This window comes from Panthera onca, chromosome A3 (genome assembly GCF_046562875.1).
Source record: "Panthera onca isolate mPanOnc1 chromosome A3, mPanOnc1 haplotype 2, whole genome shotgun sequence".
Taxonomy (NCBI): Eukaryota; Metazoa; Chordata; class Mammalia; order Carnivora; family Felidae; genus Panthera; species Panthera onca.
In genome coordinates this window covers 14,819,984-14,964,162 of record NC_138341.1, presented here as the reverse complement: position 1 = coordinate 14,964,162, position 144,179 = coordinate 14,819,984, and the positions used below count along the sequence as shown (strand labels likewise).

Here is a 144,179-nt window from a genome sequence, read left to right as displayed (position 1 = left end):
TCTGCCTGACTTTGAAAAGCACCGCTCCTGTTTCTCCCACCCCTTTGAGGCCGCGTATGTCCCATTCTAGTGCAGGCCTCCCCTTACATTCCCTACCTCGCTTTCCCAAAACCTTATTGAAGGGCAGTGTTGTGGGGGTGCACACACCACCAAGTTCTCCTGGCCTCCCAACACCCTAGCAGACTCTCATCTTCACCGACAAATCCTCCCAGCTGACAGCATCCTTCCTGGGGACCTTGAGTTCCTCAGGCCCTTAAAAGCTCACTTCTGGGGTTAGGGAGCCAGTGGCTCTCAGACAGTGGGACACAGCATCTAGGAGAGACACATTACATGCCGCAGGCACTGAGTTTGCACAGCAAGCCAGAAGTACTAGGATTTATGGAGAAACTGTCAGTTACAGAAGAGATGAGTCCCACCAGTTCAAAGAACTCACTTGGTCAACCGGGGTAAATCTAGGTTTGGAAAAGCCTGAAGCTTGTCTGATTTGGGAAGCCCTCTTAAAAAAAAAGAAAAGGAAAAAGAATTCAAAATTACAAAAACAAAATTAGATATGAAAGTGATATTTATTTGGAATAAGAAAAAAGAAACAAAAATTACATGTTTTTAAAAAACTGATAAATACCAGGGCGCCTGGGTGGCTCAGTTGGTTAAGCATCCGATTTCGGTTCAGGTCACGATCTCACCATTTGAGTTCAAGCCTTGCATCAGGCTCTGAGCCTGGAGCCTGCGTTAGAGTCTATGTCTTCCCCTCTCTCCTCCCCTCCCCCGCTTATGCTCTGTTTCCCTCTCAAAAATAAAGAAACCTTTAAAAAATTATAAAAAAAAACCTGACAAATACAACATGGATCACAAAATCCAGAAAAATAACAATTTTTAATAATTGCCTGATACATCTGCATAGTGGATTATCCCAACATTTTTGGCTACGTACTCTTTGATGACTTTTTCACATAAAAAATTTTGATAGAGAATAAAAAGATAACATAGTCTTTCTTCTAACATGATGGACCAAAACTTACTTTATACCATTTACAGTTTAGGCAACTTTATTTTAGTTTTATAGCTTGCTATTGGTAATACTGTAAATTTTTAAGGTTTAAGAAAACCTCCGTCAGTGTGTCTCCTATAAGAGTTAAAAGTTGAAAAAAAAGTTCCCACAGACTAGCTTCTAGCTCCAATTATGTGGTTTGGTTTGTTTGTTTGCACTATCTCCATCTTTCGGGCGGGGGCCCCTTTGGACTCACGCATATCCTGTTAGCACCTCTCGTCTTCACCTTCATGGTACAGTAGCTGGTCATTCGGCAAAGTGGGCATAGGAAGCCACCCGTCCGTGAGGGGAAGTGGCTGATAGAAAGTAAAAATGGAAAGAAACAGCAATCTTAACTAATCTCGCTTAAATATCTTGCTTTTCAAAAATATACAAAAACATGTGATGAGATTGTATATTGCTCGACTCCTGCCAAGACTGTGGAAAAGCCCTGGACAAACGAGGGGCCTGATGCTTCATATTCGCCAGCTTCACGGCAAGTCTCTCTCTGGACAGTCCAGCGAGTGGTGGCCTCAGACCCTGCTCTCGGGCTTCTTAGTAGTTATTCCTTATTTGCAGTCTGCTTTCCTGAGTCAGATGTCACCTTGTCCAGGAAGACCCTCCTTGAATGCCCAAGACCAAGCTAGGTGCCCACCCTGTGTCCTCCAATAACACCTTGTGCAATAGCACCTCTTTTGTAATACCCGCCATGCTGCTTTGCCACGGCTGTCTGTCTCCCCCAGTCGACTAGAAACTTTAGTAAGGACAAGGATTATGCCTTCCTCACCACCATGTCTCTGGTGCCTTCCAGTGTCTGGTACTCAGTGAAATTTGTGAGCTATACACTGAATGAATGAAAGAATCAACGGTTTCCCTTGTTGTCCACCATACCAATGACCCATCTTTTGTTTTCAGGCCCCTTTGGGGAATACTATGGCAGTGACTACTCATTCAACTCAAAGTTGACCTCCATCTCTGGAATTCATTCTTCCCAAATTTGTTTGACCCTTTGCAACCAGCCCCTGCCTCCTGCTGTCACCCCCTTCCTGTAGGCAGCCGGGGTCCATGAAATAAAAATATCTACCGCCCTTCCCTTCTGATGCCATGTTTTGCTCTCGTGCACTCTGTATTCTGCACACTATTTTCACGTATGTGTCATAAAGATCCTTCCTGTAAATTTGGCAATGTAGCATGGCACGGGTATTTTGTTCTGTATCACAGAAGAAAAGAAGCAGGAGGAGGAGGAAGAGAAGGAAGGGGAGAAGGAGAAGGATGAGGCAAAGAAAACAAGGGAGGACAAAGACGAAGGAAAAGTAGGAGGAGCAGGAGGAAGAAAGGATCAGGGGAGGAGGAAAGGAAGAGAGAAGAAGGAGGAGGAGGGAGGGGTGGAGAACTCAGAGCTGTGAAAGGATCTAGCCAACATCACGAAGGGACCTAGAATCAGTACGTGAGCTTTATACATCCCAGTCCAGGGCTCTTTGCACTACACTGTCTTTTTAAGATAATGCAATGGAATACCACACTGGGAACCACTTCTCTTCAGAGCTTTAAGAGAGAGTCCTAGAAGCCAAAATGGTAGATGAAGCTTTTTAGAGGAGATGGGATTTAAGTGGAGCCTTAAAGTTTGGATTCCCAGGGCAACAGGGACAGCAAACACTTGGGGACCGTTAGAACCCCTGCTAGGCATTCCTGCCATCTGCACCCAGTACCTTTCCTTTCCAAGAGTAGGAACTCACAATCATATCAGCATAGCAAACTAGCCAGTGTGCAAAATGCACTTGGAGTGACCAGATGGCTAAACTGTGTGCAACTTGTCTTTGCACAGGAACAATGAGCCAGTAATGGGGACATTCCAGTTACTATGTGTGGCTATGGCAAGTATTGAGTGTGCAGGTTGCTCGTTGCCCTTGGCCCTTCCTTTCTTCTACACATCAGTGTACAGCAGTAGCCTGCCTGCATTTTGCAACGGAAGATGGAGAAACACAATCTGCAAGGACAGTTGAGGCCCCCACAGGAACATAGAATTGCCTCGAAGTACAAGGGCTCATGAACAGTTTACATCCCCTTTGGAAATCCCCCTAAACTCTCTGCCTCACTAGTTTCCTGGTACAAGATCTAATAAATCTGTACACTCAGCTTAAACTTAGTGCCAGCCCTCATAATGGAACGATTACATGTGTTTTGTGTGTCAGAGACCTGACAGAAAGATTATCCGGCATAGTGAAGCAATCGTTGGGGTTTTGGCAGGGGAAGAAGGAGATAAATATGTGTCCAGGGGAGAAAAATGGCAGCTCATGGATTTGCTGCCTCAATGTCATTCAATCATTCAGCAAAAATGTATTAAGTTTAGGTCAACACACATTTATCAAGTGCTTCCTATGTGACAGGCATTGTGTTACGTCCTGTGAGCACAGAGGTGCGCAAGACACATCATTTATCCTTGGAGCTTGTGGAGAAGCCCATCAGAAGAGACAGGCATGTAGGAGGTGATTTCAGTATAATGTGCTAAGTGCAATGACAGAGGTTGTAACAGGAATGATGGCAGTAGAGAGGACGTTACTCAGCTCAGCCTGGGGTATCGGAGGAAGCTTCAGCAGGGGTCTGGAGGGATGAGTTGGATGAAAGGGGAGGAGAGTCCCAAGCACAGGAAACGACTTGAACAAAAGTGCAGGAGTGCAAAATATCCTAGCACACATGTGAGTTTGGAAGGACAGAAGAGAGAGGGATGGACATAAAGGGACCAAGTAGAAGAAGTGTGTTGTTACTAGACCAGGAAAGAAAAGATTGATGAGGGCTGTAAGGAATTCAGTCTATCAGGAAACTTACCAACTGGCCAAACTGCAAGTCAAAGATGCATTTAGAGTTACGGCAATCTAAGACCACAGTATAAAAGATACCAAGCTCCTTAAGAAGTGGTAAAGTGCCAAAAGTAAGGTAGAGAATTTCCTGGAAGAGGTTTGTAAGAGAATGAAGGACGTGCCTGGGGGAAGGGTTAAAGGAGGTATGATACTTGAGCAGAAGTGGATGATCTAGGGGCACCTGGGGGCTCAGTTGGTTAAACAGCCAACTCTTGGTTTCAGTTCAGGTCATGATCTCATGGTTTGTGGGTTCGAGCCCCAGGTTGGGCTCTGTACTGACAGCACAGAGCCCTGCTTGGGATTCTCTCTCTACCTCTCTCTGCCCTCCCCCCCCCCCCAACCAAATAAATAAATAAACTTAAAAAAAAATAGGCTTTGTATATAAAGCATTCCAAAAGGGAGCCATTGCTTCCCTAGTAGATCAGGCTCAGGAGGGAGTATGAAGACAGCCACCAGGGGCCAATTTGTAGAATTATAAGAAAGAGAAGTTATGGGCAATGCTTCTGTAGCTCCAATTCTAAGCTGTGTCCAAGAAGCTCCCCCTTCTTTAACAATCAATGCCAGTGTCCTATTTCAAAGTAGAAAATATGAATATGGCTCTGGATCAAAGAGAAATGGTAGAAATCTATTTGGAGAGGCCTGATACACACAGTGCTCAAAGGGGCCTGTTAAAGGGGACAACTACATCTAAGGTGACTTTACAGTCTACATTGAAAACCAAGACAATTTTGCATGAGATAAATGCTGAACAAGACAAGATGCCAGGAAAACTAGTGTAAATCAGGAGAGTCTAGGCAAACGGGGGATATGTGGTCCCTGTATCAGTCAGAGTCCAGTTAGGAAAACCATAACCATATTAGGCATTTCAACAGAGAGAATTTAGAAGAAAGAATGGGTTAAATGGGTGGAGAAGTCTAAGAAAGCCCAGTGGGAGTACCGCAGTAACACAACAGTAATAGGGGTGGGGAAACAAAGGCAGAGGTTGGGCTTATCGGAACCTAGAAGTTTGGAGAAGGGACCTTGCAGACCTGGGACTCAGCCCTCTGGGGAGGTAGCACTCCCTTACTGCTCCTAGAAGTCTCAGGAACTCAGAAGAAATCCATGGACCAGGGGCTCAGCTCTCCCAGTCCCTGGGAAAGCACTGCCAGCTGGTGATGGCACCTGTCTAGGGCACAATGAGGCTGGAGTTTGGGAGTGCAGAAAGAAGCTGGAAACTGGAACCACCTGGGGAGGCTGAGTGAAGGGCAGTCCTAGGGCGAGACTGACAGAAACAGTGAGAAGACTGCTTCCAGTCTCCCTCTGAGTCCACCTATTCACAAAGTCTAACAGCTGGGCGGAGAAAATTATAGTTTGCAGGCTCCCAGCCCCAGCACCACAGAGCAGGGTGTAGAAAGGTGGGTTGGAAGCTGAGTGACATTGGTGTAATAACTGACACTGCGGCTCTGACTGTATTTGTAGCAGCAGGCTTGAAAAATAGTCCTGATTTTGAAGAGGGAATTCATCTAAATGACCACTCCATTCAAGAAGTGACAAAACCATGATCTGGTCCCTGCAGAAGAAGGAAATGACATCGATCAGTTATTCCCTGTGTGCCAAGAGCTTTATAGATGTTGGTTCATTAATCATAATAACCTCAAAGAACAGGTGTTCATCTTGTTTTACAGATAAAGTTTCAGGTGGTTAAGTAACTTGCCCAAGACCAAGTAGCTAGTGAGAGGCAAGGCCAGGACCTGAAGCCCAGCCTTTCTGCCACTTCTTGGTCTTTTCTGTGGTAGAAGGTGCTTCTTTGTAGGGCTGAGACCCAGGATCCTGGATGGAGGGACAGTGGCTGGACCACTCTTCCACCAATGACCTCTTGACAGTTCGGGCCTAGGAGAACTTCTGTCCTTTGAGTTCTTATCTAGCCAGATTCTAGCATCACCAAAGGGATTTACTCCTGCCCAGTGCTGGCCTCAGTCCTGCCTGAAGGAGCCAGAACTTTGAATGAGCTCGCCACCTCTTGGAGGGAGCATCCTGCTGCAGCCACCCATAGATACATTGTGTGATGTCCAGAGAGTGTTTGCGTCTGTGTGTCTGTCCTTATGTTTGCATGTCTTATAAATTCAACCTTACTTAACAGGATGACATTCTTGAATAATAGGCTATTCAGCCAGAGAGCCAAAAATTGCAAAGGCAAGAGTTATTTTTTGGCTGAATCAAGTCTCCAGTCTTCACTGAAGATGGAAGCAAATTGTGCCTGCATTTTCTGGAAACGCTGACGCTGAGATGGGACCTTGTTGAGGAATTCACCAAAGCCCAAGGGAACAGAGAAGATAAATGCTACCAGGCGGCTACAACTTGAGCAAAATTCAAAAACAATAGAACATCAACTTGAGATCATAGCAGGCTATGGCGAGGGTGACAGAAAGCCAGGGAAATGACTTGGTGCCGAGACAAATGAGGACGTGGATAATGGGTGATGGCACTATAAACGCTGCTTTGAAGGGGAGCCCGAAGGGAAGGAGCACGGGCAGCTCTCTCTATCCAGGGACTCCAGCTCATCACCGAGGAAGAGGGAAATGCAGTCGTGGTTTGGCAGCCTGCCCGCCCAAATGCCCTGTTCCAGCCTTCCCCGTGGTTTCCCGGGGCGGCTTGGGAGGGCCAGGTATGGGTTTCTCCTGTCATGCCAGTGTTTTTGCAGAGAGGGCCTTGGGGTCTTTGGAAAGTGACTTAGCTGGAGCCACACGTCTGCCAGCATGGCAGCTGTTACCACTTATACCAGGAACATCTGGCCTGAAGATTGCAGTAAAAGTGACACTTGTCTACAGAGAAAAAATGTTGAAGTATACATTTTGGACATGAAGAAATAAGTAATGACATTTAATGTTTTCATAAAGCTGCTGCACTGAGCAGCAATCATCCAGAGCCCAGGCTCGGCCATCCATCGGTGCATCCGTATACCGCAGCGCGCCTGCCCAGTTCACCGAGGGCCTCCACCCCGGGATGTCAATGCCTAACACGGGCTTTGTCCTCTGAAGATGGAGAACAAAGGGAGACCCTTGTAAGACACCTCCCTTCCAGGCCTCCCTCACAACAATGGGGAGTAGGGAGAAAAATGTAAAGGGTACTTGCTAGATGTCACGAAACCCAGCTCGGAGTCACCGTCATGTTACTGGAGGTTCAGGTTTCTCATCTGTGAAATGGAGGTGTCAAAGATGATACGTTTAAGGCTCCTCCAAGAATTTATACTCTGTGCTTTTTGGAATAGGCAAATTCCATCATTTCTATGCCAATCCTGTAGGTTAAACATGATTCTTTCCAGACCCTGCTCTTAAAAGGCACATCTCCCTTGATGTGGTGATTCTTGCAACCCCTCCAACCTCAGAATAAGGGAGAGAGTCAAACGGGGCCAGCCGAAAGCCCTGGGCTCCTGGAGGAGAAAACACCTGGAAAGGGAGAGGATAGCGCCAGCACGCGCCCTGCTGACCCTGTGCTGCCCTGCTGACACTCAGCATGGTGGGCCCCGGGCCGCTGCACCTCCACTTAGACATCTTCTGCATTTGAGTTTCAAGAGGGAGTTGAAAGAGAAGCTGAGCACACTTGCTGAAACTCGGGTCCTTTTTGTTGGCAGAGTGTTGATGAGGAAGATACGATGATTATACTGAGTTGGGCAGAGATTGAGATAATGAAACAAAAGTGCATATTTAAGAGCCTTGGGATTTGTGAGAGATGGACCTTTTGTGTAATTTTAACATGCCATCCCTAATTGTGGATTCCTTTGGAATTTCAAAACATTATCTGTGCCAAAATGACTCATCAACTATGCATTATTAATGTGTAGATATCACCAGTAATGCATGTGTTACTGTGTAAGTTCATGTTTCACCAAAGAAGATCCTATGAGCCCCTTTTTATTTTCTTGTCAACTAGGAGGTGGGAGGTAGAGGCAAGTACCTTTGCTCCCAAAATACCGTCAAGGTCCGCTATATGTCTCGTCTCCCGTCTCCTCTAGCAAGCTCCGAAGCCTGCCTTTCTTGTAGAGAGGCTGTGCCCAGCTTAACAGCGGAAGCTCGGCTCAGGCACCCTAACCTCTGGAGACAGGACAGTGGCCACAGGAAAGGCCAGAGCCAGTTTGTTGGCGGGCCGGCCCACACTGCCTACTCTTGGGCCAGAGCAGGGTTTGTGGGTCTAAACCTGTGGTTTGGTGCTACCATTTTTCTAAGCTTGAGTCTGTGGCTCTTTGATTTAATTTGGTACATCCAGGAGCTTTTCCTGTCTATTCTAGAAGCAGAGATTAAATCCTGTGTCTGGGGCAAAGACAGCAAGCACAGAGCCTGGGGGTTGGGGTCTTGCTAAAATGCACCTTCCACGTTGGTAGTTTGGAGACAGGACTTGGGCTATGCGTTTTTAGCAAGTTCACCAGGGATGCCGATGCCACCATCAGACCACAACCTTGAGGGCCAAGTGTGCTTCATTATGAACTCGGGCTTTGAAATCAGACATAACTGCTTTTAAGTCCTGGCTCCAGACTTATGCAGCTCTGAAACGTTGGGACTAATTGACAGAAAGTGAGAATATTGTTGTACCGACTTCTCTGGTTTGTTGTAGGGATTCAGTGAGGTGATGCGGGGTGTGGGGCCCACAAGCTCACGAGAGGAGAGGGCCCTGGGAAAACTGTGTCCAGCTGCACCTTCTGAGGCTTCATCCCGCTCCAGGACTGCACCAAGGAGCCTTGGCCTCGTGCACTGGAAGGCTTCTGGACCTCACTTCTCTGTTAGCAAATCAAGAGTAACAGGAATGATTGTCTCCTCCTGGAGGCCCCACACAGAGTTCCTTCTTCACTGAAGTTACTCCAGTGGTGTTAGTGGTTGAAATCAAAGGTCCTTCCCATCAAACCAGGGGCCCTACAGATACCTAACTTAAGGAAATTAATATAAACACTTTCTTTTTCTTTAAAATTTTTTTTTAATGTTTATTCATTTTTGAGAGACAGAGCGTGAGTGGGGGAGGGGCAGAGAGAGAGGGAGACACAGAATCTGAAGCAGGCTTCAGGCTCCAGGCTCTGAGCTGTCAGCACAGAGCCTGACATGGGGCTCAAACCCACGAACTGTGAGATCATGACCTGAGCCAAAGTCAGATGCTCAACCAACTGAGCCACCCAGACGCCCCCGAATATAAACACTTTCAATGAGATATGTATGTTACCTTACCTACACACATGATCAGTGATTAAAATTGCTAATGCTCATGTAGAACGATTCCCACGGTTTTTAAAATTAAGAGACACTTGAAGTGAGTTTTTAACCGCCCCTCCCCAAATTGCAAAGTACTGTCAAAATGAAAGAAGAGCATTAAGAAAAAAGCCCTATTGGCTATGACCTGATGTCCTGACCCCAAGTAACACAGGGAATAATGAACTATTGTAGCGTTTCCATTCAGCTGTCTAGACTGCTTCTGTGTGGAGAATAACCATCAGTCCTATTACAAAATCTGGAATGTGCAGGGTGAATGGGCAGACCAAGGAGTCCCTACTTCGCCCACAGCACTTTCCTTCTCTGTGCAGCTTCTGGTAACACTCACAGAACAAACTATAGACTCTGCGTACCCAACTGTAGAGGGTAGTTTTGCTTGTCGGTCGTCTGGGGCATCTGTATTCCCAAAGGAGCTCTCCTGCCAGAGTGACCTTTTCTCTGTGGACTGAGATGAGTCTTTTTTTCCAAGACCCAGGCTGGCTCTCTCATGGGACAAATCCCACATGTGGGCAGTACAGAGCTTCCTACATCATATGAGTGTCAGAACCCAAGCACCTACCCCAAATCTCTCATCATCTACAACATGTGTGAAGTGGAATCTTAAAATTGAGGAAGTGAGAATGTCTTTGTTAATTTCCCAATATGGTTCTCTTCTCTTGCAAATAAAGAAGAGGGGGCTTACAAAAAGAAATGCCTATCAAGCACATAAGATACTTCAATGAAGAGCCGTTTCTTTGACTCTGGATAACTTTTCAATTCTTGGAATTCTCCAGAATCATACTCCAGAGTCATACTTTACCAATGGCCCTCAGTATATATCTGCTCAAAAGACCACCTACATGCAAATAATCTATGGAGCTTTTAAAAATGCAGATACTCAGGGCCCACTGCAGGTCTCCTAAACCAGAAACTCTGAGGATGGACCCAGAAATCTGCATTGTGTAAAGACTCTGGGACTGACTGTGCCACAGGATTGTGTAAAGCAGCTTCTTAACCCAATAGTGTGTTAACCGTGGGTTACCACTCCAGCAAGAATTAGCTGACTGGCCAGTCGCGAAACTGAGCTGTGGGATGTTCTCTTATCCTTCCTTTCCCCAGTGAGTGGGCTTTGTTTCAGGCTAAGACTCAGGTACCCAGTGTCAAGCCTTCTGCTGTGGTGTTCCAGGCTCCCAGTCACCTTGCTGCCTATGCAGGACCCCAGGCATTGAGAACCAAGCTTTTTCCATTCATAGGGGCTTTTTGCAACTCCCCTTTGGATATCTTCTCAGAAAATTAGGAAAGAAACAGGCCCCACTAGAATACGTGACTTTTTTTTTTTTTTAGATAAATCTTCTAAAATGTTTGTTACAGACCTAATTTTTGGCAAACCAAGTCATTACTCCTGAAAATTATTTATCCGGAATACACTGATAATAACACTCTAGTTTTAAATTTTCTCTCCGCCTCTTTCTTGTTGACATGCGATATGCAAACTAACACCTAATATACCAAAGGAACCCAGGCATTAGTCATTCAGTGAAGTGAAAAATCACATGCTAATATCTTTCCCTTTTTTTATTTTGTATTTGCTCAAAGTGTTTCAGCAGATGCTGTTATCATCAGAGGAAAGGTTCCCACATAGGGAATTGGAGGCATGATCCGCAAGGGGATTTGCCTGGAGCCATCTGGGAATAAAGGGAGCTATGGCAGGAGCTGGTATTGTCATCGTCCACACCAACTTCTGGCTAAGAGCGTGGAGGAAGGGTGCCTGGTCCTTGTGGTTGGCTAAAATAGGGAGTTTGGTTTCCTCCTCTGTGTAGATATGGCACTACACTGTCATGTGGCTCAGATCCACAAATATCACTTGTTCTCTTCCTATAAAGTCTGATTTGACAGAAATCAGAGAAACGGGGGTTCTTCTAGCAGAGGGATGGCCCTCTCACAGTTTGCTTGTCACTGTGGATTTGGTCAAGGGACTAATGTCCTGGAACATTCTCAGTTCCAGTCTCCCACCCTACCGCCTCCCTGAAGTCGGTACTTGGGTTTCTGTCATAACAGGTGGAGGAGGATCGCCACTTTTTAGAGCTGCATCCAGACGCCTTTCAGGTTCCCAAAGGGAATCTCTTCTTTCCCAGTTAGGCCACCATTTTGGGAAGCCAGCACGACTGCAGCATGATAGTCTGCACTCAGGAAGACCTCCTGCCTTGAACCCAAAAGAGGCATAAGCCCCTGATCTCTCAGTGAGTGTCCTCATTCATGAATCTAGGTGAGGCACCCCATAGCTTCACACCGCCTGGGGGAGAGCTGGTGGCCTTGGCAGTTCTTTGGAGTGTCTAAGTTGGGTCCCTTTCCTTTCTTCCCCTCACTGCAAGGCCAGGATAAGGAACTGGGAGACCCTACCTCTTACTGGAGCAAAGAGAGTGATGGGTCCTAGGTGAGCAGAGCCTTTTTCTAACCATCTGGGGCAGGGTCAAGGGGTCCATCTTTTCCTCAATCCCTAGCTTGTTATCTTTATATAGGTTCTCAAACATAAGGAAGGTGGCCAGAGGCCTGTGAGAGCAATGTAGCTGAAGCTCCCAAGGATCTCCTACACCCTACTTTCTTCTATAGGCAGAGGACAGACCAAACAGCATAATTAACAGATGTATTCTGAAGACTTCTCTCTTTCTGTCCCTATCTGAAAAGCTGGAGCTTTGATGGCAAGGAAGGAAAGCATCCAAGACGCATCTTTGTTGAACTCCTAAGACAGAAAGTAGTGGTTACCAGGGGCTGGGGGATAGAAGAATTGGGGACTTGCAACCAGTGTAAGTTCTGGAGAGCTGATGCACAATATTGGGATTATAGTCAACAGTACTGCATTATAAACTTCAGCGTTGCTAAGAGACTAGATCTTAAGTGTTCTCATCACAAAAAAGCCATGATAATTATGTAAAGTGATAGAAGTGTTAGGACTATGGTGGCAATCATATTGCAGTCTGTGAATGTATCAAACAACAGCTCGTACACCTTAAAGTTACATGATGTTGTATGTCAATTACTTGTCAACAAAATTTTTTTAAGTTTATTTAGTTTGAGAGAAAGAGAGAGAGCATCAGCAAGGGAGGAGCAGAGACAGAGGGGGAGAGAGAGAATCCTAAGCAGGCTCCACAGGGACAGTGTGGAGCTCCATGCAGGGCTTGAACTCACAAAACTGCAAGATCATGACCTGAGCAGAAACCAAGAGTCAGACGCTTAACTGACTGAGCCACCCAGTTATCCCCAAAAATTAAAAAAAAAAAAAAAATTAAAAGATGCATCTTTGATGCCAAGGAAAAGAGAGGGTGTAGCTATAATATTCTGTGAGGGAATTTAGACGGAAAGGGAGAAACAAAGGAGCTGGAATCTAATGGCTTGGGAGGAGGGACAGGGGTAGCAAGTGTCACAGGTTTAAGGGAAACCGATTGACGAAGCAGACCCCCTCTCTTCATTCCTATGGTCTTCAGAAAGCCAGAACCAGAATCGGCGGGATCCGGTACTGCCCAGCTCCCCACAGGGGCAGGAGGGGTGCAAGAACGGAATCTCCTCTCCTCACCTCTCAGGCAACCTGGGAGCTACCTGCAAGGTAGAGTAACCCAGCTTTGACGAAGACTGCAGAAAAGGCTCACAGATCCTGGCTCATCGTTTTTCCCAGGGCCAGAAACTAATGGTGGTAGATAGTTGCCAAGGATTTCGGATTACTTAAAAACAAAACAAAACAAAAACTCACAAATCTGGTTTTTGGAGCAGGGAAAACCAGAAACCCTGTGGAGAAAGGGAATCCCTCTTTTGTTTGTTCTTTGGAAGCGTAAGAGTGTGCATAGTTTTAAAGGAGTAAAGGCGAATTTCGTAACCCACAAAAGAAAATTAAAAGAGAAAGAAACCCACTGGTAGGTAAGATTCAATAAAGAGAATAGATTTGGGAGTTTTGGAGGCAAGGGCACCGGGAGATGCCACGTGCTCGCCAGCAGGTGGCGCGTTTTCTTTAGGATTGCTTCCTCGAATCTGCATAAAACTTCGCAGCCAGACAAGCTCTGAGTCCCTTCGCCGGAAATCGCTATGCAGATAATAACCCTCCAGTGTCTGGAAATGTTTAATTACCGCGAACGCGGATTCCTCCAGCGCCGACCGCCGCCGAAGTAGCCCGTTAAAGACGCAGCGCCGCGGGTATGGTAAGGTAATTCTATTCCGAAGTGTTTCACCCGGACTATACACAGTTCAGTTAACATAACTTTTCTTCGTCATCCTCAATTTGGTTAGACACTGCTTCGTTTCTAATACATTTATTTCCACCGTTGGATAAGAGAAAAAGTTCAGTAGTCTTAGAACATAGATTTGTTAACTGTCTAAAATAATTGACAACTCATACTTGTACAAAAAATCGAAACTCACCACACCATTCAAACGCATTTTACACATGCTCCTCACAATACAAGGCATTGTCATCATTTCATTTTACAGATGATTAGTATGCCCAGAACCCAAGCAATTTCACATGAATACCCGTGCTTCATACATGATCTTATAGACCAAGGGTAGATCTGTGTCTATGTGCATTGTTACATTTGTTAAGGTGACAAATCGTTACAAAATACGTAGGGTCTCATAAAGAACTTACGAAACGGGAACTGCCTGGAAACACAGCTCACTTTCCCTTTCAGTTTTGATACTGTAACTTGTCTGTCGCTGTCACAATAAACACCGGCTCTTGGGTTCACCTGGGATCTATTCTCTTAAGACTCTGGAGTTGTTTGTACGTTATCAGAGCGTGTTATCTGTACAAGTGTGTGTGGATGTCGTGTTACCTACCTCCCCCGCTTAAAAACTTTCTCCCCAAAGCTGGATTTTGACCTGATTGATCGTAATGGTTCCAGAGGAACTATTGAGCTATTACAATCCATCATCTAAATGATTACAGAGGGATACCTAAATCTCCGGATTATTTGAAAGCTCTGTACATGCGTAAAGGGGGGTCAAATGAGCAGAGCCCCAATTGTCCACAAAGTAGTTACGGAAAAGATTGCATTGGAAGCAAAAACTCCGAAAGTGCTAAGTAAATTCCATGTTTAAAAAATGAGGTCATTTTTGTGTGGCTGGGGAGTAGGGAGAAGTGGGGTTCATTTTTTTTTTTATCAAAAACACCTCAAAGCGATAGAGGCCATGTTCTAGTTAATTTTCTGGAAGCTGTTCAGTTTTCACTCAGAAGACAGGCTGGGGCTCTTTCCTTCCCAGTAAGCAGATGTTCCCAGAGGAGCTGGGGTTGGGGCAGGGAGACCAGCAAGGGCTGTCACAACCCCTCAATGTGCCCACAGAACGTGGCGGCGAGGGCTCGCTGGGGGACTGGGAGCAAGGCGGTGGGATGTCTCGGCAGGCAGCCGGGTGTATTGATCCCTGCCGGACCCCACCTGCGGGGTGGGGTGTAACCGGGACCTGGAAGCCCGGGAGCTAGTTTGGGGACCTTTTCCCAAGGGTGCTCCGTTCCAGACAACACAGGGACTCCTTGGGCGCGGGCGGTTCCTCCCTGCAGGCGGTGGGTGAGAAAGAGAACCAGAAGGAGCGGTGGCAAGAGTTTGCGCGGGTCTAGTCTCCGGCGGGAGCCGACAGTGAGCAGAGGCTGCAGCCGCGGGTGGCGGGGTGCTCTGGACGCCCTGGAACGGGATGCGAGGCCACACAAAAGTTTCTGTCACCTGCGATGTGCTTTTGGGCCATAGGACGGTTGGGTTCTGGCTACTGAGGAAGTTTACTAAATTCGAAAAGTGATGTCCTTGCGAGTCCTAAATGAATCTGACTTCGCTAAAAAGTCACCTGGAAGCCCTTAGACGTCCTGGGTCCTTCCTTCCGCAATTCATTCAAGCTGGAATCCAGGCGCAGCACTGCGACTATGCTTTGGGCTGATCAGTTTCTCTTAAGTAGGTGGGGGAGGGGATGCGCCCCTGTTCCCCCTGGAAGGAGGGCAGTGGGGTTCCTAGCTTCCTGGGCTGCTTCTGCCTGCGGTGCTGAAAGGGAACCTGAACTTGGTTGGCTTGCAGTGCAGACCGAGGCCATAGCTTGTGGGTCACCCCCTTGGGAGCTCAGATTGGGGTGGAGGACTCTTGAGCCATTAACAAATCGTTAATTTCATTCCTGGGGTTTCTGGGGTTGTTCCTTGTCAAGTGAGACCTAGCAGGATCATCTTCCAAGGCAGGAATTTGAAACAGGCCCATCTTTGCCCCAGCTGTGCCAGGGTCCCACATCTCTCACCTTGTCTCATTCTGCCTTGCAGACTAGCTCCAGGAGACCCAGCCAGAGTTTGGGAGGCAAAGCCTGGGATGCTGGGCCATGAGGGGCTAGCTCCAACCTTACATCTTCATCTTGCCCTACACCCGCTAGATTCCAGGATTTGGCCCGAGTCCAAATCAGTTTTCCAGATAACCTGGAAAAAGTGGCGTTAAACAACCCAGTTTCATGGTCCTTTCGTTGGCATTCCTAAAGACTCTCCATGAGCTCTTTAGGGATCCTACTATCTAGAGATTTCTACAAGTCCTTGAAGCATGTTAGCCAAGGGCCCTGATTCATAAGAAATAGGGAAGTGGAAAGAGGGAGGAAACATAGTCATGCTGTGTGGAGTTCTAAGCAGGAGATGGGGTTGCACACCCCAGGAGGCTCCATCCCACCTGAATGTCCTTTTCTGAGAGGACATTTCCTAAGCAATCTGGACAGCCAGAGGGCCAAGTGTGGAGACCTCTCTTGGATTCTTTCATTGCTGCTAATGGAGGTTCTTGAGTTTTGTCTCCTAGGAGAGCCCGAGACTAGCACAAGGAAATTCCTTGACCCAGGTAGGAGCAAGCACAATCCAGGAATACCCTGCTGGACTCTCCTTCCAGGCCTTCCCCTGCTCTTGGTATTGCTGCCTTGGAATCTCAGGGAAGGGAGTGATCTCAGCTCCTTTCTTCTCCCAAGGATCCTCTCCCTGGCCAGAATATCACCCCATGCTGGCAGCTGCTAAGATTCCAACTGCAAACTTACGTGGGTCCCTTACTCCAGCACTAATCTGTGGCAGGGGATGAGTGCAATCCCTTGGGGCAAAAACTGCACCTCCCCCCCCTTCTTCTTCCCCACCCAAGTCAAAGTTACCTAGGGGCTGGAGGCCAGGTTCTGTCCTAAAGCCCTGTGGATAAGACAAGGGTCTTCTTCAACTATGTCTTTTGGGGGGACATTTCCACTATCATTTCCCTGGGTCAGGGATTGACACCCTAAAAAGCAATAAGATCTTCAGAGGAAAGCTGGACTTGGCAGCATTCCCTTCCCAGAGACACAGTACCGATATGCTAGAGACCCACTGAGTCCAGGATCCAGCTCCCAGGGCTGGGTGAGTCACTCAGCAGCGACCTTGGTGCAAACACTGGGAGTGCAGTGGTGTCAATCTGGACCCACCCAGGTCCTGGGAAACCATTGCCTCCTCCTGAACCCAGGGCCCAGTGTTCCAGAGAGGTGGCAGGGAGAGGTCAGGGCTGGGGTCAGCTGGAGGGCAGCTCCCGGAGCCCATCAGTCAGTAAGGTAGGGATGCTGCCTTAAGGCGGAAGGAGTGAAGGCAGAATTTTTCGAAGCCAGAATCCTGACCCCTTGTAGGTCCCAAATGCCACCTGAACCAGTTCCTTTAGCTTAGAGGTCCTGGAGCTGACGATCTTTGCAGCTTGCTCTCCAAACTCCCCAAACCAATGAGTACCTGATTGGAGGGGTAGACTGTAAGTAAGAGTGGAATCCCAGAGGGTTTGGGACTCCAATAACTTTCTTGCCCTCCACCTCTGATCTCTCCACCGAACTCCACAAGCCAGAGTCTGGGGTCAGCCATAGGCATTCAGGTCTGGTTTACTGCCCTGGCGATGAGCGCTCTTGGACGTCCAGAAGCTGTCGGATACCCAGGGCCAGCCGCCTCTGGGAAAGGATTCTGGAAGAAAGGGCGGCTCTGCCAGGGTCCGAAGGGCACTGGAGTCCAAGCCTCGGCGCAGGTATCCCGGGCGACCTCCCACCACCCCTGCACAGGCTTGTGTCCCAGGTGAGCAGGAATAGGACCGCGAAGAGTGCAGTTTCAGCCTGCTCTCCTCTGCTTGAGGTTGTTTCCTTTAGCACTCCAGGGATGCCACCGTGAGCCTAACAATGCAAAAGGGGTCGCACAGGACCGAAAAGCAGGGGACGCAGGTCCGGGGAGGCCGTGGCAAAGCGACGCAGCTGCCAAAGCCGGCTGCCCGGGTCAGCAAAACTTTGTCTCTCAGTGCGCAGGCGCAGGGCAGGGTTGGGGGACAGGCAAGGGAGGGGAGGAATCCTGAAGCAAGGGGAGGCGGGAGGGAGAAGGAGGGAGGGAGGGAGGAGGGTGGTGGATTAAAATAAGTAGGCGGCTCGGTGCTAAGGGATGAGTGAGTCGGAGCTCGGTCTCTCCCCAGCAAGTTCTCAGCCGCTCCCGGTTCAGACCCAACCAGGGAGCTGCGAGCGGGGCTCACTGTCCTCCGGGGGGCAGGGCTCCGGGCCAGTGGAGCGCTCCCGCGCGTCGGGCGCTCGGAGTCCCCGCAGCCGGAGAGGGGCCAGGACTCAAGAGCTCCGGGGGTGCCTGTGGAATCCAGCGCCTCTGGCTTCCCGGGTCCCCCGCAGCGGAGCCCCAGAGACTCCCTCAGCCCGGGACCGCCGCGGAACAAGGTAACTGCAGCCCTGGGCGCCCCTGCTCGGCGAGGGGAATGCGGGCAGCGCTCCCGGGTCCCCTGTCACAGCGCGGCGGGTGTCTCCTCTCTCTGTGTCCCAGAAGGAAGCTCCTCCTGCCAAACGGAGGCTGCAGGACCTTAGTGAAAGTGAGAGCAGCTGCAGCCCAGGGTGGTTGGGGGTGCTGGCTCAGGGACTTCCCGAGCGGGGTCTTTCGGCCTCTGACCTCCGGGGAAGGAGGGGGCGGGCCTCCAGCACTGGCCCTCGCGCTGCCAGGCTCCTAGGAATCCGCGGCGAGATGCCCGCGGACTTCGGGAGTCAGCCTGTGGGCCCCCCTCTAAGAAACCGAAGAAACTTCAGCGGGCAGAAACTTTCCCGAAACGTGCGCCTAGCGCAGTTTGACCTACTTTAGCTGACGAAGAAGGAAGAGAGAATGGATGGATGGCCACGGCCGCAGCCGACGGCGCCAGGGACAGGTGCATGCCCCAGCCGGGTCGCGCTTTTCGTGCAAGTTTGTTATTTTGCGTAGTTGCGCTCGGGTATCGGGCCGGTTGGACCCGGAGCGCAGGGCCGCGTGCCTGACCCCGCCTCGCACTTCTGCTCTGACTTCGGGGTGTTCTCAATAGGATGATTGCTCTGTGTAGTCAGGGCCTGGGGAGTTAACCTGCGACTGTCTCGGTTCAGGGAAGAGTGCAGGGGGTCGCGAGCACTCTTTCCCAATTGGAGACTCGCACGCCCAAGTAGCAGAAACGCTGTGGGTGCCGTGAATGTCTCCGGCTTGGGACTTATAAGGCGAGGATTCGTTTCCTCCCCCTGACTGTCCCCTAACTCAGCCTTCAGGAGAGAAGGGGGAAGCCCGAGGAGAGAGGGAAAGAGGTGAGGGGCTGCCTGCGGAACTACTTTCTTTCCCGACATGTCTAGGTTCAGAAGAACGAAAACCCACATCCAGTCCTTTTTCAACAGCTCGAGCAGTAGCGGGATGGGCTCTCAGAGGGTAAAGTAGCTGCGAGGGTTTCTTTGTTGCCACAATTTGGTAAATTTCAACCGGGCTGGCTTTTGGGAACAGAAACCACGTGCAAAGCAAGTTGGTCTCCCAGGCTCATGGCATCCTAGAGAAGACAAGGGCTGACAGGGACAGGGGGGGACCAGTGGGTGGATGTTTTATCCGAGGCTCCTCGAAGTAATTGCGGTTTCATTAAGACTGGGGAACAGACCGCTAAGGACTCAGCGGGCGTTTAAATGCCGCGGGACGGCCGCCTAGCCGAAGGGTTCGTTCGCTCTCGTTCGTTGGGAGAATTCAACAGAAGTATCCGGTGGTGGTTAGTCCTCCCACCAGGGGCCTGGACGCCTGTCACCACGCGTGTTGGGGATTCGATGTCAAGGATGATTTTCTGGGGCTGCTGCTGGGCTCCTTCAGGCGAAAGCTCGTGGAGCTCGCTCCGTCCTCATTAATGCAAGCAGTTAACTCGCTCACGCTCAATTAGCCCCGAATAAACCACTTTAATAGACTCTGCACACTTCATTAATGCCCGGCATAGGGCTGGCTGCAGACCTGGAATTGGCGCTCGACCGCGCGAGGGAAGGAGCGCCTGCACTGCGCGGGGGACCCAGGATTGGAAGCGCGAATTGCTTTTGCTGCCTGTAGTCGGGATCTTTACCCGCACCTCCCAGATCTCGAGGCTCAAGCTCCTTGCCAAGCGGATGCCTGGCCCGGGGAGAGGTGTTTGCCCTCGCGTTTAAAAATCTAAAACGTTCACACAAGGGCCCCCCGGGTCAGGGCAACGGGACTCCGAGGGGCTGGGAGTTCGTTCATCCTCTCCGGCTGGAGAGGCGAGTGTGAGACTGTGTTTTTCTCTTAGTTGACCGCCTGAAACCGGATCGTGCATTTGGCCCATTCTTGGTACTAGTGTAAGGAGCCACGTTTCGAACGAATTTCGTCCCCGGGAAAGTCGTTGGCGAGAGCTTGGGGAGCCCTGGCCTCGGATTGCGGCAGAAAATAAGAAACTGGCCGTGATGCTGAAGAAAATAAATTGAGTGTTGGGGGACACAAGATCGGGCAGATAGCCCGGAAAGGTTGGCTCCCAAGAGCAGTGATGGCTGCAAAAGCCCCCTCCCCCTATGGAGCCCCAGGTCTTCTCGGCTCCTGAGGGTAGGCAGGGTAGGCGAGGAGAGGCCAGGTTAGTACCCGACGTTGGTGGGTTCCCCACCGGGGCACAGGCAGGGCTCGGGTCCTTTTGCAGTCCAGAGTCTCACCGTCACCGCCGCTCTCTTGGCCGGCGATAGGCCGAGCACCTAGAGAAGCAAGCGGGGGTGCTGGTGGCCCCGGCGGCCCCAGGGAGCCGGAAATAAGGATCTGATTTCCAGCGCCAGGAGGGGAAAAAGAAGTGACAGCAAATCAAAGAGCGCTCACCTCACCTAATCACCTAAGTCTGGGCCAACATTTTAAGTTGGTGAGAGCCCTCTTTCTCCCTCCTCTCTCCTTCCCAACCCTAATCCGCCCCTGCTTTCTCTCTGCCCCAATTCGTATTTTGCTTCGCGGGGTGTTAGCGCTCTAGGATGATCTCGGCGCTCTGGGATCACCGGACCACCAGTGATCAAGCCGCAGGGAAAACTGGTAGGGAGGCCCTCTGCTAATGAGGCGCGGGTCCTCAGGCGCCAGGCTGAATTAATTGCTGCCTTAACACTGCGTTTTTGCTGGGTTGCTAATGTAACCTGCAGTGGGAACATCTCTGCAGGCTTTCAGTGTTTTGCACCTTCCACCCCCTGCAGAACCTCTTTCTCCGAGGGCCTACTATTCAGCCAGTGACTTCTCTGACAGCTTCCAAGGGAAAGGGTTTCTGCATCGAGATTGTCCATACTCCTTCCTGAAAGGGCAGGGCTATCTCCCGTGAGAAGCTTTGCTGCAGTGAAATGCTGCCGAGTCCGACTGGGCCTTGTGGCCTTGGGCTGAGGGTAAGCCAGCCTAGGGGAACTGTCTGGGTGGTGTCAGCGTCCAGCAGTGGGAAGGAGCGGTACCGTGGCCTGCACAACCCAGGAAGGGGGGCTTACTGAAGGTTAGAGCAGCAATCTGAGGAAGAGAAGAGGGGAAATGGGGGTAAGGGAAAAGTGGGCAGCAGGGGATTGAGACAGGCAAAGAACCAAGCACCCTGTTCCCTCAGTGACTTCTCGAGTAGCCCTCAGCTCAGAGCTGAGAGAGTTCAGCACTTGAGCCTCACAAGCCACCCCCCCCCCCACCATGTATTTTTTACTTTTCCTTCTCCATGTTTTTGCCTCCACTGGACAGACTGACTTAAGAGTGTCTGGGAGGCTTGGAGATGAAAGGTCTCTCTGCAGAACCCAGACTTGTCCACGGAGGCTGGAGATCCTGACCAAGGAGGCCAGGAGATGCTAGACTGCTGGTCACTTCAGCTTCCTGGCCTTGCAGTTGGAGGGCACAGAAAGCATAGAAGCTGATTGTATTGGCCTCAATACTGTAGCCCATAGGCATACCCACCTGCCCAGGTGTCACTGCGCACAGAAATATCCGAGAGCCCAGAGACACTGCACCCTGTTTGATGGAGTAGGGAGGGAACCGAAGCCCCCTTGTATGTACCTGCAGATATTTGACTGAATTCGTAAATGAAGGCGGGTATCATCACCTTCAAAGGCAATTAATTCCCAGGGGCTCAGGTAAGAAGTCAGCCCAAAAGCAGCCGCAGAGGGTGGTGTCAAGAGGGCTCATTAATAGTGAGGCAGAGAAGCAAATTTGAGGTCAAAGTTGAGAGCTTTGAGGAGAAAGATGACATGGCTTCTAGAAGCCAGACTGAAGATCAGCTAAGTAGAGCTAAATGCAGAGGAGCTGGGAGATGTACAGATCTGTGTGTGTTTGTATGTGTGCTGTTTCCCTGGAGGCCCTGCGTGGGTTCCATGCAATCCCACGTGTGCGTGTGTGTGCGCGCGCACGCACATGTGAACATGTTCACGCCAGCATTTTGTTTAGCAGCACAACACTGATCATCTCAGTTTATCTTGCCACCTTGTTGTCATCTCTGCTTCAGAACATGTGAATCTGTGTTTATCTGTCATTGTGCATTTCTGTTTATCTGCACATGAACATGTAAATGTGCTTCCAAGTTCCTGTTCTCTTCACCGGAGAGTGAAATTCTGTGTTGACTCAGGCTTGCGTGGATGTAAATTTCCACACATCAGTCTCCCCCAGCTTCTGCCTCCACTGTAGGCCCTCATTTAAGTTGGTTGCATTGCATAGGATTTGTTTCCTGCTGGTTTCTGTAGCAAGTTGTGTGTCTCTGCCATGGCCATTTGGAGGGAGCCCTTGCATCAGAGAAGTTTCCATTTTCTCTCTGAGGGCAGTGGGTTCCCTCAGTGGGGTCTCAGACTCCCAGCGTCTGCCCTGGGGCACAGAGAGGGTGTGGCTGAGCTGGAATTCCTCTGAACTTCTCTTTTTCTCTCCCTTCTTTTCTCTTCTTTTTTTTTGCAGATTGCGATTGAGAACCCACTGCAGCTACCGCAATGGGCAGCAAAACCTTGCCAGCGCCAGTGCCCATTCATCCATCCCTGCAGCTCACCAACTACTCCTTCCTTCAGGCGGTGAATGGCCTGCCCACGGTGCCCTCGGACCACCTGCCTAATCTGTATGGTTTCAGCGCACTGCACGCTGTGCACCTGCACCAGTGGACGCTGGGCTACCCTGCCATGCACTTGCCACGCTCCTCGTTCTCCAAAGTCCCGGGCGCCGTGTCCAGCCTCGTGGACACACGCTTCCAACTGCCCGCCTTTCCCTGGTTTCCTCACGTAATCCAGCCTAAGCCTGAGATCACCGTTGGAGGCAGTGGCCCCTCTGTGCTCAAGACCAAGCCACGCTTTGATTTTGCCAACCTGGCCTTAGCTGCCACACAAGAAGATCCATCCAAGCTTGGCCGGGGGGAAGGTCCTGGCTCCCCCACTGGTGGGCTGGGTGCCCTCCTGGATGTAACCAAGCTGTCCCCCGAAAAGAAGCCCACGAGGGGACGCCTGCCTTCCAAGACCAAGAAGGAGTTCGTCTGCAAGTTCTGTGGCCGCCACTTCACTAAGTCCTACAACCTCCTTATCCATGAGCGGACGCACACCGATGAGCGGCCCTACACGTGTGACATCTGCCACAAAGCCTTCCGGAGGCAAGACCACCTACGGGACCACAGGTACGGCGTGTGACCCCCCTCCCCCAAAGCTGTCTGTCACTGTCCTCACCATCCTCCTCCCTAATGAGGTGGTTCTTGAGCCCCACTTCGGCTCTCCAGGCCTCCCAGTTTCTGGGAATTCTCTAACATCGCAAAGGAAGCCATACAAGGCTTAGGCATAGGTTCTTGGAGGATGGGTGGAGAGAGCTTGGGGAGAATAAGTCAGGTCTCCATGAGCATCAGACAGGCATGCCAGCCTTCTCATCCCTTCCTTCACCTGTGCATCTGCAAGTGCTGTTCAGTCCAAGTTTCTGCGGTGACGGGCAGGGGGACCCGTGACGCATGTGACCGCCCAGCACTTGAAATGTGCAACTAGTGTGACTGCGAAATTAACTTTTTAGTTTTACTTACTTTTCATGTTAATAACCACATGTGGCTAGTGGCTGCCCACTTGGACAGCACAGCTCCAGCAAATTGTCCTCCCTGCCCCTGGGTCCCCTCATTCACCTTTATTGTTAACCCAGACCTTATAAGGAGACAGTGCTTGCCCCTCCTGGGGAAGGCAGGGGTGGGCCTAGCTGGACCCATTGACGTATCAGATGGGTCAGATATTGCCTGCCAGTTTCCTTCACCTCCCTACTCTATTCACAAACTTAGAATTTTGCCCACTCCACGTTAGGTCCCCCCCCCCCCCTCTCTTTTGAGGGCAAGAGCCTGGTTGCAGTGGGAGGGGATCTTAGATAACTGTTTATAACATTACATCATTTTGCAAAGATTAATTCTGTTTTTGCTTCCAGATACATTCACTCCAAAGAGAAGCCTTTCAAGTGTCAAGAGTGTGGGAAAGGATTCTGCCAGTCCAGGACTCTCGCTGTCCACAAGACGCTACACTCACAGGTGAAGGAGCTCAAAACCTCCAAGATCAAATGCTAAAAGAGCCTCCAGGTCACCAGGACCCTGGGTTACGATACCCCCTCCTCCAGAGGGACCAGAAGCCGAAGGCGACTCTGGCGGGCAGCGGGAGGGGCTCCCGGGACCTTCCCCTATCCCAGACTTGTCCCTTGGGTCCCGGGCGCACGCGGAACTCGAGAGCCCCGCCCGGAGCCGTGACCCCAGCCGCCAGGGCGGCTCCCCCAGGACGCGGCTAAAGTCTTGGCCAAAAGGCGGTACTCACGTGGCGGAAGGGAAACTGCATTTAAAAAAAGAACGAAAGCTCCGCGGAGCCGCAGCGGCGCCTCTCCCAGAAGTATTACTTTTTCTATTGTTATTTTATACGTTTACTTTATTATTTTTTTCTTTGACCATATAAGCTTGTAACTCTGCCTGCGGAGAGAGAGGGGAGAGGGAAGGAAGTTCTGTGCGTTTGCAGAGTCCACCCCCTCCTCCCGTCCCCATCCCCACCCCGGGAGCCTGCAAAAGTGTAATCCGTGTATCTGCTTCTGCCGCCGGGCCCTGGGACCGCGGGGCCAAGGAGCGCCCCCTCCCTGCTCCGCAGCCGGTCGGCCGTGGGCCCTCGGACTCGGATGGCGGGGCGGGGGCCTTGAGCCCTGCGGCTGCAGCGGGCCCGGCCTCCGGCTCCCCTGTTCCGCCGTCCCGTCACCACGAGAGAGCAGCCGGCTAGGAGCAGGGCATTGTATTGCGATTGGCACTTTATGCTGACCATCGGTAACGGACATTTATCACTGGAGTTTTTTAAAATATGAAATAAACGGTTATTTTACAGGCATTGCAGGATGGGTATTCTCCCTCCCAAACAGGACACTGGGAGGCTTCTTTCCTTCAGAGGAGCGGGATTCCCTGCCCGCTCCAACCTGTCCCGCTTCCGGAAACCCGGCCTTCTTGGAGTGATAGGGTTGAGATGGGTGGAGAAGCCTCCTCTCTCCCTGTGTTGGTCTACCCCGGCCCCATGTTTATTTTCGTACTTTACTCCTCCACTTCGGTCTTTAGGGTCTCAGTGTCCCCACCCCTCACCTCCACGGGGCTGGTAGTTTACAAGGAAACCCAGCCTGCAGCCACTACTTCGGCCTTAAAAAAAATCACAACGTCTCCGGGTGCCAGGGTCGCTTAAGATCCACTAAGGGAACAGAATGTCACCCACCTCTCCAACCAAAGGCTTTCCTACTGGCCTCCAGCATCTGCTTTGGTGGTGGTGGTGGTGGTGGTGGTGGTGGTGGTGGTGGTGGTGGGGTGCCTTCACGTATAGCCTCAGGACCAGTACTGTCCCCAGGGCCCCAATACCCCGTTGCAAATGCACAATCATCGCTGCCTCCCCAAAGCCCCAAACCTACAACCCTCCCTCCGTTAGGATCCCCCCGACACAATTCTCTGGCTGGGTCTCATCCCCTGCCCGGAGTACGGCTCCACGCCCAAAGATTCCCTACAGTTTTTAAAGCCTCGTCAGGAATGGCGGGGGCGGGCGCCCTGGGAGGCCCGAGAAGTTTAGGAGGGGAAATCTGAGTCCTCCCTCCACAAGTTGAACCTACCCCGGGGCGTCTAGTTTTCCCACAATTAGAGGCCAGGCCGCCGGGGGCTCTCCTTCTTGGGGCGGGGCGGGGCTCCCCCTGCTCCAGTGTCCTGACCGCAGGGCGGCGCAGGCGGTAGCGCCCGAGGCCTTTCCCAAGCCGAGCGCTCGGCCTCTCGGGCTTCTGAGCCTGGAGCTCAGCGGCCGCGAAGAACGATGGGCCGAGCTTCCCTGCAACGGGGACCCAAGGTCCCAGCCTCCGGCAGAGCCCTGCGGCCTGAAAAAGGAAGCCCAGGCCATAAGAGTTAAAACGCTCTAGACTTTCACTGAACCATCGTCACCTCCTCTGGGCATACCCGCCCCCGCCCCCGCCCCCCTTGCGGGCTTGAACTCCGCGGTTCCGGGGCCCAACGTGTCCCGGTGGCCTTGGCTGGGCCTGCGCTGAGAGCTCTGCCCTCCGCGTTCGGAGCCACGCTGCCCCCTGCTGGACAGGCCTGGAGGGGCGGATCAGGACTGGGGCACCTCAGTGCGTCCTGCTGAGGACTCGGCAGAACTTTCTGCCGCAGACCCTGTCCACCACCCCTGTGGATATCTGGTCTTGCGCTCAAAAACTTCTTGATCGGTTCCACGGCCCACTGCGAATGAGGACCGTGGGCTGCCTGGTCTTGACCGGACTGAGGGATCTCCACTAGTCCGGCAAGATCACAGCCCTTCTTCTGCAGCTTCATAAGGATGCGACTCAGGACAGGCCAGAATCTGGATCCCAGAGAACTGTGATCTCTGGGCGCAGAGAGGGAGAGAGAGTTAATCAGTGGGTTTTGGACTTGGCTTTAGCCCAGCCAGTGCAGTCGGTAGTATGGTCTGCACTTGGCCATGGCTTACGTGAGGGTCCATGGCAGGCCCACATCGTTTCTGTCATTAGCCCCAGGAGGTTGGGAGACGTGGTTGTTCCAAGACGACAGTGCCTGAGTACATACACCTGTCACAGAGAGCTTTGAGCACCCCTGAGGATCTGACGGAGCGCCTCGTTCAGTTCCTCTGCTCTTTCTGGGGTCCCATCTTTCCGGAGGATTTACTACTGCTGCGCCCCGCTCCGCCCCGCCCAACGCACTCCACCCCAATTTAGCCACCTCCCACTCCTCCAGAACAACAAGAGCTTCTGCAGTTAGCCCCTCCCCAAAGACCTCCTGAAAGCTGTGAAATGGGGGAGGTTCGCAGGCGAGTTTTTCCATTCTGGCCCGTGCCACCTCTGGTAACCTGAATCCCCGTCCTTCCATCCTAGACCCTGCAACTGACTTTCGATAATATCAAGTGTAGAAGAATGGATTCCCAGCACAGGGTTTATAGAGGGGGGCTGGGAGTGGGGCAGGGTACTGCCCAAAGACCTTCACCACTCACAATGCCATTGCCTTGCCTTGCTCTACCATGGTTCTATCATCCTGATGGACCCAGAAGCCACTTCTCAGCATAGCTCGCTGTCTATACTGTGACAGTGATTGTTCATACGCTATGTAGTAACAGCACAGCAAATGGAAGGGCAAGTGGGAGGGCAATCTGGGGATTCTGGCCACAAGACATCACACAGGCCACCTTTCCTAGCAACGTGGTTGGGGGACAGTTTCCAGCTCCTACTCTGTGGGACGCAAGAAAAGGCAATGAGAATGCCGGAAATGCTTGGGTGGGTTTTATTGCCTACCCACTCTGCAAAGGGGACACTCCCCCATTCCCGCTACACGCCTAGAAGATCCCATCCTTATCCGACCCCAGTCTTCAGACATTAAGCTTTTGTGGTCTCAGGTGCCCAGCTTTCGGGAGTGAAGGAGGCGAGAGGAGAGTTCAGCGGGAGTCCTTCCCTAAGCTGCTAGGCCATCTGTTTCTCTGAGGGGCAAGGGAGCGGGGCTACTCGGCTGGATCTCTTTGCTGAACAGGTAGAAGGCGCGAGAAACCCTTAAGGCAGCCTGGAGCTTCCAGGTGCTCTGGGAGGAGATCGGTACACCGTGGAGAAAGAAAAGCTCGCAGGGGTTTCTTCCTAAGAAGAGGTTCAGGTTCCACCCCCTTCTTCTGAAATGTAGCCAGGGGTCTGGGGCGTACAATGGGCCGTTTTTTCCTCAGACCTCTTGGCCGCGGGAGTCAGGGCTAGCATAGGGTTGTGGGGGAAAGAAGAGATGCGGTGGGCTGGTCTAGGGCTCCTAGATACAACCTCAGTTCCAAGAATGTGGGACCTGTGATAACATACCCCACCCCTGGAATCTTGGTGTCTCGAGAGCTGGCTCAAAGGAATCCCATCCCACCTTCCAAGGCACTAAGGCGCTGTAACGTCACATTTGCCTCTGGCAAGATACGCCCGGGCTCCGCCAGGTCTACCTATCTCATTTATGCAGTGTTATGACGTCACATGTGGGCTGTGATACTACGGCTCCCACATTTTTCGGCCCCGCCCTGCAAACCCTTCCAGAAACGCGCCGAGAATTCGTTCATCTCCATCAACAGGATCCACACACCCCAAGAGTTGGTCTGGGGTCCAACGCCCCGCAGCGTCCCCCTCTGGAATCTGGTGGCTTCGGATAAACCTCTCCGCTGGTAGCTTTCCAGTGCACCAGCTGCTGCGAGATATCCGCCCCGCCCACGTTACCCGGTCCTACCCCCCGCCTCCATCACTGCGCACGCTCTGCGCGCAGGCGCAGAGTGAACTCATCCCGCGGAACATTAGGCGCTGGAGCTCACGGTCCCGCGGCTGTGGCGGGCGGTGGCGGGCGGTGGCGGGCGGTGGCGGGCGGTGGCGGGCGGTCGCTGCCGACTTCCGTATCCCGCTTTCAGGCTTAACGAACGTGGGGTACTACTGGCATAGCGGGCGCTTCCCGCTATGGGCGTTTGTGAGCACTAGAGATGCTGAAGCCGAAGAGGGCAGCTCTGGGTTCATGCGAGCTGGAGACCCTTGGAGTCCCTGTGGCACCCCGAATCCAGCACTGCCATGGTCCGACGGAGGTCCCTGGGATTGGAGCCGGCAGGGGTGGTGCGGCCAGGCCCTGCACTAGATCCGGTGTGGCCTTAGTCCTTTCAAGCTGGGTCTTTGAGACAGAGGTCTTGGCTTCCAGACCAGCGGAGCTCTTGGAGGCACAGACTTGGCCACCCACCCTACCCATTCCGCCTGGCTTTCTAGAGGGCCACTTCAAGAGCCAGACTGATGGCTGGGTCCAGTTTGCTCATGTTTCAGATGAAAAAATTCACTATGGACTGAGATAGGAGGAAGGGGGCAAACCTCATGTCAGTGGCAGAGGAAGAATTAGAAGCTGTGTTTCCTTTGAGGCAAGGGGCCTGAAGACCCAGTCGTTAACTTTTCCTGCCACTTACAAGCTTTGGCCAAGTCCCTGAATTTCTCTGAGTCTGGCCTTTCTTCCTTTAATGGGGATAATACTCTTCCCACCTACCTCATTCAGTTGGTGTAGAGGTCAAAGTCATACATCTTTTCTCAATCATTTATTCACTACTCAAACCAAAACCGGGCCCTAATGTGTTGCAGAACAACTTTGGCATTTATGAAGCACCATGCAAAGCATTCGAAATGATTCCCTCAGCATCCTGAAGCTCCCAAGCTGCCTTATTCCTAAGAGAATCTTCCCATCCTCACTTTCTCATCACCCAAAGATTCTGAAAAGGGATGGAGGAAGGATATCACCTGGACTGGTGGTCATGAAACTTCTAGAAAACTTGGATGAAGCCTTCTTTAAACTGCATGGAGATGGATAAATCAGTTCACAGATTATTGTTGTATTTGGTTGAGAGAGGAAGGTGGGTGACAAAATGTAAGTGCCCTACCTACCATTCCTTTGTGGCATATACGTAGGAAGAAAGAGACAACTTGAGGCAGACTGAGGTGTGGGGCAGGGCAGGGGGCTGTATATATGGTAGGTGTGACTGAATAGGTGGGAGGGGGTCTCTGACTTTACAAACACACCCAACTACAATATTCTTTGGATTTTTGCTTTCTCTGATAGTTATACAATGCTATTACATGGACATATCTTCAAGAATGTTCCTTTTACCCAGTCACCTGAGCCCTGGCCCTCTGCTACCAACCACTCTTGGCCATTTTTCTTAGCCAGTGCTAGTTCTAGCCCCAGCTATCAGAAAACAGAAGGGCTCAGAAAACTGGGATGGATGGGTGAATGGACTAGGTTTTGTTTCTTATTTCTAAACATGGAGATGGCTCTTAGCAGTTCAGCCATCTCTGGGGAGGTATAGGCATAATTTATTTTCAATGTTTGGTTTGATTGGACTCTTGCTCGTGGGATAAGATAAGGAGTTTTGTCATAACAAGGCAGGGATGGGTTGCTTTTTGTCACTGGTAGGAGTGGGTAACACTGGAGACTGTAGGTAGATGGAACTTTACAGGGGCCATGGAAGAAAGCTACAGGAGATGGGGCAGGAATGTCTAGATTCTTCACTTCTCAAAGAACCAGAGAGGGAAAACAAGCCTCCAGAGAATTTAGGCCTTGCTTTAAATAATGAGATTTACTTGGGGGGTTGGTTCACTTCTTATTAACCTGTGTCAAGAGCTGAACATTTTGTGCAGAATTCAGAATATTCTTAATATCTCAAAGCTTATATAACTAAGAACCAGAGCAGGTGTGGTGCTACGGCTGTCCAGAACAGTCTCTATTATGGTGTTGTTATCAGGAAGACCAGCCAAGGCTGAACTATTTGAGCAGACCCATTCTAAGGTGGGTGGCATGGCTCAAAGAGTTCTTGTTAACCGTTACATAGATCTGGGCACCATAGATGTAGCTTCTAAATCTTTTATCTTCTATATTCCTTTTTATTTTCCAGTTTCTTTGTCTATTAATTCCTAACTTGGGTACTTTAGTGTGTTAAAAACTCCCACCACAATGGTAGAATGTTGTTTTTTTTTTTTTTTTAGTGTATGTATATATATATATATATATATATATATATATATATATATATATATATATAACATATTCAGATTTGTCTCTCCTTGACAATTAGCAGGACCCATGGGAGCCTCCTCAGTGTGGCTGTGGGGACCGTGGCATTGGCTGGGACCACTACGGGAAAAGTGGGAGGCATTGCTAGGGCTTCTCCAGGCAGGAAGCCAGGCAAGGTTTTGTCCCTGGCAAATGATGTTTTATTTTAATTATCATAAGTATGTATTTAACTGGGCTGGGGAGTATAGGGAGTGCTTGAGGAGGGTGCTGGGCTTTGATATGTTTCCTCAGCTTTCTCTCCCCCCATATATTAATTTAAACACTTCAGGCCTATGGCACAATAGAAATTTATAGGGAACACTCAATTATCCACCACCTAAATTCCACAGTTAACATTTTACTATGCTTTATCACATATCCTTCCACTCCGCCCCTCCATCTTTTTTAAAATGAAAATTTTATAAACATACAGAATAATTGTAAGAATGGACAGAGAACACTTTCATACTTTCTTTATAGAGTCAACAGCTGATAATGTTTTATTATATTTCTCTCTTGCTGTCTTTCTCCCTGAACCATTTGCAAGTTAGTTTCAGACTTCATTATATGTTAACCTTAAATAATTCAGCACACATATTTTAGGAATAAGGGCGTTAACTCTTTTACCATAACATTATTATCAATAATAATTTTGCCTGGTGTCATCAAATGTCCCATCTACATTATAGTTTCCCCAAATTTTCCCACCTTTTGATTTTTTTAAGGTTATTTAATTATTTTGAAAGAGAGTGAGAGCAGGGGAGGGGCAGAGAAAGAGGGGGACTGAGAGAATCCCAAGCAGGCTCTGTGCTGTCAGCACAGATACTGACTCGGGACTTGATCCCATGAACTGTGAGATCAAATCCTGAGCCAAAATTAAGAGTCAGTCTCTTAACCTCCTTAGCGACCCAGGCACCCCCCATTTTTTGAATTTTTAAAAATCAAAATCCAAAGTTTTTCACATTGCGTTTATGTCTTGTCCTCTTTTAACCTAGAACAGTTCTGGGTTTTTTTTTTTTTCAATTTAAAAAAAAAATTTTTATTTTTAGGTTTATTTATTTTGAGAGAGAGAGAGAGAGAGCGCACATGAGAGAGGAGAGGCAGAGAGAGAGAGGGAGAGAGAGAATCCCAAGCAGGCTCTGCACTGTCAGCACAGAGCCCAATGTGGGCCTTGAACCCACAAACTGTGAGATCATGACCTGAGCTGAAATCAAGACTTGGATGCTTAACTGACTGATCCACCCAGGCACTCTGAGTTCTGTTTTTTTTTTTTATTTAACTTCTTAATTTGAATTACTTATAGATTTATAGGAAATTGCAATGATAGTACAGAGAAGGTCCATGTGTCCTTCACCATTTTCTTCCACAGTTACACCTTGCATGATGGTAATACAATATCATAACCAGAAAATTGATATTGGTACAATGTTTGCATTTAGTTTGATGCTATTTTCCCACAAAAATAGGAATAGGTAGATTCTTGTAACTACCACCATAATGAAGATACAGAACTGTATAATTACCACATTGATACCTACTGATATCAATGTTTTAGCAGTTTGAGTGAAACCTTAACTCCTCTTGTGGACTGAATGTAACCCCCCAAAATCCCTGTGGTGAAATCCTAATCCCCAATGTGATGGTATTAGGAAATGGGGCTTTGGGGAGGTAATTAATTAGGTCTTGAAGGTGGAGCTATCATGAATGGTATTAGTGTCCTTATAAGAAGCATCTTGAGGAAACTTGCTTCCTCTCTCTCTGCTTCACACCATGTGGGGACACAGCAAGAAGCTGGCCATCTATAAACCAGGAAGATGACCTTCACCAGACACTAGATCTGTTGGCACCTTGGTCTTGGACTCACAGAGAAAGAAATGCCTGTCCTTTAAGTCAGTGAGTCTGTGGTGTTCTGTTATAGCAGCTTGAACTAAGATACCAACTTGTAAGCCCCTTTGTCCTCCTCCCTGTGTATGACATGATAGTCATAAATATTGCCTTTACATGCATTGAGATCCAAGTTAGACAATGCATTACTTTTTGCTTTGACCATCAAACAATTTAGACAACTCAAGAGGGAAAGTCTGTTGTATTTAGCTGTGTCTGTGCTTTTTCAATTTTTTTTCTTCTTATATTTTTGGTTTCCATCTTTTACCATTTCTTTTCTTTTTGGAGAACTTTTTTAGCCATTATTTTAAGGTAGGTCTGGTGGTGAAAAATTCTATTAATTTTCCTTCATCTGAGAATGTCTTTATTTCTCCTTCATTTCTGAAGGATAATTTCACCAGGTACAGAATTCTGGGTTAACAGTCCTTTCTTTTCAGCACTTGAAAAATGTGCTGCTTCCTTCTGGCTTTCATGGTTTCTGATGAGAAATCTGTTGTCATTTGAATTGTTTTTCCTTTGCATGTAAGGTGTCATTTCTCTCTTGCTGCTTCCAAGGTACTTTCTATGTCTTAAAATTTTTTAGTTTTTTTAAAGTTTTTAATTTTCAGAAATTGATTATGATGGTTCTTGGCATGGATTTCTTTGGGTTTATCCATTTTGGGGTTTTCTCAGATTTTTAATTCTATAGGTTTGTATCTTTTTCCATGTTTGAAAAGGTTTTCAGCCATTATTTCTTTTCCATATTTGAAAAATGTTGAGCTGTAACTTCTCCAAATACTTTTTTCATCTCTACTCTTTTTCTCTATTTCGTAGACTGCAATGACAGATGTTATAGTTCCCCAGGTTTTTGAGGTTCTCTTCACATTTTTCACTCTGTTTTCTGTCTGTTGGTGAATTTGGGTCAATTCTACTGTTCTGTCTTCCAGTTCAGTGATTCTTTCCTGGGTCCCCTCCATTCTGATATTGAGGGTTTAAAAAATTCCAATGATTTTTTTTTTAATTCTAAAATTTACATATGGGTTTTTAAAAGTTTATTTTTGAGAGAGAGAGAGAGTGAGAGAGAAAGAGAGAGGGAAATGAGAATGAACCAGTGGGGTGGGGGGCAGAGAGAGGGAGAGAGAGAATCCTAAGCAGGCTCCTTGCTGTCAGTGCAAAGCCCCACAAGGGCTCAGTCTCATAAACCGTGATATCATGACCTGAGCCAAAATCAAGAGTTGGATTCTTAACCCACTGAGCCACCCATAAAATTTACAAATGGTTTTTAAAAATATATATTCTGTTTCTTTCCTGAGGCTTTTTAAGTTGTTGCAAGGGTTCGTAACTGCTCATTGAAGTATTTTTATGATGGCTGCTTTAAAATTCTCGTTGATAATTTCAACATCTGTGTGATCTTGATGTTGATGTGTGTTGATTATCTTTTCTCTTTCAGGTTGAGATTTTCCTGGTTCTTGGTCTGACATGTAATTTCTGATCATACCCTTGAAATTTTTGGTATTATGTTGTGAAACTCTTATTGAAATCTGTTTTGGTAAGTTTCCTCTGACTTGCCATACTGGTAGGGAAGGGGTGTCACTTTGTTACTACCATGTGGGGATGAATGTCCAGGACACCCACTTGGCCTCTCTTACCACCTTAGGAGGAGGGGGTGCCGTATTGCAACTTGGTAGAGGTAAGATTTCAGGCTCCCCACTGGCATTTACGCTAGGAGGGGAGAGGTCCTTTTTGTTGTTCCCACATAGTTTCTTCTGGGGGTACACAGAAAGCTTTTTACATCTGGGTGGTGGTGCAAGTTTGGCTGCCCACTCAGTCTTCTCAGACACACCTGGATGGGACGTGGAGGAGCTTCCCTTTGCATGCAGGCAGACAGAAGTCCAGACTTCTCACCCAGTCTTTCCTGACTGGTAATCTGTGGCCTTCTGAATATCTTGTTGCAAAAGTGAACTGGTATTAGCCTTATGGAACTATCCACCACGTGACAAATTTCTGCACAAATTCCCATTTCCTGGGATCATTTCATTTATTGTTCCAAGGTGATCCGATCCAGGGTTGCCACTCTAATATATTGTGGTGTTTTTAATTTTGTAATACAAAATTCTCACTTTAGGTTTTGACATAACATGCTCTGGGGTGGTATTTTATTGTAAAGTTACAAAACTTTTGTCTACTCTCAAATGTTGGTATGTAGGGTCCCTGTGGATACAAAAAAAAAAAAAAAAGAACAATCAATATTTTTAGATTAGCTATAACCTCTTGAATTTTGGCTCAGTAAAATTGAGTCTGTTATTATTTTGTTTATGAAAACAAAAAAAAATCTAATGTATCTAGTGGCTGGGAGCATGGATTTCTTTTTTGCCCTACTCTCATGTCTGGTTTTCACGTTGTAATTTTTAATATAAATATGTCCATAGAATTGTAAGCTTTGTTAAATTTTTGACAATGGAATTTCAAGAATCTGTCCAAATTTTCCTAAAATATTAGATTAGTTTCCTTCATTGTCAGAATATTTCCTAACAGGATAGGATTTTTTCCCTTCTCTTCTATAATTGTGCCTTACAGATTTCTTAGTGTTGAGTTGGTCAGGGAGAGGAATAATAATTATTATTATTTTTAAATGTTTACTTATTTTGAGAGAGAGAGAGAGGAAGAACAAGCAGGGGAGGGGCAGAGAGAGAGAGAGAGAGAGAGAGAATCCCAAGAATTTGTGCTGACAGAGCAGAACCTGATTCAGGGCTTGATCTCACAAACCTTGAGATTATGACCTGAGCCAAAATCCAGAGTCGGATGCTTAATGGACTGAGCCACCCAGGTACCCCAGGGAGAGAAATAATTATTTTCTTTATTTTTTTTTAACTTTTACTTATTATCGAGAGACAGAGAGACACAGCATGAGCATGGGAGGGGCAGAGAGAGGTGGAGACACAAAATCTGAAGCAGGCTCCAGGCTCTGAGCTGTCAGCACAGAGCCCGACATGGGGCTCGAACTCAAAAACTGCAAGATAATGACCTGAGCCAAGGTTGGATGCTTAACTGACTGAGCCACCCAAGCACCCTGAGAAATAATTATTAAAGCAAAACCTTCTCTTCAGTTAATATTATTTATTAAGACCTGTAACTAGTTCCTGAGCACAGGCTAAGTGTGGACATCATGCAAACTGAGGGAAATATGTGTTGTTACAGCATAATGTTTACTTCAGTAAGTCAGGGCAACTTAAATAGATAACCCAGATGAAAGGAACTGGGAAGCAGGAAATGTGTGTCTCAGCACACATTTTATTGCTGAACTTTGTTGGGTCGCCTTAGTCAAATCCTGTAACCTCTGAGGGCCTCAATTTCCTTACCTGTCAATGAGGATAAAAGTACTTATCTTTTCTGACTTGTACAGTTTTGGTTAGAGAAAATTTACATTTGTGCCATAAATATAGATAACATTGCTAAAGACTATCTACTTCTTTCTACTGAGCCTTAAAAAAAGTACCTGTACCTCCCAGCTTTTCAGTTTCTTTTGGTGTTTCAAAAATGTCTTTGAGCAAAGAGAATTTATTTATTTATTTATTTTATTTTATTTTTTAATATATGAAATTTACTGTCAAATTGGTTTCCATACAACACCCAGTGAGCAAAGAGAATTTAAACAGTGCTTGGGGGGAAAAGTGCTTGGGATAACTATAAAAATGTTTACAGACTTCATTGACAGGGTTGACTATGTCCCATGTTTGCTATGAGCGAGAAATCAAATTTATTTTTCTCTCCTGGATACTCTGATTCTTCTTTAGTTGCCAGACAGCTAGTTATGTCGCCCATGCAGATTCAGGTAGAAGCTTTGCATATGGGTTACAGAACTGTGTAGCAGACATATACAGATCAAAATAGCTGTAATTAGAAAATCAGCTTCACGTTTATGAAATATGAAGAAGCATGTGGATATTCTGACTTGCCCCAGAAGCACAATAAAAGTAAACCAACTGCCCTCGAAAGCAAGAACAATTACAAAAACACACATTTTGAAAAAAATGAACACAAAGATTTGAATAATAAATAGTTATCTCTAGAGAAACAAGGAAAACTCACTTCAAATTTCAGAGTGAAGTGTTCATAGTAGTTAGACCACACCAAGCATACTGCTGTGTTAAAATGGGAATCTCTGCATAAGGCCCATCTGTAGGAGACCAGCAGCCCACAGGATCTCTCCTATCTTTGGACAGGTTTTCAGATGTGGCAAGAAACTAAAAAAGAATCCCTGTAAATTTTATCTACTCTTTGTAATCTTCAGAATCTGAAATTAGGGAGTGAGCCAAAGCTAGGTATTACATGAACTTTATCTGTGGATATTAAGGTCACTTTACAACTGGCTGCAAAGCACATTTTTGGCAGAAAAAAGGTAAAGCAATGTTTAGAGTTTTCTTTGTGTGTGTTTACTATTGGCTTATTTCCCTGTCATATAAATCACTCTGAGCTGTACAGTAGGCATGGGCCAGAAGGGCATGGAGCATGAGTAGGGATCTGTTAGTGCAGCCTGACGAGGCCAGGTGAAATCCATTCTGACTTTTCCAGCTTGTTGGTTTCATTGTTTTTACAATGGGTGATTGTCTTCAGCCTGCTTGGCTGGCTCCAGGTCCTTTGAGGTTCCCAGAAAATCCCCATGTATATGCAGCCAGAAAGTTGGGGGCACAGTGGGCTTAATGTTTGGAGTGATCCTTGGTGCACACTTCCCCTGTCTGGCCTGGGGGGCATGCCTCTAAGTGATGAACAGAAATTGCCTTAATTGAACGTACTTTTGTTGGCAGGATGATTTCAGAGACATCTATGAGAGTCTACCTCCCTTTGAAAACAAACCTTGGACTGCTCCCCAGGGGTCTGGAATCCCTCATTTTCTCATGAGATCCCTTCCTTCCTCCTTCGTTAGTGAGAGCTGATATTTAGATGCAGACCTAGGAGATATTCTAGGAGAAAATATTTTATAGAGCTACCATTTATTGAGCCCTTACCATATGCAAAACACTGTTCTGAGAGATTGACATCCACAGATACTATTCTCATATTTTCAGATGAGGAGATGGAGGCCAAAAGAATACATTTGCACAAGGTAACAGAGTATGTCATAGAACATAATCAATTCCAGGTTCTTCAGACTCCAAAATTCATGCACTCACAAGACCCTTTACTGCTTCCCTGTATACAGCTGAGATTCACTGAGATCTCCAAAATTCTGATTGCCCTGCCCAGAAGGACAAAGAGTGCTAGGCTTTAACCTCTCTGGGAATGGAGAGAGTAGGGAAGAGGGGTGGGCTGAGAAAGCTCTGGGCCTCCCAGGGGGTGCTGCGCACAGGCCAAGGAATGAGGAAGGCCTGGGTCCCAGCCTCCACCTCCAGGTACAAGGAAGAAGCCTGGCTCCTGCTCCATAGAGCGACCTGCCAAGGGTCTCATTTAGGATGGAGGCCCTTCTGGGAGAAAGAGGAGCAGGAGCGGTGGCTGAACTTTGCCTGCATGAGAGCTATTGTGCTTATTTTCCATCAGGAGAGGGTGTGGCTTGTTGGAGACGGTAGGGCGGTGTGTGTGGTGTTCCTCTGCATTTCTGTTCATTTCACTGCAAGTTTGTGAGCCTGAATAATGTTGGAACATCTATGCTGGGCGTGTCAAGGACTGATGGCAGAGTGGAGGGTGAGGCCTCAGTGGGGGATTTCTGGTCACTGTCCTGATGGGACTTGGTGAAGACTTTCAGCTAACCTTCAGAGGTCTATCTCACAGTAGAAGCACCAATGATCAGTGTGGCTTAAATACAGCTGGAGAAGAGGCACCTGGGTGGCTCAGTTGGTTAAGCGTCCAACTTCAACTCAGGTCACGATCTCACGGTTTGTGAGTTGCAGCCCCGCATCCAGGTCTGTGCTAACAGCTCAGAGCCTGGAGCCCGCTTCGGATTCTGTGTCTCCCTCTCCCTTTGCCCCTCTCCAGATCACTCTCAGTCTTTCTCTCTTAAAAGTAAACATTAAAGAAAATTAAAAAAAAAATACAGCTGGAGAAGGTGGTGAGCGTACCTTGCCTCCACAGTCTGGTCTGGCAGTCTCTCCCAGGTGCTTGTATGGAACCTCACTCTTGTACAGAAACCTCACTCATAGCACTTCTAACACTGGGTCACTATTGGTCATCTCTTCTAGATGGTAGGCTCCTTGAGGCCCCCAGCCGGTTCTGCTTGTCTCAGTACTCTCTATGCCTTTTGCGGCTCCTGAGCCCGAGGACATATTCCCAGATGAGCGGGAAGCTGAAGAGCCTTGGCCTGATTACAGGAGTGAGGAACACTTCATGACAAAAGGAGGTAACTAAGTTAACTGTTTCTGGGAAAAGTCTCCTTATCATTTGAGAACCAAGTGTGTAAACTGAGGTAGAAAGAACTGTCCACTTCCAGAGTGATGGGGGCTGGCTGGAAGGGACTTTTGCAGAAGAAGGAATAGGAACTTTGCTCTGGACAAATCCTATGTTACTTTTTCAAAGAATAATCTGCTAGTGTGAAGACTGTGCCTTTTATTTCTATTTTGCCTTGTATTTAAATGAAACATTTAAAATGGAATCCCTGAAAATTTAGAAGGCAAATAAAATGATCCTGCTAATTTAATGAAGCCCAAGCTGTAAATGTAGGTTTTATGGAGTGTCAACCACTCACTGAGGAACCTGGTAACCAGAGGGGAAGGAGGGGGCAGAGCTGTGTTCCGACTCATCCCGAGAGGCTGGAACTTTTACTAGTTTTCTAGAGCACACAGGGTCTCTGCAGAGGAGGGGGCTCTGCTATTAAGGAATGATCCAGAAACCTGTGAATTTTTCCTTCCAATTGCCTTGTTTCTTTCTCCATGATGAGGCTGGAGGATGGCGTGACTGTCAGAAAACACTCATTCCCTTGGGTTGGTGAACGTCTCCCTCTGGTACTCTGTGCCAAGAGGTCTGTATTGAAGATGAGTCTGATTGCCTTTGTGGTATGCGGCCTATCTACAAAGCTAGTCAGAGTGCAGCGGAGGGAGGGCCAGTCTGTCCTCCTGGGCGTCCTTTCTGTAATCCGCTTGTCACAGCCACCTCCGAAGGCTGCTCGCCCTGACAGAGGGGATGTGATGGGCAGCCTGTCAAATAGATTGTGAGTGCATTAGCAGGATTAGCAGAGAAGGCTAATGTTGCAGCATTCCCCAAGTTCATTCACAGCATCTGTGACTGCGGAGGCACAGGCTTCAGAATTAATGTCACATTGGGGACTGTCCCTGAAGCGGTCAGAGACAACAGTCTCATTGTGTTTGCCTGTGTTCGTGTATTACTATTTCACAACAGAGCTTAATTTCAAATATTAGTATAAAGATGCTATAAAGATTCTTTCTTCCATCTTATTGATAAACTAGCTGAAATACTTTAGTAGCCTCTCAAAACCAGAAGCTTTGTTCTTGGCAGTTGTTGAAGTATTGCTGATTTTATTTCTGCTTGTTAAAATAATATACCCTCATTTAGGAAAAATTGGATCAGAAAAATAGAAGGGAAAAATTTAAAATACTTAGTTCTTTCACCAGATATAACCTCTCATGCCATTTTGATGCATTTTTATGCAGTGTTTTTTGGTTTGTTTGCTTTTTAAGTTTATTAATTTTAAGAGAGAGAGAGAGAGAGATCACAGGAGGGGCAGAGAGAGAGGGAGAGAGAATCCCAAGTAGGCTCTGTACTGTCAGCACAGAGCCCAACATGGGGCTCAATCTCACTAACCAGGAGATCATGACCTGAATCGATATCAAGAGTTGGACACTTAACCGACTGAGCCACCCAGGCATCCCCCTTCTATACATATCAATTAAAATTGTGCTTATATTGTATATTTAGTTTTGATTCCTTTATTTTATATTAAAATTTTTTTTAACTGTTTATTTAATTTTGAGAGAGAGAGATAGAGCACAAGTTGGGGAGGGGCAGAGAGAGAGGGAGACGCAGAATCCGAAGCAGGCTCCAGGCTCTGAGCTGTCAGCATAGAGCCAATGCAGGGCTCGAACCCACAAACCATGAGATCATGACCTGAACTTAAGTCAGATGCTTACCAACTAAGCCACCCAGGTGCCCCTTGATTCCTTTAGAAAAAAATCCAAATACTATATCATAAACATTTGCCAGTTTTCTTGTACTTTTAGTGAAAATACCAATCAGATACTTGAAATACTTTGTGTGAATATATTTGCACTAGTTTTCTATTGATGTGTAACAAATTACCACAAACTCAGCAATTTAAAATAATACCCATGGGCATGTAGGTCAAGCATAAGACTCTTGATTTTGGCTCAGGTCATGATCCCACAGTTCGTGAGATCAAGTCCCAAGTCAGGCTCTGCGCTGATGGCCTGGAGCCTGCTTGGGATTCTCTCTCTCCCTCTCTTCTCTGCCCCTTTCCCACTCTGTGCACGTGTGCTCTCTCTCTCAAAATAAATAAATAAACATTTAAAAAGTAAATAAATAAAATAGTACCCATGTATTAGCTCACAGTTCCATAGGTCAGAAGTCTGGCATGGCATGGTTAAGGTCTCTGGTCACATGTCAAAAGGCCAAAATCAAAGTATCAGCTGGGCTAAGTTCTCTGAAGACTCTCGGAAGACTTGTTCCAAGCTCATTTTTGTTGGCAGAATTCAGTTCCTCAAGGTCATAGGGCTGAAGTCCTCTTGTATTTGCTGGTTGTTAGCTGAGGACTGCTCTTAGCAGCTGGAGGCCACCTGTTTTCCTTGACATGCAAGCAAGGCCCCCTTGATCTGCAGGCAAGTAGTGGTGCATTGAATCCTTACTGTATTTGTACTTTTTGGCTTCTGTGACCAGAGAAAACTCTTCCCTTTTAAAGGGCTCATAAGATTAGGCCATGCCTACCAGAAAAATCTCCTCATTTTAAGGATAACTATGTCATATAACATGATCTAATCAGGGTAGTAAACCATCATATTGATAGTCAGCAGGATTCTACAAGGCATGTGTACCAGGGTGGAGAAATCCTGGGGCCATCTTAGACTTCTACTTACCATAATATTGTAATTTATTTAACAGTTTCTTTGTTTTAAAAAGGGCTGGGTTTATGTCTAATTTTTTATTATTAGAAGAGATGCTTTTGGATGAGCATCTAACCTCTGTTAATTTGATAGGTGAAGAATGATATTTTGTAATTTGCATCTTTATTTCTAATGAAATTCAACACCCAGCTTCTTGTGTTTATTAGTTATTTGTCTTCCTTTGTGACTTGTTTCTTTTCTTTTTGGGGTTTACTTTCTAATTGATATATAATGTTCTTTAATAGTAAGGACATTATAGGGGCACCTGGGTGGCTCAGTTGGTTAAGCGTCTGACTTTGGCTCAGGTCCTGTTCTTGCGGTTTGTGAGTTCTAGCCCTGGGATGAGCTCTGTGCTGACAGCTCAGAGCCTGGAGTCTCCTTCTCTCTCTGCCCCTCCCCTGTTCATGCTCTCTCTCTGTCTCAAAAATAAATAAACGTTAAAAAAAATTTAATAGTAAGGACATTATAACTCTTTCCTGATTTTGTTACAACCGTTTTATCTTTCTTTGTGTACTTTTTGATGTACAAAGGTTTTAACTTCATATGTACATAATTCCATTTTTATCTTCTGTTCCTGCCTTTGATGTCATATTTAGAAAATTTTTGCACCTCAAGATTTTAGAAATGTGTTGATTACATTTCTCTATTACTTTTATAGATGCATTATGTGTATTTAAACTTTAATGTACATGGGATTTATTTTGATATATAGTATGAGGCATGTTACGTATTTAAAAATTTCCCCCCAAATTTATTAACCAGTAGCCTAATATTTGATAAGTAACTCATCCTAACTGATTTCAAATGCCATTAACTTGACCTTTTTTGATGCCTTTTCATTCTGTTCAATTATTCAAGTATTTTGCAGGCTGGTGCCATAGTGTGCCATTTTGATTACTGCATTTTGAAGTAAATTTAAATATATTGAAATGTAAATTACTCCTTGTTTTCTTTAGTTTCCAATATTTTATTGGCTCTTTTACCCTAATACTTTCACAAATTTCTGATGGAATTTTAATTTGAAGTGTACTGATTTCATAAAATTTACGTGGAAGAAATGATGGTTTTGAAATATATAACCTTCCCATTCTAGAAATACAGAATGTCTCTTCACTTATTAGAATTTTCCTTCCTGTTCCTCAGTAAAGTTTTATTTTTATATTTTAATAAAATTTCATATTTACAGAAAATTTGCCGGAATATTACAAATAACAGTTTTCCTGAGCCATTGGAAAGTAAGTTGCTGGAAGACTTCAGTATGTAATTCTTCCACAGAAGGACTTTCTGTGCTACCATCAAAATAAAAATCAGGCCATTAACATCTGTCTATTACTGTCATGTCATCCAGAGATCTCACTCATGTTCCCCCAGGGTGCCCAGCTATGGTTTTTAAAGAAAAAGGGTCCGATCCAGAGTTGCTGGTTGTATTTGGTTGTCTTGCATCTTTTGTCTCTTTCACACTCAGTTTCTCAGTCTTTCCAGGACTTTCATGACTTTGCCACTTTTTAAGGTCATAGGCCAGTTACATGGTAAAACTTCCCCCATTTTGGGTTTGCCTAACGTATCCCCATGATTTGATTTGGAGAATGCATTCTTGGCAGGAGCATTACAAAAGGAATGCCGTTAATGCATCCTATGAGGAGGCACATTGACTTGTCCATTACTGGTGACTCAACTTTTGATCATTTGATGGGCTTGTGTCTGCCTAGCTTCACCACCGTAAACTTACCCTTTATCAGTTTGTAATTGATAAATATTTTGTGGGGAGATACTTTGAGACCATACTGTTGTTAAAGTATTTTAAATCTTGTTAGGTGCTACTGGAATTAGTGTTTATATCAGAGCCAATTTTGTCCCATGGCTGAGGGAAAAAAACCTTTCTTAGTGCTCTGCCTGACGCTCCATGAATTATGAGGTTTTCTGCTCTGCTGTGGCAACAGGAATTGTTTCCAGGTGTGTGTGAACTCTGGGGCTTGTGCTTGCTGATCCTTTCTGGTGGTTCTTTCCCCAGTCTTGGGTAGTTTCCGGACACCATGAGGATGTGAGGGAGACTCCCTAGATCTCTGGAGGAGTGCTCCTTCTGCAGCTCTTTCCTCGCTGGCACAGTTCCCTGGAAGCTCACTGGAGTTTCCCTCCGTTCCCCCACTCAGGAGAGCCTGGGCCCTGCTGGACCCTCCCCCTCAGTTCCAAAGCCTGCACGTGCTCTTGGGCAATAGTAGGGCTCACCTCATATGCTTCCCATCTCTGAGGAATCACTGTCCCTCGTTGCCTGGTATCCTATGTCCCTGAACACCATTGTTTCATATATTTTGTCTGGCTTTTTAGTCTTTTCGGGCAGGGGCGTAAAAATGGTCCGTGTTACTCCAACTGACTGGAAAAAAACCACTTATACATTTTGGATGAATCAAACTCATCATTTTTTCCCAAGCATTTATTAAAATGTAGACATGTTTCCCTCTGCTCTAAATGGCCCCAGGATGCTGAGAGTTTTTTAAATGTCACCTGTAAGTTTGTCTTCTCCATCCTCAGCTACTGCTTGCCTCTGCTATCAGCTCTATACCTACTCTCCAGTAGTTTATGCGTCAACTCTGCTGTAGGGCAGTTTCTCAGATAAGGGTCAGTAGGTTCTAAATGAGTCTTCAAAAATCTCTTCTAGGAATTAACAATGTGAACTATGTCATAGGTATTTGACTGGGGCACTTTATTGCCTCCTTTCTGGTCCTTGGCCACAGTTACATAGTTGAGTCTCCTAAAGCATTGCTTTCTGGATAAATGAGACATAATGCTACTTTGAACCTTTGTTTGGGAGTTCTTCTTGTTGATGAGTCCGGTGGGGGTAGCGCTATTGCACTTTCGCTGGATTGTAGACTAAGCTGTATTAGTTTTTTAGGGTTGCCATGACAAAGTACCATGAACCGAGTGGCTTAAAATAATAGAAATGCATTGTTTCCCATTTCCGGAGGCTACAAGTCTGCGGTGAAGGTGTCAGCAGAGCCATGCTCCCTCTGAAACCTGTAGGAGAATTCTTGGCTGCCTCTTCTTAGCCTCTGGAGTTTGCCATCAATCCTTGGGGTTCCTTGGTTATAGCTGCATAACTTCATTGTCTGCCTTTGTCATCACATGGCCTTGTGCCTGTGTGTCTCTGTGTCTTCACATGGACATCTACTTCTGCGGACACCAGTCATATTGGATTAGGGACCAACCTTACTCGAATATAATCTCATTTGAATTCAACTAATTACATATCTAATAGCCCTATTTTCAAATAAGGACAAATTCTGAGGCATCTTGGGGATTAGGACTCTCGTATATTTTTTTAGGGGATGCAATTTAACATTTAACAATTGCTATAGAATATTAGGTGACTTTCTTAGTGGAAACTGAATGAGCAGCCAGAGTGGTAGGCCTTGAACCAAAAGCAGATGACACAGGTGTAATGATTTCAGCGAAGATGAGGAAAGCTGGCTGGGCTACGGGTAGCATGCTAGCAGGAAGTCCTGTGCCAGGTTTGACTCCTAACTCCTGCAGATAGGAATGCAGCGACATCAGGATCCTGGTGTTAAGCCCATGTCTGGAATTTCCTGAGGTAAAATCCTTCACCCAAGCTTTGGCTAGTGGCCCCAAGTGTCAATGAGTGCTATAGACAAAGGGCAGATCTTATAACTGAAGCTTCTCTGACAGGTGGTCGTGGTAGCAATGACCATGTATAATGATGGGAAATGTGCTTCCCTGTTTCTCAGTCTTTCTTAATTGTGAAGATAATTGCTTCTTCTGTGGATTTACATTTGCACAGATCTTTTTAGTTTGAAGAGTGATTTCACAGTTTACAGTCTCCCTTAATTTTCATATTAACTCTGTGCAGTTAAAGTTACTACTTCCTTTTAGGTATGGTGAAGTTAATATTATTATGCAATAACTGCCAACACAATGAAAAGTCGATATTATTTTTATTTTACAGATGAGGAAATTGAAGCTAAGGAAAGCTAAGTGACTTGTCTAATGGCCTATGGTAAACTGTGGGACCGGGACCAGGACCCAGCTCTGTCCTTCCTAGTCTCATGCATTGTCCTCGACACTATGCTACCAAGCTGACCTCTAATTTGGATGTGCCTAGAGAATGTCAGCATTGGCATAGCACAGGAATGTGGGAAGTCCTACTTTACACAGTATTCTCTAGACTCGATGCTTACTAGCTGTGTGATCTTGGAACAACTCTGTTAACCTTCATTCATTTATATACTCAAATATTCCTTTTTTTTCCTTATAATTTCTTCCCCCTCCTCCCCAGGCTTATTGAGCTATGATTGACATCTTAGCCCCACCTAAGTTAAGGTGTACAAAGTGATTATTAGATACATGTATATGTTGTAAAATGATTATCAGAAAAAGGTTAGTTAACACCTCCATCACCTCACATAATTACCATTTTTCCCCCCTGTGGTGAGAACATTTAAGGTTTACTCACTTAGCAATATTCAAGTGTACAATACAGTATTGTTAACTATAGTCACCATGCTGTTATTAGCTCCCCAGAACTTACTCATCTTACAGCTAAAAGTTTGTACATTTAACCAACATCTCCCCATTTCTCCCACCCCCAGCTCCCAGGAGCTACCATTGTATTCTCTGTTTCTGTGAGTTTAGTTTTGGATTACATATGAAGTGATATCATACAGTATTTCTTTCTTATGCTTTATTTATTTATTTCACTTAGCATAATACTCTCAAATTTCACCTGTGTTGTTGCAAGTGGCAAGATTTCCTTTTTTTAATGGCTAAATTATATATAATTCACATTTTCTTTGTCTATTTATCATCTGCTGATTATCATGTGGGTTGTTTCCATGTCTTGGCTATTGTGAACGATGCTGCAGCAAACATTAGAATGCAGCTATCTCTTCAAGATAATTTCATTTCTTTCAGATATGAGTCCAGAGTGGGATTGCAGGATCATATGGCATTTCTATTTTTTAATTTTTTGAGGAAACTTCATACTGTTTTCCATAATGGTTGTACCAATTTACATTCCCACCAACAGTGTCCATATCTCTCCCCAGTTTTAGGATTTTCTCAGCCATTCTTTCCTTCAAAAAGCTTTTGCCCTTTTCTCCCTATTTTCTCCTTCTGGGACTCCAGTAATCCATGGTCATTTCTTTTAATGGTATCCCATAGTCCATATGGCTTTCTTTTATTCTTTTCCTTCTTTTTGACTTGTTCTCCTCTTATTGGACAAGTTAAAAAGATCTGTCTTCTACTTCACAGATTCTTTCTTCTATTTGATCCAGTTTGATACTGACACTTTCTCCTGAAATTTTTAAAAGTTTTTTTAAATGTTTATTTTTGAGAGAGAGAGAGAGAGAGAGAGAGAGAGAGACAGACAGATTGTGAGTGGAGAAGGGGCAGAGAGAGAGGGAGACACAGAATCTGAAGCAGGCTCCAGGCTCTGAGCTGTCAGCACAGAGCCTGATGCGGGGCATGAACTCATGAACTGGGAGATCATGACTTGAGCCAAAGCCAAATGCTTAACCAGCTGAGCCACCCAGGTGCCCCTTTCTCCTGAATTTTTAATTCCATTCATTGCATTCTTCAGTTCCAGAACTTGTTTTTAAAAATGATTTATATATCTGTAATAGACTCTTCATTTTATTATTGTTTTGCTGATTTTGGCGAACTGCCTTTCTGTGTTTTCTTGAAGTTCAATGAGTTTCTTTAAAATGACTATTTGTATTTTTCATTAGAGAAATCTCATTTTTTAAGGTTGGTTATTAGAAAATATTATTTCTTTGATGGTTTTGTGATTAATAATTTTTAAATTTTCCTTGAAGTTTGTGTTGCTGCATTCGCATTTAAAGAGACACTCACCTCCTCTAGTCTTTACTGACTGGCTTCAGGAAACACCTTCCATCATCCATGTTAGGGATTCTGAGCCTTTTTCAGATATTTTCTATTGTATTTCTTCTCCACAGTTCTTGTCCCCTCTTACAAGGTGAATTCTTAAGATTGCATGCCTTCTTTTGATCCTGCAAAACCAGACTTGGGGCTGTCAGACTCCCATTTGCTTTCTCGAGGGCAGTGTTGAATGCTCAGACTGTGTGCTTTTTCACAGTGCTGCAGAGTTGGGCTGGCTTTCCACATGTGCTCACTAACTTTCTGCAAAGACTCAGTTTTGTTGTCATAGGGATTGTGCTCAGGGAGCTGGCCACAGAGTGGTAGGGTAGAGTATGGGAGAGGTTGTGATGCATTTGGGGTGCCTGTGGACCAGTGGGAGGATGTGTAGGTGAGATAGTCCCACTGGCTCATTGGTGGACTTCCTGATGGGGTGTGCAACACGTTTAGTAGGATGTATGTCTTTTCAGTGCCCTCCAAGAGCCCTGACTGCTGTTCTCCCAGACATTTCCTGCTCTGCATTCAGGCAGCACATCTCAGGATTCTAGGTGAAGTGGGAAGGAATTGGGTCTCTTTGATGGTGTTCCACACAGCTGGGGAAGCTGGGCACTCACTCAGATACTCTCACTTTCCCTTGTTGGAGAAATCACAGGCACTCATATGTGCCACTTTGAGAGAAGGATGATGTGAGTATAATGAAACTGTTGCTTTTATCCTCTTCAATGCATCTGATTTCACTTTTTTTTTTTTTTTTGCTCCATCTGTATGCTAGAACTTTCCACTGGACTCCCAGACTTCCACAAAGGCATTCTACTTCATGGGTAATTAAATGAGTATTTTTGGACAGAAAGATGGTAGAAAACTATTAATTCCACCATGTTGATGATATCACTCTTCTCAGCCATTATTTCTTGAGTACTTATATGCTAGGCCCTATTCTAGGCCATGGAATTGTTGAAACATACGATAAAGTCCTCATAGAATTTGTCTTTTGGAATTGCATCAATTTCATTATTTGTAAAGTGGAGGTAAAAAGTGAATATCCTCAATTAAGTTGTGAAGAGTAAATGCAGTCATTTGTATAATGAGCTTAGCTCAGTGCCAGGCATAACAGAATTTTCAATAAGTATCAGTTGATTATATGGAGATCAGACACAGTGGAAAGTGGGCTTAACTCTTGTCTGTTTTGGACCTGCAGTGCTCTGACATGGGGAGGGCATGCTGAATAATCTGGGTGGCAGGGGAAGATAGAAGTTTGGAGTCTTGGATGTCTTTTCAAGATACAGGATGGAAAAAAAAAGATTTAGGATGGAAATACAAAGCTGGACTAGAGTGGTGTCGTGAGGACAGTGGTAGGGCCCCCCAAAGGGCAAGGCCTGGAGGACATGTACTAAGTTCATCTACTTGGCCAACATATGCTTCTCTGCTCTTCCCACAACTGCAGTCAGAGGTAAAGAATTTCATACTGCAAAGCAAAGGATCAGTGAGGACCAAAAGCAATGTAACACAAGTTACATTGTGCAGAGCATATTGTTGTTTGAAATTTGGGTTTGCCTAAAATGGCTCACTGTATTAGAAGCCTGTCTTAAGTTCCTATACCTCAATATGTGGTATTAACTCTGGTAGAAAATATGCAACTGACCCAAAGACAACATAGTTTAAGAAATGTAATATTTTATTTGCATCACATTTTAGAAAGCTGTTTTTGTTGAGGAATGTGGTAATCGCTACTGGGCATTTTACTTTGCCTTGGGGACACAACTCCGAGAGCTGGAGTTTATACCGTAATTTGGCTAATCAGCTCAGAGTCAGCATCTGTACTCCTGTAAGTGGCATTTCATATTATGACAGGAAATCTTTACTGTTTTTCTATCATAAAGAAACATTACTAAACTGTATTGTATTATGTGCTCAAATTGGCTCACCATCTCTGATGAGCTGTAGAAGAAGTGGAAACAGATAGTGAGTGAGTGGAGCAGGGATGCCTACATGATCAATCTTGCCTCCCACAAGGGTTACAGGTCTGAAGCACGCATTCCAGGACTGCAGATCAGGGCTCAGATATTTCTAGAGCTCCCTGAGATGGATAAAATGATTTCCCTGTTTCGGGTTGGTTGTGATACTTAAATGAGGTAATATGTGCCATAAACCTGACACACGAGAGGTATTCAGTAAAAACAGTTTACTCTCCTTTTTTATATCCTGTTTTATGAATTCGGTTTTCTTCCATATTTTTAAAAAGCAATTAAAAATAGACCAGTTAGTTTCTTATTCCTAGCTGGAGGGTCTGGCACATAAAAGGTGATCAGTGGGAGTGTGTGGAGTGAATTGTTTGTGGTGCTCAGTATAAAGGTGTTTCCTGTCCAAGTCCCTTGGTGGGTTGGAGATTCAGCACTATCTCCCAGCTCTTGAGTAGCACATACAGACAGGTTAGACTTATCTGGCTAGGCTCTTTCTGAGTATGGCTTATGCCAGAGTTATTCACATTTCAATATTTGAGCCATTTAATGCACATACTCTGTGTTTCAATCCACCTTTTGAATACCTGGCCACATTCTATGTGGAACAGTATCAGAGTTTAGAAATTCAGAGAAGAATTAGACATATCCCCTAATCTTAGGAAGTCAGTAATTCAGTAGCAGAGAAAGTACTACACACACACACACACACACACACACACACACACACACACGTATGCACTCAGTCATGCATACATATACATATATGCTTGTGTCTCTGTGTGTGCACCTGTGTGTATTTTGGGAGGTAGTGTCCTAAGGTAAAGGGCAACACTCAATGTGGGAGATACAAAGTTGTGAAAGTGTTGACCCTGTTTTATGTGTAAAACTTAGGATCCATGGATAAGAACATGATAAGAGCTTAACTCTATGGAGTTATGATAAGAACATAACTCCATAGAAAGTCAAAGGAATGACACTTAAAATTGGGGTAGTTCCAGGATCAAGTCTGCCTCCTTAAGAGGTAATTCTTGAATAAGTTTACAGTCTAGTTAGAGAGTCATGGGCATATCCACAAGACAGGAGATGGTTCATAGAGGCAAGAGGAGGACCCAAAGAGAGATATGTCTGCTCAGAGCTATGGAAGATGAAGAAGGGGAGGGAGGGAGTTTGATGTCAGTGAGTAGCAAAGGATCTGGGAGAAGGGGGAATGCTGAGTCTGGAAAGATGCTGGAAAAAGGCCTGGCCGCAATCTTGTCTAAGTAGGGAGATCAAAGAGCCTTTCCTAGATTTAAGACAATGAGGCACACATCATTGGGGAGCCAGGTGCTTCTGTGGCCAAGGACTTTGCAGCTTGTCTGGCTGGCCCTCAGAAACATGGTTGAGAACAGACATGCGGGATTGATTAGAAAACTGCTATGCTTGGGAAAAAACTGTAGATTTCAGAAACATGAAAATGAAAGCATGCAAGCATTTGTAAATGGAATGTGCCTATCGTTGTGGTTTATGTGCCCAGAGACCTTGTGAGTAACCTGTAGATATGGCTGGGGAAAACATGTCTTCAGAGCCCCTTTCCTTCTCCCTTGCACAATGGTGACTTTCCTTGGGTGACACCTGATGGTTGCTATATTTTCCTTTCTGATATAGGACCTTCTTCTCACTGATTATTATCAGGAAGTGACCTGGTGGCCCACTAAACTGGGGCTTCATTGGGCTGTTGAGAGGAAACATTATTATGTGTGTATTTGGGGGTGGCGATGGTATTGCAAGTAGATCAAGGGCCCACTCTGAAGACTTATTAGTTGTTGACATTTGCAGTTACTCGATCTCTCTGGACCTGAGATTCTTCATCCATGAGTGGAGATAATCTTGTAGGGTTCTTGAGAGGAATAAACATAATAACAAATAAAATAGATTAGCACAGTGCTTGGCACACATTAGGTATTCAATTAATCTCACCTGTTATTGCTATTTTTTCGAGGAGGTGGTGTGATATGGGTACACATTCTGAGTATAGTTAGAACATAAAATCTCTTGGGGGGGTGGTGCACATAAGCATACACATTGCTGTCCATAGTGCTGAACTATCATTGCATGAGGCATGGCTGTAGCTCCTAATGCTAGACCACACTTGATGGCTACTCAGTCTCTCCCAGAAATTCTGAGCCAGAAGTGTAGAATGAAGAGGTCAAGATGGTAGAGAGGCAGACTAATAGTGGCATTTGGATAAGTCACTGAGAAATTCTTATGGAGAGAAAGAAACATTTTTGTTTCTCTTAGATATTTATATTACCAAAGGAAAAACTACAAACTGACAGGGCTGAAAATGCGGCTACAGGATGTGTTATGTGATGGAGGGCTGTGCATGTGTTAATGTAAATAATGAGTTTGGATAGTCAGCAGAACTCTGGGGTGGGGGGCGGGTAGAGCTTGTTTAAGAGTGGTATCATTGTCAGTTGGGTTAAGATAACATTTTAATAGATACTTAAACATTTTGGGTCAATAAAATATTTGTAATTTGTACAATGTCACAGAACAAATGAAAGTATTACTTATAATGTGTGTGGTCAATTTCATATACTATTGAAAATCAAAACACACTTCTCAGTGTAGTAAGTATTTCTTGAGAATTGGAAGTTTTAAGGACAGATGTCTCTCACACATTCCTTTCATTGGGTATTCTGGTGATGATTCTGGGTATATTGTTGTCTGTGAGCCCTCATTCAGGCTCACAAAAGCACTATCTTACAAAGGCCCAAGCTGTTGGAAGCAGCTTGGCTAGCCTACCTCCTAATGTCTACCCATCAGTGAATTCATCCTTCCTTCCTTCCATCATCTATCCATTCATCCTAATGATATGAATGGATAATGGATGAATCCATTCATCCTAATGATATGAATGGATAATGAAGCTAACCAATTGTCAAACATGTAATTATTGAGCATCTACTGCACTTTATATACTCTGGTGCTCTGTTGTGCATTTTGCACCAGTAGATTAGGTTGCCTGATCTACCTGTTATCATGACAAACCCTGACCTTGGACTCAGCCCCTCCAGGATCTGCTGGTGCTATATTTATTTCTTGTTCAACAACACTCATTAGGCACTTTCTGTAAGCCAGATACTGCTCAAGTTAGTGGGGATACAGCAATGAATAGTGCTATCTAGTGTCTGGATTGCTAAGGTAGGCTTCTGATTGGTTCTTTATGTGCCAAAGATCTCCTGCGGTTCATTGTCAATACAGCCAGAAGTCCTTTTAAATTTTTTTTTTTTTTTTTTTTTTTTTTCAACGTTTATTTATTTTTGGGACAGAGAGAGACAGAGCATGAACGGGGGAGGGACAGAGAGAGAGGGAGACACAGAATCGGAAACAGGCTCCAGGCTCTGAGCCATCAGCCCAGAGCCTGACGCGGGGCTCGAACTCACGGACCGTGAGATCGTGACCTGGCTGAAGTCGGACGCTTAACCGACTGCGCCACCCAGGCGCCCCCAGAAGTCCTTTTAAACCTAGGTCATATCATGTTATTTCTCTGCTCATAGTCTCCCGACAGCTTCCAGTCTCACTTAGTGAAGGGTAGTAGTGAAGACAATCACAGTTTGTATTCTCTTTTTATATTTTGAAGGCATTGGCCACAGGACTCACTGACAGATCAGACATTTGAGTATGACCAAAAGAAAGGAATCAGTAATATCTCCAAGGAATTTTTCCTTGGCAATTGGAAAGATAGAGTTACCAATTACTAAGTTGGAGGAGACTGACAGGAGCAGATTTGGATATGAAAAATTCTAAATCTTGTTTTGGATGTGACAATATTGATGTGCTTATTTGGCATTTAAATGAAGATACTGAACATGTAGTTGGATATAGAGTTCTGGAGTTCAGGATGGAGATATAAAGGACATTTAAAGCCACAAGTTTATATGAGATCGCCAGTGTATAGAAAAGGAAAGTTCTTGGGACTGAGTTCTGGAGCACTCATCATTTAGAATGTGGGAAGATGAGGAGAGCCTTGGGAAGAAGACTGAATAGGAAAGGATGAAGAATTTGGAAGTGAACCAAGTGAGCTGTGTCAAGGGGAAAATATATTTCAGTAAGGAAGGTGGGATGAGGGCTGAAAATTGATTTCTGGAAATCATAGGAGGTCTTGGTAAGAGCTATTTTGGTGGAATAATAGAATCAAAAGCCTGACTAAATCGTGTTCAAAAGAGAATAAGAAGAGAGGAAATGAGACAGAATAATGACAACTCTTTCAAGGTAACTTGAAATATTTCAAGGAATCTCATGATTTTCAAAGGGCTACACATGAATAAACCATGAATGGCTTTGTTACTGCTGTGCTGTTTTAACATTTCCAAATACTGCATTGGCCTAAAAGAGAAATCAACATCCAGGTGTGAGTATCCGGCAAAACTAGTTGGGAAGGTGTTGAGTCAGCCAAAGGCTACATCACCTATAGCTTCCCTAGAAGTAACTCAAGGCTTGTCATGCAGAGTCTCTTAATAACAGAACAGCCACAATAGTAGCAACAACTAATAATAGTATATTAGAGTTCTTACTGTGAAGCATTATACTGAATGTGTGTCATGGATTATCTTATTTAATGCTCACAACTCAGTGAAGTTGGTATCTCTGTTATTCCTATCTTACAGACTTAGTGGTTTATAGGCAGAGGTGTAGTCCTTTGAAATATTAGTGAGACTCTGATTTTTACTACTTTTTTGCATATAGGCATTATTTCAGGACCCTGCCAAAGAACAATGACGTGACACAACTTTTCAGAAGTGATGTAGGGAATAAGTAAAGGCTGTTTTCCCCAAGGGCTACTATGTGGATTGAGACCTCACTCTTCCTTCCTCCTTCACTTCTTACTCAGAGCTCTTGGGAATACAGATGTCATTTGTAATGGATGGTGCTAGGCAATTAATAGACAAAGCGTGCTATCATCAGGGGCTTTGTGTGGTTGTGGAAGAAGTCCACCCTTCTTACTGTGGTTCATCTCCTCTTTGACTCCCCTCCCTGACGGCCATGGCTCTCCTTGCCCCTTGTGGAGTGGAGGGCTTGCTTCATTCAGAAGGAAGAAAAGTGCAAAGTGAGGTCACTGGTTCCTGCTAACTCTTAAGACCTTAACTTTCAGAAACATTTCAGAAATGTTTCCTAAACATTTACAAGAAACAAGAGGTATTTTGATAGGCTTATAAACTTTATTTAGTTTTAACAAATACTGAAGTTACTGGTTTACTATACCAATAGGAATTACATGTTGTGCTATAAAGTCAAAGGCAAAAATAGTTCAGATAGCTACGGCTCTAATTAAGACTCCAGTGCATGGTGGAGTGTGGGGAAAGTAACACTGCACAGTCTATGGTCTATTGTTTTCAAAACAGTTTAGCTACTCAAGTTCCATTTATTTAAAAGAACCGTTTATGGAAAAACTTAGAGAACATTGGATTCATTAACAACAATTGTAGGTTTCCGTGAGTAGCAGATTGATCCATTGAAAGGGCCGGATGAACAAATATGAATTGAGCATGACCTCTAGCAATTAGGGGTCTGTTTGAAACCTGTTAGTGTTTTGTACAGTAGCTTTAATCTTTTTCTTCTTGGGTGGAATTAAGTGCTCATTTTTTCCTTTCTCTTCCTTACTACCCTTTTCTCTTTAGTTTATATGTACAAACACATACACACTCGTGCCATTTCATGTTGTATTACCACGGTATAATTTTCCCTTTGCTTGTATTTCCATGCATGTTTTAGTTTGCTTGTTTTTTCCAGAATTGATGATGATGATGGAGAATGGAAATATGTCTATAAGGTATTGTGTGTTTTTTCAACTTTGCTGAAGTATCATTGACAAATAAAAGTGAATATATCTAAGGTGTACAATGTGATGATTTGATATACATACATACACACACACACATTGTGAAATGATTACCCTCAAGCTCATTAACACACCCATGACCTCACTTAGTTATCTTTTTTGTTGTTGTAAGGACACTTATAATTTACTCTCCTAGCAAATTTCAAGTATGCAGTAGCTATAGCTTCTATGCTATATCCCCAGAACTTATTTAACTTCTTTGTTTAAAATTTTTTGTTTATTTATTTTTGAGTGAGAGAGAAAGACAGAGTACAAGCAGGGGAGGGTAGGGAGAGAGGGAGATACAGAATCTGAAGCAGGCTTCAGGCTCTGAGCTGTCAGCACAGAGCGCTATGTGGGGCTCAAACTCCTGAACCATGAGATCATGGCCTGAGCTGAAGTCAGATGCTTAACCAACTGAGCCTCCCAGGTGCCCCGAACTTACTCAACTTCTAACCGAGGTTTGTATGCTTTGACCAACACGTCTCTATTTTCCCTATCCCCCAGCCCTGGCAACAACTATTCTCTGGTTCTGAGTTTGACTTTTTAAAAATGTCACATATAAATGAGATCATACAGTATTTTCTTTCTGTGTTTGGTTTCTTTCACTTAGCACATTATCCTCTAGATTCAAACATGTTGTCACAAGTGGCAAGATTTCCTTATTTTTTATGCCTGAATAATATTCTATGTATGTATAATATATATGTATATGTATTGTGTTTCTTTTAAACATATTTCCAAATGACTCAGACTTTACATCCCCTGCTAATCAGTAGGAACAATACCAGAATATAGCTAATATATTTAAGGAGAGTTTTCTATACTTACTTTCACTCTGAAAAGTGATTTTTGGAGATCAAAACAATTAAAAGTATCAAGGAAATAAATAAGCTCTGTGTGATGCTGGTTTTCCATTATGTAATTCTTGAGGAATTTTTCAGGAATTGTTAGGTGATTATGAAAATTATGAAATAAATATTATTTTAGTACCATGTTTCCTCTTTCTTTCTCATCTTTTTCCTTCTCCTCCCCCTCCTTATTATTATTATTATTATTATTATTATTATTATTACAACTTATTGTAGACACAGCTATCCCATCCTTTTAGGTTATTTAGTGACCCCTGACTGTAAAGGGTCTAAGATGAAAGCCTCTTCAGACTTGTAAACATCTTTGCTCTTTGAGCACAGAGTGTCACAAGTCTTTTTTGGCCCTTCATATTGGTCAAGCACATTTTGCAGTGCACTTCACAATGCTCTGAAGCTCCTTCAAGTAAGGCTTGACATTTTTTTGCGTGTATATCTACTCCCCCCAACTCCCATCGAGAACCTGGATTTGAATCTCATCTCTGCCTCTTATTAGGTATCTGACCTTGGGCAAATCACTTAATCTTTCTGAGAATCTGTTTCCTTATCTATAAAAACAGACATCATGACTAGCTCATACATTCGTGCTGATTAAATTGAATAAGTTTGATGTAAGAAATGCTCACTATAAATTGTAAAGTTCTACTAAATATATGCATTATTATAGTATCAGTAATAATAACTTAATTGGAAAAATATCCTCCTGTTGGGGACCAGAGTGTTCATGTGTCATAGCCTATTTTAAGTGATATGGTATAATTAGACCACAATTTATGTAACCATCTTCTAAATTGGGCAATTGTTTCAGACTACTTGGGCCTATAAATAACACTGCAGTTATTATACTTATGCATAAATTCTTTGTCTGCATTTCTGAATATCTCTTTGGAGTTTGGCTTCAGGAGGCCACTTTCTCATAGGGCTGTCATTGCTCTGGGCTTCTGTCTTGTCAGCACTGCTGCTCTGCTCTTTGGAGAGCTCTTTCCCCTTGCATTCTCTTTGGACCACAGAAGGACCTCCAGAAAGGCCCGAGTTTGACTGGGGTTGCAAGAGGATAGGCTTTGGGGTTGTTGGGTGGATGGTGAAGCTAGACTGATAATGCCCCACTGCTCTGGGGCATCTTGGTGTAGGGAAAGGGTAGTCTCTGTTTGGGGACGGATGGGCAGAGAACAAGGAGAGGGAGGGCGCATCAGGTCTCTGAGTGCATGTTCCTGCTTAGAGTCCCCATTGGGTCTCCAGGGCTCTCCCAACTGGGCTTTATAAGATTACAATCAAATTCATGGCTCAATCTTTGCCAGAGAGAGCAATTCTGTCTGCACTGTCCCGCTCAATGTTGTATCCAAAGTGAAGAGTGGGGGCAGCAACCCTCCAGGCTGTTAGCAGCTCTCCCTTTGAGTGAATGGCCTGTGAAATGTTAGAGAAGACCTGAAACCCTCCTCCCTGGGCGGATATCACCTTCTTCTTTTGGATTTTATAAAGAACCTGATCCTCTTTGCCTGAATGGAGCCAAATAAATGGGAGTCTCAGAGGAGGTTGATGGCTCCGCCATAGAAGTCCCACAGCGACGTCTGGTTTTGATGTATTACTGATGGATACGATCATGCTTAGAGAGCGAGATCACTTTTGCCAGTTTGAAAGAAAGGTCATGTTTTTAATTTAACTTAATTTCCTACACCAAAGAGAATTTTCAATAGGATATTCGACTTTTGCACCTTTAATGAGACCAGATGCTCTGGGGCCTGCAGCAATGAAGAGAAAACAGATTTTCTAGTTTACACTTCTACTTTGTACATTTTCTAAATTGGGCATGTGCAGTTTCTTTAAGGATGCCATTCCTCATTGGTATTTCTCTCTTTCCTTCTCAGTTTTTCCTTTCTCCCTTTCTTTTACCCTTCCTTCCTTCCTTCCTTCCTTCCTTCCTTCCTTCCTTCCTTCCCTCATTCTTAGGATTATCTTTGAGCACATAACATGGGCTAAGCACTGTGCTTAGAGCTTTACAAACTTATATTTAATTTCCATTTTACAGATTAAAAGAGACTCAGCAAGGTTAAGTAAGGAGTGTAGTATATATCCTGTAGTGGGATGGTAGGCTGAATAACATAGTCATTACAAGCTTGGATGCTGAAACTATATCATCTGGGTACAAGTCCAGATTTAGTGATTTGTTTGTGGAGTGACCTGGGAAAATTACTTAACCTTTGACTACTGGTCTGTATTGATTGTATTAAAGTTACAAGTTTAATTTTGTTTCTAATGATGACAATTACATATATAAAAGAGCATATGTATTGTTTATAGACTAATAAAACAAATGCCTGGGTACCTTTCAGGCAGATTAGGAAGTAGAACATTTCCCATACTTTTGAAGCCTTCCATATGTCCCTCCCCTATTGACAATGCCATCCTCACTAAACCCCAGAGCTAACCATCATTTTGGATTTTGATTTTTTTAAATTTTCTTATTTTTCTATACATGCACTATATATGTATACACACACAAATACCACATTCCTAAACAACATGTTGATTAGTGTTGATTGTTTTTGTACTTTATTAAACTGAGAAACACTGTGTGGTATTTTTCTTTGACTGGCTTTGTATACTTTTAACTTGTATTTGTGAAATTCAGCTATATAGTTATAGTTCACCTCTTTTCAGTGCTAAATGGAATGCTACTTATTTTATTAGTTTTTAAATGATTGTTTATCTTTGAGAGAGCGGGAGCAGGGGTGGGGGAGAGAGAGAGGGAGACAGAGGATCTGAAGTGGGCTCTGCACTGACAGCAGAGAGCCCTACATGGGGCTCAAACTCACAAACCATGAGATCATGAGCTGAGCCAAAGTCAGACGCTTAACTGACTGAGCCACCCAGGTGCCCCTGGAATGCTACTTTAACTCAGTTTATTTAGTCATTCTTTTCTCAGTGGACATTTGGGTCATTGAAGCTTTTGTTTTTTTTTTAAATTTTTTTTTTAAGTTTATTTATTTTTGAGACAGAGAGAAACAGAGCATGAACGGGGGAGGGTCAGAGAGAGAGGGAGACACAGAATCGGAAGCAGGCTCCAGGCTCTGAGCCATCAGCCCAGAGCCCGACGCGGGGCTCGAACTCACGGACCGCGAGATCGTGACCCGGGCTAAAGTCGGACGCTTAACCGACTGAGCCACCCAGGTGCCCCTGGGTCATTGAAGCTTTTAATATTACAGATAAGTCTTTCATGCACATTATTAGTCTTTCTCCTGGGGCCCATCTGCTGAATTTTCTCTAGGGTGTATACACCCAAGAATGGGGGGGTCATAGTTATGTGTGTTCAACTTTATGCCCAACTGCTTTCTAAATTTGTTGTAACCTATTTACTGCCTGATTCATAGAGTAGAGAGTTTCCATATTTTTACATCTTCACCAATACTTGGTATTGTCAAATTTTAAGTGTTTTGCCAGTATGGTGAATGTTAAATATATCTTATTATTGTTTTAACTGGCAACTTTGATTTCTAGTGAAATTGAACAACTTTATATATGTTTATAGTTATTTGAGTCCCCTCTTAGGTAAAGTTCCTGTTTGGTCCTCCCTGCCATCCCCCCCCCCCCCCCCTGCCTTTTAGGTCCATTTCTCCTCTTATAGTTTCATCTTCCCCCATGTATTAAATGGGAGCCTATTCTGGAAGCCCTCTAATGGGCTTTATAGTTGTATGCTCTGTGACTCAAAGTCTGATATTTTTATGTTGCTAACTCTCTGCTTTCACATGTTGGATTTCTTTCTTTAAAACATGCTTGGATGTCTTACGGATTGATGTCAGTTCATGGCCTTCTTAGGTCAAGGACCATACAGAAAAAGTCTTCCATAGAATAGTACAAGAGAATTTTGACTTTCATTGATTATTTTTAAATTCCTGTTGACAGTTAAAGTAAGATCTCCTTTCTCCTCACTTCTATTCCTCAAATATTTGTAATTCACACACATATTTTTGACTGGCCAGAATCTGTAGTTTTCTGTCAAAGATACAATAGGAGTGCCTCTCTCTTCTCTTTTTCTGCTATTCCATCCTGGTGGTAGAATCAAGAAAAAAATTTAAAGCCTAGGAGATATAAATTCTTCCTGTTTTTACAAAGATCATAGTTTATTTTTAGGATAATTTCTTACATGCTGCTTCATTACTCTGTTTCTAACTCATGTTTTCCTTCAGGTCGATGGTTTCAAAAGCAACAACAAATCAAAACAAAATAAAATTCCCCCAAACCAATGAACCAACTAACCAATGGAAACCTAAACCTAAACCACCACAAAAGAACGCAAACACATATTATCAAATCTAATATTACCCTTTGATTTAGACCAGGAACTACACAGGGGCAATTAAAATTTCTTGCACAGTTGTCAACAGTTCCTACCTCACCTTATCTTTTATCAGATTAGGGATCTCTGAACCAAACAGAAAAATGGGATGCCAGTAAGGTGGTGTAACAGGAGAGTACCCACTCATATTCTCCAAAAGCAACAATAATTTGGCAGCCATCAATGGGCAAAAGTGCCTTCGTGGGAACTTTGGGGTGTAGGTAGTATGTTGTGAAACCCCAGTAGAGCCTAAGACCAAAGAAGGCCATTCAGAGAGGGCAGCTACACACTCATGATGAAGGCTTGCCAACCCTGGTCCTAGTTATAGTCATGGAAACAGCTCCATCCTTCTGTGGACTTAGTGACAGCCCTGTTTGTCCTTCATCCTGCTAAGGCCATCTGCTAGCACTATCTGCCAAGGGACCTGGGAAGATCCATACACCTGTATACCTTGGTAGCAGACCAGATGACCTGTCTTGGCTGTGGAACTTGAAGCAGCCCATGATCTGGCTCCAGACCCTCTCAGCCATGGTCTCAGATTGGTCTTGCCTACCCAGAGACCCAGCAAGAGATGTATTCCTGTATCCCTAGAGGCAGATCTGCAGACCTTGATTCTGACTATAGACCCTGAAGCAGCTCTGTGACTTGGTTTGAGCCACACCCTCCTGTGGTCTGGGGCCAGTCCTACCCCAGAGGATCTGTCCAGTGATGCAGCAGGAACCCTCTCAGGGACGTGGTAGGAACCATACCTTTCTTCATACCTGGCAACAGCCCCTGTCTGTGGACCCAACTGTAGATCCTGAAGTAGACCCTTGTCCCAGTGCCAACCCTACTGACAAAGGTCCTGGAGGCAGTCCTGTCTTCTTAGGGACCAGGCAGGATCCACACCCCCCTGAGCTCCTGGTAACAGGTCTTTTAGCTGTAGACTCAGCAGCAGCCATGTGATCTGGCTTCATACCCATTCAGCTGCAAACCAGAGATAATCCCATCATCAAGAGATCTAACAGGAGATATTTATCTGCCGAAACCAGTCTGTAAAGACTGGAAGAGGTGTTCCCTTCTTCAAATGCCAAAGACACAATACAAGGCTATATAGATAATGAAAAATCAGGTAAACATGACACCATAAAAGGCAATGAATAAAGCTTCAGTAACCTATCACAATGAAATAGAAATTTACAAATTGCCTGACAATTCAAAGTAATCATCTTTTAAAAAATGTTTTATTTTACATTTGAGAGATAGAGAAAGCAGGGGAGGAGCAGAGAGAGACAGAATCTGAAGCAGGCTCAAGCCTCTGAAGCTGTCAGGTGCGGGGCTTGAACTCATGGAGCAGTGAGATTATGACCTGAGCCGAAGTTGGACGCAAATGCAAGAGAACACAGATGACCAAACACAATCAAGAAAACAATATATGAGCAACATAAGAAATTTGATAAATATAAACCATAAAAAAGAACCATACAGAAATCCTGAAACTGAAGAATATATGATTGAACTGAAAAATTCAATATAGAACTTCAATAACAGACTTGATCATACAGAAGAATTAGCTAACTTGAAGATAGGTCATTTAAAATTAGCATGATGACTATAGTCAATATGATACTGCTATTTGAGATTTCCTGAGAGTATATCTTAAGTGTTCTCACCACCAAAAAAAAACATGGCTAACTATGTGAAGTGAGGGATGTGTTAATTAGCCTATTTGTGGTAATCATTTCACAGTGTATACATATGTAAAACATCACATTGGGGGCACCTGGGTGGCTCAGTCAGTTAAGCATCCGAGTTCGGCTCAGGTCACGATCTCACATTTCGTGGGTTCGAGCCCTGTGTTGGGCTCTGCGCTGACAGCTTGGAGCCTGGAGCCTGCATCACATTCAGTGTCTCCCTCTCTCTGCTCCTTTCCTGCTTGTGCTCTCTCTCTCTCTCTCAAAAATAAATAGACATTAAAAAAAACCAACATCACTTTGTACATCTTAAATATATACATTTTTTATTTGTCAGTTGTACCTTAATAAAGCAGGGGTAGGGGAGGAAAAATGTGTTGTAATGGGAAATCAGAAGGTCTAAGTTTTGGCCACTTATTTAAGCATCCAACTTTGCCCTAATGTCAGAGGTTCAACTCAATATAAAATTGCCATGTGGCTATGATAAGAACTTTTGCATCATAGGTAGTGAGTAATGCCTGAGTAAGAGTGGCAGCGGTGGTTGTAGAAGACTCTTGAAAGCACATTGCCTTTGTGTAGTTTCTTCCCTGCATCACAGAGGTGTCTTGACTCTGCCTTCTATAGGCTTCAGAAAGAGCTCAGGATCAGGTAAGAAAATTGAGCCCAGTCTTCACAAGATTGGATTATTGAACTCTACCAAGGAGGCACATGAATATACTGAAAGTAGCAGCACTTGGCTTTAATAGGGAGGTTATAAGAGATGGTTTAAATGGTTTTGGAACTGGTAGCCTTCATTTACACAGGATTGACCAGGATAGACCTGGGATGGGTAGGGAGTATGTGTCAGCTTGTGGAAGACCATAAACTAGAATGAAGAGCACACACGTTTCTTTAACTTAATGGTTTAAAATCCCTGGGAATTCTGTAGAATCCTCTCAAGGCCCAATACACTTCTCAACTAGAAAAGCTGGCTTACCTGTCTCCTGTGCATTTTGATCTCAGGTAAAATATTATTTTAACAAAGGTTATTAGTCTCCAGAGAAACAGACACAATAGAAAAACATATATATATACACATAAACATATGTATATATATATATATATATATATATATATATATAGATAGATACATACACAGATAAGTATGTACATATGTATATGTATGTATATATGCATATGTGTTTATATGTATATATATTTGTACATAAATAGATTTATTATAAGGAATTGGCTCAAGTGATTATGGAGACTAAGAAGTCCCAAGGTCTTCAGTCAGTAAGTTGAATACCCAGGAGTCTGAGTCTGAAAGCATCAGAAGACACTGATATCTCAGCTCAAGGACAGGCAGAGAGAGAATTCTCTTACGCTGACATATTGTTCTGTTCAGGCCCTCAACTGATTGGATTAGACCCATCCATGTCAGTGAGGTCAATCTGCTTTACTATGTCTACCAATTCACATGTTCATCTCCTCCAGAAATATCCTTGTGGATATGCCGTGAATGATGTTTAACCAAATACCTGGGCACCCCGTGGCCTAGTCAAGTAGACATATAAAGTTAACCGTCATATGGGTTACAATATTTAAAACTCGGAAAAAGTGAAAATCCTTGGTTCATAGTATAGAAGGTGGTAGTGATGGTTGTGGGGGTGTTGTATAAATTGTGACAGAGGCCTTGGCCAATTTTCCCAACTGTGCACAGTCCTACCCTCTAGTTGTTTATCCTCTAATTGTTGAGAGGTCTTTGCATGACATCGTATATTAGCAATGTCTAAGTGTTTTAAGAAAATATCCTCATGCAATCTCTGTAATTTTCCAAGACTTTGTTGATTCCTCCCTTGGCTAGCTGTTGCTACTAGTCCCATGAATCCTTATCCATTTTCACCATTGAGTGCTGTGACCCTTTGCTACACTGCACTAGGCAGTCTGTCCTTCTTGCCTGTTTCCCCTGGTCCCCTGGAAAAGCCAAGTTGGATTGTTTTGGGTAATTTATTTGCTTAGAATTTGTTTTTGGTTTTGTCTGTATTCTAGATCATTGCTTCTGAAGGCTAATCCAGGATCACCTGCAGAACTTTTTAATACAGATTCCTGGGCCCTGTTCCCAGATAGTGGGTCTGGGGAGGGGATCATAGACTTTACATTTCTAACAAGATACCAAGTGATGCTATTGTTGCTTATTTGAGGACTTTAGTGCTGTTCTATATGGTACTCTCAAATATGTTCACATTTAGTATAGCTTTTTTATTTTCATCTTGTTTCAGCATAAATATTATTTGAATTATTTTTAACCATTGGTTATTTCTCACTAAGTTATTGGTTCTTTGAGGACCATCTCTTACGCAGATTTGGATCCATCATAAGGTCAGTTCACCTCATGCTCAGGAAGTATATGTTGATTGAATAGAAAGGAAGAAAGAAATGCTCAGTTGGTGGAGGTCCACAGCCCTCAGGGCCCCGGGATCACCCCTCACACCCTTATGCCACATTTCATCCAAACACTGGAAATTGTGATCTCTCTCACTTCCTGCAGCAACTCACTGGCAGCCCTGAGACCACCCTGCCTCAGGCTGAGAAGTGAGAAATTCTGAAAGCAATCGAACACTGTAAATTTTCACAGCAGTTCAGCTGAAAGCTGTTGGGCACAGATGTTTCTGTAATTGTGATATGCTGGGAACATTCTCTGGGCTCCAAGCACAAGGGCCTCAGCCTCATTCTTCCACCTGGGTGCCTCAGTGGGCAAGTCTCCCTGTCTCGAGGCAGTAATGGGAACCAGGTGGCAGCATGTGTCTGTCTTAAAAGAGCTGAGCAAGATTCATGTCCCAGTTCCAGTTGCTCCTTCCCTCTTGCCCCAGCTCATGCCTCAGGGAGTTGGCTTTGGTGATGGTGGATCCAGTTCATTCCAAAGTGGGGTGATCCTCAGCCGCTCATTCAGGATGGGAATGGGGTCTCATGTTTGCTGTTGGGTGGGGCCCTGGAGGCTTTCCAGCTGCTCCTAGATAGGCTGTAAGTAAAGAATCAGGAAAAGGTTTGGGTGGTGTGAAATAATGTGACTATTCCAAATGACCACCATGTGATCAAGATTACTACCATCATTTCAAAGTCCACAGAAGGATTTTGGAACTTTTGACATATTCCTTCCAAACTGAATTTGCTTTCGGTGCATAGTATTCCTGCCTTTAGCGAGAGATAGCTCTCATTTGCTTGAGGGTTCTTCCTGCTTGTGGAAACATGAAGAAGGCTATGAATAGCACAGGGGAAACATCTGTTGCTGTTTGAAAACTGACAAAAGTTCAATGAACTGGGAACATTTTTCATAAATGTTTCCAGTCAGGATAAATTTAACCTGTATGTACCGTAGCCAAAGGGGTAAGGAGGACAGAAGATGAAAGATATGGAACTATGGACATAGGAAGAAGAAAGAGTGTGTCATCAGACATTTTCTGGGAGTAGTTAGCACCCTTCCCTGGTGACTTAGTCTGAGTGACTGTCCTTGTGCGTACAACTGTCAGTGTTACTGCATAAGGAGTGTAACTGCATCATTTTTCCGCAGGACATTTTCCTGACACAAGCTGTTGAAAGACCTATGCTTATAAACCCTGGTATAAACTTTATGTCTTAATTTTGTCACTGAATTGTAACATCATCTCTACAACTGTTAAACAAAAGTTTACCCTAAACAGTATTCACAGGTTTTCCAAGAGCCAGGAGAGTATCTACTTCCAGTTTTAGCTTCTACGAAGGACATGTTCCCTGTTAAAATACAGTTGTATCTTTCTTCTTGGTTCCAGTTATTCACCATGTAGTTATTTTTTAAAACATGATTTATTCAGCTTTTTAAATGTATAATCTTCATATGGGAAGTAGGAAAAAAAAAAGATTCCAAGAAAGAATATTTGCTGTAACTCAGTGAGGTAGTTGTTAAGATAACAACAAAAACAACAAAATTAAAAGAAGCTTTCATTTAAAGAAAGTAGGAAAAAAAACCCCACAAAACAAATGCTTATAAGTACTAAGAAAAGTTTCCTGGATCCCAGATCAGCCTAAGTATATTTAACATGGTTTTTCATCAGCAATAATCAACTATCACTTAAAAACATAAGAAGGTAACATTCATAAATCAATAAAAACTAAAGTATGCAGGCATTAGCTTACTCAAGAGTATACAAGATTTCTATAGAAAAATGTAAAGTTCTATTAGAGTACATAGAAGATGATTTATTTAAATGGAGACACAATCCTTATTCTTGTATGGAATGAGTTAATATTATCAAGCTGTTTTCTGCCCCAATTAAATTACAGATCCGATGCAATTTCATTGAAAATTCCAATGGGATATTTTGAAGAACTTGATAAACATGTTTTTAAAAATAGAAGAAATAATGGAAGAAATATGGAAGAAATAAGGTCCATGAATAGCTAAGTGAACTTTAAAAAAATAGAGAAAAGGGTATACTTATTTTACCAGATATTAAGACATGTTACAAAGACTGATATTTGTGTAAAAGAAACAAATAATCCAATGAAATAGAGAACTCAGAGACAGACATATATCTATATATTTATGTATCTGTATTTATCTGAAACATCTGTATTTGAACATCTATATCATCTCTCTCTATATATGCATATCTATATCATGTATATTTATATGTATTGTATATGTATTCACCTATACATGTATTTATTACATCTAGAAACTTAATATTCCATAAAACAGTCACAACACGTGAAGGACAGGGGTGGGGACAGGAAGATAAATAGTTTAATAGTTGGATTTGGGAAAAAGGGCTCACAATTTTAAGAGAAATAAACGTGATAACATATAAAGGTGAAGTTCAGATGAATTAAAGACTTCAGCATGGAAGGAAATACTGTATGTTAATTGAAGAAAATATAAGATAATACTTTTAAGGCCTAGGAGGGAGGAAGAACTTCTTAACTGAAACCATTAAGACATAGTGCACAAGGCAGAAAAGTTGATGGATTTCATCATGTAAAATTTAAGGACATCATGAATAAAGTTGATAACAGCTTAATAACCAAGATAGCATTCTTATTATATAGACAAGATATTAATATCCAGGACATAAAAAGGACTCTTAAAAATCAATATGTAAAAGAGGGAATCTCAGTGGAAAAATGGGCCAAGGATATGAATCACCAATTTGACAGAGAAAAGACCTCAAAGGCTAACAAGTAAATGAAGAAATTCAAATTAAATGAAAATGAAACAGTAATGAGATATAAATTTATACTTGTTATTTTGGCTAAAATTATAAAATGTGATAATGCCAAGTGTTGGGGAGTGTAGGAATATGAAGTAACACTCATGTTCTGCGAGAGACATTGAGAAGAGCAGTCTGGCAGTGGTTGGCTAAGTTATATACACACATACTCTAATCTGGCACAGAAATGTGCATACAGGTCTCTAGGTGACTACATGAGGAATAGGCATTGCAGTGTTGCTTATGGGGGAAGATGTTGAAGGCAACCTAGTGTCTGTCACTGGGGGAATGGAGAGTTAAAATGTGGGGTTGCATATGATGCAGTAGTATTCTGTAAGTTAGAAACGATGGACTAAATATTGGTGGACCTTAAAATGTAGTAGAGAGTTAAAATGTAGAAAACAGAGCAAGATCCATAGCATGATACCGTGTGTATATAAAACAATGCATATTTTACAAGAAAACATAAACAAGGGGATGTGCATTAAACACATGAGAATGATCCTCATGTGGGGGAAGGGTTAGGGTGAAGGTTAGCATTAGGGGTTAGGAGGTCAATGAGTCAGAAATGGGCATTAGGGGGGAAAATAATTAAAGGAGAACATGTGCACGCTAACGATGATAATGTGCCCTAGACTGGGAGGCATGGTTAATTTAAAACTTCAGATCTTAAAAAATGAAGGAAAAAGTAAAGTAGTCTCCATTGAAAAGTCACCAACTCCTCTGCTTTTCTTTCTCAGTGGAATCAGGAAAACATTTTGGAGCAAATTTTGTTCCTTTCAGAAATAGGAAATAAATATTCCTTGTCACTTGAGTGACAACTCTAACATCTAACAACTCTTACATGTAAATGTAAGGTCAACTCTTGTGGCTTCACCTAGTCAGTCCCTCCTAGCATCGGTAGATAGGGTTGCTGTGGGGTAATTTGTATAGGGGCAAAAATCCTCCTTCGGGAGGAAAGGATTGAAACTCTTAAGTTTTCTTTTTGGGGACAAGATTGGATTGAGGGTGTTTTGACTAAGTTTCCTCAAAACCATGTGATCCCAGGGAGAACTCAGTAGAGTCTGGTCTGTTGACCCAGGCTCAATGCCAGGGCGAGGAGACTGCCAGGTGCTACAGGGAGGAGAGGGGCAGGGCTGGATCTGGCATAGAGCTAGGCTAAGGCTAGGAGCTCCTCCCTTTATCTAGCCCCTTCCGTCACAGGGAACAATAGTTGAGCATGTGAGGGTCAAGCAAAGACCTCGGGAAGCCAAGCTCGGGACATCTTTGGCCAAGCCCAACTCTGGAGTAGGTGGGATGGTGCCTTTTGAAGAAACTACTGTTTGCATAGGGACCAGACAGGGTGTTATCACTGCTGTGCAGCAGGATGTATCTATTTTTTTGAAAGAAATCAGTGTGGCAAAGACAAAAGCCATGGCAGTCAAAGTCTGGGCTTTTAGTTGTGGTCAAGTCTGATTCTCTGGCTCTCCATTTAGTTTGAAAGTTGAAGTAGCCCCTTTGGTCTGAATAAACATTGGACTCATTGACAATTCTAGGCAAAGGAAATCCAAAGAAAAAGAAACTGGATATGCTGATAGTTTGGATAGGATAGAGACTCAAATGGTCAATTTGAATGTTAAGAAGAAAAATGACAGTGTCTTAGTGAAATTGGTAATAATACCAGTTGCACAAGAAAATTCTGGTATCCATTATATACTAGGCATAATGCTAGAAAATGGGATGGATTCAAGATGACTAAGACATAACTTCTAGAAATCACAGCGAGATGATTTCATATAATCAATGGAGATTTCTTTGCTTTTTCCTTCTTCAGTTTTTAATATCTAAAGTTTTAAATTAACCATGCTTCCACAGTTTAGAGCAGATTATCTTTGTCAGTGTATACACATTCTCCTTTAATTATTTCCCACACTAATGCCCATTTCTGACTCATTGATCTCCTAACCCCTAAAGCTAACCTTATAATAATGAACTGCTTGGAGGTTCTTTCTGATCTTATTTATAAAGTGAGGATAAAGAATGGAGTGCACCAGTTGTTGACCTGGAGTGCACCCTCTATAAAGGTTAGCATGACCTTGAAGTCCTCTGTAAGATATCCTCTAGGCAAATCAAGTACGCTTCAGATAGAGTGCAACCGTAATACCACAGTCAGTCATTTAATCGTATCTGTTGTGGAGCTCTGTGGTTGGTGTTCAGAGATGTCTGGGAAGGAGGTGTGACCTTGCATCGTTTAGGTGTTGGTGTAGCACTGGGCCAAGGCACCTGTTGGAAGAGCATCTCTGACAGAATTATCTTAAACTTCTGGGAAAGAAAGGCTTCACCTTACAGGGACCTCTGTGGTTCTCTTTCTTTCTGGTCTGTTTGTTCTTCCTTGCTTGTCATAACCATGTTTACATACCACCCAACCCTTCCCATTAAAAATGACAGAGATGATGGGTCCCTAATGAATCACTCGGTAGGCATCCAACTCACAATAATCAATTATAGCTCTGTGTCACTAGAACAATGATCTCTGAGATCTTTACATAAGCTTGTTAAGAGATCCATTAGGAGGGAGAATGGACTCTATCCTTCAGTATATTGTTCCAACAAGAAGCCACATGTCTACGAGGCCTTCACTCACAGGACTTGAAGCTTTGAGTCACAGATTGGCAGTATGGGAGTAAAGATGGATTCAACAAATCCTGCCTGAGTTGAAGGGTGCTTCCTTCTGGCACATTGTGGGGAAGACTACAGTGTTTGGGGCTTTGCTTTCTTCCTCTCCTTGAAGAATCTACCTTTCATCTCATCTTGGTCCATCTCTAGTCAGGGATTGGACAGACCTGGCCCAGGTGGAGATAGACTAAGTGAGTCAGCTGGCTGTTGTGGTGGTAAATATCATAGGGCAAAGGAAAAATGAGGATCCCATTTAAAGAAGAAATCCCAATGGAGTTGAATACAGGAGGAATTTCTCTGGGATTCATATATGTGAATGGGGACAAGCAGCTATTTCAATTTGGGAAGACAGAGGAGAATATAGAACTTTGATTTTGAACAGGGAGAGGTACCCAGAACTTTAACTGATGAAGTGGCAACCTCATGGTGTGTAAGTTCAGGGAGCAGGGTTAGGGTTGACACCTCCAAGTGGCATTGCCCTCACATGGCCCCTTTCTGTCTGGTCTGCTATAGAGTCTGGCATGGGTGCCGAAACTTCTCCTTCTCTGCAGACTTTGGGTGGAGGGTAAATAGGGTGTGTCTATCTGCAAAAATCTACATTCACAGGAAATCACAGACGAGTGATCGCTGGGACAAAAGTATCCTCCCTTGGACTTGCCTGTGTTTATTGCTAACATCGTCTTTGTGGCCCTCGGCCTCTACATCCTCCAGTCTTCATTTGGAGTGGATTCCGTCCCCTGTATCAATCCCCATGGTGGCAGGAAGAACCAAGTGAGTTCCACCATCTCCTCCCTCTCCTCTCCACCTGATGAGGATCTTCTCCTGAGACCCTTCCACATCTGGATCAGGTTCTCCAGAGCTAACCACTGGGCTTCTGTGTCCCCTTGCTCAGATCAGGGTTACTCCATCCTTGTTCCTAGTTATTGGGCTAACTGGCCAGGCCCGTACATGTACATATTGCATCTCATTTGATATTTATAACCATTCAGTTAAAGAACATTAGTATCCCAGTTTTATGGATAAGAATACTCAGGCTCAGAAGTTGTAAATAATTTGCCCAAGGTCAAATAAATAACATATCTGGGGTTAAGTCTTAAACCTGTCAGATTCTACTTTTTTTTTTTTTTTTTTTTTGCTTCTCTCTACTTCCCTTTTAAGCTATTTGGTGGTATGGATTTAGGTAGTTTCTTTCTTTGTAACTTGGATTCTGGGGTTGTTCATCAGTTCCCCACCAGAGGCCTCTTTGGCTCTTATGTCCACTCCACACAGAAAGAAAATTTTAAGACAGGCCAACTGGCCCATGCTTCCAGCCCATGCCAATCTGTGAAATCAAGTGGCAAATGTTAGTAGGTGTTCTTGGCTGGGGATTTTTAAACTAAAGGATTCATTCTTTTAGTGATTATGCAATTGTTATTCAACACATTTACTCTTTCTTTTTTTTTTTTTTCCGATTTCAGAATAAAGCTTTTCTTACCATTGCTGGCTAACTAAAGATTATCTTCATTATAAAACAATTGGTTAAAGATAGCTATTGTCACTTGCAACAATTTGTTGCTGTGACCAGAATTTCTTTTTTCTTTTGAAATTATAGAACCAGGACAAAATACTGAAATAAATTGGATGGAGAGGATGATAGAAAATTGCGGCTGTCGTCCTCTGCTTTAGATTTTTATCTTAATAAAATGAATTTCCTGTTCTTATCAGTTGTCTTTGTAATTAGTAAATGTACTAATTTCCTAATTACTGATTAAAAAATCTGTGTGTTAGGATTGCATATATTTAAAGAGATCACCTACTCAAAATGTTTGCAAAACACTGCATTGTCCATTCCTCTGAAAGCCTTCACTTCTGCCCGCTTCCACTGTCCCTGCCCTTGTAGACCCTCTGCCTTCTTGCTTGCACTCCAGTCTTCATCGCTAGTTCTTGACCCCAGCAAGGGGGGATCTCTTAATTCCCCTCATACTATTTTGAACCTTGCAGGTTCAAAACCTTGGAGGTTTTGAAAAACCTTTGAGGTTTTCAGCTTTGTAGGTCCAAGCATCTGCCATTTTCTGGGGACAGGACTTACTTTTCCAGCCTAGCCCTGCAGAAGCAGCTTCTTCTGAGGCTGATCCTGCAAATGATCCTGAGCTGGATCCCCTCTTGAGAGGTGTGGACTAGTGTAACTCTGTTGATTGCTGAGAGGGCCAACTGGAAGCCTCAAAGATGGGTGCCTGAAGTTTATATTGTTCCTGTTCACACGTAGCAAGTCTGCACAAGTGCTGAGAAGCAGGCTTCCTGGCAATGGTACCTACCACTTATTGCCTAACCATTTTTTGGTCCATTTAAAACACGAAAGTTTGCACTCTTCAAATAAGGCAGTATTGGAGGAAACACGGAGTTCCTGACTCTATGCCATGCACTGTGCTAGGTGGTTCCTTTTGCATTTTCTCTTGTTTGCTTCTGGCTTGAACTAAGTGGCATAAACAAAACAAAGAACCCATTAGCGAGCACTTGTGAGATTGGGTTGGAGAAGTTTGCTTTTATAGGGGAAGAAGTAAAGGGAAGTATTTGCCACCAGGGCAGGGATTTATTTATTCTGCTAGTGATTCTCAGATTACACCTAAGGACTCTGATGCCTTTGGAGAGCCCCGAAGGATTCTGTGTACATGGGTGGAATCATTGGCACTTTGAACAGAGCCAGGGGGATGATTTCTGAAAGTGTTCAGGGCACCCTCATTTGCCAAAGGACAAACAACATGAGAAGGCATGATCTCTGTTTTCAAGGAGCTCACCAGCTCGCTTGGAAGAAAAGGCACAATAGTACTAGATAGCGTATAGTCATGCCTGGCACAGACCATTGAGGCCCAGGAGAATGAATGGTTCCTGCAAGCTGGGGGCTGGGAAGTCACTCTGGATAGTACGGCTGGTCTGGGCTGAGTTTGTTGGGGTACTTCTTTGTTTCCTCTGCTTTTTGCACATTTTTCATGTCTTGTGTATAGACCTTTCCATAGAACTTTCTGTTCCTGTTGCTTACAAGGAGAAGAGATTTACTCAGGTTACTTTAAGTAATGGGCATTGGGCATGGGGGATAGCATGAGGGTTTATTGTAAGGAATTGAGGGACAATAAAGGTAATGGATATCCATTCTGTGACTTGATTTCTTCTTCTTATAGGACTAATATTAATGCCCACACATTGTTTTGTTTTTTTTTTTGTAAAAGGAATAAATAAGATAATCCATGAAGATAATCCATGAATTACCTAGCTTAGTGGGTGGCACACAGAAGATCTTCAATACATGTAATTTCTATTATTATTGATAATTTCTGGTTTCTCGTAATTTTTACTTGCTGTTGGCTCCTGTGGTTCAAACTCTGAATTCCCCTCAATGACTCTGTCTTGACATCAGGACTTTCAAACTCCTTTCAATTTTACACTTTCTTGTCCATGCCTGAATATCTTCTCATTTCCAACATTGTTCTTAACAGAGACTCTGGTTGTCTCAGCTCACAGTTTTGGTTGGGTCATGTCACAGTGATTGGCCATTTTGTTAGCAGGCTTCCATTGAGTCTGTGCCCTCTTCTGGTACATTATCAGAGACTGTTGGCAGGAAAAAAAACCATACATACAAGGGAGTGTGGACACGGCATGTTGGGTGGGGTGGGGGTGGATTCTTGGTGTTGTGCTGTTAATCCTTCATAGCCTAACATATAGATATCTGCCCAGTTCAGATTTGTGCACTATCTCTTACACTTAGTGTTGAGAGGACACATAGATGAGAAATACGTGGCCCTTGTGAGACCTCTCCATCAGTGAGTGTTTGGGAGTGGAGAAAACAAAGTGCCCAGAAACTGTAACCTGCATTAGCTTCTGAGAGCAGAACAAGGGGACAGACTAATAGAGGTCAGTGGTGGGGCCTGAAAACTCGTGGATCAGGAACTGGCTCCTAGAAAAAGAGATTCTGGGCAAGGGCTTTGGGAGTCTTGCAGGCAAGCAGCAGCAACTATGCCAGATTTTGTGCTAAATGGACTCATTATTTTTTACAATATGCAATTGAGGTAAGTACTCTCGCTTCTAAATTACACCTATGAAAGAATGGATGCTCAGAAAAGTTAAGTGATCTGCCTTAGGCCACACAGTGCTAGTAAGTAGGAAAGGAGTGTTTTAAACCCAGGCACGAAGGTTTCCACAACAAGGGTGTGAAGGTTCCCACAAAAAGGGCACGAAGGGAAGGCACAGTTTAAGCTCGTTCCACTGGGAAAGGCCCTTCAGTCCATTTTTCTGGAGCCTGCTGAGGAATGCTTGGGGAGAGACTGGAAAGGTGAGTTGGAAAAGATTGTGGAGGGTCCTGAATACCAAGTAGATTGGGGTTGGGACCAGAGTCTCAGTGCCAGCCCTTGGCAGTGGGCCTTGCATGTTGTGGAAGTTCAGCAGACACCTTTTGAAGGGATGGGGAATTAACTGCCAGGACATTTTCTTGGCTGCCACCTTGGGCACCCTAGCCTTGTTCCTTAGTTTTGCACTCCCTCCTCCTCAGCCCCTGCTTCACATGGACATCTGAGTGGTCTTCCTAAACTCTAGTCCTCTTCATGTCACTCTTTGCTTCAAGTCTCCCAATGGCTGCCTAGAACTCTCAAAGAAAGTTCAAACTCTTAGTGCCTCATTAAATAACTTTCCAGTCTGTACTGATCCCACATCCTCGTTCCTTTGTTGGTGTCCCTGAAGCTGCCACATTGAACTGCGTACCCTTCCTTCAACAGGATATCTGTTTTCAAGACTCCATGTGATTGACAGGCTGTCCCCCATGTTCTGCCTAGAACGCCATATTTTATTCACTAGTGTTGTTGGCTCAGTCCCTTTATGGGAATTAATTTGTTAGCCTCCACAACAACCTGTCAAACAGACTCTTTAATTTACATTTTACAAATGAGTAAACTGAGGTTCAGAGAGATTAAAATTCTTGTCCAGGGTCACAGAAACTAGTAGGATCAGAGGCAGGATTACAGCCCAGACAGCTTGATCCCAAGGCTTGTACTCCTTACACATAGGATGGTGATCCTGTGTGATCTCCCTGCTTTATTTTTTCAAGGGATGGGCTCTTTCTTATTCTACATGGCCCAGATCAGATGTCTCTTCTATGGTACCTTCCTTGATTTCTCTCTCAGCCCCAAGTCCCTCCGTCAGAGGAGTCACTCCACAGGATTCTGCTCAATTCTCTAACAGCATGTCTCGCCTCTTCTATCAGGCTTTGTTTTCTAGAGCTCTGTTTTGTGCTGAATGTTCGTGTCCCTCCCAAATTCATATGTTGAAGCCCCAACCCTCAACATGACTATATTTGGGGATAGGGCTTTTATGGAAAAAAAGTTAAATAAGATCTTAAAGTTGGGGCCCTGATCCAGTAGGACTAGTGTCCTTATCAGAAGAGACCAGAGAGGTCACTCCCTTTCTCGCTGCCACGTGAGGGCACAGTAAGTAGGCAGGCATCTACAAGACAGGGCGTGAGCTGTTATGACTGTGTTAAATTAACATTTGTTGAGTGGAGCACAGGGTGATAGATAGTGGCCCTCAGTTCAACAACAGACCACAAGAGAAATTGAAAAAGAGGAGTTTATTACTCTCAGGTCCTGAAGGAAGAAACTGGCATGCCTTGAGGGGTCACATGGGGATGTCAAGGCAGAGTGCAGAGATGGGGGGCCTGGGGCTCCTATCTTTATTAGGGTCTGTGAGTGGAGCACACTGGTTTCCAAGCTAGGGCTGGATTCGTCAATTCAAACCAGAAGAACAGGGTATTGGTAAGCCCCATGGGATTCCTAGTTAAGGGGCACACGAGGCAAACAGACGCTGGGAGGCAGGGGGACTGTTGCTCACAAGGCTGTTAGGAAGTCCAATCAGGAACTCATGTTTGCTAATGACTCTGCTGCTGCAGCCTAGGACGTGAGGGGCTAGTGTCAGTGTAAGGTCCCCGCAGGCCACTTGGCCACACAAGATGGATGCTGAGGCAGTAACTCCATGGAGTGGCTTAGTTCATTTCTCGACAAGAGCCTTATCAGAAACTGGTCCTGTGGGATCTTGATCTGAGATTTCCTGCCTTCAAACTTGTGAGAAAATGCATTTCTGTTGTTCAATCCACCCAGTCTATGGTATTTTGTTAGGGCAGCTCAAGCAGACAAATGGAAGCTCTTTTCTTCCAACTGGTTCTCCCATCTGGAATGTGAGCTACTGATTGGTGGGGATCCTTTCTGTCACTGGCCCTGGATTCCCAACCTCCAACTTGGAGCTTAATGCCTGGAAGCAGGGCATGTGAGAGGCTCAGGGGTTGTGGAATCATGCTTCAGGGTGCCCTCACCACCGCTATAAGCTGACCAGAGCACTCTCCCTGCTCCTGCCCATGTCACCTGTGCTCTGGGCCCCTGGCACTCTGAGGTGGGGCTGCCTCTTCTTCACAGAACTTCCACTGACTGCTGATTTACTAGCTTCTCACAGAGGGCTTGGCGGCCTGCTGTCTCCTCTGGCCCTCGTAAAGCAGCCCCTCCCCTTAGCCCAGTGCCAGCAGCCTCCCGGCCGACTGCCTGGGCAGAATTTATGACAAGGATTCATCAGATTAGGAGGCACGGACAGGGAAGTTCTTCCCCTATGTGCAGAATGCAGTTGGACGGCATTGCAGGCCCTTCTGCTTGCTGAGCAAACCCACGTGGTAAGCTTGGCATTATCTGACCTGAGTTGTTTGGAAATGTTTTGATTTGACAAGAAATAATTTTTGAAATGTTCTGGAGCCAAATAGAAATTTAACTCTCCCAGGTCTGTTTGTGCTACCTCCTGCCCAGCTTTGAGAGTTTCCAGTGGTCTGCTCACGACCCAAAGGCAGCCTCGGGCTTTAGCCCAACTTCCACTTCCTCCTCTAAGAATGGAATATTCACCCCAAATCCTGAAGGCCACTCATCTCCTCTCTATTTGTTAAGTGTCCATGAGAGGGAGCTCAGAGCTGCCCCCAGTCATTTTCATGGTTAGACTACTCTGCTTCATAGAAAATTATTCAAAGTTTAAAAAACGTTGTGCCTTCCTCTTGCTTTTGCATCCCCTAGCCTTGTTCTGCCATCTTAGGCAGCAACTAAAACAATACAAATCAGCTCCATCTTTCGCACAGCGGTTTTCACCTATTTGTAGATAGCACTGTGTCTTATTCACCAAACATTTATCAAGAGGCTGCTCTTCTGGGCACAGTAGATGGAGAGATGAGTGCAAGGCAACAGGTGTGATTTCACAGTTGTGTTCCGTACAACTCCAGGGGGGTCCACTCCCATAGATGACAGCCTGTGCAGGCATATTCTCGCTCTGGAGGCCCTCCCAGATTGCTCGGGGGGCTTCTGAGTCTTCTTAGCCTAGCTGAACCTCCTGGGCTCTCTTCGAACAATGTCCTCTTAGTGATGGCCCTGAGGTTGCTCACCATTCTGTTCTTCCTCCCCTGAATGTGTGCTTATCTGTCAGGGTCCCTCTGCAAGTGTGATCCTTTAGAGTGATTTAGGGCCTATCATCTTCAATCTGGACTTCAAACTTCTGTTAATGCAGCCGTCAGGAAGAGCCATTTGCTAAGATTTTGCGTTAGTGAGTTATTTTCTAGAGACCAACAAGACTTGGAGATCATTTGACTCAGATTAAGGGAAAGAGATACACACCCTTTGGCTACATGTGAAGTGGGTTCCTCTGCATCTAGCCTAACGTGCTATTCGGGATTATAATTATTCACTTTTATATTTGTCTCCTGTATTAGCTTCTTTATAGGAGGAGCTGAGTTTTATTTTTGTGCATCTTCTGAAACAGCAGAGTGTCGGGCCCTGGCGGTTACTTGGTAAATGTGAAATAAATGACATCTGCTATGCTCGTGTCTCACCTAGGTATTGTAATGAAGAACACATGGCACTTACTCTTACAAGGACTTTGACAGGGTTTCTTATGATATAATCAGTGAGTGACTGGCAGATTTTGAGAGGTTGATTTTGGGGGAGACAGTGCTTCTGAGTGGTGCTTACCATCCCGTGGACTTTGCTGTACCCCAGTGAAAGGCTGTGGCTTTACCAGCAGTACAAGGACCTTTTTTGACCTCAATAATGGCACACAACCAGGGAAGATGAACCTGCAGCCATTTCTGGAAACTCTCAATTTTTAGGGATCATTGGAGGCACTAAGAGGAAAAAGTTTTGTGGGGCTTGGCTTTCAGTTGAGCCCCAGTATTCCCAGGGACACGATCATCAAGTTTTTGATTTTGTAAAGGTCTATGGGGCAAGATAAAAGTGTCACTGGACTCTCTTGGAGGTCACAAAGCCTTCAGCAGGTCACCTGCTCAAAGATATGTTCAAAGATAGGTGTTGGCACCTATTTAAAAAAATCAAACACATTCAAAATACCAGAGTTAAATAACCAGATAGAAAAGAACAAGGAGGGGGAGACTTTCCAGGGAAGGGAGGAAGGAGGGAGGGAGATAAGCTCTTGAGGGAAGGCAGGTGTCGGTTCTGCCTGTACACCCCCTTTAGGGAAGGCTGACCAGGTCACTGGGTTCACAAGTTCCTTCGTGATCTCTCAGTGTCAGCCATAAGCTGTGATAGCTCTCCCTCCTTCACTCCAGCTAATTCCTTTCCAGTGCCCCAGACAGTGGCAAATTTAGGCCTTGAATTTGGCACTCCTGACCCCTCCTATAGTTTTCCATGGCAACACACATGGCTGCATTTTTCATTCACTCTCTGGTGCTTATATCATGATTTTATCCAGCTCTGGTCAAATATTCCTAATCATTAGGGTGAAGGAAGGCTCCTGACTCCGCCCCACTTTAGATTAAGACAACAAGATGAAGCTACCTCAGTTTTTGGTATCCCTCCACACCTCTCACCTCCTGCATCTCTGTTTTGTTCCAGAATGTCTATAACTCATCTTTGTGGTATTTTGTAAATTTAGCTTAGGGTCGAATTCATAATAATATTTGGAGGCTACCTTAATTTCATAATTAAAAATGAAGTGACTCATTCAACCTTCTCTTTCTCTCCCCACAAATAATCTGGCCGTAAAACAAATCTCTGCTATTAAGTGGTATTTATTTAATTGTGATTTGCTGTAGAGCTGTTTAAGAGGGGGTCATTAGGTTAAAATCATTGCGCTTGTCCTCTGAGCAGAGGATGTCTTGTGCTGACTTACGTTTGGGTGTGTTTTCTCTGACGCTGAGCTAACACAGCCGTGTTTACATTATGCACATTCTCTAGTTGCTGACATTTTTTTGTTCCTCCAGAAAGAAAAAAGACACAGCACAGACTAATGACCCTATCTGATGTGATATATCAGGTCAAGCTGGACCAATGGGTGATATTTTCCACTTGCATTAACTACATTTTCTTCCCATCTTTCCAATCTTCCTCACCCAAATCAAGGTTGAAGAAGAAACTAGTAATTTTAGGTGGTCTAAATACTTTAGTTTATCCCGAGAGTCTCTGAGGTTGGATAGATCTTGAGGGACTAATAAATCAATGGGCTCCTTAGGCACAGACTCCAAAATACCACCTGAGTTCTTGGTTGTCACCAAATGGAGAGGAGTTTGGAGACCCATGTAGAGCTTTCTTTTTGAAATTTTGAAATGAGGCAGTTTACATACAATACAAAAAGATGCTCAGGGTAGGGCAGGGCTCACCATAAAAACCCCCTTTGGAAACTTTCCCCAAAAAGTTTTTCCAAAGTCCTTCATCTTCTTCCCATTCAGGGCCCTCTTGGCTTTGCATTTTCTAGGCAGATGTGAGAAATGTCACCACATTTCCAAAGAGGAACTGAACAAGACAGATGGGCTCTACCCCAGCAGGACACCTGGATGGCAGCCTTATCTAGAGCCAAAATGGGACCGCATGTGCCTGCCTGTTTATTTGTTCTCCTGTTTGGAGACTTTCCCTGATTAATTACTTTCTAGTAATTGAGGCTGCTAACTAATGTCTCATCTGATTAACCTGTAGTTTGGCTCTTAGTCCCAGAGGGTGGGCTGGCCATCCAACTGGGGAATGAAGGAGGTCATTGGCCAGGGGCCCCTGGGATGCCAGTTTTGGGTTCGTTTATTTGCTTTAAGTCTTGTTTGCTATTCCTGCTGCAGTGACTGGCGACAGCTCCCCCCCAAGTCCCATCCAATCTAATTGGCCTGCTGAAACAGCAGTGAGCACAAGATTTAAGAAATGTTTTCTTTGAAAACTTCTGGTCCGACAGACACTTTGAGATCATGTTTCACCCTGTTTCAATTGCAAACCATTCCCTGGGACTTTCAGGAGAAATATTGAAAGGGAGTCTTACAGGGGAGCTGCAGCTCTGTGGTTTGGGGGGGGGGCTGATGAGCTGGAGGGTGGGGGGGAGGCTGTGCTGAGGCAGCCCGGCATCTTCAGAATCTAGAGACCCTGCCAACGTTAACACATCTGAGGAGGTATTCAGTATCAAAGTCTCCAATATTTGGCTCCATAAACACGATACTGGTTGCAAAAACAAAGCTAAGGAGCTCATGCTGATTACTTCAATAAAAGCTGTTTAATTATGAACGTTTGGGAAATGAAGTTACCAACAGGACCAGGAGAGCTTTGGCGTCTAGCGTGCCTGCTCCCAGCATCCCACTGTTAAACTAGATTGTCCACTCAGCTGAAAAGTCTGACACTGAGCAGGGTACACCCTCAGCCCCACAGGACACTACTCACTTGCCAGTAACACACCCTCTTGTTGCAGTGGCAAATTTTGGGAACCGAGTAGTGCCAGAACTATCTAATGTTAGCAGTGCATTTTCAGAGCATCCAAGGGTTACTTGGGGAGGTGGTCAAAACTCCTGGGAGACCTGCATTTGTTTCTAGGTAGCTTGGCTGACTTTTCTTTTTTCCCCCAGAAGTCCAGGTTCTGGGATTAGGCAAAGTAGATATGAATTCTGAGTAGGGAACCCGTGGATCTCATTGTGACAGCATGTTTTGGAATTCTCAAATGAGTTTTTCTTGATAATAGTTTAGGAAATATGATCTTATTAATGCTTCTGTATAATTCTCCTCTTTTTGTGTGGTTATAGCCAGTTATTTTATGTGTGATGGAATAGGTAGAATCATCCATGTAAAAGTTTAATGAACAGAAATCAGAGTTGAATCTGTGTATGTAAGGAAAGAAATATAAGGACATACACATTGTCAAGGAGTGAACTTTTTCCCATAAGTAACTTTCCCCCATAAATTGGTGATGACTTCTCAAAGAACCAAAAGTTTTTATATTTTAGTAATTTTTAAGGAAAATCTTTAAAACTTATTCATCAGCAGATGTTGAATACAAATTAACATTCTTATATTCCAAATAACCATTGAGTAATTTATGTTTATTGCTGTGTGTGTGTGTGTGTGTGTGTGTGTGTGTGTGTGTGTGTACTTTGGGTCATGAGGATATTCTATGCTCTTATAATGACAGTATATTTTTGATTTTGATTTACCTTTAACAATGCATAATAATTCTCTTCTTTTAGTGAATAAGATAAGGAATAAGTCGGGAGGAAATTCTGAGTGTTTGGGGCAAAGTCCTTCCTTTAAGTTCATACCTGCCTGGAAGGTCTGGAACCAGGTGGCTGGTGAGATATGGTGAAGGGGAGGGGCCTGGGGTGTGTGGACAGAGGGAGGGGATTGAATAGGGATAACTCTAGAGTTTGGTTGGGGGTCCTGGAGTTAAACTTCAGGCTCTGGGGCATTCACCTGGAGAACATGTGCCAAAAACTTTTATTTTTCCCAGCTTACATTCAAAAATTCAAGTTAAAGGGTAACTTTTTATGTGTGATATACAAAGTTAAAATAACACCTCAAATTCCTCTGTGTATGGATTTGTTTTGTCTCCAAATGGTCAGAGTTACTGAAAGAAACTTAGAAAGGTTATTTGAGGTTCATAAGACCCTCTGGGAAGAGCCCACTTAGTCAGACTAGCCACTGGGACTTTGAGAAAGACCAGTGTAGTGTTGTTACCTGACATTAGTGAGAAGGAGTTCTGACTGGTTCCCAGGAGCTTCCTGTGTTGTCATTAGCTGCAAATACCAGAATTTGTGGAGCAAGGAAAGGGGACCAGGCTGGGAATCAAGATGCCTAGCTCTCGGTCCAAGCTCTCTTGCTATTTGTGTGACCCTGGATAATTTATTTACGTTTTCTGAGTCTGGTTCTTTATTTATTTAATAAGCTAATAATACCAATGCCTTATCATCAAAACTGGAGATACAAACCAATGAGGTAATGGGTGTGAGCGAATTTTACAAAGATGACCAAATGCTATGCAAATTCAAGGGCTACTTAATTCTACATATTTTAGTAACATTTAAGTCCTTTCAGACTCCATTCATGCTACAATGCCTTAGAGCAACGACAGTCTTAGAGGTCATCTCATTCAGTGCTCTGATTTTACATATAGGAAACTTAAGGAGAGAGGCAGGGAGAGAGGGATTTGCCCACAAAGTGATGTGGCATGGTAGTGCCAGGGCTGAAGCTGGAGCTAGGAGATCAGACTCCCTTTGGAGGCTTTTTTTGTCTGTTTGTTTTAAACAGTGTCTGTTATAGAGAAGGCTCATAGTCAATGATGGTTGAGTTCAAATGAAACAGCTTCAGATGTTATGAAACAATGAAATCCAAGGGGAATCAGGTAAAGGTGTCAAATTAAGGCAATTGTGTGCTATCATGACTTTCTTGACTTGGTTTGAAATCTACTGACTTTCCAGGTCCTTATCAGTTTGATCCCACAAAGGGAGCACACTCGTCCAGTTTCCTGTGTCTATCTTCTCAACTCACACATGACTGTGAGGTTTGGGAGCTCTCAGCACATGGGGCTTTGAGTGAGTAACTGCTCACCTGGTCACCTCAGGCAGATCCATGCCTTGCATCCCCAATGGGGAGAAGGGAGTGTGACCAAGAGCTGGCCAGCCTTTGAGGAAGGACCAGCTTTTAGGCAAGGGTGCTAGCTCAGGAGTATTCCAAGTACTTGGTATGTTTTTTTTCATAGTTGGGGTGGAGCTCTTGACTGCTCTCCCTTTCATCCCAGATTTAACTCTCCATAATGGACTTGTGGGGTAGCCCAGTCCCAGTCCAAGAGTCCCAGATTCAGGTATCACAGAGGCTATGCCATGAAATGTAATCACCAGTTGTTGCGCAGTTGAGCTTTATGGGGGAGCTACTAGATATTTTGAATTTTTGATTCTTTGAATTTTATTTTATATTGAAACTTCTCCCCTGTCCCAAGTCAGTAGTACCTCAGGCAGGGAAGTCTGCTTAGGAAGTGGGAGGCTATGGCAGTCTTCTCTGTTTCCCATCTGTGCTATTCTTCCTTCCCCAATACCTGCCCTAGTCTGCTGGGATCATCTAGGGGTTTGTGGGGGTGAGTTAGGGAGTGAGAAAGGTACTGCTTGATAGGCATTGTCATGATCCAGTAGTGTTGCCCTCTGGGTTCGGTGGAAGCTTGTTACTCACATTGAGTATCAACTACTGTTCCCTTAACACAGTTGCTGCCCTTTCAAATTGGCCACTTACTACTCCAGATATCAATATCCAGCCTTTTTTGGGGGATTATCTTGCTACCCAGTTCCCATGAGGATTTCCTGGGCAGAACTTTTTCACAACATGGTATATTCTGGTTATCTTTCTACAAGGTCCATATGGAATCCAAGGGAAACCTGAAACCCAGGCATTTCCCACAGAACCATCTCTCCTCCTTCTACGTTCAGGGCAGATGGCCCTTCACTGCTTCTCTCTTGTGGGTTTCTCCAAGTTTGGAACCAACACCAGATTCTGGGCTTTAGACCCCAGATCAAACTCTTCAACCTATAATTCGAAAGCCCTCCCACCCCCCACCGCCGGCCCCCAACAGGTAAAAGGGATGCATTCCCTTTCCTTCTCTCACAGAGTGTGTGTAAGGGTGGTAGTAATGCTTAGTATTCTTGCCAAAAACATCCTTTCTTCAAGGTCTCTTCAACCTCAGAGTTTTCCAGAGTGGATGTTGGACTAAGGATTATACATATGGTTTCTGAAACATTTCCTTTGCAAATTCTGCATTGGTGGGCTATCATCTCATTTTATAATGTGTTATTTCAGAAGAATCCCATTTTAACTCCTGTTACCCTTCCATTTGAGGTGCAGGCAAATCACATTGGAACCTGCCTTGTCTGCTTTGCAGGACAGAGGTAGATTTTAAAAGGCGTCATGGAAGGAAAGAGACTTTGCAAACTCTAACATCCTATAGAATTGTTTGGGCATTATTCTTAACATTATCCCTTTTAATGTAAATATTGGAAAATAGGCATGTACAAATAAATCATATTTCTGTCTTTTAGAATAAATTTTCTAAATCTTTAGTGGATACTGACTGGCATTTTTGACCATTGAGGCAATTCATTAGCAAACAGTCATTTCCAAGATTAACTAGGTGCAAACCACGTATTTCTTTCTCTTTAAAATTTTCTCCTACTTTTATTAATGCCTGATTGTCTTCATGTCAATGGAATGGTGGTCTTTGGTTACCCATAGGAACAGATTAAGAGTAGCTCATCAAAGTCTTTGCTGTAAACTATTGGTACCCTACAAAGAGGCAATCTGTTTTTGCTGTTTGCAAAGGAATTCAAGACCTTTATGGTCACTAAGAACTAATAAAACCAATGAGCCATGTATATGAAAATGATCCCTGAGTCTAGTCTTCAACAAGCCAGTGTTTGCTAATCAGTTTGGGAAATAAATATGAGCAACCAGGGCTTTGGACTTGAGAGTGTGTAGTGTGTTGGTGAGTGGGATTTCTCCTGAAGTCATCTTGACATTCTGTATGGAAAATCATGAGAGTTTAAACAGGTTTGTCTTATATTTTCATATGCTAAACAACAACAATAAATAAACAAAAATAGGTAGAGCAAAATCAGAAAATTTAGTGTATGTTTCCAACCCCCAATTTTTAAAGTTTATAGAAGTGTTAATTTGTAACCAAAGGATGCCTCATAGCACTGTGTGCTTTTTGCTTTTACCTTCCCCAGATGTGTAATCTCTTAGGATGTGTTCCTACCAGAATGAGAATGATGGTTTTTCCTGACCTTTTAAAATTGTAATTTCCAGATATAATGCCATATCTTTTATTTTGTTTTCTTGGCATGTAATAGCCCAAATTAGCTGGTCTTGTGTGTAAGTGTATGTATATGTGTGTATGTATTGAGAGGAGGAGAGAGTAGGGGGACATGGGGGTTATGTTCAAAGGCTGGCACACAGGATTTATTATGTGTCCCCCAATATGGTTAAGTCTGACATTTAGTCTTTCAACAAATATTTATAGTCTTCCATGTTCCAGGAACCTTGGTCGTTTCTGGGGCTACACAGTTAATTAAACCCTGGTCCCTCAAGGTGCTTACATTGGAGTTGGATCTCTTTCACTGCTGGAAATGGAGCACAGGGCTTGAAAATTATTCACTATGATACACATTTATTCTTTATTTGGTACCCAAACAATGAGACAATCCTTGCTTAAGTAGTTTTTTTGAGAACTTTCATTTGAAAGTGCTTTTTCCATAAAGCATTCCTGTGTGTAGAGATCGTAGTTTTATGAGGAGTGGGAATTTTTCTTATGCAGATTTTCTTTATAAATGTGGAGTCACTGATGAAGTGGCAAGGGTGGGAGATTTAGAGGGTGGCAGGAAGATATACACATCTTTGGAAGTTGCCAGAATCAACACTAATAAGATATTCACTATCATAGTTTTCAGAGTGTGGATCTATAAAAGTATTGTGGTTATGTCTAGGACCAAGAGGCACTGATTTTTATTTTACTATGATATTGCAGATTGTGCCATTGGCAACAGAACTTATCATACCATTCTTTTGGCAAGATAAACTAAGTCTGGTTCTACTTCATTCTGCGTTGGGTTGTCTATGGATCTGGGGTAGATTAACTCCGTTCATGGGTGTCTAGGGCCAATGAGACTTAGTTGCAGTTCTGATTCCCAATTTGACATCAGTCACTTTCATACAAAAGAAAAGGAGATTCTTCTTTGGTTATGGTTGTCACATAATGCCTGCTGTCATAGCTAAATCATACGGTCATCAGAAGACATGGACAAAGAGGGTGTGAGGACTTGGTTTCTGTAGTCATCTCTCCCAACGGTATATTCAGCATACTTACATGATGACTTAATCAGTCAAGTTGCCAACATTTTTGTGAAGTGAACCTTGGAAGCATCGCAGAATAATACCTACCCAAATGGAGCCCAGGTCCACTGGCAACTTCCATTGGCAAAGGTGAGCAAATCTGGCCCCGGGGCCTAACTTCGCCTTGACTATTCCAGAGATAAGGAACCCCAGGTCTCACACTGTCAGAGCTAGCTCACTCTTCAGTAGGATATGGTGCTAGTTCTTGATTCTCTCATCCTAGGTATCCTGTGTGAATTAGACCCCTTTATACGGAGGACAGAATGGGATCTGCCTAAGAAGCAGGCATCCAGTGTCTGCTTTTCCAAATGTTGCTCAGGGTTGTGGACATGCCCTCAAGCATCATTCTTCTCAAGACCTCACAGCTTTTGCAGTTGTCTTGGGTTAAGAAAACGACATTACTCAGCCACAACCAGTTTCTTGCCAGGATCTCCCATAAAATGCATAATAAAGCTGGATTTTAAAGATGAAACATGTTTATATGGTCTCTCATATTGATGGAGTAGTCACTGAAGTTTCAATTTTTCCAGGAAGATAGGAGACAAGAGGGTGGTGGTCTAATGGTTGCTCTGAATTGAAATAGGCAGAAAGAGCTAACAGATCTAGATATAGTAGAGATTTGCAAAAGGATGCAGGTGGTTGGCACTGGAAACAAGAATAGGAGACAGATGAGAAGTTGGTGTGGCATATATTTCCAGTCAGTGCAGTTCTACAGTCCATGGCTGGCTGCCCTGGAGAAAAAGGCCGGAGAGTGGCTCATGGTAATGGAATACACATTGACTTAGCATGGGCTAAGTTTTCTAGGGTTATAGTAGATGATGGACTCTTTTCAACCATGCCTCACTGATGACTTTCCTCATTTTCCCAAACTAAATCATATTCTTTGGACTAAAGACAGAGTAAAGGTCCCTAGCTCAGACCTTTCTATTATGAATTACTTTGCAGTTGTTCCTCTGTGACTATCAATTTTTATCATCTTCCAAAAAGTAGCAGTCATGCCCACATCCTTCTCTGACCAGGCTGCATCCAAGGGTATCCTTTACTATCCTCCCTCCTGGGCTTAATCCAAGACTATAGGCCACCTCCATAGTGACATTACCTAAGAAGTCCATTTGCCACCTGGAAACCTCCTTACTAATTGGTGGTCCCATTGCCTAGAATCTCTGCACAGAAGGCAGAAAAGAACTGTAAGTGTTATCTCTGATTCTTGAGTAGGGTTTCTCAGAAGAAGGAAAAGCTCACAGTGACCCATTAATTCCCTTGTTCCCTGAGGCTTTGGGCCCATTCTTTCTGATCAGACCTCATAGTATCACTGCTATGAATTCACTGCCTTCTCTTCCCCATCTATCTTAACTGAGAGACCCATAAATCACAAAATTTCATGATGGAGGGTTGTGGCCTCACAGACAAGCCCAATTTGTCTCCCAAGCATCTATGCACATACTTATGCATGATGTCATCAGTCTGTACTCTTGGGGCATCCATGTCTAGGTGCCCCAACAAGAAACTCTGAAAGTGTCTTGTCACCCTGTATTTTGTCTTGAACCACTAAGTGCCCATGAATTTGTCTCTCTAGTACTGTTATGTTCACATGAGGTCCAATGGGCCACTTAGGTCCTCAGGTGAGACTCAGAAGGCAGTCCTAGGTGGCCAGGAAATCTCTGAAAAAGCATAGCTGAACCAGGGTGATTCATCCTTGCCCAGGAGATATGGCTCTGAGTGCATACTCCAAGGACGATGGGAAGGGTGCGGTTATCTTACTATCAGGAGGCCTGGGTTTGTTGACTTTTATGTCCATGATACTTTGTAATCTACCTGGGAGAATGAGAAGGGACCAGTGGATACTAGTCCACTCTTTTCCCCCTTCTGTCCTGACCTGCCCGTGATCTTCTTGGGCACATTATTTGGGAAGACTCGGGAAGGTGAAGTAGAAAGTCTGGCCTTACCGTTCAACTACAGCCCAGGGACCTCTTCATTCTGGTTTTGCCATCACTGTTGGCATGATTAAGACCCACGGAAGACTGCAAGAGGCCCAGTGTATAGTTTACACTTCATTTTTGGAAAGAATCTTTATTCATATATCAGGGAATGGCTCTCAGAGTGTGGTTGACTCATTAATTGTTCAATTGTTCCTTCCTTTTTGAACAGACACTACCTGAAATACAGGCCAAGCTTCAGGAAAGAGATTGCCAAATTATAGGACAGTTTCTTTTTTGAACCAAGTTGTGCTTAGGAAAAGTACCATTCTTCCCTGTCTTCTACCCAGGCAGCTATGGGAGAGAAAGGGGACCCAGTTCTCTTGGGGCCTAGCCCAGCCTTACACATCCCAAAGCTAAGTTTATAGTGTACCCTGGATGGATGGGTAGTCAAGAGAGCAGGCTGTGGCTTGTGTTGGTGCTATCTCTCTTCTTTCTCTCTCTGTCTCTCTCTCTCTCTCTCTCTCTCTCTCTCTCTCACACACACACACACGTGTGCACACACACACACACACACACACACACACACGGATACTTTGGGGACTCCTGTTCCAATAACTGGACCTTCCTCACTCTTGACTCAGGAGTTTTGGGAAAGTGCTTCCCCACTTCCAGGTGCTGCCCCCTTAGAATAGTACATTAGGAAGCAGAGAGTTTTCTATCGGACATTTGATCTCAGGATTGGAGCTGCTTGTGTTCTGTGGAGACCACTCATAGCTCTATATGTGTAGATGTGGAGGACCAATCCACTGACCTCACTTATTAAGCACCTGCCTGTGCACAGAGCAGTGTGTGAAACACTGCAGGAAGTGCATAGGTGGACTGGAGTCCAGTGGATCAGTCTGGAAGAGAGACAAGTGAAACCACAACGCACGTGGAAAAGACAGGATGGATCAATGGGGACCATGGATTTCAGGGTAAAATTGAGGCTGGGGGTGGTAAAGTTACAGAATAAGAGAGGAGGGTACTGACTTCCTATGTGGACAAGTGGTGATGGGACATGGGGGTGCTGGGATTCTCACCTGAGATCCTCACAGGCACCTGGATTTTCCAGGGAGTGTGTTCACCTGAAGGCTGCCTTTCCTGCCGTGGCAGAAGAATGGATTTTTTTTTTAAATTTTTGTTGTAATGTTTATTTATTTAAGGGGGAGGAGAGGGGTAGAGAAAGAGGGAGACACAGAATCTGAAGCAGGCTCCAGGCTCTGAGCTGTCAGCACAGAGCCTGACATGGGGCTTGAACTCAGGAACCCTGAGGTCGTGACCTGAGCCAAAGTCCGATGCTTAACTCACTGAGCCACCCAGGCACCCCAAGAATGGCTTTTAAAATAAAGGTCCGCTGCTTCAGCCGGTGCTCTGCCACCATGGGCTTACAGAATCTCGGATGCCTGAGACAAGCCACTCTGGTCTGCTTTCCCTGCATCACCCTTTCGGGTCTCTTCAGGGTTTTCTTTGACCATTTAAATGACAGAGGGGAATTTTTGCAGGGATGGTCACGGGGAGAATATTTTTAGAATGAAGGATATTAAAAAAAAATAAGACAATTACTGCAAGATTTTGAAATTTGACAAGCCGACATTTTCCATCCCCATCATGAGACTTTGCCCAATTTCTTGGACCTTTAAATACCACAGATAAGCTTCGGTTTCTGGCTAGCACCGAAGGGGGCTCAAGCAGAGATCTGTGGAGGCTCAAAATGACACCTGTGCGGGGGCTGCCAGTAATTCTGGCATTTCAGGCCCAGCTTCCCCTCTTTTACCCTAATTAACTGGATGCTAATCCTCTGCTAGTAGAATTTGGCTTCAGAACACCCAGTTGTAAATTCCAGCTTCAACCAGTTACTAGCTGTGTGACCTTAGGTAAGTGAGTTCATCCCTCTGAGCCTTTGTTTCCTCATTTGTAAAATCAGGATAAATACCATTCTAAACCCACCTGGTTTGGGCAGGATCCTCTGTTTCGTTGCAGGGTGTTTCGGGCGCAGCGCAGTGAGTGATGCTGGGTACGGGAAGTGGGGCTTGCAGCTTCATCAGAAGGCAGGTGACCAAAGCAATCATTCTAATACAATGTGAGAAATGCGATCACGTGTCAGAAGTGATTTCACAAGTGTACACGTGGGCAGGGTTCAGTGAAGACAGAGAGGGCAGAGGAGATGGACCAGGAGGAGCCTAAACCAAGAGATGTTTGACCTGAGAATGGAAGGCCAGGGAGTCGTGGGTGGGCTTGCGAAGGGAAGTCTAGAGAGGTGACCCTGAACACAGGTATAGAAGTGTGGAGGCAACCCATGGGCTCATACTGCTGCATGACTTGGTGTGACCTGTGTGTGGTGTGTCCGAGGCAGGGGCTGGGTGACAGGGCAGGGTGCCGACCAGATTCTCATTGAGGGCAGAGGCACCGCACTGTGGAGGTGACAGGTTTCTTCTTCGTGGCATCTCTCATGACTGGCTTTCTGAGGTAGGGCTGTTCTTACCCTCAGTCCCATTCCTCTGATTGCTTTTCTTCAGAGCAGTTCTCACCAGCTGAAATTATTTATGTACCTTAAAATTTAACTTTTGGTGTAAATTAAATGTCTTCTTAATGACTGTATCCTTAGGGTTTATGCATATAGTTGCTATAAAGTAGGAGCAATAAATATCTGTTCAGTGGATGAATAAACAGCAAGTGGTTTACTCGTATGAAGACCAAATTATTCACAGCCTATAGCACAGACTCTAAGAGATGCCCTAAGAGATGTGGTCAACACCCCTGAGTCTACTGAGGAAGAAAAAGGAAGAGTTCACCTTCTTTGCTGTAAAGTCGTCTCAGGTTGGGAAAGTGAACATGCTTCCCATGCATCTGAGAATGAGGAAATGAATTTCTATGCCTCTTCTTGTTTCTGCAAAGAAGGGAGGCAGAAAGAGACAGTGGTCGACTCAGAGACCCTCAAGAGTAAAAAGAAGGGATACATCGGCTCCATGTTCCTGTCACAGGCCCAGAAGTCTTCATGATCTTGGTGGTAGGAGAGATGTCTGCTTTGAGCCCCTTGTAGACTCCAAGGTTTGACACCCCATTTGGTTACTCTGTCACACTGTAAAATACCATGATGTGTCAAGTTAATTTGGCTTCCCAATCACATTTCTGCAATCATTCCCCGTAGCTGCTACTGTCTCTAAATGTTTCCTTTGAGAAGAGATTTACTAAAGAACGTACAAGTTCATTTATGTTCTCTGGCTCCTCCTAAATTGCCTAGTAGTAATAGGTTATGAGAGGAAGCATTTGGCATCCTTACAACTCTTAGAGTTGGTTGCACATCCTCTTGTTGGGAGCACCAGAATCACACTGTATCTGCATTTTGTAACAACCATATCTTAGTTTTTCCACTGAGTTTTACTCAAATGCTAGAGAAGCATTTTCTGTGGCTCTAATGACTCTTAAAGGCAGCTAGCAGAGCCTAGTATTGACTCTACCTCAGCCTGACCAAATAGCTGATGGCTTGTGGATCAGTCCCAGTAGAGGTTTAACAAAGAGAGTTTATGTTCAGAGCAGGGACAAGGTGAAGGAAAAGGACAGGGACCAGCCACCCAGCGGCCAGCAACCGTGGGAAGCCATGAGTCCTGAGGGGCAAGATGAGGGACCACGAATGGTTACCTGGGCTGTCCTCACAGGCTTTGAGGCTTTCCTCTGCCTGTGCCCTGCTCTGTGAATACTCAAGAAGAACAGAAAGTGTCTGTCCTATAGTTTAGGAAATGGTGCTGGAAAACCGACCACTTTTAAGTTCTGAAACTGTGTGAAGAGGTTGGGACAGGAGAGCCTGAGAGTCATGTCTAGTGAGTTAGGCTGGGGCAGGATTTATAAACTCTGCTGCCATGCCAGCATTTTTTGCCTGCAGTAACAGAATAAGAGCTAATAATTAGTGGGTATTTACCATGCACTCGTCCTTGTTTTAAGCAATTTGCATTATTAACTAATTTGCTTTTTGGGAACATCCAATGAGGGACATACTACTTTTTCTCTGAGTTTAGAGATGAGGTCATGATCACAGAGTTAGGAAGTGGCCATGTTAGAGTTCACATCTCAGTGTTCTGTCTGCTCTGCCCAAGTTCTTGATCAGGGAGCCACAGTGCCTCTCTTTTGTAGTATTTCCACTGTTACATCTCTGAGGTCTAGTTTGTTTACTGAGGACCCTCCTATTCATGGCTGCCAATATTTCTGCCCACTTCAGAAACCCTCAGAGAGAGGGTTTGAGTTATCTGTGGCAGAGATTCTCTGTGTCACAGTAGTCTGCACCTAAAAGGGTGTAGCTTCAAAGCCAGTCTGCAGCTGGTCTATACAGGCTTTCACCGGCCCCTAAACTGGCCAGCTTAATGCAGTGTACAAATTGCGTGTCTGAACAGCCCAGTTCAAAGTGTTCTGGTGAGTGGCACAAGTGAAGCTTACTCAAGTGTTCTTAGGTTTCCAAGAATCTTTCCATGAGTTTTTAGGAAGAACATTATTTAGTTATTAAAGTTTTGAAAACCGTATGTAATAATTATAGAAAGTTTTTTCTTACACAATGTTTATACAAGGAAGAACATTAGTTATTATTAAAGTTTTGAAAACCATATGTGTAATAATTTACAAGTTTTTTCTTGTACAGTGTTGCAAGACCACAATATTATTATTTCCATCTTATTGCTGGAGAAACTGAGACTCAGGCCCATATTATAAAATGATATGGACATCAGTGGACTGCGAACCCTGAGGTCATTTTCTGGCTCTTCCTCCAACTAGATGTGTGACTTTGCGCATGCCTTCTCCCTCCCTCTCTCAATCACTCTCTTTCTCTCTCTCTGGGTCTCTGTCTTACCATTTATAACATTTGAGGCTGAATTTGATTTCTGAGTTCTTTTCCAGCTCTGAAATTCTATGACTTACTAAGATCAAAGCAAGTTGCATGTTAATTGATGTGTTTTATAGATGACTTGGTTCAAAAAAGGATTCGAGGTGGCTTATAGGATTAAAAGGCACTTAAGTCAAGATGGTTAAAAATAACAACAGAATTGAAAATAATAAAACACGATGCAAAAGAGATGCTTCAAACACCAAGACTGAATGAGTCAGTCAGTATTATGTCTGGAGTCCCAGAATTCCAGGATGCTGCAGCTGAAATGAGCTGGAGAAATCATGGCTTTTCCACATACATCCCAGACTCTTAAGCTTCTCCTCTGGAGCATTCTGCCAGTAAGAATATGTTATTTCTGAATGAAACCCTCTCGGAAATCTGTCTTTCTGACCCACAGGATCTGTGAGTCCAGAGCATCTTGGCTGCTAATACATGAAGAGATTTGGCAGCTCAGCCAGGAGTGGATCCCAGGTCTCCTGATTTTTTCCCAGTGCTTTGTCCGTGGCTGCATGCCACCTCCTCTAATGACAGTGACTCTACCATATAGTAGACAGATGGAGATTTGTGGTTATACAGTCTTTCCATAAATAGCATCTCTCTGATTCTCTTAACCTCCTGAAGGTAGGCAGGAGAAGTGCTATTATTCCCATAGTATATCTGAGTGAACAGGCTCAGAAATGTTGCGAATTTTCCCAAAAGCACACTGCTAGTTAATGGAGAACTGCACCTGGAACCCGGTTCGTTGACTCTGGAGTATTCAGTGCTTGCCTTATGCTATCTCCAGGGACCGGTGTTCTACGTTGATGTGCCAACAGTCCACTTCTCAGGAGGTAAAATCAAAGCAGCTGGTCTGAGACAGCCTGACCCACACATGGCCCAGTGACTACCAGAGACAACCTTGGGAAGCGGAGTGTTGGTAGACTCCCTGGCATTGAACCTGTGACCCAGACACCCGGCCTTGAGTTTAAACTCTGTCATCTCAGACTAGTTTTTAGCACTGTGAGTATATAAAACTTCATGCTATGTATTGCACAGGTCTTGAGATTGAGACTGGTGATATTGAGGGAGAGCCAGAGTTTGAAGCAGGTTAAATCTCTCTGAGCACAGCAGGGGCTTTTCATCAGATTCAGCTGTGGGAAACCCTTGAACCGGACCACATTGCTACTGAACATGTCATCAATCAATCAACAATTATTTCTTGAGACAGCAATGTGAGAATTCAGTGAGATCACCTAAGTGACAAGTTAGGAAGGCAGCATGGCACAGAGAAAAGATGTGGGCTTTAGAGGCATTCAGAAATAAGTTTGAGGGCTGGTCCTATTATTTATGAGCTGTATAAGTCTGACCAAATTACCTAATCTCACTAAGCCTCAGTTTATCCATCTACAGAATGGGGGAAAATACCTATTTCATCAGGCTTTGAAAAAGCACTTATTTTGGGGTACCCGGGTGGCTCAGTCAGTTAAGCGTCTGACTTCGGCTCAGGTTATGATCTCAAGGTTCATGGGTTCAAGCGCTGTGTCAGGTTCTGAGCTCTCAGCACTGGAGACTGGAGCCTGCTTCAGATTCTGTGTTTCCTTCTCTCTCTGTTCCTCCCCACTCATGCTCTCTCTCTCTCTCCATCTCTCAAAAATAAGTAATTTTTTTAAACAGAAAAAGCACTATTTCCTATTCATTTTCTCTCCTTTGTCTGATATTTAAACAATTATAAAATAATATGTCACTGATAGTTGTATATATCACTGATATATTGATATATCGATATTATATGTTGATAGTGTATACCATTGATGTTTGTCAGTTAATTATTCCTATGTACTTGACATTGTACAAGATGATGGGAGGGATAAGGGATAACCCCCTTTCTCCTTACAGAGACAAGACTCATGCAACAAACAAGGCAGGATGTGGGGCAGGGGAGGTGATTGAGGGTTTCTGGACTAAGCAAGAATTTCCTGGAAAAGACGGAGATGGGTCTTGTTGGGTGGATGAAAGCATACAATAATGTGGGAGACAGGAGTTCCGGGTGAGAGAGATAGTAACAAGCAAAGTCTGGACATTTATAGCACATTTATAAAGGTCTGACCAGAGTGGACAGGACGTAGAGGAAAATAATGATAATGCTCGTTGAGTGAGGCAGAAAGAGGAGTCTTTAAAAGTGGATTAACAAATTTAGACTCATTCCATGACCTGGTATAAAATGTGTTAAGCTTTTTCAGTAGAAGAGTGATAAGGTTGGGAGCTGGAACTATGTCTTATTTTTTGTATCAAATTTCCATAAAATTTTTAGCTGGATATTTAAAGATGCTCAGTAGTTATGTATAAAGTAATAAATAGGCAAGTTTATATAGAGGCAGTCTGGCAATGGTGTGTGTGATGTTGATACCCCTTCTGAGTGTGGAATCTCACACTAGATACCAAATGACTAAACTCAGCCAATGGAAGCAATTAATGAGGTCACACTGGAGTTGGCTTTCCATGTTGATTCAGACTCACTGCAAATGACTCCATTTATTTCATTTAGATTCTTGACTTACACATTTTAAAATACAAGAGGTGTCCATGCTGTTTGGAAAAATACTAATACTGTAGAAAGTTCCCATTCACATTCTTCTCTCCTAGGCTTCTGCCACTTTTAAAGGCTTGTTGTATTTCCTTACCGACCATTTATAGGCCCAAAAATACATAGGTAACATCCACTAACATATATACATGTATACATGTTTTCCTTTTGATAACATTTACTGAAGTATAATTTCCATAAAATAGAATGCACCAATTTTGTTTAGTGTTTTGTGAATTTTAACAAATATATACACCTCTGTCCTATCTAGTTTTCAAATATAAGAATGAGATCATGTTGCACATACTATTCTGCAGCTGGTTTAGGTATTCAGTAATGTCATGGAATCTTTTTTTTTTTTTCATGACACTGACCTCTTTTTAAATTATTGTATACCTTATTGAATATAAGCTTGGATACCAGTAACTTATTGAACTATTTCCTTCTAGATGGACATTTAGAATCCCTACACATTTCTCAATTTAAATGGAGTAATGAAGATCCTTTTCTGCTTATCTTTGACATTTTGAAAGGTATTTTTTATAGATTATAGATTCCTAGAAATAGAATTGTTTGATCAAAATTTTTGAAATTAAAAAAAGATTATAACAATTTAAGCTCCCACTTAGAAGAAAATGCCCTCTTTCTAAAGTATTTTCTATTTGGAATGTTCAGACTTTATAAGATTTGCCAGTCTGATAGGTGAAAAGAGGTAAGATGTTGTTGCTTTAGTTTGCATTTCCCAAATTGCTGGAGAGGATGAACATTTTATGTTTATATTTATTTTCTATTTACATTTCTTCTGTGAATAAACTGTTCTTAAATTTGTTGATTTCTATCTGTTTTTTTCTTATTGATTTGTAGGCACTCTTTTTATATTATGTCTTTTTTTCCCTCTTACTAACCATTCAAGTTAACCTGTTAAGCAGTATCCTAGATACTGACATGCTTTACTATCACTTGGGTATCTTGTTTAAACAGAGAATCTGATTCAGTGGGTCAGGGGATGGGCCTGATAATCCACATTTCTAGCAAACTCCCAGGGGCTTCCAGTGCTACTGGTCCACAAATCATTCCCTGGGTAACAAAGTGTTAAGGTTTATGACTTTTATCTGGCAGAATTCCATCATGATCAAGAGACAATGTGTGTTAGATTTTTCTTTTGCTAAATAAAAGTACTAGGAATGATCTGGAGAAAGTAATCTGTGTGGAAAGAAGAAGCCAACTGTAGTTGTTGAAATTACTTCAGTCATAGTCTTTCTGGGGAGCTAGGGGGTGCTGGTGTGAGTTTTGAGTTAAGTGTCACCTCTACTTACCTTGAGCTTGCTAGGCTTTCAGTTTCCACCTTGAGAATTTTTTTTAAGTTTATTTATTTATTTTTGAGAGGGAGAGAGAGAGAGAGGGAAAGAGAGCATGTGCAGGGGAGGGATAGAGAGAGGGAGAGAGAGAATCCCAAGCAGCCTTCCGGATGATGTCAACACAGAGCCTGATGCTGGTTGGGCTTGATCTCATGAACCATGAGATCATGACCTGAGCTGAAATCAATAGTTGGTTGCTTAACCCACTGAGCCACCTAGGTGCACCTCCACCTTGAGAATTTTTAAAAATAAGACAGTAATCTCTGCTCTATTTCACAAAATTTTGTTGAAGATCAAAGGAGAATTATGAATATGCTTTGTGGCCTGTAACAAGCTGGAACACAGCGGGTGTTGTCCCTGTCCACACAAAGCCTCCGGGAGTCTGAACAGCAGGCCTGGAGCACATGAGCATCCAGTCTGGCCAATGTCTACAGTGAAGGCAGAGTGCTTGTCAAGTTTTTGTATCAGCCCTGAAATTCTTCCTCAAAGTTTGGACTGTCCTAAGTATATCTGAATCAATTTGGACTTCAATTTTATAGTAGGGAACCACTTAGGATTCCTTGGTATTTATCTGTGGCAAGTAGCAGGTGTTGGACTCTGTTCATGGTTCTGGAACTAGGTCATCATAGTCCAGTTATGTGGATGACACACAGACACAGACATAGCCACACCATGAACCAAAATGTGATTTCTAAATTACCATGGTAATAACAAAATTGGTTCTCTAAAGTATGGATTATTAGAGTATGGTCTATGGAAGACAGTGGCTAGCTTTTTATCAAATATGTTTCCTTTTCTGGAACACACAGGCAGGTGATCTCGCTCAACTTTCTTTGCAGTTAGGTGATTAATGAATTGTGAGTGGGAGTCATATTGTCATTCTGGGGTGCAGTTTTTAAGAAGTGTATTAGCTATTCCAGTCTCTGATCTCCTGTCTGCTGGCTGAACACAGAGGACTCTACTGTCCCAGCAGAGCACTGAGAATATGATGGAAAGATAGAGATCATGGGTCCCCAAATCTCATGTGGGACCAACCTGCCACCAATCTGTTTTGGACTTCAGGGGAACAGGTTATTTATGCTTATTGTGTTGAACACATTATATATTTTGGGGTTTGTTCATTATAGTAGTTAGAGTTACCTTTATTAGTCACTCTAATTTGCATAAATCACTGAGATATTTTGGGATACTTTTTAATTGGTATCGGCATAAACATTGCAGTCCCTCCGAGTAATCTATTAAATGATTACATAGGGCAGATGAGTAAAAGAGAAAAGGTAAATGTGATAACCTGATGAATGTGGTTGGAGAGTCTTTGAGAGGTGGAGCATTTAACCTGTTGGGAAACTTCTAATTGTCCTTCATTTCAAAATATCAACTTTTTGTGAATAACTGACTTGAAGCTCAGAAATCAGACAGTGAGAAACAGTTAAATGCTCCATGTGGCTACCCTGTGCCCCATTTCCCTTTAATTCCTTTCTTGCTGCTCAGGCCTGGAACAAGATGGCTATTCTTTGGAGAGTGAAAAGCAAGTGAAAGTCCTGTAATGTTTCTGTTTGATGTTTTTGGCAGTGATGATGAAAATTCTAGACTGAAATGATATTGTATGAAGTCTGGACCAATTGCCTTGTTAAAGTCGAATGGATTTCCTCTCTTTTAGCTGTCTGGATCAATTCTTGGAGGAGTTAGTCAGAGAATTTGCTTTCTCAGTTGAAGCAACATATTGTACTGATAACACGTGAAAGTACAGTCTGATTGGACTCCCCAGGCCTTTCCAACTCACTGCTCATGTGAGCATTAGGAGGGCTTTTGCAAAATAAATAGAGCTTGCTGGGGTCTGTTAAGAAGGGTTCCAGATTCCATTGACCAAAAGTGGAATGTTTAATACTCCACAGTTAAAAAAGAAAAAAAAAAAAAAAAAAGAACCATGGAATTCTGAGTCCCACCTGTTAAATTATTTGTCCTTCTAATAGAAGCAGGAATGAAAGGCGTATGTTCAACATCATTTTGGACCCATTTTCTGTGGCGGGAAACCAAGGTAAACACATTTTTCCTGATGTAATTGTTGATATTAGTTCAGCTCATATGATGCAGGCTGTGTGAACCATTTCACTTGGACCTATCCTCGGCTGGAGTTGGACAATGCTAGTGGGAAAGCTTGGAGCCCACAGAGCCAGCAGTCTGGGGGCCCCAGAACTCTTAGGGAGCACCCGGGCTCTAACATTGCTGCTGTAAATGTATCCTTTGGGTTCCTGGCCTCTGGTCTCATTTCTTTGCATGTATGCTTGGGAACGTTCACCTCATCTCCTCATTTGGGTTTGTTCTCATTTCTTAATTTCTTATTTGGTTTGTACCAGAGAATTATCATTCCCCTTTTCTAATTTTTCATATATGTGTATATACATATGTATATATGTATTTTCATACATATACATATATATGTATATATACATATATACACATATATGTATATATACATATATGTATTATATGTATATATGTATTTTATTATATGTATATGTATTATATGTATATATGTATTTTCATACATATACATATATATGTATATATACATATATACACATATATGTATATATACATATATATGTATTTTCATATATGTGTATATATGTGTATGTATATACACATATATGAAAATACTATTATACATATTATAAATACTGGAGTTTCTTTTTCTTTAAATTCTCTCTTTTTATGTGTGGTTCTCTCTCTTCTCTCTGCCCCTCACCCTTGGCCAATCCCTGCCCTCATCTATGTTAACAACCCAGCACACTCCTGTTTCTGCACACTCCTGTATTTATGTGCAAACACAAATGTTCATATATATTTTCATTTTTTTGTGTCATTTTAAACAGTAGTTCCCAGGGGAGCATAGGGGTTTTGTTCTTAGGCTAACCTCCCCAAACACATTTAGCCCACAATACAGTTGTTTCTTCATTTGTTTTTCCCACTAATATCTGCTTTGGGTAACTTCGTGTCAGGCCCTGTGCTCGGGATTATGGGCACCAAGATGAACTGAATACAGACTCAGATCTCAGGAAGTTACAAGAGTGTATGCTTAGTGCAATGAGAGACAAGGGGCATCTAGACCAGGCTGCAAGGTGTAGACCCAGTTAATACCACTGGGCTCATTGCTTCTCTGGAAAAACATGTTCCAAGTCCCATTTTGGGATTATTTAAAACCCACATGTCTACCCCAGGCTCAGGATCGGCAGGGGCTTTGGCATGGAGGCAGGAGGAGTGGGACCACTGCAGGGATGGGGGGCCCTGCCCAAGGGGTCCTGGACAACTGTGTGGTAAAGAGGTCAGATGGGTGACACTTCTGGATATGCATTGTTCACAAGTCTGTCTTTGTAAATGAGGCACCAGGAATGAGGATGCCTGTCTTGTATTGCTTACATAGTTATTTCCCATGTGAGACCTGGCCTTCAAGACTGTACATGCAGGGAGGGCAGACTGGTCTCTCAGGTGCCTTGTGCTCTTCCTGTGGCACAGAACACAATGCTGATCATTAATTTAAATGCAGTGCTGGTGACCGAAAGAATAAAAATAATATAGTGACTGAACATTTGTACATGAAGCTACATCTCCAATGAACTTTTTAATATGTTTTAACATCCTGGTTTCTGATAACAGAAATGCCTATATTTGTGCAGGACTTACAGTTCACAAAACATTGTCCCATACTTCATTGGGTCTTTACAATGAACTTCGGGGGCAGACATCTTTGTTAGTATCACAGTTTTGCATTAGTGCAGACATACCTGAAATTTAATTTTTTTAAGTTTACTTATTTTTGAGAGAGAGCTAGTGGGAGAGGGGCAGAGAAAGAGAGGGAGAAAGAATCCCAAGCAGGCTCTGCACCATCAGCATGGAACCTGATGCGAGGCTTGAACTTACGAACCATGAGATCATGACCTGAGCCAAAATCAAGAATCAGATGCTCAACCAACTGAGCCATCCAGGTGCGGCTCCCCACCCCGTTTTTTTATTTTGAAATTTAGGTTTTTAATTCTCCAGGAGAGCAGAGCTGTCATTGGGAAGACCCAGGAGTCAAGCTGTGACTTGCAAACTTACACAGGAGAGACCCAGAGAATAAGGTGGCTCTCACGGCCCTGAATTGGTGCAGGGCTCTTTAAACTTGTAGCAAGTAAGCCTGCGTTCTTAGGGGAGCTAGCCTTCACTGCAGTTTGAGTCCACAGTCACAACTGTGGGTGATGAAGAGCACCCACTGGGGCTCCAGAAGGGCTGAGAAGCAACTACCAAAAATACCACTGTTAGCAAAGCCATCTGTTGGGTTAAATATTGCCTGCTTTGGTCTTCTGTTTAAACCAGACATGCCTGTAGGAGAGGAAGACGTAAGTTTGAAGCCACCAATTAATATCACTGCAGTGTCAGTTGGGTTATCAATTGCTCAGGTTATGAATTATTTGAGTTACCAATTATTGGGAAAGAACTCTAAGGTGAAGTAAATTTGCCTTGTTTGTTCATTTTAGGAAAACTTTGGAGCTTATATGTGATTCAAGGGAGTAGACCAGAGGGCCACACTGGGGTGGGGGGGTAGGACAGGGGGTGCTGGGGAGAACACAGAGATCCTCAGGTTGCTTCTAGATCCTTGTGCTCCTGGCCAGAAGACTTTGACTTCTATCTAGTCATGGACAACTGCTCCTCCAGGCATCTCTTAGACATTACATTTCTGAGGCTGTGCTGGGAGCAAATGAGGCAGAATAAGGGCTTCCTTCCTGATGACCTTCCTAAGTCAGAGGGGTGTATCAGGCAGGCAGGAGAGAGCAGGCAGCCAAGGCATGTTTTGGGAGAGAAGGAAGCTGGTCTGTGTGATGCGTGATTACTTTGGGGGAAGCAGTCACAGGGCTCTTGATTTTAGAAATAGGACAGCCTCCTGTGCTGAAATGATGGACTCTGGGCATGGCAGGGTCAGCCCAGAGCCAGCGTGGGGGGCATATGTACCAGGTCAGGGGGTTAGCAGTGATCCTCAGCCCACTATGGACCCTACAGATACTCACAGCCTTTTTTTTTATGACTTGCATGAGAAACAGTCATCAGTGCAGAAGTTCAAAGCCATGATTCCCGTGCGTTCCTTAACATGATACAGGTGGGCTTTCATTGGAAACACCTTCTGCTCCCCCAGCTCAGTTCTCTTGAAAACAAACATCGGTGCCCTTTGCCCAAGTCGGAAGAGATGGCTGTGAAATCCCCGTGAACTTCCCGTGCATGCCACCTCTTCAATCAGGTCCTTCTGTAGGGGTGAGGACCTGCACATCCATCCATCCTAGAGCTCACCACGGGCAGCGTGGCAGAGTCCCGCAAACAGCATGCTTGCACATGGCTCCAGACGTAGCCACGCTGGTGTGGGGTAAGGGGTCAGGGTCCCTCAGCTCAGGCCAAAGTGCAGCTACAACTGGGAGGTCTCCTGTCTTTGCTCAGAAAACACTCTTTGCAATCCAGGCTTTGAATTATTCCCTCCTTCCCTTTCATATTAAAACTGCTGTTCAGATGTGAGGGCTCAGCATAGAGCCTTGAAGCAATGAAAGAAACAAATCTGGAGCCTGACTCCTCACATATGAAAGCTAGGTCATTTGACTTTGTGCAAGTCGCTAAGCTGTTCTGCATTTTGGCTTCGTCCTCAGTGAAATGCAGGTCATAGTAGTGCTTACCTTCCAGGGCTCTTTTGAGGACTAAATAAATTGATGCGTATAAAGGACTAAGAATGATCTCTGGCACTGATTAAACACTCAATGTTAGCTATTATTGTTAATAATACAAATAATCAAACTGGATTTTTAATAGGCTTTATTTTTTTAAGTTTATTTATTTTGAGGAGAGAGAGAGAAGAGAGAGAGGAGAGAGAGAGAGAGAGAGAGAGAGAGAGAGAGAGAGGCAGAGAGAAAGAGAATCCCAACCAGGCCCCATGCTGTCAGCACAGAGCCCAATGCCAGGCTTGAACTCATGAACTGTGAGATGATGACCTGAGCCAAAATCAAGAGTCCTCCGCTTAACTGACTGACTTAAATAAAAGCCCCTAGGCTTTATTTTTTTAGAGAAGTTTTAAGTTCACAGAAAAATTGAGGGGCAGGTACAGAGAGTTCCCATTCATGCATGCTCCCATCGTGCACAGTCTCCATTTTTGACATCCTGAACACAGGGGTACTTCTGCTATAATTAATGAGCCCACATTGACAGGCCATTATTACCTGAAGTGAAGATTTTACATTAAGGTTCACTCTTGGCATTGTGCATTCTATGGATTTGGACAAATGTATAATGACATATATTTATCATTATAGAATCATACAGAGTAGTTTTACTGCCCTATAAATCCTCTATGCTCCACCTATTCATCCATCCTTCCCCCAACCCCTAGGAACCATCTATCCTTCTGTTTATCCATAGTTTTCTGCCTTTTCCAGAATGCCATGCAGTTAGAATCATACAGTATGTAGCCTTTTCATATTGGCTTTTTTTTCACTTAGTAAATCCATTTAAGTTTCCTTCACGTCTTTTCATGGCTTGATAGCTCATTTCTTTTTATTGCTGACTGGTATCCCATTGTCTGGTTGTACCATAGAATATTTATCTACTCCCCTACTGAAGGACATCTTGGTTTCCTCCAAGTTTTGGCAATTATGAATAAAGCTGCTATACATATCTGTGTGCAGGTTTTTGTATAAAAGCCTTCCTTTTTATTACATTAAACATATATGGAATTAACCTGTGCCATCTCAGAGTGTATACTATATATACTTGGTATTCAACTCCTGACTCTTCCACAAATGTCTCATGTAGATTTCTGTGCTCAGGCTGGCGGTGATGTGATCTCTAGGATTCCCAGCTGTTGGCATGCCCTTCACTCAGAGGACACCTTGCCAATCATATCTCTCTCCTCTGCATTTGTGCCCTTAATGCCAACAGCTGGTTTGTTTGCTTGTTTGTTTGTTTGAGAGGGCACAAGTGAGCGAGGGACAGAGAGAGAAGTGGGGCTCATTTGGGGCTTGTGTTTTATCTAAAGCGGGGCTCGTGCTCCTGAAGTGGGGCTTGAGTTCACCTGATGTGGGACTCAAGCTTATGAACTGTGAGATCATGACCTGAGCCAAAGTTAGATGCTTAACGACTGAGCCACCCAGGTGCACCAACAGCTGGTTTAAAAGCTAGACATAACTTGTCCCTAAGTCTTTACTGAGGTTTCTCATACTTTTCCCCTAGCCTCAAGTTTTAGAAAAGACCAGCAAAACAAAACATCAGTTTTGTTTGCAATATAATGTTGCAGAGGAGTCACACAAGAGTTTCTGAAGCATAAAAGGAACATGCAATTGAAAAGGTGGTAGAATAGCTAAAGATATAAAGTAGGCAATGTTGATAGAAATTAAAAGGCCAAATTACTGAGTGAATAGAATTGCTAGAAATTTATGACAAAACCGGCATTTTAATCTTGACTATACACAGGTTTAAAGAATGTGGAGTGGTGATTACAAACACTCATTTTTGACAAATTTGCTTCAGATGACTCATTTCAAGAGGGAAGCTAAGCAAGAAGAACAGAAAAAAGTAGGACAAACTTGGAAAATACTTGGAAAGCAAAAGAAATAAAGGACAGACCTTATCACCCTAACCAAGCCTTTCGTAAGTTATATAATACTGAATTAAAAAGCTGAAATTTTGAGAAATTGCCCACGATTCACCAAAATTTCCAAGAAGAGAAAAATGAGTGATAATATTTTCATTTTCTACCAATTTTCCTAATGAAATACTTGTTTTAAATTAAATTATAGTTACTCAATGGAGTAACAATGACATTAGGCCTTCTGAGTGTCAGTCCTTGTGAAAATGGCAGTGATTCCTTGTGCTCATGTGTGATGTGAGGCCAGCCTTACTCATTAGACTCCTACCAGCTGTCTCCTTTCCTTGATTTGAACTTGGGCAAGTCTCTTCCCCTTTCTGAGGGGAAGGATTTGAGCCACATGTTGTGTGAAAACCCTTGTAATTCTTACCTTTTCTGACTTCAAACAATACCATGCATTATTAATCCACAAAACTCTCACCCAAGACATAACTTTGTTGGTCATGTTGTCTTTGCTCATTTCTTCAGTGAAGGATCATTTTCGTCATGAAACCACTAATGCCCAAGCCACCAAAAGTGACTGGATTCAGGGCAGGACTTCTGATTGTGAGCAAAAGAGGCGACCCTATAATTAAGGTACTAGAAATAACAGAAACTCTATCTCTGCACGAATCCTATAAACTCTAACTCCCATTACACACCATCAAGTTTGAGCTGCTTCATTCTCTTCCATGCCCAGCCTCCAGATTGCCATTTTCTGATTACCTACCTTCCAAGGCTGTCCTTAATATGTACTATAACCAATTTTTACCTACTAATGACAATTTACCAGTGTGTGTGTGTGTGTGTGTGTGTGTCCTACCATCTCTACATATCTTTTTTTATGCAGTGCTGAATTGTGTTTGTTCAGCTAGATCATCATTTCCATCTTGATGGTTTGACTTAGAAAAGCACAATATGCTTACTATCCATGGACTGACCCAATTTTTCCCTCTCTCACAATATGGGTACATGGATAACGATCGCTTAATTTTTTTTTCTTCTCTTAATGGTAGTATCTAGTGACATTTGCCTGTCATTTTATGTCACATGCCTGTGCCTGAGGAGAGGTGATGGGGAGCTGAGGACTGGCCATAGATGTGATCAGTGGGGCGCTCATTTTTGCAAAGAAGGCATTGCACTTGCTTCTCTTGTACTGCATATTGAGTTGCTGTTTACTATTTATTTTACAAAAATTACTAGACTAGAGATTATTATCCCTATTGAACAGATGAGAGAACAGAGGCCAAGAGGGTTAAATTAACACGTCAAGGTCTCGTCTGAGTATCTGTGTATGTAGGCATGAGCCCACACAGAATAATTTGTCCTGAAGCACCCCTTTCTCAAGGAAGCCCTTCCTAATGTGATATATCCTGAAGGGCAGACTCCAGGCTAAAGTAACTTGATAGTAGATGGCAGTCTTCCAAGCTGTTGCTGGTTTCCCCAGGTCTCAAATTCCTTACTTGTGTGAATATTAAGGCAAATTGAGTGGGATATTGCAACACTGGGTTATCACTCACATGGTAACTTGCATGGGAAAATGTCTCCCCTGCACAGATTAATTAAGAGCCAATCCTCTGGAATTCTGTGCTTCGGAGTGAATTACGGGTGGTTTCTGTGAAGTTAAAGGGACGGAGACTGTTTTTTTCGTTGCTAACTGGAAAGTGTAGAGGAGTGTAAGTGGGCAGTACAGCTGCATTTGTAAAAATGCAGGTTGTTTTTAATTAATGCCACATGACGCATCCAACCACAGCATTTTCCCCCGGTTCGATGATGTCTGTAGGCATTGTAGCCTAGAATTCTCCAAATTACTCCCATGTTGTGCTAGACTCAGCAATGATTGAGTATCATTTGCTAGGGGCAATTGGGATAATAGGAACCTCATCAGTCAGCTGAGGAGGTGTGGACAGCAGATTGGGGTAAAAAGGTGAAATCTGATCTGAGGCTGGTTCCGGAGCCAGTTATGTCCACCTGGCAATAACCAGGGAGTAAGAACTTACTCTTTGGAACTCAGCTAACTAGTTGTTATTGCTTGGTCAAAGGGAATTGCTTCTAAGTTCATAGGTCCAGGCAGTGCTGGAGCCTAGACACAAGAGCGCCCTTTACACAGGCAAGGAGCCCACAGGCACCATGAGGTTGCATCAGTTCTCCAAGGCATTATGACTCAAGATCTTGAACTTGTTGCCCTTGTTTCTAGGAGGACATCTCAGTCTCATGGTGATAGTTTGACATGAATTTAAAGTAGAAAATCATAGTTGATTTTGATATCATTCAGAGGAAGCCCACTTTGCATTGATCACTGAAAAGTAGGAGGTCAAAGGAAGAGGAAGAGTTGAGTAATCATTATACACAGTATAGCCTTACTGATTTGAGTCAGTGGGTAGGATTGGTCTGATTATAAAATATTTAATGAGAAGTGTATTTTAATAAAGTTAAGATGCATTCAGGGTTAGGTATGTATAATAAAAGTATATATATATATGTATATTTATATATATATAAAGGATACTAGGTGAGTATAAAAAAGTCATTCTCAATGCTTTAAAAAAAATTTTAAGTAGGTAAAACATATGCCATGCTAGTTGCTTTACATTATTAATTTATTTTTCAAGTAGCTATGGCAAAGATAAAATCTAGCCTGGCTTCTGCGCAAATTATCAGAGATTCCGATTAGGGGAATTTGGATCAGGTACAAAATGGTACATCAAGAAAGGAGGGTTTCGTTTGAGTGGGTCCAGACCTAGGGCTCTGGAATCAAGATAGGCTTATGAGATTTAATTTATAAATATTTAATGATATCTACTGTATGCTAAGCAGAGAGTAAGGCTATGAGGGGGATATGAATGAAGCAACAGAAACTCTGCCTCATAGAGAACATATGTAAGACATCTATGGTTAGTGTGCATAGTAACAATGGGAAATGAGGATGATTTGGTCAGCTTTGGATGATATACTGAGGGGGTAGTGAGGAGCCATAGAATGTTTTTGAGCAGGGGAATAACATGACCAGAGCTATGTTTTAAGAGCAGCCACATGTGGTAATTGAGGAGTTCAAGCACTGCTGCATAGTGTGAGTGAGGAGTGTGGTCCAAGAATTACAAACTATGACAGTTAATCAGATGAGAAGAAGAATCAAGATCTCAAAAGTATTCTCTGAGACTTCCAGCCTGGAAGATGTGGCATGATGTTAATAGGGTCCGTCTGGTGTGGGAGGACTAGAGTTTTGGACAATGGTTTTAGACATTCGATTGTGAATTCTTGTGGATTATGCACCTGGAGATGTTGAATTGATATCTGGTCTTGAGGTTAATGAAGCTGGATTTAAATTACAAAATTGAGAGTCACCTGCACAGAGGTAAGATCTGAATGTGGGGACTGGATAGAGGAAGAGATTATATAGAAGTGAAGAAATTAGGTCTAGATCTTGGGTAATGAATCCTGTGGTTAGGAAGCAGCACATGTGGTCTGTATATCCTCTGTGCCTCCAGCTCCAGGGAGGTGCCCTTGCTGAGGTGAGTGGGGATAAAGACGGGACAACTGTGTTTTCTTGTAAAGAATTACATCATTACACGATGCAGCCAATGAATAGATTTCTGCTATGCTGAGGATTATCTTTAAATTACAGTAGCAATGATCCTATTGGTCATTCTCTGTCTTAGCTTTCCTTTTCTTTGACTCTGTCATAAATGCACGTTTGGCTCCTGATTTACTGTTAGAAATTTCCTGTGTAGTTTGGGGTTGAGAGTTAGGGGGTCAGGTTTTGGGATTTAAAACCCAAACAAATGTTTCCCTGCCTTCCTACAGTACACTTAAATTAATTTAGGGGTCAGAGGATATCCTGTGAAAATATCAATAGCAACCTAGTCTTTTACTATGTGGACCCAAAGGGAAACACATTTGAACAGCATGAAGCTCATTCCAGAGGAGCCAAATAGCACTATTAAGAACATTAATGTACTCATCCCACAATTAATTTCTGAAGTAAATATTTGAAAAGATAAGCATGTCTAACTTTGCAGAAGAAGTTACAGAATATGAGATGCAGCCCAGTAAAATGAAGAACCCAGATCAAGTATTGAAAAAAAAAAGTTACAGAGAGGGAGGGAGGCAAACCATAAGGGACTCTTAAGGACTGAGAACAAACTGAGGGTACATGGGGGGTGGGGGAGAGGGGAAAGTGGGTGATGGGCAGGGAGAAGGGCACTTGTTGGGATGAGCATTGGGTGTTGTATGGAAACCAACTTGGCAATAAATTCTATTAAAAAATAAAAAAAATGAAATAAAATTCATTATCCAGCAAAAAAAAAAAAAAAAAAAAATCAACAAAATAAACTTTTACCGACAGCCAATCTAATTCAACTAATGTTTACCAAGTACCTATTAAGGGAAAGCATAAAGCATGATCAGGATGTGTATCAGTATTCTAAAAAGTCAGACATGATTTCTATTTTCAAGGAAAGTAGACACCAGTGTGTGAGCTTATATATAAAAATAACAACAGCAATGATAACAATAAACTGACTATAATGCAAAGTAACATGAAATCTGTGATGAGCTGAGATTAATAAGCATTGAATATGAGGAGGTGGTTCAATTAATTCTGACTAGAGGATCAGGAAATTTTCTCAGAAAATGTTGCATTTGAACTACAACTTTGAGGATAATTGTGAGCGTGGTAGTGGGTGGTTGTGGTGGTGATGATGATGGTGATGAAGCAAAAGGGGAAAGGGGAAGGAGAAGGAAGGGGAGGAGGAGGAGGAGGAGGAGGGAGGGGGGTGGAGGGGAAGGGGAGGAGGAGGGGGAGGGGGACAGGAATGGGAAAGAGAGGGAGAATGAGAAGAAGAAGAAGAAGAGGTAGAGGAGGAAGGAGAAGAAGGAGGGGGGAGGAAAAAGAGTGGGAGGAGAAGGAGGGTGAGGGGGAGGAGGAGGAGAGGGAGAAGAGGAGAAAGAGGAGGAGGAAGAGAGAGAAGGTGCCAATCATTGAATACCTATGATTTGCCCAGCTCTGTATTATTTGCTAAACAGATTGTATGTTAGTGTCTTGATAGGTAAAGCAGAAGGGGAGGATTTCAGATGATACAGGAGCAAGAGAAGAAACATTTTGTGTGTTGGCGTGTGTAGAATAGAAAAGCATTGTTGTGTTCAAGGTCCAGGGTACATGGAGTGTTGTAATATGAGATAGGACTGGGGAGGAATAGGGACCAGACTATTAAAGAGATCCAAATACCCTATGAATTACATGAGTAATACCTAGAGCTCTCTGGATACTTTTGTGGGAAGCTGATCCCATTAGGCGTTCCAGGACTGGCTTCTGGTGTATGCATCTGTCTTCCAAATCCCTGGAAGATGCTCTCTGGAATTTTACGTGAGGTTTATGAAGGAGAAACCTTGAACCTGGTCATTTGATGGCCCCAGGAAAGATGGACTTGGTGAGGGCCTAGCAGCCGTCGTTAACAAAGGATGGCCAGTACATCATGGACATTGCAAGAAGTGGGTGATGTTTTCTCAGAAGATGTGGTATTCTTTTCCACTTTAGTGCACAGGCTTCCTAAAGCATTTGGGATTTCTCTATTTTTAAATAAGAATTCCACATATGCCTGAAGTAACTTACAGGCACCTCAATGTTATGTTAACAAAGAATACCTTTTATTATTAAAAAAATGACTAACTTGCAGTCTATAACAGTGAAAAAGCAAGGTGTCTTTATGGGGAAAAATTCAGAGAATTCTGATAGCTCTGAAAGAGGCAGAGAAACAGAAAAATAATGACCTCAGGGAAGCATATTATATTTTTTAAACAAGTTGAAATATCTTAGAGATATCAGTTGTGGCCTTTTTTCTTTAAAGTATGTGGTCATTTGGGGAATGAGGAGGGAACGCATGTGTGTGGCGGGAGGGTGTAATCAGCTTGATAAAGCTCACGACTTTAGTCCAGTTGGGCTGAGTCCAATTGAGATTAGGAAGGAACAGAAAGGTTTTCTGTAGAACAATTAGTGGGCTGTGAGGAATATTCAGTTCTGGTTTTTAGTTTTGGTAAATTTTCAACAAAATAATGAAATAATAATGACAAGCACAACAAAACCTTAGAAGACGCATATCTGTGTTTTTACTAGCTTTTAGAGCCAGCAGATACTTGGGACTCACTTGTTTGGATTGTGATGCAAAGACTACTTGCTTTCAAATGTTTAATTCAGAATTCTTCTTGGTGGCCCTGAGCATTCTGGGAGTAGAGGTACATTCAGCTGCAGGGACCAGACCAGTTTCCTGAGTTTCCAGGCATCCTTGAGCTTTGGTTTTTAGTGAAAAACGTTATCTTAAAAATTCCAGAGATTTCTAGGCAAGCTGTTAACATGAGAACCGATGTTGAACTATTCCCTGTCAAATTCACCATGAAGCAATCAACAGAATATGCCAAAAAGGGAAAAGAAATCTTTATCGACATGAGTGAACAGAGAAGGGTGTCATTCACATGTCTAGACACTTGGGGGATTTGTTAGAGGCAATGTCCATGGAACCAAATGTAGCCAGTATATGGTGGAGTGACCAAATAGTTGTGAAAATGTTGAAGTACATTTATATTGATTGGTAGATGGCCGCTTCCTGGAGCATTTTGAGTGCTCTCATGCCGTTCTTGAGATCAGATGGTTCCCTCCTCTGCCAACACTTCAGTCTCCCCACAATCCAGCAAATAACAGGAGAGTGCTTGGCACCATAGGGACATCTCCAGAATTTGGCTTCATGGGCCGTCATGATTGCCCAATCTGTATTACTTGTTGGATGGTTTGAATGTCAGCACTGTTGATTTGCCAACTGAGATGTTATTTGAGGGAGGTATTGTTGTCATTTAGTGTTTATATTCTCAAAACAGCATCTTCTTCTTTGTGGGAACAGCTTCTTCCTTATATTAAACGTAGTTCTGATGAGGATGACAAATAGCTCCCCATTACCCCGGCTATAGTGATTGGTTCAGGGATGAATAGGTAACTCAAGGCAGGTAACTCAGATAATTTGTTTTTAACAGGAGCTGCCTCTCTTAGGTTACAAAATAGAGAATCTTGGAACTCTCCACAACTATGACCCTGGCACATGGGGGAGCTTGTGTAAGAGAAAAAATGTCCACAAGGGGACGTGAAGGTAGAGATTCTGAAGAAGTTCTCAGGATGTTGAGCCCCCAGGTCTAGTTGTTGATGGAGCTCCCAGTCTAGCCCATCCTCTCTGCTGTTTACTATCCCCTTGATAGAGTGTGATTTTGATTATTGTTACTTCCAACTGAGGAGTCTTGATTAAGACAGGAAATACTCCAGGTAAATGAGGACATTGGCAGTGAGGCCCTCCTTGGAGAGGGAGTGTTGGTTTCCCATAAACAAGAGAAAGAGGCACTGAGCTGGCTTAGTTACTGGGGGAAGTGGTCATACCTATAAGACACCTGGCCAGGGGATCCTGGCTTTCCCCTCTGTGCTGAGATGAAGTTCCCAGTTGCCACTCAAGGATGACTCTTTCTGTTTCCTAACTCCATATGCTCAGGAGCTCAGGATGCTAGTTCTATGAATTGGTAATCCATTGTTGAGTTGGTTTTTTTCCTCCCCTGTTTTGGTTTCTTTAATCTGTATGGAGTTTTTTCTATTAAAGTTTCCACCAGGAAAGTACAGACCAGGTTCGCACAAATCCCAACTTCAATCCTACCTGACTGTGAGACAATGTTAGGTGACATTATCACACTAATTATATGCTAGTTACTGTAATATGCTTACATAGTTTCATTTAATCCAGGCAGTAATTTTATGAGGGAGGTACTGGTTTTCTGGTTATTTTATACATGGAGAAACAGAGGAGAGAGAAGGTCACAGCACTAACATGTGGGAAAACATAATCCGAACCCAAGCAATCTGACTTTTGACTGTCTTACTACACTGTGAATAAGGGACTAGACTGTGGTCCTGAGAGAGCCCTAAGATTCTAGAGCTTCGTTACCGCTGAAGCCTCCATTGTAGCCTCATTACCCACGACCCTCCTCATTCCAGTGTGACTCATATTTTTGGCCACTTCCCGCTTTCAACCATGAAGTCTTGACTAAGGAGGAGGTAGGAGGAGACCCTGCGTGGGCTTTGTGGAGAAGTGGAGAAGTGAGCACCGGCTGCAAAGAAAAGAGGGGAGATTTCCTTCTGTGGGGTGACCAGACAGGGCAACACTGCAGACATTTGAGAGCTTTCTGCACGTCAGGATGTGGCTGCCAGAGACCCTGACAAAGCACAACTGCTTGCTCTGGAATAACTTCACCATAAGAAGACAAGAACATTTGAGAAAGTACTTGATGAGAGTTCTTAAACTCAAAGCAGAGCAGGGGACATGCACTACCTCATTTAAGAAAGGTGAAAATCAAGGAGGGTGCTACTTAACCTCATCTGGATGAGGTACTTTATTAAAAAATTTCAAAATTATTTTTGCAACAGTGAATGGCTGACTTGATACCCTAGAAAATAATTAATGAAGAGACAAGAGCTTGAAAAAGTCTTGTGGAGCGCTAAGGAAAAATTAAGAAGAAAATGAGAGATTGCTGAAGAAATATCAGAAATAGACCTTGGAAACCAAACTATGCACAGTAAGAAATCCTGAAAGAGAAAACGGTAAAGATGTAGCAAGGATGAAAATAAATAAATAATAGAAGAAGCTCCCTGGCTGACAGAGATGGCAAGAAAATGGGGAATAAAAGTATAAAATAAGATGACAGAAACAAGAACAAATATAACCCATTTATATGACAAGGGGAAAAGCCCCAATTAGATTGGTTTAAGTTAAATTGAATGTTGATAAGAGACCAGTCAAGGAAAATAACACGAAAGGATTAAAAATAAAATTATGAGCAATAATGTGTGAGGGAAATCAGAAATCAGGTGGCTGCACTGATGTAAAGGAGAAATTAAGACCAAAAGCATTTGGGGGCCCCCACAACGTCATTCTATGTTGGTCTAAGAGTCAATTCATGATGAAAATTTGTGTTATGAATACATAGCATTCACAAAGGTACTGCTAAAACTTAGAAATCGGAGGAAAAATCAACAGTACAATTATGCTAGATGTCAACAGAGCACTATCAATATGTAATAGTTGAGGTAAGTAATAATAAAATCCTGAGAGGAGAGCATGATAAGAACCAAGAGGTCTGGGGCAAATAACAAGGTTGAATTTCTTCATTATCGATCTCCTTTCTGTCCTTACAGATAAAGTTCCTTCTTTTCAAGTGTTCTTAGGACACTTAAAACATTGAATTATTCCTCTTTTCTGCCACAAAGAGCATCTCAATAAGAAATACCTCCCAGGCCCCAAACAGAAAGTGTTCTGACCACAATGTCTGACCAAAAGCTTTAACAAAAAATGACTAATAAAGCATCCAGTCATCAGACGAAGCCCTCTGTGAACTCCTAGCTTCTCTGTTCAGACCACCACAGCCCTGCCTTTGAGGACAGGCATTTTGTACTCTTGTGCTGTTAGAATTTTCACAATAAGGGGAACAGCATGAAATGATATACCCCAGCGGGGAGTGAATAGAAAGTTACTGCAGGCAACTTTGAGTTAGTTTTTAGAAACAGAAATGTATGAAGTGATTTTTAAAAAATAGAACTAAGGAGTTAAAAAGGTTCTTAAGACATCATTCTGCCCAACGATCTCATCTTACAGAGGAGGGAATAGAGACCCAGAGAGGGGAAAGGATTTGTCCCAGGTCTTACAGCAAACAAAATCTGGCTGGTGCCTGAGTCTTCTGGTGGGTTCTCAGTTCTATGCCTTTGTCCTGCTCTACAAGTTTATCTGGAAGCAAGAATGGGGGCCCACATCACACATGGAGATCAAGGGCTCAGTTTCGGGTCAGAGTGACTACGGTGTGCTCATTTGCCTCTCAGAGAAGAGGCTGCTCCCAGGGGACTCCTTGGCGGCTAGGCTCTGTCTGTCTCGTGAGAAGAACCTGAGCAATGTGGTTGTTATTACCCAAATCATAGGCTCTCCACCTCTGCCAGGTAACCTGTGAAACACCTCTGACATCATTAAATGCTGGAATCACTAAACGTAAACGTGTGCTGGGGTTGTTTTCTGGAACGCCCTTATGACCTCTTTTTGTCAAGGTTCATTTTGTTTTTTATTTTTCCCCGGGATCTGTCTCTTCCTTTTCTCTCCTCTATTCCAGGCACCCGGGATGGCTTGCCCTCTTCCTCTTTGGAAGGCATTTCTCTCTTTTTTTTTTTTCTTTTTTTTTAATGTTTATTTATTTAAAAAAATTTTTTTTACATTTATTTATTTTTGAGAAACAGAGTGAGACAAAGCGTGAGAGGGGGAGGGTCAGAGAGAGAAGGAGACACAGAATCTGAAGCAGGCTCCAGGCTCTGAGCAAGTGGTCAGCACAGAGCCTGATGCGGGGCTCGAACCCACAAACTGTGAGATCATGACCTGAGCTGAAGTCGGACACTCAACCGACTGAGCCACCCAGGTGCCCCTAATGTTTGTTTATTTTTGAGAGAGAGAGAGAGAGAGAGAGAGAGAGAGAGAGAGAGAGAGAGAGTCAGAGAGGAAGACACAGAATCTGAAGCAAGTTCCAGCTCTGAGCTGTAAGCACAGAGCCTGATGTGGGGCTCAAACCCATGAAAGGCGAGATCATGACTTAGCCAAAGTCAGACTTTCAACTGACTGAGCTACCCAGGCGCCCCTGAAAGGGATTTCTAAGGCACACCCTGTGGCTAGCTGCTTTTCCATATCACCGGGTCACATTGTTTTTTCACTTGACCACCTGGGCTGTGGTTGCCAACCAGGTGGTGCAAACCAGGTTCCTAACAGAGGGGAGAAAGCAGAGATGTAAACGTTTTGCTAGCTTTTTCAAGACTGTTGAGCTCAGTGCTCCAGAGGAGACCTTGTTTCCAGCCATGAACTTATGAACTGAGGATTTTATGAAATCCAATCCTCATTGTTATTATAGCATAATCCTTGTTCAGTTATCCACCCAATTTTTCTGTAACAGTTTTATTTCTCCCTTCCTTTCCCTGTCAGGGGCTCTGGGCATTGAGGCTTGGGATGCCCATCTCTTGATCTCCTTTTCCTGCTAATACGCGAGGGGCCAAAGCTGGGTGGTAACTGGCTCAGCCTTTGAATTCCATCATGGCTAGGGGTGAGAACCACAGAGCCCCTCTGCAGTGAAGGTAAGGGGATGTGTTTTGAAATAATGTCCTCTCAACTAATCACGTCTTAGTTTTGGTGCTTTCAGATGAGTAATTTGTTTTGAAAGGAGAAGCAAAGGATTTGAGGACAAGAAGAAATTTTATTCATCTCTCACTCCAGACTTCCTGTTTCAATTTTCTATGACTACATAACAAATCACTCCAAAATGCAATGGCTAACCAACCACTGTCAGTTGTTTGCTCATGATTCTTCAGTGTGGGTGGGGCTTGCTGAAGAGGTCTCTTTCTATACCAGGTGGTTTGGGCTGGGAACCTTGGTTGCTTACAGGTGACCATTCTTCCTTCATGTGGTGTCTCACCATTCACTCATCAGCCTGAGCATCTTTACATGGAGGCTGGCCTCCAAGAGACACAAGATGAAGGTGCCTGGCCTCCTAAGGTCTGGCCCAGAACTGGCTTCCACCTCATTGTATGGGCCAAAGCAAGTCATAGGGCAGCCTGTCATTTAGAGGAGAGGAAGTGGACTCCACTTGGTGGGATGAATGGCATGAGCTGGGAGTGGGAGGGATATTTGGCATTGTCTTTGCAGACATCTTTGCACCACATTCCATGTTTTTCAAAGAGCTGCACTTGCACCCCTGGAACACTGTGTGACCTAGTGAATTGGTGGCATGTCTGGGAGCTCCTGAGTCCCAGGAGAAAGAACTCACTCTTCCTACTTTCGAGGAATGAATTGAAGTTCCCTCTTAGACTAATCTGAAAATAGTAGGAAGTGAGGGGGGAGCAATGATGGCAAGAAATTGGGGTGTGATGGGAATAGGACATGTATTTTGAGCTCTACCAACGACAGTGCAAATCTATCAAATCAGCCAAAATCATGTTTCTATTTGGACTTTGCATAAAACCCCCAAGGCTGTATGTTTGTTGAATGATTATTGATTACATAACCTCATGAACTCCGATTTTGATTTGAAAATGTGTGGGATTGGCAGAGGAAAAGTGAAGCACTGAGGCTTTTTCTGTCCCATACTGAAAGGCAATAACAGGAACATGGTGCTTTAATGGAAAGAGTGGTAGTGACAGCACAGGGAATTCCTTGAGGAGACACTCCTGGGGGCAGCACCCTCTGTGAATGCTCTGCCTTGGGAGGCCAGTCAGAATCCCTTGAGAAGGTGTTAAAGGCCTCTGGCCACTTCTCTTTTCTCTTTGTCCATTAAAATGAAGTGTAATAGGAAGTTGGTGAGGTTGGTTTGACAATGACATTTTGTGACATGTGTTGCATTTTATGTACTTTTTCAAGCTGCTTGCTTCTAGTCCTAGAAAGAAAGCACTTAGCTTGGATTAATGAAGTGAGATTGGGACCCTGACCCTGCTTATGGCTGAAGGCCTGGGGTCTCCCTGATTAGCCAGTCTGGGGATGAGCCTCTAGCCTGTGCAGTCTTCTTGGGCAGGAGCAATGCACTTTTGCAGGGATAAGAAGTAATTCTTTTTGATTGGATAAAACGGAGTTCAGGCCTCATTCCACCTATTACAGACACAATTGATTCCAAGACCTTGAAGACAATAGCTGGATGAGTTCCTTTGTCTAAATATTATTCAGTGCTATACCTTGAAGAATCATTTAACATCGGGGCTTCATAAAATAAATACAAGTATAAATACAATTTATTCAGTTTATGTTAAAATTTTTTAATGTTTGTTTATTTTTGAGACAGAGAGAGACAGAGCGTGAACTAGGGAGGGGCAGAAAGAGAGGGAGGCACAGAATCTCAAGCAGGCTCCAGGCTCTGAGCTGTGAGCACAGAGCCTGACAAGGGGCTCAAACTCATGAACTGTGATATCATGACCTGAGCTGAAGTCGGATGCTCAACCGACTGAGCCACCCAGGTGCCGTCTGTTTATGTAAAATATTTAACAAAGGCCGTTTTGATTATTATTCATCATTTTATTGTCTCAATCTTTGGGTACCTGAATATCTGCTAGGAAACAATATTGGCAAAACTCGTGAACTGGTATGCCACAGCAAAAATGTTTTATAATGGCTTCCCTGTTGAAAAACTGTGGAGGTAGTCATGGTAAAGGAGGCAGAAGAAATGATAATGACACATGTTGATGTTACTGTGCTGGTGTTATCATTTGTACTAGGTTCTTATTGCTGTTGTAACAGATTACCATTACCATCGTGGCTTAAAACAGCATAAATTTATTCTCTTCTGCTTCTGGAGGTCAGAAGTCTAAAATGGGTCAGTGGGGCTGTGTTCCTTTGGAGGCCTAGAGAAGAATCCATTTCTTGGATTTTTCCAGCAGGTGGAGGCTACCTGCATCCCCTGGTTTGCAGCCCCACGTCACTCCGGCAGCTGCTGCCATCATCGCCTCTGACTCTGACACTCGCACTCTGCCTGTCTCCCTCTTGGAAGGACTCTTAGGCTTCTGTTAAACCCAGCTAGATAATCCAAGACAGTCTTCCCATCTAAATGTTCCTAATCATGTCTGCAAAGTCAGGTTCCTTTTGCTGTGTAAGGGACATAAATCTGTCTACCACATGACTGATTCTTGAAACATTCATATAATATTAGTTGCAAATGTCTACACAGTTTTGCTAAAACATGGTTCTTTAAGTAGGAAAAATGGCATCGGTATAATGGTGATTTTTAACAAAATGTTTTAATGTTTGAACAAAGGAGAGCAAGCTTGTTCTCAAGTAAAGAGAAAGCCTTTGTGATATATAAAGACCTTAAAAAAGAAGCTGAAAATCCTGCACAATAATGCTTTACTTTAGAGCAAGAAGTCACTGATATGATGACTTTAAATACCAGTACTCTTTCTTCTGTTTTAAACTCTGTGGGGAAGCTATCTGTGCAAGTGGGGGAAGCTGCAAATACATCCTCCCTAGTGTTAAAAAAAAATCAACTGATGAAAAGGATTTACACGTTGGATCATATATTGCATTTTGGTGAAACTGATCTCTAATAGATGTAAATACCCTCCAGGATCTATGTCTCAAAGGCAGAAATTAAAGCAATTAAATTAAAAATTAAATTAAAGGAATTAAAGATGTGAAGGATAGAGAGGCTTTGATGCTGAGAGCAAATGCCAGTGGTGATTTAACTATTCTATTATTTGTATTACTAATTGTTACTATTTTTGTGAGTGTTCTGGTTAAAATTTCAGATGTTTTGAGTGGTCTGCCCTTAACCTGTTTTCCCCTAAGTCCTGCTGCTTTTAATGTGTGGTTTTATAAAATGTGAGGTTTATCAGGGACATATATATGACATTATAACAGAAATTACTTCATTTGAATTTCAAAGTCACGGTGAATTCCTCCCAAAGTCATAGACGGATACCTTCTGAGCAAAAATTGCTAATTTTGTTTTTCCCGAAAAGCCCCATCAAAGGAGGACACTTTCCCCGAGCAGAATGGGAGAGCATTTGGGAAATGTGGGGAGATTTGGAAAAATTTAGGTATAGATAACATTTGAGCTAATTGTAAAGCACTGTGAACAGGCATTACTTGGGTAAGAAAAGATGGGAAGACGATCCAGAAGGAGGGTCAAACACTCAACAAATACTTGCTGTATTAGTTCAGAAATTTCTTAGGAAGCACAAGGTTGACTGTTTACACATAACCAAATGGCTTTGATGCCAGCCTCCTTGTCATATTCTGCTCAGCATCTTGTTGAAAGGAGGCATCAGAGATCACTAGGATGACAGCAGTTTTTTTTCCTTGGGGGAAATTATGCACCAGGATTCTGACTCTGCTTGTGTTTCTCCAACCCCACCTGGCTGTCTGGCACTCACCTGCTAGGTGATCAGAATTGATTTAGAAAAAGCCACCTTCAACACAAATGAGGTTAAATCACTGGGGCCGTCTGCATAGACAAGCCCTGGCAAGGAATTTAGGCTCTTTCCATTTGTGTTAGAGCTGTTTCCTTTTAAGTTCAGAATGCTTTATGGATAAACAGAGAGAGAGAGAGAGAGAGAGAGAGAAAGGGAGAGAGAAGGAGAGAGGAGAGTGGGAGAGAAACTTGGATTCTGCTCACAATCCTTGGGATTGATTTGGGGCAAAGTTAGCATGAAGCCCTCTTTTTTTCACCCTCTGGGGGATCAGCAGAGCAGGGCAGGAGAAGTGATGCGGGGCACACAGACCCCTGCACCTCCAGGTGAGAGCAGGCATTGCCGCAGCTCCTCCAGTCTGCCTTAGTTTTGAAAAGAGGAGGTAAGAGGGCAAGAGGAGGTGAACTTTTGCTATGCAGAGAGACAAGTCAGACAATGTGAGTTTTAATTGAAATCATATCCCGAGCATTTTACTTTTCAGAAGTTGTTAGCATGATCGAGGTTGCATTTTCTTGTGACTACTATTATTACTGTCACGCTGACTGCTCTGGGCAGGGGCTGAAGGTTACATGTGGGCTGGGAACGCTGGGCTGCGAGGGAGGGGCTGGCAGATGGAGCCCCAGCCCCGGAATGCTGCTCTGGAGCCAGCTTCTGGCCGCCTCGCCTCTGGCTGCGTGCTTGCTCTCTCTGGACACTGAGAGTTGTCTTCTAAGGCACACGGTGATGCTGTTGTTTGCCTTCTCTTCTCTCCTGCTCCGACCTCTTGGATCATCAGTATGTTTCTCCCTTATGAGGAGCTAGACTGAGCCGGGCGGCCTGTGCATCACATACACGACTCACTCCACAACTTACTCTGCTGGGAGACCTTCTCTGCCAGAGATAGTGAATTCTCAAGGCTCTGCAGGGCTGCATTCCAAGAAGAGGGGGTCATACCTTAACTAGACTCCCCAGTTTTATATGCATTTGAATCTCCTAGAGATCTTGCTAGAATGCAGGTGCTTTCTCAGTGGGTTTAGTAATCAGGCTTCAGATGCTGTATTTTTAACAAGCTCCCAGGTGATGCCAAGGCTGCTGGTCCCTGGACCACACTTTGGTTAGGAGAAACCTGGATTACAGCTGGAAACCAGGTTAGCTGTGGCCTGCCTCTAAGCTGTGTACTTTTTTTAAGAAAGAAAATCTAAGAAGAGTAAATGCTAAGGAACTCTATTTGCTGAGTGCCTGGACCTGGGGTACTGTGTGGGATAAAACCTGACAGAGTTGAGAAACATGGTGCCACTTCCTGCCCATGTGCAGTGGGCATGTGGAAGGACAAGACTCACACATGTGCAGAGATCAGTCCTATGTCATACTTTCTCACTGCTGAAGTGCCAGACGAGGGGGTCTGGACTCTGAGTGCTCTGCTCTGGAGAGTGGCAGGCTGTCCAAGGGGCTTTGGAAATCTTGGCTCAAGGTGAGGTTTGTTCCAAGGTGGGGGTGGGTGACTCAAAAGGAAACTGTGAAACTGATACACATGTTTTGCCTCTTTCCCCAGGACTTACTACTCTCTTATGTCCTTGTCACTCTTGTTTTCCAGTGGTTGTTTGTTTGCTTGCTTGTTTATGTAGACTAAGTAGCCAAGGGGAGGGAAAGGACCTCCTCATGGTCATTTGGATGCTTGCTCAGCATCCAATGGCAGTGCATTGTGGGAAATGGCCTTTGGTCCAGAAATTCGTTTAGCCGCTGTCTCCCGAGGGCCCACTGTAGTTCAGGCCCAGTCGCTACGAGGTCCTGGGGACACCGACTTGGGGAGATACTGTCTTTATCCTTTGAGAGCTCAGGTTGGTGACAATTAGATAACATGGCAGCTCTGCTTGTAGACAAATTTGTTTCTTGTGAAAAACATGGAGCCAAGGGATTTCTGTGAATGATTTATCTAACTCTTGCCATAGGCAGCGATAGAGTTTCTTCAAAACCAGTTCCAAAGGAAAACTGAACAACTACTTCTCAATCAAGGCTGGTTTTGAGTTGTTCTGACAGACTCTCAAAAAGAAAAGAGTTCTCCAAAGTCTTCTTTCATTTCCTTGGGAGGTGGCTGTGGCCATGTCAGTGTCACCTTCCAAGTGTCCCTGGTTTTGGGCTCAAGCTCAGGACCTTTGGGAACACCAGGTCTCTTTGGTTTCTGAGCATCCAAATTATTTAGAAGCTTTGCAGTGAGTATGAGGGAGTGGGAGTATGAGTACGTGGGAGGGGATTATTTTCTCATTTCAGGCATCCTTGTGGCCATGGGCATCCTGGAGATTATCCGGAAGAAGCCACCTCTGGCATTCTCTGAAGCACACGGGATCAGCACGAGTCATTCTGCTCACTGAATTATATTTGGTGGGGAAAGATTTTGCCATAACTGTCCCTGGAAGAAAAATCCTGTTTTGTCATACACTTCTCATAAATATTTTAGTGCTAAAATGACTTTGAATATAATTACTAAGAAGTTCAAGATGTTTAATGGGCTCTGTGGCAGTCAGGTTAAAATGCCTGTCACTTTGTCTCTCTAATGTGCACTGAACATTCCTGCCTGGAGTAAGAACTGTGAGTGTTATTTTTTTGGCTTGGATCTTGGCAGGTGTGTAACGTGACTCCTGATAGCAGGACAGCAGATTACATTCGGCTATAAAACCATTTCTAAGGCTCTTGGCACCCAAACTGTTATTGCATGTCTGCAGGTGTTTAGTAATTGGATTAATGCAGAGCCCAAGGAATGTCTGCTCCCCAGCTCGGAGAAACATTGAGGAAAGACAAATTCATTTCGGAGAGTGACCTGGAATGCACGATGACAGGCCTGCGCTCACACATGAAGCCAGATCTAAGCCTGCACGTTTAAAATGAACTGCTGTGAGCAATCACCTTCCATAGGAAAGTTTATCCAAAGCTAAATATAATAACAATGGCCTTGTGAGTCAGGCGGGAAGGAGCTTCAGCTTGGATTTTGATCTTCTTCCAAAAGCAACTTAGACAACTTGAGCTTAAGCCTTCCTATCATGCAGCTCATGAACCCCACAATCGTAGGTGTTTAATAATAATAATAATTTTTAAAAGACCTTGGTAAACAGAAGAGGATGATAAGCCTCCCAGTGGAAGTGCCGAGACCACAATGGTATCCTGGATCATCATACTCCTGCCAATTAATCCCCGCCTTGATTGTAGAGACAGTCTCGCTGTGTCACAGACCTCCTCAAATATGTTCAGAACGTGATGAGCTGTGTTCACACCTCACTGCAGCCGTGGCCAGTGCATACAAGAAGTGGCTGCTTTTGGGGTAATTTTGTCATTCTGGCTAATTGAAACTTATTATACCCTCTGAGGGCTAGAAACCAAACTCTCCAAGGCTCCCATCTGAGTAGATAAAACCTAATGGTTTGGCCTTATAAACCTAACCTCTTTCTCAGCTTTACAACTCAGAAGGGAGGCGGACCATTTGGAGAGAGTCCAAATAGAAGGAAGATAATGGTCAAAAGACGAGTTTTGTGAAGAAAGGCAAAAGACTTGATATTGCTTAGTTTAAATCCTAGAGGGGTAACTTGTAGTTCACAAATATTATTATGGTAGGCAATGACAAGAGGATGGGGAGGAGGAGGAAGACAAGAAGCCAGTCATGGCATGGAGAGCAGAAGTTCAAAGGGCTTGTAATGTAGAGGAAACATGACATCTGAGAAATCTGTGTGTGGAGGAAGGGGCATGACGCAATGAATGGCTATTCATTCATTCATTCATCCAAAAAAATTTGCTGCTCACAGCCACGTGCTGGGCCCCAGTGCATGGGGATTACCTTGTGATAACCATCTATTTTTGGCTTTCTGAGAGCTATAGTCTAGGAAGCACAGCATGTACTCATAACATGGGATCTGGTAGCAAAGACGGCTGTGAGCACTCACGGGAACGTTTCAGTCACCCGGGGTAGGAGCAGGGCAGGTGTGTCTGGGCAGGTCTTGTGTCCCTCTGGAGGCTACCAGGCCTCTTAGCTAGGTTGATGGGGCTCTCCCTGACACTCTAGCTGACTTTCTGGCTCTCAGTCAGAAAGATATTTTATTGGGGAGGGAGGATACAGGTACACTTCCCGTCTGGTTGGTTGGGTTGTAGGTTAGTGGAAAGCAAGAGGCCTGGAAAGTACCTGTGGTCATCTCCACATGAAGGTCATCCATGATCTATGGGGCATGTGGGGGGAAGCAGAGCAGGGGCTGGGGAGTGAGTGCAGATGAAAGTGAAAGAGGTCTGTGAATAGGAAACAAACAGAAACGCATAGTAACAATAATAAAACTTTCAAATGAAAAGTGGCAGTGTTGAGGGGAGTGGGCAGCAGGGCCTGTTTGGGAGGCAGAGTGCTCAGAGCCTTCCTCACTTGGATGTCAGTGTGGTGGGCAGGGCAGGTGGGGCCTCCCAGGTGTGGAGGACTGAGGGACAGAGGGCTTGGGTGGGGGGAGGCAGTGCTACTGGACCAAGGAGGAGGGACTTCTGCGTGAATCCCTGCACGCAGGGGTCAGGGCAGGGGTGAATGGTCCTTAGTAGATCCCAGGATAACACTGAAGACAGTATTTTACATTTTTCCCTGGGCAGAAAGGAGCTTGGATAATCAAGATAAAGAGGGGTGCCTGGGTGGCTTAGTCAGTTAAGAGTCTAACTCTTGGTTTCTGCTCAGGTCATGATCTCATGATTTGTGAGTTCAGGCCCCCATCAGGCTCTCCACTGATGGTGTGGAGCCTGCTTGGGATTCTCTCTCTACCTCTCTCTCTGCCTTTCCCATCTCTCTCTCTCTCTCTCTCTCTCTCTCTCTCTCTCAAAATAAGTCAATAAATAAATTTTAAAAAAAGAGATAGAGACAAGCCACAAAGACTAATGAGACCAAAAAGCTTAATTTTAAAGGTTGAATGAAAATCTCCATTCAAAGGTAGAAAATGAAATTATGAAGCTGCTTCCTGAGTAACTAACTGAATGGCTTTTTGAAAAGTCATGTATCGCATAAACCTATAAGGTTAAACCTGAAAGGTTTCTTACAGACTCTAAGCTCAAGCCTGTTAGTTTTCACTGAGGGAACTGAGAGGGAATGGATCTAACCCCCAGCTACACAGCTGATCAGGCAGAGCAGGGATCACTGGCATCCAGGAGGTCTATGGGATGGGGATACACATGGAGATGTGTGGGAAGGAAAAATAGCTTCTGTGTGTGTATTTACTATACCGAAAGTATTCAATCAATCCAAAAGCCGTAACTAAGTGCCAGCTCAGTGGAAGGCATTGTGAAAGATGGTGAAGTGCTTGCTTAAGGGCTCTCAATTCTTTTGAGAAGACTCTGACAGAGAGAATAATGAGTTCCTCAGGAATTCAGCTGATGGAGAGACCACTGTGGTAGGCATGGTCCAGGAAGGTTTTGGAGAGGAGCTCTGACAACACAAATCTGTGTGTACGTATGTGTGCATGTGTGTACATGTGTGTGTGCATATGTATGTGCGTGTGTGTGTGTGTGTGTGTGTGTGTGTGTGTGTGTGTGTGTAGGGGGTGAGGAGGAGAGGAGAGTGGAGTCCACAAGGGACTCAGAGGCTAGCTATTTGGGAAGCCATGGTATGACTTCTATCTGTGATGCATGAAGATTCATGACTGATTTTGATGTTCTATGGGATGTTTTCTCTATAAACACGTGGGGTCAGGCCCGAGAAAGCAGAGTGCAATAATACAAATTCCTTCAGCTAAAGTGGTGGGAAACCTGAGTTCTCACTCTCTGGTATGACTCACTTTTTGTTGGTCTCTTCAGTGAACTGGGGTGTCTTATCGGGTAGATATTTCTATTTCAGCCAGTTGTGATGGACTTGCCCAGGTAACATCTGGAGATCCTTTCAGCTCTGAGCCAGACTTGTTTTGTAAAGGGAGTCAGGGTGCCCACAAAGGGTTGGCAGTGCTCCCTGGTTCAGGAAGGGAAAGGGCCCTCATCAGATTCCCTCTGCTCTTTGTCAACTTCTTCCTTCAGCACCGTCTTGCCCTGGAAGCCCCTGAAAGCAACGTCACTCTGCACTCAGAATCTTTCTTTGTTTACAAGATATGTGGGCACAGATGGAATTATTGCATCACAGGCCAATTTCTTCACCTCTTTTAAAAAATTTTTATCACGGAGAGCAGCATGCTGAAAGATCTCAATGCTACTGAAGATTGCAAAACCAAAGTGGAGATTCATCTGCTTTTGGAATTCTGTCCAAAGACCTTTCCATATACATTCCACCCCCTTTCACAGCCCACAGTGTGCCTGACCCTGACACCCAGAACAGCTTCATCACCTTTCTTAGGTCAGGGTTGGTCCTGACAAATAACTCTCCAGCAGGCCCTTCCCAAGGGAACTTTCCTCAGGTAAAACCCTGATGAGACATTCTGGGAGCGAACAGTTTCTGGCAAGAGGGAAACTGAGCTCTGAATTGTCAACACTAACAAAACCCAAGAAAGCAGGTTATATACCCAAACTAGACTAATAAATGTTTCCTGATTAGTAGAGGGCCCCACAGGTTGTGTTTTAATAAGGAGACTGAATTGGATCACAATTAACATTACTTACGTATACAATCAATATAGTTTTTTCATTAAATCAGACAGAAATTCTACTTTATCATCCTGTTTGCTTTGCTGATATTATTTAATCAAAACCCTTTTTATTCAAAGATGTAGAGTAGGTAAATTTTAATCCAGACATTCAATTATCCAAATCACTGACATTTTCCTGTTCTCAGAAAAATGCTCCAGGAACACAGGCTGCTTGTTCCCCTTCCTACCTTGGCTGGCAGAGAACTACAGGGTAAAACATAGAAAATTGGCAAAACTCCATTTTCAATCCATGTTAAAAACTGGGATCAGTCTTGCTTCTCTTTCTTCCTAAAATAGAAAGAAGAAATAAAAGAAGCCCTTCTTTATATAAAATTGGATCTTAGCATTCTCCAGAGGAGTGGTACCCCCTGTATTGCAGATGAAAAGGGCCAAGTTTTCCCAGCAAATAATCTGGGACAAGGGAGTGGAGGTGAATGGCCTTCTGTAACTGTAAGAAATCTCCCCAGCCACCTCCAAGGGAACAGAGGGAAGCATCTGGGGTCAGGGATCTGAGTCAGCAAGAAGCAGGGAGACAAGACAGAGAGAGGCTGGGCCATTGTGCTGCACATCCTCTCTTATATTCTGCCTGATCTGGGGCTCAGCAAAGCTCCCTAGATTTCTTTCTGTCTTCTCCAAATGCCAAGAACGAGTTGAAAGAGGAAACACTGGGTAAGAAGATTGTGAAGAACTCCAAACTCAGAAGTGTTTATTGACTGAGTCATTCATTTATCATTCAGAAATTGTTAAGTCTCCACTGTGCATCAAGCCCAAGGTTGGAGGTAAAGAGGTAAATGATTCACAGTTGTGGCCTCCAAGAAGCCTTCAGCCTCAGGGCCCAAGAAGCTGCATCTCACCAAGAGTCTTGGAATTTTGTCTGCGTTTGTGTCCAGGCTTCCTTACTCATTGTTAACTTAGTGTATCAACCTTTTCCAATGGATAGGGAACACCAGTATCTTATAAGATGATGGAATGTGATATAACCTGCATAACCAAGATAATTGAAGTTAGGTAGAGACTAGGCCTTAGGGCAGGGCCTCAGGTGTGGCAGGTAAGATGCCAAACTCTGTGGACAGGTCACTCACAGGGTCACTCTAGTGCTGCCTAACACTGATGGGTTGACAGATGTCATACAGTCGTTAAACTCTCTGAACTTCAGTTGCTTGTCTGTAAACCAGGGACATGCCTACCTCAGAGTTGCTGAAAAATTAATAATATAATATTTACAAAATTACATAAATACATGTTAGTTTTATCAAAAGCAATAACTATTAATGACCTTTGTCATTAAGCACAATGACATTATTAACAAACACAACCAAAACGTTCTTTGTGGTAGATGCAACACATTATATTGGAAATGGACTACAGAAATCACAGGATCTGGTCCTCTGCTTTAAAAGAAACAATAGTTATGGGGCGCCTGGGTGGCTCAGTCGGTTAAGCATCTGACTTCAGCTCAGGTCATGATCTCGCAGCCATTGAGTTCAGGTCCTGCATGGGGCTCTGTGCTGACAGCTCAGAGTCTGGAGCCTACTTCAGATTCTGTGTCTCCCTCTCTCTCTGCTCCTCCCCCACTCACACTCTCTCTCCCTCTTTCTCTCTCTCTCTCTCTCTGTCTCTCAAAGATGAATGTTAAAAAAATTAAAAAAAAATAATCAATAGTTAAATATAGTTAAATATGATACAGTAGTTAAATATAGCAAGATTTTGAGCAATGGACTCAGAGAAACTTGGATTTTAATCCCAGCTCTGTCACCTATAAATATTTAAGCTAACCTCTAAAGTCTCCATTTCCTCATTTGTGAAAAGGGAATAATAATGGTGGACTCCTAGGGTTGTTACTGAGGATTCAGTGAGATAATGTGTGTAACACTCAGACTGCAGGTCCTTGGAGGGCTCTCCATAGATATAGATGTGAGCTGCTGTTGTGTGCAGGCTGAAATAAAACCAGTTCATGCTGGACCAGAATGTCCCCTGAGATACTTCACTTTTTCCAGTTCCCTCAGCTGAGCTCATCTTACACAATCCTACATCACAAGGATGTTCTTCCTATGGGCTTGCTTTTAGGAATAATTATACTAAATATGGTTCCTTTCTTTCCTAAGTTTCTTCAAAGTTCTAGCTGTGGTGTGAGTGCCCAAAATTAAAGATTTGGACTTTTTCCTTAAAAATAAGAGTTAGGAATGACATTAATGGAATCAGGTTTTTTATCTTATTAATTTAGTGAGTTCAGTATTCACCTTAAATACTGTTTTAAGTTGTTAATTTCAATATTTATTTTAAAACTCTATTGTGAAGCTAAAAGTAAAAAAGCTTTTTTTAACTTTCTCTGCTGCCTTTCTCTTGCTTCTAGTGCCAGAAGCTGGAGACATGAGCAGGGCTGGTGCACAGAGAAGATGTGGGGCTCTGAGAATCAGGCTTGGAAAAGAAGTGTTATCTAAGCCCAATGAGAAGGAGAAGGTTTGGACTAAGGGAAGGGCTATGTTCCAGGCTCCAGAAGGGGTCAGACCATACATCCATAGGTTTAGAAAAAAACCTAATGGCTCAGGAAAGGATGTGAGCCCATCTCTCAGCAAATATTTACTGAACACCCAGTGGCACCATCAAAACTGCAGGTAACATAGGCACAATACATAGACCTTGACCTTAAGAAGACTCTGGCTGTTGTAAAGGCAACAGTATTTCACATAGGATAGAGGAACTCACTTCTACGACTCAGGCATATGGAGATTCACAGGTGAAAATGGTTATAGATCATCAGTTTGCCTTTTTCTGGCCATATTTCATTCTCTCATCCGTTATCTATCAGTTCCTGTTGGCTAGTGCCTAATCCAACTTCTGGCATAGAACAGCCCTTGGGAAAAAAGCTGTGAACGGATGAATAGGTGAGTACATGGGTCCTTGCAGCATGTCATAGGATGGATTTTTCATGACTCCCCCCCCCCGCCCCCATACATTTGCGATAATTTCTTTGCATTTAAATTGCTGGGAAATAGATTCAACATTTTCTCAGGAATTTGTGATTGTTTATAGAGTTGAGGAACCCCAGGTTTAACTAGCCTTCATTTTTGATGGCAATTTCCAGATACACAAACCTGTAGTGCTCAGCAAAGTTGGGGTAACAGATACCCAGGAGCAGGTCTCCTGCTCATGCCCACCATTTATTACTGGAACCCCAACTTCCTCTTCCATCCACATCGTGGTTCAAAGATAGAGCCCATAAAAAAACAAAACAAACAAAACAAAAAGCAAACAACATTTCTAGCCAATGATGGCACACAGAGTGCATCCCTTTTGACCTGGGGATAGTTCACAATTTCCCACTATTTCCTGTAAGACCTTAGGCAGGTCAAATATCACAAATCCTTCCATGCTAAAAGTTCTTTGGGAAGTGCCATTTACTTTCCCTGTTTCCCTCTGCTGCTTTGGAGATCTATAGAACACTGGTGAAGGAGGCCATTAGAAAAAAGCTGGAGTATAAGGGCTCATTTTGGATATTTACAAATAGGACTGATCCTCACCTCTCCTCCACTTGTCTTCTCACATTGCAAAGCTGCACAGGAGAGTGTGGCTCCCCTTTGACTCTCAGTCTTGGTTCACTTACTGACACCCAGCAAATTCTGATACAATTTTTCTCATATCTTGATAGCATACAACCCAAAGTCTTCAGCTTTGGTCTCAATCATAAAATAAGGCAATCCTCACAAACTGCAAATCTGGGGCAGGGTTTGGGTTGGTTGGGGTTAGCAGGTAGCTACAGTACTAACAAGTCTAAGAGGAAATGGATAGAGATGAAGTCATTTGCCCAAGGTCACAAAAATAACAAGAGAAGCAGAGAGTCAAACCCAGGCCCTCCTGACCCCCAAATCCATGCTCTGAGGCACTTTGCAATACTAGCAAGTGGAGAACATTCCTGAAGCCCAGTTATGAGAGAAGGGACCTCCCTGGGTGAGGTGACATCACACATTAGTTAAACATCACTTCTTCGTGATAGCAACTGGACTCCAAGAGTACCCTGAAATGCTCCCATTGACACACAGGACGCAGAGTCACCTCCAGTCTCCATGAAGAAGGGTGTTAACGAAGCAATCCTACGTGGATTTGTCAGTCAATTTAGAATTAGAATACATAACAAAGATCTTGAAAATAAGAAATGCAAGTCCTTTGTTCCCACGGTTGTATTTTAAAATTTTATTCTAAGGATATAATCAGAAATGTACACAAAGTTGTACATACAACATGCTCATTTCAGTGTTATTTATAATATAAAAAATAATAGAACTAAACCAATGGTCAAGAAGAAGTCCAAGTAAATTATGGCAGTAACTCTTAGCATCTGTTGTGGAAGAATATATACTGATGGGGGAAAGTATTTATTTTTATTTCTGAAAAGCATATTGATAGTCTAAAAGAAAGATTTGAGTAAATAAAACAGTGCCCAGAGTAGTGGGATTTGTTTACCTTTTCCTGCCTCTCCATTTTCTCCAATTTTTCTGTAATGAGCACATGTTACTTTTGTAGTCAGGAAAAAAATGTCAAATAAATGTTATTTATTAAAGATACAAAGTCAGGGGTGCAGTTGAGTGTTCGGCTTTGGCTCACGGTTTGCAGGTTTGAGCCCCGTATTGGGCTCTCTGCTGTCAGTGCAGAGCCTGCTTCAGATCCTCTGTCCCCCTTTCTCTCTCACCTCCCCTGCTTGTGCTCTCTCTCTCTCTCAAAAATAAACAAACATTAAGGAGAAAAGATACAAAGCCAAATCCTGCCTTCTAGCATTTGGCTCAGGACACCCATGAATTATGCTGCTTGACGCCCTCACTCTCATATGAGAGCTCTGGCCACATAGCTGTTGAAGAGACCCACTCCCTCAGTCCTTCTCCTGAGGACTCAGGCAATCTGAGTGCCACTTCCCCTACAAGACCATGCACCTGGCCTGAGTTCATGCACCAGACCCATTCTTCCTGAAGAAAGTCCTTCCCCCACCCAGTGCACTGCCTCGTGGAGAGGGATCTCTTGCCTGATGGGTTCTCATACCTGACGGGATGTGGTGATGGTCAGCACTGGCCTTTCCAGGGGAGTCCTGGGGACCTCATGCAGGAAGCTCCTGGCAGGCCAAAGCTTGCTTGAATTTGCACTGGGTAACACCCAGGCTATGCTTTGCTGCATTTTCATGAATCAATAACAGGTGACCCTTCTGGAAGTAGGTAGGACTTAAATCACATGTTAATGACCACATACCTGGAGTGAGCTATTGGCCATATTCACTCCTCTACATCCTGCCTTGCTCAGGATATTAAAGGTAATTGGTTAGACACACTCAGTGTTGTAACCAGCAGGCTATGGGCTGAATGATTCTGAAAGGCACCTGAGTTTTGGCCTTTAGAAGTGCTGTCATTTGCCTCTTAAATGACAAGTGCCACTCCTCCAGTCGAGCTCACTCTTGCCTGCTGGTGTCACCCAGCAGTTGCCCGGCCCCAGGAGCACTGGCTCAAGTGTGGGCTGGGTTTGTGGTCCAAATAGGAGCTGAGGAGAAGGGTGGGCACCCCAAGCAGGGGGAAGCTGGACAATGGCTGCTTTCACCATGCTGTGACTGGGGAAGGAAAAGTCTGGGATGGACCGAAGCCCAACTGCTTTTGCTCTTCTGAATGTGTGACCTGAACTTTACGAAGTGCCTCTGTGAGCGCTCAGAGGGCAACACTCAAAGCTCCACTGTGCACGTGTTCCCTTGGTTTCCTTGCCTTTCTTTTTCCTCTTTGAAATGAAAAATAAAGCCACCTGTCAAAGCTGGTGATATGTTCAGACCTGTAACCCACACAGATTCAGGAAGACTTCAAAGTGGAAACTCCTCGGATCAGATTTCATTTCACTGCAGATGGTAAATTTATGCCCCGAGCTCCCACCTTTGCTCTCACTTCTGTTCTTTAAGCTGCTGAAGAGAATACACAGTGGTGTTAGGTGCAGACTAATGAGTTAAATGCCACTTAGTCCTCAAACTTTACAGACTATCTGGATTTCAACAGAGATGAGCTGAGACTTAGCTTTTTTTATAGACTCTGGGCCCTGAAAAGCATCTGCCGGCTAGAAGATAAAACACCCTTTGAGACTCCACCTTCTGGAGTGTCTGTCCACCTTCCTAGCACTTGGACTTATAACAATGGGGATAAAAATAGTGTGAACTCATAAGGTGGTTGTGAGCTAATTGAGCATTCAGAAGAATATTGCCAGAGACAAGCTGTCATATATGTGTGTGACCTGTTGTTACCTTGAGGAACCAGATATGGAGGGGGCTGGTAAAAGAAAGGTGAGTCTATATCCTGATAATTCATTCAGAACTATCTTTACCCATTATCTAGCATAAACTCTTCTGAGAGCTAAGAGGAGGAGCTGAGGCCCAGCTTAGCAAAAGGAGACAGTCATATGTACAGTGGATTTCTTCCTTGGCCATTTCTTCTGGAAAAGATCGACATGCCACCTCCTCAGAGAAGATCCACCCAATCTTTGCTCTGCTTGTTATCTCTGAAATTCTATAATGCAGGTATTCTGGGCCGTGGAATCTGGGCCGGTTATTGCACTGACTACAGAGCTGGTGTAGTTTTCACTCATCCTGTGAGGTTCTCTTTACTGTTACCTACATGGCTTCTTTGGTGTTGTGCACATCTGTCAACCTCTGGTTTGTGTTCATTGTCTCAGCTAAGAGGCATTTATAAAGAAAAGAAGAGCCATGGCTTGGAAGACATACTTAGTTCATTCTGACGCATCTCCCCCATACTTTGGATGCTGCCTTCCAGGTAAGTAGAAGAGACCTAGAGAGAGCTTGTAGGGAAGAGTGATGACATGTATACTGCTGAGGTGAAACTCAGATTGCCTTCCAGCCCAGCTCCCTCTGGCAAGGGAGGGCCTGTTGTCTCATGTGGACAGAGCACACATTTGCTTTCTAGATCAGTGACAGCTGACCCAGTAGGAGATCATACTCCCCCACGGTCCAAAGGTGCTGCTTTGTGGGCTGGAAGGTTCAGGCAGAGGTCAGGCCTGTGTTCACTCTCAGGGCACAGGGCTCTTGGGTAGGACACTCAAGACACTTTGCCTCTTGCTCATGATCTGGTCCCGTCTGATTCCTTCCTCTGGAGGACAAAGGATCCAGATGGAGTCTGGTTTGATACTGAGTAGGTCACCATGGTCAGTTGGCTACTGGTTAAGAAGTGTCCCCGGAGTGAGCATTTCCAGGTTGTACTCAGACTAATTCAGGAGGTGTGAGGGAACACTTTAATTCCACATCCCAAGTGGACTTTAGGACTTTCTGCCCACCTTCTTTTCTTCTTTCCATGTGGCACTTTCTACACAGATGAGAATCTTGTAAACCCCTTATTTTGACAATTGCCATTACCACTGGACTTTCAGCCAAGAACAAGACCGTTCAACAGACATTCACAGACTACAGCTCTGTCTGTGGTCTTGGTGAAACAGAGAGAAAATAGTTCCTGTCCTCAAGGAGCTCACAGCTCTGTGTTGCAGGCAGATGAGTGGAGAGAGAATTGCCAGGAGAATAGAGACCATGGCTGTGGAGGGATGCATGAGGCATGGCCGGAAGGCTGTGTTCCTGACGGGCTGCTTTGTGCACTCTCCCCCTGGGGTGGTTTCCCTTCTTGTGGGAGAGGAAGTTCCTGTAGGGACACTAATCTTCATCAGATGTAGAACATCTCCTCCTTTGAGGACTGATACTAATGTTGACCACAGTCTTCCTTCACACTTTCAGAGAGGCCTGGTGCCTCCACACAGAATCTGAGTGTGGTTCTAAGTTTCTCAGAGCCATTTTTCTGGCATCATCACCTAACTGCTAAAGCTGTTCAGTTGCACCTATTACCTGGTTCACTTAAATGTCAGATAGTCCTGATTTCCTTTCTCCTAGACTCCCTACATTCTTATACTCATTCAGGCCCAACTTGGGTGAAGTCTTCATAGCCTACCCATCCATTCTCAATCCTTTCTTGAATTTCAGGAGTCCCCGCCCGTACCCTGCATGTGGCAACTGCCGCTTACACCCCAGGTCTGTGTCTGGCATCAGGGTCTCATATTGCCATCACTTTAAAATGCCGCTGAGGGGCGTTTGGGTGCCTCATCAGGTAAGCGTCCGACTCTTGATTTTGGCTCAAGTCACGATCTTGCGGTTTGTGAGGTTGAGCTTTGCATCAGGTTTCATGCTGAGAGCGCATAACATGCTTGAGATTCTCTCTCTCCTTTCTCTTTCTTTCTCTCCCTCTGCTCTCTCTCTCTCTCTCTCTCTCTCAAAATAAATAAACATTTTTAAAAATGGTGCTGAAATTTTCAACACTTGTATCAGAGCTCTCTCGTAGATTGTTAACACTTCGGAACATAAATGCCCTCCCTCATGTATTTGGCTGTCCCTTACAAAGTCTAGAATACTGGGTCATTCATGGTAGTGGCTCAAGATGTTCCTGTTTCATAAGAATTTCATACCTTTGATTTTCAAGTCTGTCAATAAATACCACTTGACTGTATTGCTCTTCCAAAATGAAAACAAACTTCTCATACACTTAAACACATGGTAATTCGAATAGCTCCTGTTTGTTGAATATTGACTATGTGCCAGGCAAAGATGACTTGCACACATCATTTGACTTTAACCCTTATGATAACTTGTGAAGGAAGTGTTACGATACTTATATTAGAGGTGAGGAAAGTCTGGTGGAAGTTGTAAGAATCTGGATGGAAAAAGGAAGGTGAGTCTATATGCCGACCATTCAATAATGGACTATAGGCATTGCGTCAGCACTCCCTGCCAGGTGAGCAGTGGGTTAGAAAGCCAGGGATGGTGTGTGAGAGGAGAGTTATTTGAGGACTGATTAGTTCCCTTCAGCTTCAGAATTATCTTGTTTTCCTTTGGCAGTGTTAAGCTTTAGACAGAACTGACTTCAGATAAATTGATGACAAAAGGAGAGTCATTCAGACTTTTTTACTCATCATGTGACTTAGGTGCTCGGTATGGATTCAGCACAGCTGTGTTTTTAATAATCTAAGCCAGATTAAAGGGATCCATGTTTGAAACGTGTGTTTTATTTAACAATGTGTTACTTGTGGCACTTCAGACACACGTGGGTTTCTAAGTTTCTCTTGAGGAAGCTGCATGAATGTTCAGTGAGTTACAGCTTTCACAAGATCTGTCTCCTCCAAATCTTACAAAGAATAAGCTTTAGTAGCTCCCATGTCCCTCAAATAAACGAACACTAATCAACTCACTCAGTTCAGTTCATTTAATTTTTAAAATAGCTCCATGCTATTTTACTTTTAAAATCTCAAGAGATTTCCTGAATAGATCATTACCACCAAGTTGGTACTGACTTGTGGAGGCCATAAAACAAATAAAGTCATTAAAAATAATTTGAACAAAAGGAGTAACTTGATATTATGCCATCTACATTTGGTTAAAATGACATTTTAAGGTTCTCTTTCATCTTACTAAACAGATCTCTAAAAGAAAAAAATGTGATTAATAATTATCCTCCATAAATCTTATGATAACTATTATAGTCTTTGGAGAATTATGAATCCACATCTGGAAAAAGTATTTTATATGCTACTGCCTGTAAAACAGCATGCCATGCATTTTACAAGTGCACGTTAGTAAGTAAAAATACGGTATGTTTTTTGTGTTCATCATTTTCCCCCTCCAAAAGAAGTGTAAGCCTAGTTTATTTCATTATAAAGAGTGCTAATAAAGTTTATATGATGCTTGCTTTCCTCCCTTACTTTGGTGCTGATGCAGTTTCCTTAGGTTATTGGAAATGAGCTTTCTATCAGAACTTAGGGAAGCCTTCATTATAAGCCAGGTCATTGGTGCCCTCAGAATCACCACATGGGCAGAAGCCAGCTGGTCCAAGGGGGTGGCAGAAACATCACAGGAGTAAGCTAAAGCCATAGAAGCCACAGACTTCACTTTTTTCCCCCCACTTTGGCTCTTGAATTTGATTTTTTTATACTATTTTAAATGCGCAGGTCTCATGAGCTAGTGATTCAAAATGCAAGATCGGCTCATTTTTGGAATTAGAAATTTGATTAAACTTAAACATTTGTTAAATAAAATGAGCAAAGTACTTTGAGAGCCAACAATGTCCCTTGGAAATAGAAAATGTTTTTTCGTTTCCAAGCAGCTGTTTGCAATAAGAAGTGGCTGGTGAGTGAAAGGGAAGGACGCCATTAAGTGAAGGTAACCCCTCCAGAGTTTTATGGAGCTCTGCAGTCATGTGAGCGCCATCAGTGATAAATATCACAATAGAGGTTGCAATGTGCCTGGTTTTATTTTCCTGTGGATCCTTGCATACACTTTAATTCAAGTCACAGAATACATTTAATGACTGACCGTGGAAAACCAAGATCTTAGTGTGCACAAAAGCAGCTTTAGTGAAGAAAGATGTAGAAGTCTTCTTTCTAGAATAACCTACAATAACCCATAACAATAACACCTGTGCACCAAATTTTCTTTTGTTTGGATTTTGGAAAAGCAGCAGGCTAAACCCTACTAAAGTAGATACCAGGTTTTCGGTCTCTAGAGAGTTCTAATGCATTTATCTTTGGGGCCTCGTTTCTAAGCCTTGACCAGATTAAGGGCTTGAGATGCTGTGGGAATGGTGAGGGCCATAAAGTTCACTGTCCAACCCCCTTACCTCACAGAAGAGGAATCTGAACGGCTGAGTGGGAAAGGAACTTGTCCCAGTGCCATAACAAGCACAGATAGGACTAAGACCCATGTTCACTAGATTGGGGTCTCCCTGCTCTTAACTCCTCCAGTAGACTGACAAGCATCAAAAGTATTTCTAACTTAAAATGGGGGTATCTTGGCACATGAGGATTGGGGTTTCTGTTCCTTTCATCATATCATCAAAACACATCTCCCAGAGCCTCATTTATTCCATGGAAGCAACTGATAGTGTCACACACAGTGTCATAAAAACACCACTTAATGACTGACAGACAAACAAAAGGTAATTTTAGTGCACTTAGGTCATGTAGAGAAATAGTTCTATTGTTTGAGGTTTCTAGACTTATTGCCACCAATAATTAGATGTGTGAGTTTGCATAATTCTCACAAGAATATACATTTAAATCTATTCAGCTTTAAAATCAGATCAGAAAAGGGGTGCCCGGGTGGCTCAGTTGGTTAAGCATCCAACTTCAACTCATGATCTCACAGTTCGTGGGTTCAAGCCCTGCTTGGAATTCTCACTCTCTCCTCTCTCTCTGCCTCTTCCCTGCTTGTGCTTTCTCTCCCCCCCCGCCTCTCAAAAAAGAAAAAAAAAACTTATAAAAAATAAAATAAAGATCAGAAAAGATGATTGCAAAATTACCTTTTATGTATACGTTAAGGAATCATTCCAAGATTGGTTTCAGAGTTACAATGAATGACAAGATTTTCTAATATCTGTTCCAATTTCTATCTAATGCCTACAAATGTGCCTGTATCAATTAGACCTTCCAGTATAACAAACCACCCCAAAACTTGGAGGCTTAAAACAATAGCCATCTATTTAACTGATGACCCTGTGAGTTGGTGATTTGGGCTGGGCTCATTCACATGCATCCAGGGTGATTCTGCTTCTGGGGGTTAGCTGGCCACTGGTTGTTGGGGTAATGGAGGCATCTGGGCACATGGTTTCTCTTCTTTCGGCTAGCCTGGGCTTGTTCATTTGGTGGTTGGAGGTTATAAAAGGCAAAGTAGAAGTAATCAAGGTCTCTTGAGGCCTAAACTGGGAACTGGAACACCATTATTTCCATATCATTCTGTGGCCAAGTCATAAGACCCAGAAGATTTATGGGAGAGGGGAAATAGTGTCTGTCCTTCATTGGGAGGAGTTCTAAAGTCAAGGTTACATGGATACAGAGATGAATGGAGGATTTTAGCTATTTTTGCAGCCTACCATAGTGCCTAACTCTTATTATTTAGAACACTATGGCCTCCTTGAATCAGCGGTACTAAGACTTTTAGATTTCATGAACCAGTACAAAAATGAAACAAAATAGTATAGAGAATACACATAAGTATTTTAAAAACTGGCAAATTTTGATTGTAATAAGTGAGAACATTTAAAACAAAATGCCAATCATCCTCTATCCCATGATAGATATAATATTAAAGACTACATGAATCTATAACTCTAGGGGCATAACACTGAGGTTTGGTGCCCTGGTTTAATCTTACCTGAACAGCTGGTAGGAGGAATTGGCCCTCAGAGAATTTGTTTCTTCCTTCAGCATTGCAGTCACCAGCTGGGAATCCTTAATTAAAACATTTACGCGCTGAACTTGAATTTTCTCATCTGTAAAATGAGATAGTAGCAACCCTTTTTTCATTGTATTTTTGTGAGTATTAAATGCAATAACATATATAAAATTGACACTATGCCAGGCTCATAGTAACTGCTCAGTATAAGACAGTTGATTATTGGATGGTTGATTTGGTTTTAAAACATGTTACTGAGTTTTTACATACCCTCCTTCCTACCACTGGGTTGCATAGGAAACACAGCAGATTTCTTTTCATTTTAACTCCGATGGATTGTATTAGAAAAAGCACGACAATAAAATAGATATGAAACTGTAGCCACATTTCATGCAAACAGCTGTAATAGCATACCTCCTCACAGACATTCAGCTAACATCAGTACCTCCATAATTTAATCCTCACTCTGTGGATAGCACTTCCCTATAATGCATGTCTTATCTCAGGGTAAATGGTTTCCCAGGGCTTGTCTTCCCTAGGAAGTTTTGCAGGAATTGATTTACTAGTTTTTCTTTTGCCACCAGCTTTTGTGACCACTTACTAACCCAATAACTAATGTGTAAAGAACCATTTCTTGAAGGAAAGACTCCTGTTTACTCCTTTGAGTATACTGATCTTTTTCTTAAAATTCTCTCAGCAAAATAGATGAAGAAACATAACAGAAGGGGTGCTTGGGTGGCTCACTCGTTTAAGCATACAACTCTTGGTTTCTGCTCAGGTCATGATCTCATGGTTCATGACTTCAAGCACCACATCAGGCTCTGCTTGGGATTCTCTCTCTCTCTCTCTCTCTCTGTTCCCCCCTGCTTGTGCTCTCTCTCTCTCTCTCTCTCAAAATAAATAAATAAAGTTAAAAAAAGAAACATAACAGAATGTGATGACCTTAGTTTGTGTGACACCACTGTTGAAGGGAAGGGGTAGGGAATGGTTTTGTTTAATCCCTCCTACCAGCTGTTTTTGAAGCTATACCTTTTTTATTCATAATTTTCATTGAACAGTCCCTTAGCAGCTATTATTAAGATGAGATTACACACAGAATTGCTTCTTGGTTGCACATTGGAGTTATAAAAATTTCAGTATGCTAGAATTAACCAGGCTTTCAGACTAAGACAAAATGATTTTTCAACAAGCCTATTTACATCATAGCCTGTCGCCAACTTTTTTCCCTCACTGATCTTCCTATCCAGTTGGCTTCCCCAGTCTATATCTGAGTTGTTTCCATTTTAGGTAAAGAGAGAAAACAATGAATGTCACTGCTTGTCACTGCTGCTCATGACCATAATGGGGCTTTCTTTACACTGGTGGCTTAACATAGTGCCTTTCTCCACACTGCTTGGTGGGACTGGTTTCCTCACCTCTGCAGCCCCCACACCCCTATCCCCGCCACCATTCTTAATCCTGTGACATGCCATATGAGTCCACAACTCAGAGAAGGCTTCTGAAGAAACAGAAGAGTTAATTCTTTCTGTACTATATTATTGTTTTCTTAGCATCCCTAAAGATGTAATTCTTGCCAAAAAAATAATCTCAAACTTGGCTGGAGCCAAAGAAACCACCTCAGCAGCTTTCTTAATTCTGTCAGTGTTCATGAATCCTTCTCACTCCTCCATACATACCTTTATACCTTCATGTTGAAAAACTCTATGCCAGTGTCTGTGCACATGTGTGCCACTGCATTCTTACTTTCATTTGGGGTCTGGTGTCCAAGCTTATTATTCGAAGTGATCGCCAACACTATTTTTCTACCCGCTATTCATCTGGAAAAATGACATAAAAGTAGACCAATTGATAAACCTGAGAAAAGCAGAGGGAAGGAGGATGCTATGAATAAGGGTAATAAAATTAACTTCCCAATTTTAAACTATTAATTCCCTGAACTTAATTTTTAAAAGCCTTAGATTGGGCACTTGAAAATTTATCACTCAGTGTGTCTCTCTCTGTCTATGTCTCTTTCTATTGGATTGAAAGAAGCCTGTGGATTATAGCAATCCTATGTGTCTGACCCTTCATTTGAATTTTTAAGCTCATTTTGGCAAGCATAATTTGGTAACATTTTATTTTATTTTATTTTTTACTTTACTCAGAAAGATAAATACCTTTATGATGAAGTGGCATGCAAACCCCTTGCCATATAGCAAGCCAACCCTAAATACTATTCTCTTTTAAATGGAACTGACCTCCATAGCATGGAAGGGAGGCAATAAGAAAACAAAAATGCCTCCCTGAAACAGAACCCGGAATCTAAAACCAGTCATTCTCTTGAGGGTTGAAAATGTTTTCCTTCAAATGAAATTAGACTTGTGTTTCTACCATTATGGTTTTAGCAGTGGAAATTTGATAAGGATGGCCATTTCTGTTTCCAGATGGTCCAGAAGATCTGGATGCTTCCCCAGCAAACTGCCCACATTCCTGAGCAACAATTCTCTAATAAAATTAGGTACATTTCTTCTGGTGACACTAAGGATGGCTTGTTCAGACTGAACCCACACATCTCCTGAGGTTAAATAGCACAGCTCTAGATAGGTGTAGGCATATGTGTTTAAGTCAAAGTGTTTACATGTATAACAGACAAGTTTTGCAGTACATATCCAGAGTTGTGGGTAACATTTGCTAGGAAGAAACAGTGAAGAGCCCTTTAAGTAGAACAACAGGTTGGCAAAGGTTCGGGTTATGTTGAGTGCTGGTTAAGAGTTCTCAAGGCTGCACTGAGCATTCATGTAGAAAAACCAAGAAAGAGGAAGTTGAATGGGTGCAGTAGACAGCTTCTGGCATGACTCCCAATGATCCCTGCCTTCTCGTATTAGTGCCCTTGAAGTTAGGCTGGACCTGGTGACTTGCTTTTAACAAATGAGAATATGGCAAAAGCGGTAGGATGTTATATTCGTGATTAGGTCATAATGACTATGACTTGCTTCTTGCTAGCCCTCTCTCTCTGGCTCCTCTTGTAATCTTGCTCTGATGAAACAAGATGCCCTGTCATGACCTGTCCTATGGAAGGGACCATATGGCTAGGAAGTGAGGGATAGCTCTGGGCAACAGCCACCAAATAACTGAGTTCCCCATTACAGTAGCGACAAGCAACTGAATTCTACCAACAACCACATAAAGGAGCTGGAAGCAGATCCCTCCCCGAGCAGGCCTTTGGAAGAGACTGCAGTCTTGGCAGAGGCCTTGACTGCAGCCTGTGAGAGACTCTGAAGTAGAAAACCCTGTACATACCATGTCCAGATTTCTGGCTTATAGGAACTGTGTGAGAGTAAATGTATTTTAAACCTCTGAGTTTTGGTATAACTTGTTATGCAGCAATGGGTGTCATGTTAGTCAGTGTTCTGCAGAGAAACCACACACACACACACACACACACACGCGTGCGCGCGCGTGCGCGCGCATGTATATACTTTCGTGGAGAAAGAGTGAAAGGAAAGGTGGGAGAGGGAGGGGGAGAGATGTCAAAGAATTGGCTTGTGAGATTATGGAGATTATGGAGACTGATAATCCATCCTCAATGTGGACCAGCAGGAGGAGACCCAAGGGAAACAATGGTGTGGAAGAAGTCCAAAGGCAGTTTGCTGGAGAGTTCCCTCCTGGTCTGGGAGGCTGATCTGTTTGTTCTGTTCATGCCTTCAAATGATTGGATGAGGCCCACCCATATGATGGAGGACAGTCTGCTAACTCAGAGTTTACTGATTGAAATGATAATTTCAAAAACAACTTCCAAGTTGACACATAAAATTAACTGTTACAGATGTGAATTCATACCTTAAAGGTGCCTTTTAGAGAAGCTTGGACTTAATCATATCCTGGGCAAGAGGGCACATCTCAGGTCTTCAGCTGAAAAGAAAAACAGCATTTTGGGAAGATAAATCTGAAAGTGTTGGGTGATACTTACAAAGTTGTATCTCAGCTCTTAGGCCATGGTAGATAATTTTGAGGACTTGGGAACAAGTAATTACATGTACATTTTAACCAACTGTTAGAGAGCAAATACCCATTTGGTACCTGTGTAGATTACAAAAGAGCACCATACTAGCATCCCTGAAATCCTGCTGTGGCCCTATCTGATCAGAACTCCCATGAGTTTTTATAATATATTCCACAATCAAAGATAACTGGGAAATGTAACTAAACTTATAATTATGAATATCAGTGGAAAGTAGAATATATACTGATTATTTTAAGTATATTAAGACTTCCCTTTTTAAGTAGATATATTCTCCTAAGAACAAGGGTTTTGTCTCCTGTCAATCTGGAGGATATGACCACATCATGGGTGCCATGTTGGTGATCATTTATTGGTTATTTGACAACTCTGAGCAGTCTCGGAGCTCAGATGGGATTTGTCAGGAGGTAAGATGTTTTGGTGAGAAAATACATGTGCTGCTGAGCCCAGACATCCCTCATAATCTTTAGTTTTTAGGGAAAAATTATCTGCCTGTAAAGATAGAGCTGAGCATAATTAGCCTAGGCTATGTTTATATAGACAGAGTTGAAATGATTGGAGCTCTGAGCCTTTTATAACTCTTTAAAGGTAACTGCTCATTTTCAGTGCTCAAAACTCAGCATCTAGGTTTCTGGTTATGTTATGAAGGTTAACAGGTATCTGTATCAAAGTTTACTTTAATTATTGTGTGTGTGTGTGTGTGTGTGTGTGTGTGTGTGTAGTAGGGGAAGGAGAGAGAGAGAGAGAGAGAGAGAGAGAGAGAGAGAGAGAGAGAGAGATTGATTCCAAGATCAGAGGCAGGTTTGAAGGTTACACAAGTGCAGTGGAAGCCCACTGTCCTGCCTGCAGTATTTTACCAGGTGACGAAACTTCTAGGCTCTGTGGAAAATATATTCTGAATTTCTTCTATAAATTTTAAGTGTTTGTTTCATTGTGGCCTGCTGGCACTAGGATTTGGTCTGTCAAGGGTATAATAAAAATGGACATAATGCTTTGAAATGCCAAGAAAAACAAATGCTAAACAGGAGCCTGTGCAGGCTAAAATATGCAAACAAGCCAAGAGCTCTTACCCAGCAGCCGGATGGGGAGCTTGCAGGAAAGGGGGAGCTCTGTGGCCTACAGTGAACTGTAGGATTGCAGCATGCATGGCGAGAATGCTTGCACCTCGGGCAGTGGGGCACTTGATGCATGTGTCCAGCTGCAGGTTTAGTTGAGATTAATGTGCTTTGATGACCAGTCCTATCCTAAAGTTTCCAAGAGGAATCAGATTCTGATGCCAAGTTGCCTCAAAACAGATGGGCAAGACTATTCCATGGGGAAAGAGCACCAAGGTGAAATGCCACATGTCAGGAGAAGGTATTTCAAACTTAATTCACAACAGGCGAAATGATGTAGAAGAGTAAACTGACCTTCAGAAATTTCTGGTGTGAACATTCAGAAGGAACCCAAAACTCTGTTCTTAGAAAAATTGTCCTCTCCCACTGTCCTCTCAGATTTCCAAAGTTCACCTGTTGTGAAATGCTAGCATTTGTTGCTGGAAAAGGACACCAAATAATGTTTTCATCTTCTGCAGAAAAATCTCTGTTTTCATGAATTCAGTGTGAGACCAAATATGTCATCACTTTTGCTCAGTGTTACAAAGGGAGAATTCTTTCAGCTGTCTTTATTGGAACAGAGAATGTTTTCACACTACTTTATGTCAGTGTCTCCCATTTTAAGTTTTTGTTTTTGTTGGACACTTTGAATTTTTTCAGCCCAAACTGCACATATCCAAAACCCACTAGATTGTAGGCCAGATGATTGGGCCAGGGAATAGCCACTTATTCCCAGATTTATGTCAAGACTGATCGAAGTAGAGATGCAAATATTCCACCTGCATAATCTTGTCTTAACTCCCCGGAAACTCTGCTCTTTCCCAAGATGCCGTGTGTTAGTTATAACTGTAGGCTCTATTTTGACTAAGTCCCAAATTTGTGTTATTTAGAACTTAAAAAAAACCTTTATATCTTACTGAACCCCTAATATGTGTGGTTTGCCATTACTGA

General features: G+C 43.5%; 1 protein-coding gene and 1 long non-coding RNA gene across 3 annotated transcripts; both read left to right on the top strand.

Annotated features, from left to right (window-relative positions):
* The first annotated feature begins 17,479 nt into the window (after positions 1-17,479).
* OSR1 (odd-skipped related transcription factor 1) lies at positions 17,480-24,662 on the top strand. The gene is made up of 3 exons (XM_060649219.3): positions 17,480-17,780; positions 22,258-22,957; positions 23,734-24,662. Exons 2-3 carry the CDS (start codon positions 22,290-22,292, stop codon positions 23,867-23,869), a joined length of 804 nt encoding a protein of 267 aa, XP_060505202.1. The 5' UTR covers positions 17,480-17,780; positions 22,258-22,289; the 3' UTR covers positions 23,870-24,662.
* A 2,922-nt stretch (positions 24,663-27,584) lies between these two features.
* On the top strand, positions 27,585-130,269 carry LOC132689445 (uncharacterized). 2 transcript variants are annotated; one of them, XR_009615017.3, is made up of 5 exons: positions 27,585-29,200; positions 38,419-38,576; positions 93,548-93,762; positions 95,776-95,859; positions 128,259-130,269. It is a non-coding gene; the product is annotated as an uncharacterized LOC132689445 (long non-coding RNA). The 2 variants fall into 2 exon arrangements; XR_009615014.2 differs by lacking the exon at positions 128,259-130,269 and adding an exon at positions 98,658-98,852.
* Positions 130,270-144,179: the final 13,910 nt, after the last annotated feature.

Bases quoted from the DNA above. Each gene is read 5' to 3' on its own strand.
- OSR1 (XM_060649219.3), top strand. From the start codon at position 22,290: ATGGGCAGCAAAACCTTGCCAGCGCCAGTGCCCATTCATCCATCCCTG. The intron at 22,958-23,733 runs GTACGGCGTGTG...TTTTGCTTCCAG, and splicing joins GACCACCTACGGGACCACAG to ATACATTCACTCCAAAGAGA.